The sequence below is a fragment of the Talpa europaea genome (genome assembly GCF_964194135.1).
Source record: "Talpa europaea genome assembly, chromosome: 8".
Classification (NCBI taxonomy): Eukaryota; Metazoa; Chordata; class Mammalia; order Eulipotyphla; family Talpidae; genus Talpa; species Talpa europaea.
The window spans coordinates 22,285,678-22,429,856 of NC_140075.1; the positions used below are offsets into that span (position 1 = coordinate 22,285,678).

General features: G+C 43.0%; 2 protein-coding genes across 4 annotated transcripts in view; both read right to left on the reverse strand.

Annotated features, from left to right (window-relative positions):
- The window catches only part of TSPAN3 (tetraspanin 3), a gene marked incomplete at its 3' end in the record, with an annotated part of 20,170 nt that extends 19,694 nt beyond the window's left edge, over positions 1 to 476 (reverse strand). For all 3 annotated transcript variants that reach the window (XM_084239801.1, XM_084239800.1, XM_084239799.1), the window contains exon 1: positions 308 to 476. In XM_084239801.1, coding sequence (XP_084095927.1) covers positions 308 to 370 — 63 coding nt within the window. In that variant the 5' untranslated portion in view covers positions 371 to 476. The remainder of the gene's footprint in view (positions 1 to 307) is intronic.
- A 34,198-nt stretch (positions 477 to 34,674) lies between these two features.
- PEAK1 (pseudopodium enriched atypical kinase 1) lies at positions 34,675 to 106,685 on the reverse strand (the record flags this gene model as incomplete). The annotated part of the gene is made up of 4 exons (XM_084240973.1): positions 103,540 to 106,685; positions 78,023 to 78,216; positions 60,952 to 61,691; positions 34,675 to 35,838 (listed from the first exon to the last, which is right to left on the reverse strand). The coding sequence occupies exons 1-4, from the start codon at positions 106,668 to 106,670 to the stop codon at positions 34,675 to 34,677; spliced, it is 5,229 nt and encodes a 1,742-aa protein (XP_084097099.1). The 5' UTR covers positions 106,671 to 106,685.
- Positions 106,686 to 144,179: the final 37,494 nt, after the last annotated feature.

Here is a 144,179-nt window from a genome sequence, read left to right on the forward strand (position 1 = left end):
GCGCGGGGTCCGGCCGGGCGGAAGCCCAGTCTCCGGGCGGCGGCGCCGGGGCGCGCGGGGCGCGCGGGGCGCAGGCGCGGCCGGGGGGCGCTCGGGGCTGCGGGGCCGGCCTGGCCGCGCGCGAGGCCCCGGGCTCGACCCCCAGCCCGCCGGGAGGCCGCGGCCCGCCGGGGGGAGGCGGGGGAGGGGCAGGAGGGGGCGGGGGGAGGGGCAGGAGGGGGGGCGGGGGCGGCCCCCCCGCGCGGAGCCCCGGCCCCTCAGGCCCGCCGCAGGCCCCGCCGCCGCCCGCGCCCCGCCCGGCGCTCACCCAGAAGATGAGGTTGAGGAACACCAGCACGGTCTTGGACGACGTGATGCCGCACTGGCCCATGGCGCCCGCGGCTCTGCGCCGGCCCGGCCCGCGGCGCCCACCGAGCGAGGCCAATGGCGGCGCCTCCCGCTGAGGCAGCTCCGGCGCCGCGTCCCGCAGCCGCTGCCCCGCCCCGCGCAGCGCGCGTCGGCCCCGTCCCACGCCGCGGCCAATCCCCGCCGCCGCCCCCAAGCCCCGCCCCCCGCCATGCCCAATCCCCGCCGCTATCTCCAGGCCCCGCCTCCCGCCGCGGCCAATCTCTGCCGCCGCCGCAGGCCCCGCCCCCCGCCACGGCCAATCTCCGCCGCCGCCGCCAGGCCCCGCCCCCCGACGCGGCCAGTCGCCGCCGCCAGGCCCCGCCCTTTAAAGGGGCCGCCTCCCGCGCCGAGCTAGCCTCAGGCCGCCCTTGGAGGCGGCGCGGAACGGAGGCGGAGGGCCGGGGTGGCCGCCTCGGGGCTGCGTTCCCGCCGCCGGACTGTGGGCCCGGAGAGCACTAGGCCTGGTCTTCCAGATTTTTTTTTTAAGATTTATTTATTTACATATACAAGAGCTGGGGTGCAGGCCACAGATGCGGAGGGGCCAGTGTGGGGGTGAGAGAATTCACCAGAGCCAGAGTGGGGAGCAGAGCAGGCAGAAGGACCGAAGTACACTGCTGAGGGGAGCAGCGGGCGGCAGGAGAGGTCTGCGCGCCATGTGGGACCCTCCTCTGGTGGCCGGGGAGCAGCCGGGGATCGAACTGGTGCTGCAGAGGCTGCGGGCAGATTTGCAACCCAGCGCTCAACCACCTGCGCCTTCGGGGGGGCCCAAAGTTTAAAAAAATTTTTTTAAAGGTTTATTTATGTATGCATACAGGGGCTGGGGTACAGGCCGGAGATGCGGGGGAGGGGGGTGGTGAGAGGACTCACCAGAGACAGAGCAGGGAACAGAACAGGCGGATCTACTGAAATACTCTGTTGAGGGGAGCAGGGGCGCGGCAGGAGGGGTCTGCCGCACCATGGGGGTAGCTCCCTGGCCGGGGATCGAACTGGTGCTGCAGAGTCTACAATTGCTTCCTGGTGCGGCGCTCAACCCCTTGCAGCACAAGGAGGCCCCGCCAGACCCCTTTTTCCTTTTGTGGCCCCGTTTTCTCTGGCGCAGGTTCTCCTGAAGCCGGCACCCTGGTAGCTTGTTGGCCAGAAGGGCTGCGCACACCAGGGGTGCTGATGCAGACAGACCTCCCTGGGGCGGAGCTGCCCTCGCAGAAGAGCCGTCAGAAAGGAGCTAGAGCCCCGTGGTGTGACTAGGGCTGGGTTACCACGTCCAGTTTATTCCAGGGCGGGGCACTCTGGACCAAGATTTATACCAGAAGGGTGACAGAACGCTCCTTGTACATTGCAAGACTTCGCGCTCTTACCCAAGCTTGGCTAAGCCCATCACAACTTTAGCAGGAAGGTGCTGTGGTCACCACCCCTCTTTTACCTGGAGGGGTGAATCTAGGCTTGGAAAGATTCATAATTTACCCAGAGCCACACAGGTGGTCCGGAGCAGAAACCACATTGCCAGCCACACGCAAAAGTGCCTCTGTTTTTTCTTTCCTGCTGTTACAACCCTGCATACCATCCTTTTTTTTTTTTTTTTTAACCCTTAAAGGTGTCCATTTATTTGTCCTTAATAACCTCTTTCTTACATAGTCTTCCTGGCTCATGCCTGTCCGCACACCCCCTCACAATGCATTCTATTCATTGGCAGCAAGCAGCATAGTGTTTATTCACTCATCAGACTCTTTCCAAGGCCTCCTCTGGGCCTCCCTGTTCTGTTGGTGGTGTTCCACAGCCAGCAAGACCAGCCCTTGCTCCCAGGGAGCCTACGATCTGGTAGAGGAGACAGACCACAAACAGCAGCAATGTAGCGCCAGGAAGGCCCAGAGCAGGTTCTCTGTGATCCACGGAGACAGGGAAAGGAGAGTCCTGGAGCCCTCAGTGGCTTTCTCAGGCTTTTACTGAGCTTTTACAAGGCAGGGGCCCGGCAAGTCTTCACACTTCCTCGGCTCTCTGATGTTCTCCCCGGTCTCTGCTTCTCCTTTGTGGCTCTGCTGGTTCCGCTCTCATTCTGTTGCTCGTTCTTCTTCTTGTTCCGCTGGCGTCCCCATAACACCGCCCTTATAAGCCCAGTCTCAGCCCACGTGTGCCCACCTATGCACGCCCACACCCCACTCCAGGTGCCCGCCAGCAGGCACGCATGCAGGGCCGCAGGATCCATCATCAAGCCTAGTGGCGGGAGGGTGGAAAAGCCTGCTGATTTTACACTTCCCCTACACACTCATGTCTTCCTCCCTAAAAAGAAAAACCTCTCACTGAACACTGAGTTTCTCTTTCTCCCTCTCTTTCTTCTCTTAGCCGAAGTTTCTGAAAGAGCATCTAGTCCAGCATTTCTCAGACTTCACTGTGCACATGAATCACTGGAGGAGGCCGTGGAAATGCAGAGTCTGATCTGAAGGTCAAGCCGGGCGGGGGGTCACACATGTCTGACGGTCTCGACTCTGTGGCCTCCGGTCCACTGCTGTTACTCACGACCATGTGGCTTCACCGCACAGCACCACTGCCACTGCCTCCACCCGTGTTACCAATGCCCCATCCATTCCCCCTTCTCTGAGGCAGCACATGTCAGTGCAGACTGTGGGGCCAGCTTGCCCTGGTTCAAAATATAGTGTCCTCCCACTTCCTAGCCAGGTCCCACTCTGTGCCTCATCCCCTGGTCCCCCTGGCTGAGGGGGGGTGGGCGATGATGTGCCCATGTGGTTGTTCTGAGAATGGAACTGTGAGAGCAGCGCCTGCCTGCGCACAGTGAGCACCCGAGTCTCTCTCTTCCTGGACCTCTCTGCTCATGCTTGCTCCTCTCTCCTCCCTTTACTTCCAGAACATCTGCATCTCTCTTCCCTGCCTACTCTCTGACTGCAGCTCCTCCTTGGAGGAGTTTTCCCAGGATCTAGACGTAGGCTCTTTGATTTCTTCAAGTCACCTGGCCCAGTGAGTAGCCCACCTGGGTGCCCATCGTACCCAGGGCCAGCTTTCAGTCACAATCCAAGAGTGGTGTTCTCCTGAAGATACAGCTTCATCCAGGTCTTTCTCTCAACTTCCTGGCTTTGTATCCAACTGCCCTCTGCCTTCTGCATAGCTCCAGGCAGCCATTAATTCATTCCACACCTATTTACTGGTCACCTGCCAGTTGTGCCTGCTCCTTGCTGGGTGCTGGGATATAGCAGTGAAGTGGCTGTACCTGGGCCAAGGCCTCAGGGCGCTTGCAATCTGGAGATGAGCTTCCACACTGATTGTGCAATTGTTGACTTAATCTCCAGCCGGATAAGCAATACAAAGGAGAGCTCGGGCTGCTGTGGGAGTGTATAACGGGACTCCAGCCTTATCTGGGGGTGACTCAAATATGCTCCAGACTCAGTGTGTCCCCAGTGGAACCCATTGTTTCCCCTGAACCTGCTCCCTCTGCCCCTTCACTCCATGAACGCACACCTGTGCTCTTACCCAGGCCAAGATCTGCTGTCATGACCCATGCTCCCCTTCACTGCATGTCATGACCCACTGCTCCCCTTCCGTGCACTGGGAGACACCTTCTTTCTAGAAAATTAGCCTTTTGGGGTTACCCTGGTATTCTAAATTCCTTCTGTGAAGCACTCAACTGTCAGATTTTATCCCCACTGGCAAAGTGGGGGTAAACAGAAACAGACTCTCTATACGTCCTGCTGCCCCTGACCTTGGCACACACAGGGGCAGAAGGGGGCGCTATGCCTTCTCTCACTGACGCTTGCCCTAAAACACTCTGCAGTAAGCTCTGTTCTTGAATTCCTCCCACGGTGAAGTCAAATATCCTCTGCTCCACATCGTATGGGACGGCATGTCTATCTTGTCCCCGAAAGAAAAGGTTCATATTTTTCTACTGTAAAAGCACTGTCTGCCTGTGGCAATCGTTGTCTGTAGTAGCCCTGCCTCAGGACATGGCGGCAGTAACGACGTGTGCTTGCTGTGGCCATCTCTCTGCTTTTGAGCTGGCCTGCTCTTCAACACGCTGTCTGTGTGGAAGGACCCCATCATGCGAAAGCCCAGTCAGGGCCGCATGCCCTTCTGCCTGCCCTCCAGCGGCTAGAATGTGGCCACGTGATTGCGTCAGTGAAATGGATGATCCTGCACAGAAATCTAAACCTTGAGAAAGTGACGCAAAGCCACAGGCATGTTGGAGTGTTTATGATGACAGCGCGGCCACTGGGGATGATGACTGGGCGGGCGCTGGGGCTGATGACAGCGCGGGCACTGGGCTTCCAGCAGCAGCGGTGGCCAAGTGTGCAAGTGGCAGTGTCAATGAGGTCCACTCACCCACCCGCTGACCTTGGTTTGACCTTGGTGGAACTCTCAATTTAGGCGTCCAGCATTCCTAAGAGAATACCTAATATTCCTATAATAAATCCTTTTCTGCTCAAGGTAACTGGATTCAATTTCCATTATTATTAAAAATTTTGACTCCAATGGTGATTGTAACAGAAAAATTGGAAAATTCCAAAGTAAAAGTGGAAAAAAAAATCTCACTGTTCTACATTCAGGGAAAAAATTTGACATTTTCTTCCAATCTTTTATTGTATATGTATTTTGACATGATCACAATTATATGATTATCCTCAGCTTTGATTTTCAATTGTTGTATGATTTGAAAGATGACATATAGTCATTGTAGAAAATTTGAGAGTGCCAAAAAGGAATTGTTTTGAAGCTACAGCCTAGAGATTACTACTGTTAATACTTTGGTATATTTCCTGAAACATTTTCTCTGCATTTTTATATGGCTGAGGATACACTGATTATTCCAAATGTTTACACATAGTTAAAAGAGAAACTTTAACACTTCCTAGAGAAGAGATGACATGAAGCAAGCTAGGGGGTGGATATGGGCAATATCTGCCATTCACATGGCGTGTTACTCAGTACCAATTAAAAAGCCTTAATGGATTCGGTGTTTTAAAATGCAGAAAATCATTATGCAGGTTTCTTGGCAGTGAAAATCATCCCATGCTGCCCTTCTCAAGTCTGCTTCTACTGACCAGAACACAAAAGGCTTCTTGTTCAGCCATTTTCCTGGCACCCTGTTCCAAACCCTTTAAAAGTTCCTCCATTATTGGCAAATGCTGAAGCATAATACGCATCGCTATTGTCTTTAGTGTCATCTAACAAGGCAAACATGAATTGCGGAGTGAATTATGTAGTTAGAAAAACACTTTCCCTGGAACTGGGAGATGAGTGGCACAGAAAAACGAGGCTGCGAGCTGACTCCCTGGAGAGGCAGGGGACAGGGGGCCGCACCACCTGGTGGTGCTTCCCCCGCAGTGATGGCAGAGAAGTTGCTTCCAACTCTCTGGGCCTCTTTCCCCAACTGTAAACTGTGGGATGATGTTTGCTAATATTTTCCTTCAGATATTTCCAACGACCTTCAAAATGTGGGTGAGTAAGTGATAATACCTGCTCCAGAGGGCACTTCTTATTCTGGGAGGAATAGACGAGAATCAGCATTATGTGCTCAACTCTACTGCGAGCTGCAGGATCCACATATAAAACAGCATTTGGCTGGAGTACTGGGTTTGAGAAGCCTTGTAAGTCCTTTAGATCAGTTTTCCCACTTCCTACATTTTTCCCTTTGTTATTAAAATTTTATTAAAAGTGCCCACCATATGTGCTCTTCTGTGGTCAGCTCCTGTCACCCCACATAATGTTTATGGAATTCATCCATGTTGTTGCATATTTATCCATTCTCATCACTCAGTATATTCAGTTGTATGATTATATCAGGATAACTCATGCATTGTTGAAGAGCATTTTGCTTGTTTCCAATTTTTTTTAAAGATTTATTTATTTATGCATACAAGAACCGGGGTATAGGCCAGAGGTGTGGTGGGTGAGAGGATTCACCAGAGACAGAGTGGGGAGCAGAACAGGCAGATCCCCTGAAATACACTGCTGAGGGGAGCAGCGGGCTAGTCAGCAGAGGTCTGCTGCACCATATGTGTCACTCCCTGGCCGGGGATTGAACTTGTGCTGCAGAGGCTGCACAGTGCTGTGCTTAACCCCTTGTGCCACCAGGGAGGCCCCATGTTTCCAATTTTTATTTGCTTTCGAGTAGTGCTGTTACAGTAGTCTTGGTTTTTCTAATCCATGAGCATGGTATCTCCCTCCTGCCTTTAATTTAGGTTTTTAAATTTCTCTGAGTAATGCAGTAGGCAACCTTTTAGACCTTTCATTAAACTTGTTTCTAGATATTTATTGCTTTTTAGAATGTTACCAGTTGTAGCTGGTTGGTAGCAATACCAACTGGTTCTTTTTTTTTTTTTTTTAGATTGATTGATTGATTGATTGATTTATACAAGCACTGGGTACAGTCAGAAGCGCAGGAGGGTGAGAGGATTCACCAGAGCCAGAGTGGGGAACAGAACAGGCAGAGTGAGGATATACACTGCTGAGGGGAGCAGCAGGTGCAGCAAGAGAGGTCTGTTGCGCCATGTAGGACCCTTGCCCAGCGGCCGGGGATTGAACTGGCGCTGCAGAGGCTACGGGCAGCTTCTCAGCCCAGCGCTCAACTGCTGCACCACCAGGGGAGGCCCTGGTTCTTTTTTTTATAGAGACAGTATATCCAGCAACATTGCTACATTTAATTAATAAATTAATTGACTTTCTCTGTTGTTTGTTTTCCTATTTCATTTATTTTTGGTTTTCATGATTTTCTCTCCTGTTTTACTTGGACTGTTTCCTCTTTTTTCCTAGCTTCTTGGTCCATAGAGGGGAGGAGTTCTGTTCTGTTCCCAGTGCCTGGCCACTGTCCCTCCAGTCAGTGGTACGGAAACTGCAGACTGCATTAGGTGTCGTACCTGGTTTCCTCTTCCTCCGCTGCTCCTGCCTCGGTGCTTTGAGTTAAGATTCCATCTTCTATGATGCTAAGTGCCAAACTCAGGCTTCTCTACTTTCTATCAATTTGTTATTTTGGGATTGCAACCTACCAAAAAGGCGGGTGCAAGAAGGACAATAGTTTGAGAACAGGCCCTGGATACCTTGAAAAACAGCCAATTTACAACAAAGAGGGCAGCTGTGCAATTTTGTAGTTGTTAGATATTCTAGGTACCTGGACAGCTGGAGAATTAAGTCTGTTTCTATCTTTATTTACACAAGTGGATTGCTTTGTTTCCTAATTGAAGCATGGGCAAGCAATTGTTTTACCTTTCAGATTCTAGTAATTGATTGCTTGTCAGTTTTGATTTTCAGAACTGGTTTTGCATTTTTGTGTTTCTCTCGTGAGAGGTGCAAAAGACTGTGATAGGAGTTGCTCTCCAGACACCATTTAGAGCTAGATGTCTGCGGAATGACTTTTCTAAAATGCAGTTCTGACTATGCCTTGCCCTCACCAGACGGCTTTCATAGCTCCCATTGCCTACTGAACACTGCCAGGTCGGCTAAATGACCCTTTAGAGTAATGGCCTGTTCTGAACTGCACTCGGGTCCACCAAACTGCCTGCCCTCTCTCCCCTCCAGCCTTTGACCAGATTGCAGACTTGACCTGGGTGCCTTCTCCCATCCTCCTTTCTCTTGAACAACTGCTCAGGTGTTATCTCTAGAAGCCTTTCTGATCTACCCCTCAAACTGGGTTAAATCTTCTTCCCTGAGTTCCCCACCTCCCCCCCCCCCATGCATTCCTCTATCAAACCACTTGACCATTTTACTTGTGAATGTCTGTGCTACAAACTCCCTTAGAGAAAGGACTGTTCCTCGCGCTTCCCGCTAGCCCATGCCCCACTCACAGGAGGACCTCAGGGATGATTTGTTGACTTAACGTGTGATTCTGGTGATGCTCCCCTCTCCATGCATATGAAATACTTGTGCACCGAAAAGCAAGGAGGCCGTTTTACTCCCCTACGGCCCACCACCCCCTGAGAGCTGCGTCCTGTGTATGTGTGTAGACAAAGAGACAAATATAGTTTCCCACCCCTCACCTGTGCAGGCCATTCGCCCTCCTTTATCCTGTGGGCCCGGCTCTGCCCAACACCCTCAGTCTGTTGCACAGAAGGTAGAAGAGAGACAAGTGGGAGTACCGGTGTGAGAGCCGCTCCTTTCCATGCTCAGAGTTGAAAGAGAGCTGTTCTGACCAGCGCAAGGCGTGTGATCTTGGGGTCAGACCACCCAGGAATCAAATCCCGATCTGTGCCTGCTGTGTCCACCTTGTACAAGTTATCCTGCCTCGATGGGCTTTGATTTTCTCATCTGCAAAGTGGGGTTAACAATATCACTTGCAAGTGGTTGAAAGAATGGAGCGAGGAAGCAGTGAGGTGCCAGCATCTGCCTGGTGCACACAGGTGCTCAAAAACATCTAACAATTACTAATACAAATGGAACTCCTGGTCCCCAATTATATATGTCCATGACCCACCTTCCACAGCACACTGGGGAGCCCGATTCTTACGTGTGTCCCTGTGCCTCGTCCAGGAGCCCACAAACAGGACACTGCAGGGAATGTTTGAAGGCATGAAGGGAGGTGGCACCCTGGGAAGCGAAAGGGGAGACACTACAAGTGTTCCACAGGAAACCATCACTGCTCAGGTATATCGATAGGTGACTCCTTCTTGGCTGAACGGTCCCATCAAAAGCAAAAATCCCTCTACGGTCACTATATCCAAAACCAAAGCCAAAATACCAGAGGGAGGAGAGAAGAAAAGAAGATAAGTAGGCAAACACGTTGGGGTTCCCTAAAAGCGCAGGGATTTATCTGTGGTGGGATGCGGAGCCGGCTTGGAGAGTCAAGAAAGCGCATGTTAGAGAAAAGCGTACTGAATAGGAGCAGAGTCACAGACGCATCTTGCTGACAACTAGACTAAAGAAGTGTGGGAGAAGAAGAAAAGTGTGGCTGGGAAGTGTGATACTGAGAGATGCTCCGGGGAACCCCAAGACCCAGAGTAGGCAGGAAGCCAGGTCACTCAGGGCACTGGGCACAGGGTAGGGGGGAGCGGGAAGGGGCCAGGCAACTCTGAGGGCTGAACGGAGGGTGGCAGAAGGTCTTCAACGAAGGTACCAGGGCCTGATGGTTAAGACAAGGCTCCTGGAGAGAGATGCCTGGTCCAGAGCTCAGGCAGGGAAGCTGGCCTGCCTGGAGGCCGGGCTGTGGGGTGAGGGACAGGACTTTGCCTGTTCTGGGCCCGAAGCCCTCAGTGCCTTCGGCGCCCCCAGGCCAGGGTGAGGGAGGACACCCCAGAGCGGGGGGGGGGGGGGGGGGGGGGTGGCCTGCTGTGACGGGACAGAGGGGAGGTGGAGAGCAGGGAGGCTTGGGCAGCTTTCACGCTTCCTGTGTCACCAGCTTAGCAAGTGGACCAGTTGCTGGGCAAGAAAATAACAGGCAGAAAGACAGGAATTCGTGGAGACTCCTTTTGCTGCAAACGTCAGAGGAAGAGTCAGGGGAAGCTAAGGGGGCCAGGCAGTGTGGTAAGATGGTGATCGCGGGCTCGATCCCTGCCCCGCCAAGCCCTTGGTCAGGCCCCACGGGGCTCCCACAGACCCTGCTCACAGCCTCGCTACCCCCATTCTCCCCACCAGCAGCAAGACCAGAAACACCTCCTGATTCCGCTGTTCTTCTGGCTCACAATAAGTGGCCCCGACTTCTGGGGCTCATCTCACCCCTTGGGGGGGTCAGCTGGCTGCTAGTGACTTGAGGGGGTCCCTTGCTTTGGGCTCCCCTCTCCTGGGTGGGATTTTTACAGCGTAGGCCCTTCTCTTGGCCTCTGTGCGCAGCTTCCTCGCCTCTCCCAATCGCCTCCTTCCCACGCCGTCCCTGCAGCGAGTGGCTCATTCTGGACTCCGACTGATCCCCGTGAGCTCTGCTGTTGGTCACGAACGGAAGCCTTGGGAATTGTGGAAGTACTGAAATTTCCCAACAAAGCCCGGCTCGTGTGTCTACAGTATCTCTGTTGCCGGTGGCCGGGGCATCGTGATTTAAGTGGAATTAATAAGGCATCCTCTGAGAGTTGGGCCGCTTTTTAATAAAACTGAACATTTACCATATGACCCAGCACTTGCCCTCCTTAGAGTTTACCCAAATGAGTTGAAAACGTGTGCACCTGAATGTGTATAGCAGCTTTATTTGTAAACGCCAAAACTTGGAGGGAACTAGGATGCCTTTAAATAGCGGGTGGATAAACAAACGGTGATAGAGTCAGGGAACAGAACATTATTCAGCAAACTCTCAAGTCACAAAAAACAAAACAAAACAGGGAGGAAACGTCAGTGCATGTTGCTCTGGGAAAGAAGGCGATCTGGAAAGGCTACGTTCTGTCTAAATCCATCTTCTGGCATCCTGGAAAAGGCAAGGCTGTGACGATACTGGAAAGATCTCTGGTTGCTGGGCCTGGGTGAGGCGGGGAGCGCGCACGGAGGGCAGGCAACTCTCAGCGAAATTCTCCTGTATGACACCCTAGTGGCACAGGCCACCCCCAGAATGTGCGAAGTGTACAAAGAGGGAACCCTGAGGTACACGATGGGCTTTGATGTAGAAATAATAATTTTTAAAAAAAACCCATCGCTTTAAGGTATGATCGATGTCCAGCGCGGTTTCATGACAAAAGCAGGCTCTAGAACAACATCTATGGTGCTATTTTGTATAAGGTGGGGGGCGCCTGTATCTTCACCTCTGCTTATATCAGCACGAAGAAATGCTGAAAAGAGACACTGGAAATGAACGAGAGTGGTTAATTCTGGGGACCCAGGGCCAGCGTGGGATGAGACGTCCACTGCTCTGCTTTGTGAATCAGGTGAATGTATTTGCCATTTATTAAAGTTTTTAAAAAATGAAAATAAACAAATTCTATGTTGTCTAAATGACATGGCACAAGAGCCCCGGGGAGTGTGCTGATGTGAACAAGGCGCCGATGGACACCTGGGATTGGGACATTCACAGGCCAGCGGCTCCGGCTCCTAGGGCATGGGTCTGTGGTCTGTGCTTGGGCCTCGCGCCCTTGGGCTCCGAGTCGGCTGCCTCTGGGCCTCCCCTCGTCACCCCCAGTGCACCCTGGAGAAAGGACTCCATCTAGCTCTGCGGGGATTGCATGGGTCCCCGGATCAGGTCATCCAGCCAGCTGTGGCTGTGGGTGTGGGGCTCCTCAGCACAAACTTGGGGGTCAGAGACTTTTCCCTCTTGAGTAGGGCTGTGGTTGGGGGCAGGTTCAAGGAAGCGGGTCTGAGCAGGAAGAGAGTGAGTGCTTGGGACGGGCTGTGGCTGGACCTGTCCCTCAGAGGTCACGGCAAAGATGCAGCCTGCCATGGGGGCCCCTACACTTGGGGGAGCCGATGAAGCCTCCCAAGTCCACGGAGGAGAAGAGAGGCGGGAAGACAAACATGAGGGTGGGGAGCCTGCCCCGACACCTGCGTGACCTGGGCAAGTGCCCTCCTCCTCTGGGGCTCAGTTCCCATTTGCGGGGCAGAGGGGCTGGCGGGGTGACACTCTGGGTCCCTTCCTTCTTTAAAGGTGGGGGAGAGCAAAGTGCAGTGGAAAGACTCTTGAGCTATGGTGGGAGATCTGTGTCCAGCGCTCTTCTCCCACGGCCTTGCTACTGTTCCTGATTCAGGTCATGTGACCGCATGTGAGCCTCAGTTTCCTCACCAGAAGATGGGGGTAACAACCCCAGTGTGCCCTGTCAGCTGTCCCGTGGGTGTAGGTATGAGGTCACTACAGAAGTAAAGTATTTTCCATTCAGACCACAGTTTCTTCTCATCATATTTCCATTCATGTTGCAGAGTACTGGGTGGCCATGGGCAGCTTTTGGATCTGTTTAAGGGAAGTCCAGTCAAAGATATATTTATTTGGCTTGGTGGGGTATATTTAGGTCATTTATAGTCACATCTATAAATAGTTCAGTTTTTTTTTTAAAAAAAAGATTTATTTATGCATACAAGAGCTGGGGTACAGGCCAGAGGTGTAGGGGGTGAGAGGATTCACCAGAGACAGAGTGGGTAGCAGAACAGGCAGACTGACTGAAATACACTGCTGAGGGGAGCAGCGGGCGAGACAGGAGAGGTCTGCTGCACCATGAGGGTAGCTTCCTGGCTGCAGAGGCTGCAGACAGCTTCACAGTGCTGTGCTTAACCCCTTGTGCCACCAGGGAGGCCCTAAATAGTTAAGTCTTTGCTCTTCATCCTGCCAGTAATACCCTGTCCATCAATATCTGCCATGCCAATTCACTGTTATCATGAAGATTCAGAGGTTTTATTGAAATACGAATGTGCCAGCACCCTGCAGGGACTGCCTGTGGAGAAACGTATATAGAGCCAGAAGTTAGGAGTGCAAAATGTTTCCACCATCAGAGCTTAGGACTCATTTCTCATGGATGCTCAACTGACATGGACATTCTCTCCTGTCAGAGATTATATTCAATAATATCACACGTACAATTATATGTGCCCCACACATTCTGTTTCTCATTAACGGGACTCATGCAAAATAAACTCCATCAGAACGCCAGCATTTGTGGGACTTGAGTCCTCCATACCCAGAGAACTTCTGTGTGTCACGTTGCAGGTTTTATGCCTCCCAACACAGGAATCGCATCTTGGTGTGACTGATGCATCTTGTGGTGGCCGATCCAGATGAAATGGTGCACAAAATTGCGACCAGCGCAGTGGAGGGCCTGAGAAAGCCCTGCACATACTCATCAATAAGTACAGTGCACATAGCGTCAGAGTAATTGTATTACTCAATTATGTAGCTGAAAGCAATGCAGCAGCAATTTAAGAATGCGTCTGAGTCGTTCTGCTTAACGAGCCATCAGTTCAGCGTACTTAAGAATGGTCTTTACTCTGAAATCTTACAGCTCATTTATAAAAGAAATTTGGTAGAAGTTTCCTCCAATTTGACAACAATCTTAAAAATTATAATTTGACCAACAAGTTGTGAAGCCGAAATAAACTTTCCTAAACGATTAATAACAAAACAACAAATTGGTTGACCACTCCAGGGAAACCCTGAATGTTCCTCTATTCTCTTTCTGGGAAATGTCATATATTAACACTTTATATTGTCGTTCTATGAAGAGACGACCAAAAGGTAGTAGCCAGAAATGAAGGGGGGAAAAGGTATTACAAGGGAGCGTTAGGCAATTTAAAATATTATACTGTTGGGGGAGGGGTGATATTTCAGTTTATCAACTTTTATTATTTGTGCATGTTTTGATTGCTTTTCTTATTCTAACTAATTATTCATGTTTATGCCTGCTTTTGTATTCTAATTTTTATTATTTTCCCTCTAGAAACCTCCAAATTGTGCAAGCTCTGGGCCCCACAAAACTTGGGTCTGCTTTGGCCTGCTGGGCAGCTCCCACTCACCTGCTAGGAATCCCAACCCTCCTGCTCTTTCCCGCCACCCAGGCCTCCCCATGGGGGGCAGCTCCAGCCCCAGCCATGTGGGCAGAGCAGCAGGCACCTTTCAGAAGAAGCAAGCACTGCCCCAGGAGTTTCCAGGGCCCCCTCACCCTAACTTCAATTTTCCTAACATAGGCTCACTGCTCTCACACATCCAATATAAAACAGGCCTGGCATTCAGGCCCTTCTGGATCTCGCTTCATTTTCACATGGAAACAGGGGATTTAAAAAATTAAATATCCTGGGCCTCCCTGGTGGCGCAAGGGGTTAAGACCCAATCTATGGAGCTGTCCGCAGTCTCTGCAGCATGAGTTCAATCCCCAGCCAGGGAGCTACCCATAGGGCGCAGCAGACCTCTCCTGCCTCACCTGCTGCTCCCCACAGCAGTGTGTTTCAGTCAATCTGCCTGTTCTGTTCCCCACTCTGTCTCTGGTGACTCCTCTCACCCCCCCACACCTCTGGCCTGTGCCCCAGTGCTTGTATGCATAAATAAATACATCTTTAAAAAAATTAAATATCCTTGCTAAATGAAACTGATAAACAAGAAAGCAATTTTGTATCTGGCCACCACTATGTCAATTCTTTAATGCTGTCTCTTTTTATCTTTCATGCTGATGCTCTAAAAATTTCTAGAAAGGCAAGGATATCGTCTACAAATTGTCATATGGCCAATTCCTTGCCAATATTTATATTCTCTTGCCAATATTCATACCGGTCAGATTTTGTTTGCAAACAAGAGAAACCTACTCTATTTAAACTATATATTGGGAGTCAATTGGGAAAATCAAACTCTGGGCAGCCCAAGCAGTGGAGCCCAATCTCCAGGTTTAGAGCCAAAAGGAAAAAGGAAAAGGTTCCAACCTGACAACCTGAAAAACACGTCCTCTCCTGAAAAATACATGCCCCTGAGGCCAGCGCTGCTGGGCAAGTTTCATGCCTCCTCTAATTCCGTCCCAACCCTGTCTCGACATTCTGCAAGCAATATATACCCGTGTGGGTTCATTTCGAGGGCACCAGCTTTCATTTCTCTCCCCCCGCACCAACCCCAAAAGTCCCAGGCGTGGATTGTGGCGGAGAGCAAGGGAAGGCAGGAGTCTCCCCATGGCACATGTGCCCAGGACATACACCACGTCCCCCATGGCAGCCGGGTCCCCCTCGGGCAGTCTGTCCCCAGCCTGCTGCATCCACTCCTGCAGTTAGGATGCCACTGTTCGCTTGTGTCTGGGTTGGGCACATCGGCCTTGCAGAAGAGTTTCTTTCCAGCCCTACGTTCCACATGGTTTTGGTAAGATGATCAGTGTCTGGAAAGTTTGTCAACTTTGATTTTAAAATCATCCAGGTTTTATGTGTTTTGGGGGGTAGATCCTGAGCGTTCTTTTCATTTTCTTCTATAATTATTGGACCACTCAGGTTTTTGACCTCTGATTGTGTCCATTTTGGAAAATTACACATTTTTCCTTCATCCATGAGAGTTGTCAAGCTTACCTAAGGTTTCAAATTTTTTGACATTGTGTCATACGTATTATCTGTTTGTAAGCTGTATAATTAATTGCCCTTGTGTCTGCAACTATATCACCCCCTTGGCCATTTCCAATGACACACATTTGTGATTCTCTCTTTTCTCTTGGTCGGGCTCAGCAGAGGAAGATAGGTCTTCATTTTATCGGTTCTAATTTATATTCTTGACTTTTTAATCCATGACTTTTTATATTTTCTTCATTCCTCTCATTTTTTGCTTAGGACCTTTTATTTGTATCTTCCTAGCTTTTATCAACATTTTCCCCCAACAATTCTTACAATTATCTGCATTAGTAGGAGAACCACAGAACCACAAAGACACATTCTTTTGGTCCCGGCTCTGTGCCAGCGCCCATGTGGGGACGGCCTGGCGCAGGGACTCCGGGAAGGTGTGTGGAAAGGATGAAGGTGGATCTGACCACAGCTCTAAGGAAATCTCAATCAGACGATCTAGGTTTTCACAAGAAATACTCCCACTGTTCATCATTTCAGTTTGTAGCCCCCGCTTTTTTTTTTCCAATTGAACTTGAGTTTTTGTTTCAAAATTTCCACACGGTCAGACTTGAGGAAAAGGCATCACCTTTCTGTCATTGATTTCTAGGCGCATTCCTTTGTGACGGGGAATGTGGCCCAGGTAACTTCTCCTCTTCGGCGACTGGGATCTCTGCTGGCCCAGGATGCCATCAATTTTTGCTATTATTCCATGAGGATTTGGAAAGAAAAGGGGCAGCTTGCACTAAGACTACCTGTGACACGAGTGACATTTGTTATTCAATCCTTCTCTTTCCTCCACTCAGTTTGGTTCTGAGTTATGCTAAGTCCTCCCATCGCTGTTTGGTTCAATTCCCTGTTTCTCAACTTTTTGACGGTCTGCATCTTTTATTTGCAAAAAAATGCTATTTCCTGTCTTGCTCAGACGCTGCTTTGTCTGCTCTCAGTGCGGCCGCCGCGGCTTCCTTGTCAGTATTTGCCTGGCACATCCTTGCCAGACCCTTCATGTTAACCATTGCCCCTTTGTTTTAAGCGAATATTTTGTTAACTAGTGTGTGACCAGATTTGTGTGAGTGGTGCACGCGGGAGTGCGAGTGTGCGTGCACGACGCTGGGGTCTTTAGCGCTGATAAAGGAAAGTGAGCACAGGACACTCCAGTGAGCAACGGTGTGAGCTCCTTGTCATTTTCATTTCGTGTTTTCCATTTATTATTCTTTCTTAAGAGTTTCTTTTTTTCACGTTTTTCCTGAATTTCGTTGGGATGACGATGTTGTTATTTGTTTCTTGTTTTTCCTCTTTTGGCTTTTAAGTGCCGTATCTCATATCCATAGAAACGCTTGTCTTTAAATTATTAACAAATGTCTTCAAACGTATATTCCCTATTTACATTATGATTAACCATAATATAATTTATCCACTGAATGAGACAAGTGTGTCTAGGCTTTTTAAAATGTAGTTTTTATTTTTTGGTTTTTATGCAGAATAAATACCAGATATTAATTAGCGTAGACCCCAAGGATGCCTGTGCGCGCTGTTAATGGAGCACACCTTGAACCACCATGGGTTCTTGTCCCACGAAGCTGTTAAAAGGAATTCGCAGACATGTTAGATTTGTGGGCCCGTTTTTAGGGGTATTTAAACCTTTTCTCCCCCCCTCTATTCCAAAATCTGGCCATCCTCTTCGTGATGGGCTCTCTCCCGGTGGCCATGCTCCCCGGGCAGCTGTGTCCAGCTTCCCAGCTCCTATCTTAGTCCTTCTTTCACTGCCCCTGTCCAAGGTCTCTTATAATTTGCTGTCCTCATTAGCCCTCCTGAATTTCTCTGCCCTTATCACAGAACCCTCTTTTAACTCTCCCGAGGTCCCTGCCTGTGCGGCCCCTGAAACTGCCTGATTAACGTTAAGCTGCCCTGGGACCCACCCACACACGATATGCTAACAGGATTCCGGGCATGGAGAGGGGAAGGTTTTCCTGGTTAAGTGGAAAATTGGGCGGATGGCTCCTAGAGGGAGCAGCTTATAGTGAAGGATTTCAGTTAGCCGCCTGGGCCTTCTTCCCTCAGTTTGCTGTCATCTGCATCACTGAGCAGAACTTGCACAGCTCACTGGGCCCCGGCTTGTTGCAGGGTTCTGGGTTATTCTGTCGGTCCCACCTGACATCTTGGTTGAACAAAGCCAGATGCATGACACACAGCGCTGCTCCAGCACCTCCGGCCCCAGAAAATACAAAGCAGGGATCAAGCTGGGGTGCTGCTTGGCCTGAGGAGGGTCTGGCTGAGCCTGGTTGTGGGCAAGGCCTTGGCCAAGGAGAGAACCTGCAAGGCCTGGGTCTCAGTGGACTTTTTTCAGTGGTAAGAGCTAGGTACCCCACTCACACCAGCTTACAAAAATGATTTACCTAGCAGTGGAGCCAGGCCCAGATTTTCAGAATGTTGCTTAGCAACATGAATTGCTAGCAAGGATGGCCCCGTGACACAAGGAACTTTGGCTGTTGAGATAAAGGTAGCCCCCAGGCAACATCCCACCAGTTTCTAGGCATCCTGAGCTTCCACAGTCATTTGCGGATAATCCTGCTTTGTACCTTCATGCACTTATTTTTTCCATCCTAAAATAATTTGGTGAGCATTGAGAATGTCTGTTCTTTCAGTTCTGTAAAATTCCCCTCTGAAGACTTTTTTTTTAATCTATTGACAAAGAACTTTCTCTATTTCTTTTGTTAAGGTCTATCTGTTTAGATTTTCTATCTTTTCTGAGGTCAATTTGATAAAGCATGTATTCCTGGGAAATAATGATTTCCAACTGGATTTAAAAAATTTTACATACAATTGTGCAGAAGAACATCTAATAATTTTCAAATCCCCTCAGTTTCCAGGGCTACTCCCGCTGATGCTTCTTGTTTAGAATTTGTGTGCTTTCTCCTGCGGCAGCCTCTCTCTGCTCCTCTGACTGGCGGATGGATGTCAATGCTCAGGGCAACCTTGGGTATCACTTCTTGAAAATGACAGAACTGGGCCTCCCCTGGTGGCACAGGTGGTTGAGCACAGCGTTGTGAAGCTGTCCGCAGCCTCTGCAGCACTGGTTCCATCCCGGCCTGCCAGGGAGAACCCCACATGGTGCAGCAGACCTCTCCTGTCTCCCCGCTGCTCCCCTCAGCAATGTATCTCAGTCAGTCTGCCTGTTCTGTTTCCCACTCTGTCTCTGGGGAATCCTCTCACCCCCCAACTCTCTGGCCTGTATCCTGGCTCTTGTATGCATAAATAAATAAATCTTGAAAAAAAAAAAAAGAAAAGAAAATGACAGAACTCCTTTCATCCTGGGTCCCTGGGCCTGTTTTTGGGCAGCTAAATCCTCACCTCACTCCAAAGCTCTGACTAAAACTCCACGGGAACAATAATAAAGTGCAGGGCTAAGCCACAACCATTTTTTGAATTTATCTACAATAGCACCTTATCTATATGTGTCTTCCTTCATTATTTTTATTATTTTTTACAATGAAAATGCAGCTGGAATTTGTTTTAGAACAAAAGATGACACAGAAAGTCCTCTTTTTTCCCAGATGTATGGTCAGTTGTAGCAAAACCCTGTATTTTATGACAGTTACCCCACCTTTATCATAAACTGAATTATTTTATTATTTATGCCCATATCTGAGGTCTTAATTTTGCTCCTTAAATCATCTGCTTTTTTTATATTTTGGGGCCAAACATTGTTGGACTTGCTTATTCTTTATCAAGTTTCCCCTCAGTGGTGGTGTGTTTTAATCTGTGAATTCAAGTCTTCCCTCACTTCAGGAATGTGCCCTCTCATTTTATTTATTTATTTATTTGCCTCATTTCGCTCTCCTTGCCCTCTCATGCATTCTCAGCATTCTCTTGGCAGTTGTAATTTCTCTTTTTCTTCCATAGGAGGCTGTTCTGGCATTACCTCTGCCACATACTCTCCCATCTCTCCAAAGAATGCAACTTAGCGTTTTTACAAAGTTCTCTCTTATTGCACTCACTCCTTTTCACTGGTGGCTGTTTCTTCTGATTTCTCCCCTTGCTTTTGAACTATTCTTCCCCTGCATTTTCTAGTGATTTGTTGAGGTAGCTGTTTCAGCTTCTCCTGTTTATAATGAAAGTCTAGATCTTCGCTCTTCAAAATGAATTCCACACCATCCTAGTTCCGTGGGCTGTTCAAAAGGATTGTAAGGAAAAGAGCTCTGTGCTTCAATGAGCACGGGAAACAAGGAGGTAAACAAACAATTAAAGTTACAGAAACGCCACCCAATGGAGCCCCACACGTGCTCACATGCTTCTTGGGGGCATGTAATCGGGCGCTTTGGAGAATAGCTTACCAGTGCGCAGACACAGAGTCGCAGATTCTTTGTACCTCATGTCTCAGGTCTGCCCTGAGAGCCTGCAGCTTGGGGAGGATGTTTGCCGGTGCTCCTCACCCACCCACCCTACAGCTGCTGCTCATGGGACCTCAGGGCGCCCATGGGGGACAAGGCTAGAATAGCTGATAGCCACAGAGTAGTTTCTGGCAGGGCAGGGGCTGCCATTGCTGGCCGGGCCCCTCCATGCTTTCCCTCCCGGGAGGCCGTGAGGTCCTAGCCGTGTCCTGTGCCGGCTGCCGGCCCCTCTCTGACTCGGCACCCATGCCCAATCCTTCAAGTAAACCTGGGGACAAAAGCTTGGAGTCTCCTGAGGCCTCCAATGGACCCTGCCTAGCCCTGCCGCCCAGAGTGTGGGGCTCTGGTGGGGAAACCGGTCCGGGGTGGCCTGGGTGCCGGAGAGGCTTGGTGGCGGAGTCCCAACAGGCAGAGCTAGGGCAGCGTTTGGATGGGGAAAGGGTGTCCTCTTGGGGATCCTGTGCAGGAACTACCCGGGGGCTGGCTAAGGAGCGGGGGGCGGGGGTGGCTATGAAAGATGCGCAGCGATTCCGTCTGTCCTCACCGGCGTCTTGGCTTGAAATGTCCCTCGGGGGACTGTTCTGTCGATGGAACCCTTGCTCTTCCCAACAGGCCTGACGAGACCTTGGTTTCCTTTCTTCCCTCAGTGCAGATGGGGCGGAGCGGGCAATATGTGAATAAATCAGGGTGTGTGTGTGTGTGTGTGTGTGTGAGAGAGAGAGAGAAGGATGGGGAGATGGAGGGGACCGTGCAGCTGCGCCAAGGCCGGGGGCCGGCGGGACAGGTCCTTGCTGCGCAGGGAGGGACATGGCGGGGGGGCGGTGGCGGGGCTGAGGGATGCCCGGCAGGAGGTCAGGATCTAAGTCTGCCTCTCCCCTGGCTGGATAGCATCAGCAGCTAAGAGGCCTGTCTGATTCCCTCACAGATCTTCCTCTCCGGGCCTGCGAGCGCAGCCTCAGGCTCCAGGTGCGGGAGCACAGCGGCCACCGCAAGGGCGCTTGGCTGTTGATGGCAGCCATCCATCTGGCGCGCCAGCTGCTCGGCCTGCAGGGGAGGGCGCAGAAACCCGGCCATTCAGAACCCGTTGACCCAGCTGCTGTGCCCTCTAGCAAATGGGGAGACCGGGGACGCTTCTTCATCTTGCTTTCGGGCTCCCCTCCTGGCCTGCTTGGCACAGGCCGGGGGTGCGTGCCTCCCACCCCAGCGTCGGTGTCTCCCCGGGAGGCGGGGGATGTCACAGCCCACAGGGAGCAACACGGCGGGAGAGACCCTGGAGCCGGCGCGGGGCTGGAGGGGGCACGATGGGAGCTGTGCCCGCGCTCTGCCTGGGGGTACGTGGGCGCCGGGAGGGCAAACAAGAGACTTTCACCCTGGACGTGCCCCCCATCTCCAGCCGCCCGCACCTGCAGATGCAGCTCCCCAGGGGACAGCCTGGCAGGGCTTGGAGCCCGGGCCGCCCCGGAGCGTGCCAGCCTCGGACAAGTGCCCAGGGGCAGACGGGGCAGAGGGTGCTCAGAGCAGGTGGGGCGGCCCGTGGGCGGGGAGAGGACTAAGGCAGACGGAGGCTTGACCCGCCGCAGAATCCCAAAGCAGAGACAGGGCGAGCGCACGGCGGTGAAGGAGGGGGTGGGTGTCCTGTGAGGATCCCGAAGAAGCTACCCAAGAGCTGGCGAAGGGGGCGGGAGGATCCCACAGGCTCCCCAAGAAGGAAGCTCCGCTGACAGCGAGCTTCTTCCCGGGCAGTCGGCCCTGGGGCTCAATTTCTGGGGTTCCATGTGGACACCTTCCTCAAAGTTATCCTGTGCCCTCAGGCCCCCTCCGCCCAGAGAGTGCCAGGAGCAAGGCCGGGGTGGCCGCTGTCCTGCAGCCCCCTATGAGCGAGTGCCAGGAGGCCGGCGACCCGGTGGCAGCCTTGGCAGGGACGGCTGCAGACACGGTCGCAGCCTTGTCCAGGGCCATGCGGGGGAGGTGCGCTCCCCCTAGGCCCTTCTTGTTAGACTGTAGAATCTTCCAGAAAGAAGCCCGGGCTGGACTTACTTCCCCCACTGATAGGAGGGGGTGGGAGTGGGTGGGAGAGGGATCGGGGGTGTGGTCTGGGGTGCCCAGTGCTCCTGAGTTAAAAAACAAGACCTAACTTTGCTTCCCGGAGCGATGAGTAATTTCAGGAAAGGGGTCGGTTGAGCCCCATCTGAATGTGGGGCACACACTGATTTGGGGTAGGTCAGAGGCCCCTGGCTCCGCCTGGGAGAGCTGCTGCTCTCCTGCCTCCTGAGCTTGGCGACCTTGGGTAAGCCAGCGTCATCTCCATGCCCAGGTGGCGTGGGGCAGGACCAGGACCCGCCTGCAGGGCTGTCCCGGGAAGGAAACCCGGCGGAGGCAGCACATGTCCGGCCAAACGCGAGCCGTTGCTGCTAATCCAAGCCTGATCGGCACAGCACCAGGCAGAGGAAGAGCAAACAACTCAGATGCAAGGTACTTGCCAAAAAGGGGTGTCAGCCTCCATTCAGCCTCACCTGCTTCTTCCTAGGGCTTCCTCTGGAGACCGGACCTTGGGGGCAGCTTCCGGAGCCAGGAACTGCTGGTTGTCGCTCCTGAGAATGTCTAGGCTCGGCCCGGCTCTTCCACGCCCAGGCCAGTGAGCCCCTCTCACCTGGCTGGGCCTGCCCTAGAGCCCCGCTCCGGACCCTCCCCTACTGCAGTGGCCAGAGGGGTCTTTCCGACAGTGCAATTCTGAACATATTCAGCCTCTGAGAGACTTTGGTGCTCTCAGGTGTTTGCCAGAACATGCCAGAATGTTCTGGCATGCACATACTGCTGCTTCTGTCTGCAATGCCCTTCTTCTCATTTTGTTAACATGGCAAACTCCTGCTTATCCTTCAAAACCCCACAGAGACATCCTTCCTCTTGAAGGCTTCCCAAACTGCCCTTCCTCCCCACAAGTACAAGGCAACCTGCCAGGTCCCTCGCACTGTCTTCTATGTTGTGTGGGCCCTGCCAAGCCATCCAGTGTACACAACCATCACGTCACTACGTGCCGCCTCCTGGAGGAGCGTGTGTCCATGCCCGGCCCCACCCCTGACCCGGGGTTGGCTCTTGTCAGCCCTGATCGGGCCACTCTGGCTCCTTGGGCAGTGGGTTTGACTGCACCGGGCCATGTTGCGTGCCGTTGGGCCTGCCCCTTCCCTCTCCAGGTTAGAGTTCCCACGTCTCTGCTGTGAGGACGCGACCGGGGGAGCGCCCCCCCCCCCCCCCCCCGCCGGCCTCTGCAGGGGGCCCACAAAGGGGGGGGGTGTCTCTCGGCTGCCTCACCGATCACCTGCTCGTCTGGTCAGCCAGGCCTGAGGGAACCAGCCTCACCCCCCCCCCCCCAGCCAGGTGACAAGCAGAGTTGGGAAACAAAGGGATGTTTGCAGAACTTGAAATTTCTTTCTTTTCCCAAGAGAAAGGGAGAAACCTCATTAAGCTAAGCTAAGAGAATTGGGTGGCGCCAGGCGATGCCACGCAGGGGCCGCCGCAGGCGCCGTGAGCGAAGCAGCCTGTTACACTCAGATATAAGCAAGCGTGTGCTCCTTGTCCTCGCCTGATCACTTCATTAGCACAAAAGATAAATTTAAACCAGACTTATGGCAAGAAGAAGAAAGGCTGCATTCTCCTCCTGATGGAACGGAGAGAAGCCGGCTAGAGCTGAGGCCATGCAGCCCGCTCAATTAATCACCGGTCATTACAATCAGAAAACAATCTAATTCAATTAAAAGGTTTCCACAAAACTAGTGTAATGACTTTCCCCAAAATAAAGTACATTCAACTGGAGCGTTTATTATGTCAGGTCACTAGTGTCCCAGGGCAGCTGACATCCAGCCCGGGCAGCGCGCTCTGGGCAGCGGGGGGGCGGCAGGCGGAGCCGGGGCAAGCGAGGGCGGGCTCTGGACACGAGAGGCAGCATGCCCTGCACCAGAGAGGCTGCCCACAGCTGCCTGCATTCCCACCCCACTTCCTGCCGAAGCCCCACTCTGGCCAGCGCGTCCCTTGCGGCGGGCGCCCCTCTCCTGAAGGACCCAGACGGGCAGGCAGCTGAGGGGAGACTTGCACGAGGCTGGGCCCGTTTCTGCCCCTGATGTGCGGGGTCACCTGGGCAGGTGGGGGTGTTCGGAGAAAGGACTGCTTGCCGGACTCTGCGACTCAGCCAGGGGAGCCTCAGAAGCCCGGGGAAGCTGGCAGGTAAGAGCTGCGCGCAGTTTTCTGCCCCGGGAGGCGGAGATGTGAATCCACGGTGGCTGAGTTTGGCAAAAACCTCTTGCTGGGCTCTGAGTTATAAAACCAGAAAGTCAGCACCTGCTTGGAGGGTGTCCCTTTGCGTGAACAGCATCTGGGCACCTACGACCGCCAGGCAGCAGGTTACCCTGTCAGCCCAGGGTGACCCTGGAGTGGCACTCTCCACGGACACCGAGGCTCGGAGTGGCTGGGGAGCCCGACTCCAGGCTCCGGCGGAGAGGGCCCTGGCAAGCTTGGAACAACCGGGGGATCTCAAGTGGAGGGGCCCTGTAGTCGCTGGACCTGGGACGGCTCCGAGAGGCTGTCCTGAAAAGCTCCCTGGCCCCGAACTTGGACAAATCCTCATGAGGGTCCGCTCTGCCGACACCCGGCTCAGCTGTGGCCTCGGCAAAAGGACGGGATGAGCTAAGTCCCTTCTGATCCAGTGCAAAACTGCACCTGCCTTGTCTGAACACCTTCACCAGTTCCGAGTCTAAGCTTCCCAAAGACCTTTGTCGATCCTGCAGGCGAGAGGTGGGATGCCAGCAACGTGATCTTAACGAACACAGTGAAGGATGGCAGGACCAACAGCGCACAGCAGACAGCAGACAACAGACAGCTGTGGAAACTTCTGGATGGTGGTCAGTGGGTCAATTTCAGTTTCCAGATTTTTTTTTAAGATTTATTTATTCATGCATACAAGAGCTGGGGTGCAGGCCAGATGTGTGGGAGGGTGAGAGGATTCACCAGAGACAGAGTGGGGAACAGAACAGGAAGACTGACTTAAACACTGCTGAGGGGAGCAGCGGGCGAGTCAGGAGAGGTCTGCTGTGCCATGTGGGTTGCTCCCTGGCTGGCCGGGGATCGAACTCCTGCTGCAGAGGCTGCGGATTGCTTCATAGTGCAGTGCTTAACCCCCTGCGCTACCAGGGAGGCCCCAGTTTCCAGATTTTTGACTGTGAGTATGTATCTTTTATAATCCCCAAAAGTGATTACAATGCGGGGTAGGTAGCCTATCTTAGTTTTTCATGTCTCTTATTTCTAGAAAGGTCAAGCATTTGGATCCCTTCCTGAGGTGTCTGTTTCATCAATCTATTAACATTTTGTGTTCTCACCGATTCGTATGACTATTTTTAACCAAGGATTTTAACCCTCTGTCCATTTTATTTTTTGAAATTAATTTCCTGGCCGGTTATTTACTTTTTTTTGTTTCTAAAGTTTTCAGTGACTGGGGGCTGGCTATCCTCATGTTGCCGAACACATTGATCTTTCTTTTCAGATGCCCTCCAGCGCTTCTTAAATTAGAAAGTCCTTTATCATCAAGAGATAAAGCAGATATCGATTTGACATTCTCTCGCAGTTCAGGGTTTCTTTCCTTTTTCCTTTCTTTTGTGGCATGTGACTCCTTGATCTGCCTGAGTATATTTTGGCTTCCAGTGTGCAGGTTAATTATTGTCACCAATGGCACCAGCACATCTTATTGGATAAGACTTCCCTGTCCATTTAGTGCCATCTCACATACCCTATTTTACCAGTCTGTGGATGTGAAGTTTTGTTTTCAGGTTTCCTGTTCTGTTACATGGACCTGTGTTTTCCTGTATGTGTATCACACCGTGTCACTGATGGTCGTTATTGATCATTGCTTTTTTCATGTTTAAATAACTGCTCAACAATTGCTGGTTTTCTTTCACCCCTTCATTCTTCCAAGGGACTCTGAGGACTGTTTTGTAAAGGTTAAAAAAAAATGAGATTTTTTAACCCCAATTTCATTAAAGTATCCAAGACTGAATAGGATTTGTCCACCCAACCCAAGGACTCACCTGCCTTTCCAGCTCCCTGACACTTCTTAGCAGTTTTGTGCGATCACAGGTTTCATTGTTTGACTATCCCTGGGGGCTGCGGCTGGTGGGGGGGCAGAGGGAGGTAGAAATATGCAGAAGAAATTCACATAGATGTGTACATAGAGTTCTGCTGTTTTTAGCAAGAGAAGCGGCCTTGTAAGCGCTGCGTCTGCTGACTCTGCCCATGCATGAGCTACATGAGAAAAGCATACCGCGGGGTGTTGCCCGCACCCTGGGGGGCGCTTCGGGTGTTACTTGCAGGTGCGTGAGTGAGTGAGGGGTTGGCTTTACAACCTTGATTACCACGACAGGGCAGGGATGAGGTGGGCTGATGAATGAAAGGTATACTACTAATGCCCCGAAAAGAAAGAAAAAGAAGAAAAGGAGGGGCCTCCCTGGTGGCGCAGGCAATTGAGCGCAGTGCTGTGAAGCTGCCCGCAGCCTCTGCAGTGCCGGTTTGATCCCTGCCGACCTCGGAGCTATCCACACGGCGCGGCAGACCTCTCCTGACTGCCCTGCTGCTCCCCTCAGCAGTGTACTTCAGTCAGTCTGCCTGTTCTGTTCCCCGCTCTGTCTCTGGTGGATCCTCTCACCCTCCTGCACATCTGGCCTGTACCCCGGCTCTTGTATAAAATAAAATTTTAAAAAATCTAAAAAAAAAAAAAAGAAGAAAAGGAAAAGAAAGTTGCCAACATTGCCAGTTGTCTCTGTGATGGCTGGTAGTGGCTAGTTGCTTGTTTGCTTCCAGAAGCCTTGCTGGGAGGTCACCTGGCGGGCACCTGCTGCGCAGGGAGGCTGGGGTTGACCAGGGGGCAAATCTGCTCCCCAGTCTCCTGAGCCAGAGGCTCCAGAAGCAGCCAACACTGCCCCGTCCTGTTGAAGTCGCCTCTGCTTTTGCCCCTTGCCCCATCCCCGGCCCCACTCCGCTTGCATCAGGAATGCATCAGGAAACCTTCCTTGGCTTTTGTTCATCCAGACTGGAGCGAATGCCCGTCAGACCAAGACCTACCCATTGGCACAGACAGGCCCACAGAGGAAGCTGCTGAAGGGCTGGGGGGAGCTGCTCAGAGCCGGCCAGGCCGGGCTGGGCCCTCAGCTGACTGCCCACATTGGACTTAGATTTCCTCATCCTGGGGGTATGTTCATGGGGACTCGATGCGGGAAGCCCGGCCCAGGTCTGGATGCAAGAGCAGCCAGGAGCAGCTCTCGCCTCCTCCGGCCTGAAGGGGGCTCCGAGGGCGCAGGGGAGGAGAGGCGACCGCGCAGCTGGCGCCCCCAGCCCCCACCACAGTGCTCGAGAATGAAGGAGCCACTCCAGACAGAGAACCCAATCTGAGGAGAAAGCTGGTGATTTCGGATGAGTGAGAGAACCTCTTCTAGTCGGAGTCACCCCAACATTTCTTGGTTAAATGGGGCCCTAAAGATCAGGGAGACATCTTTGCCCCACTTCCCGTCCCGCTGGCTTTGCCCACGACTGAGGCCCCTCCACACAGCGCTCACTAAAGAACACGAGCAGAGGGGCACGCCCGGCCCACCCCTCCCGCTCCACAACCACTGTGAGGAAGCCGGCCGGCTGCCTGGAGCTTGGTCTCCCCAGCATCCTGCCTGCCCCTGGTGGCAGAAACGGGGTGGGGGAAAGAGCACTGCAGTAGGAGACCCAGGGGTCGGGGTTCAAGGCCTGAGTCTGATTAGTTGAGCGGAGAACGGCCTCCCTTTCTTCATCTGAAAATGTCTAGGGTGGAGCCATCTAACGGGGGCGGGGGATGAGGGAGTGTGTGTGGGGGTGTGCACTACCCGCGTTGCTGTTAAGCCCTCCCTTAGCAGTAGGTGGGGATGGGGAGTGGCCTCTGGAGCAGTGCCCAGGCTGGGAGCACAGAGGTGCCTGGGAAAAGTGCTCCCCAACCTTCGGGAGCCGGTCCCCAGGCAGGAGGCTCAGGAGAAAAGCAGTTCAGTGCTCAGGGCTGAGTGAGAAGCCGGCAGAGCCCACGTCTGGCTCTGCCCTCAGCGCTGGGCAGCGAAGGCTATGGTTGGGGGGGGGGTGTAGGCTACGGGGGCTTCACCCGTGCTCTGGGTCTCTGGCGGCATGTGGGGCGGGGAGCAAAGGCACTTGGCGGTGACAGGGAGAGTGGAAGGTGAGCCGCAGGTTCGGAGGGTTTCACCATCCTTGACTTCTGTCCCTCTGGGTCCAGCTCAAGTGCAGGTCGATGAGCGACGTCTTTGGCCAGACCTGCGGAGAGCTGAATTATGCCCCACTACACCCACCCCTGGGTCCTAGCCTCCCCCACGCGTTGCAGATTCCCTGGCAGTCCAGCAGCCCTCCACCTTGCTCAGACAGGTGACCAGGAAGTCTGCCTTCTGGTTGGTTCCATGCTCCTTTCCACGCATGTGTATCTGGGATCTCAGGGAGTCAGGGGCTGTGCCAAGCCGAGTTTCCACTCAGAGGTTTGCCAATTTGAGAGTTGGATCTGGGCACCCCGTGCTACCCACCCGCCACGTGAAATCCAGTTTTTAAGTTTCACCTGGGAATGCCCAGAGCCGCTTCTCCACAACCTGAGCTCCTAGCTGCCAGCTGCAGCTCTTGGCCCCTGAGGCGCGAATGGAGTTCCTGCTGCCAGCACTGGCTCACTTGGCAGCAGATTTTCTGGGCCTTGGAGAGCAAGGCAGAGCCCCGGATCAGGGACGCAGTCGCAGCCCCAGCACTGAGAGCTCTGCGACCGGTGACTGGAGGAAGAAATCAAAGTCCCCTGGGGCTTGGGTTAAGGCCCCGTCCAGTGTCAGCGGCTCATGGCTACTGGGTCACCAGGATCCAGAAGGGCGGTCTGGCCTCTCGTGGGCATTCCAGTAGCAACCCCCAGAGGGAGAGGGAGGAAAATAGGGTGATTTTCTCTCCATCTACTGCTGAGCACAAGGTGCTCCCACCGGGAGGACAGAAACTCTGGGCTCTCTGGGCCTGCTGCCCGGGGAGGGCGACCACACGGGCCTCAGGCCGGGCTCCGGGGCCGGGGTGCCGGTGGAGCTCTGCGGCCTGTGACCCTGCAGCCGACGGCCCACTCCTACTCCTTCTTTGCTTCCTTCCCCCAGAGGCCAGTGTGCGGCCCCCAGCCAGAAGGGGGTCCCTGCTCCTCGCCGGCAGCAGGCCGGGCCTGCGTTCAGGGGCCCTGGCTCTGCGCTGACCTCCCCCCCGGCCTGGTGACACGAGCGCGGGGCTCCCGGTGACCCGGTTCCGCCCCCTCGCGGCGACCCGCTGCCGGGACCGGGCCTCGCCCGGGCCGGACTCCCAGCGCGGCGGGGCGGGGGGCAGGCGGGGAGCAGGCTGGGCGGGGGGCGCCCGCCGTCGGGGCGCAGGCCCTGCAAGCCGGGCTTCGACAGCCGAGGCGCACGCGCAGCCCTCCCGCGCCGGCACCGCCCTCCCGGGCCCGGCAAGGGGCGTCGGCCGGGAGCCCCGCCGGGTGTCCCGCGGCCCGGCCCGGCCAGCAGGGAGCAACGCCGAAAGGACGCGCGCGGGGGCTTCAGTGTGTATTAAAATGAATTTATTTACACAGTAACATGATGCCACAGAGAACACAGCAAAGTACCACAGCAAACCAAAGGGCGGTGCCATCTGGTGACAGCGGGGACCTCTCATTGGCGGGTCTGCACAGCTCGGGACCGGCGAGTGGAGAGGACGCGCCAGGAGGGCGCCTGAGAGCGGGAATCCCACACACAGGGCGGGGCGGGCCCCGGGGCCGGGCCGGGCACCCGGGGTTCAGCGCGGGGAGGGCGCCCTCGCGGCCCTGACCTCGCGCCAAATGCCCTGCCACATCGTCGGCAGACACCCCAACCCGGTGTGCGCTCACACGTGACACCCTAAAACTGGCAAGGGAAGGGGCCACCGAGGGGTATCTGGGGCGAGTTTCCTGAAGGAGCGCGGCTTGACTTTCAGAAATGCTACCCTGAAGCCGGAGGCTGATTCGACAGTCAAGTCATCGAGTGCACACACGCGCCCCACTTCCACGCGCTCCCGGGCAAGTGGGTCTTCTTAATACAGTAATATTCGTAGCAAAATATAGGACTCTGTACTTCTGCTAGTTTAAAAAAATTCCCGACCTCTTTTGATTCCCTGAAACGTTCTTGATTTAAAAAAAAAACATGGGGGTGAGTGGGATGGGTCGAGGGGGGGGAGACGGGTAATGCAGGTCTGGAATGCAGGCCCCGCACCCACCCGGGCGGGGAAGGCAGCGGCTCCTGCGCAAACCTACTCTGACTTCAGACAGCGGCAGAGCGAGGGTGTTGAACGGCGGGATAGCACCTTGTACATTCTGGGCACTTGCGATGGTGAGGAGGAGTGGTCAACACCTTGGCAGGAAGGTTTATAAAAAGTATTACAACTGGTTAAGATATTTCCCAAGAGTTCTTAAACAAACTCATTCAAACTACCATGGCTCTTAAGAGAACAAAACCGCAGATCTCAGGATCCCATGGACACGACGTCCCCAGGCCGAGGTCTCAGCAACAGCCACAGTCAAGGGAGAGGGCACAGTGCCTTCTCCTGGCGGGCCGAGGATCTTCACCATCTGCCCAGGCCTTCCTCGTCTCTTTCCCCTCTAATGCACAAAATGGACTGCTTTGAAAAAAAAAAAAAAAAAAAGGTGCTTTTTGGAGGATGGATTATCTGATCGGCTTGACGGGGAATGTATGAGAATTCTCCTCCCATGCATCTGTCCTAACTTGACCTCTTCACTGTCGAAGCGTCAGGATCAAAAGGCTTGATTTCTTTGGTATAATCTCTATCTAGGACCTTGCACGGCAGCTCCTCTGCCTCCCCCATGGTATCATTTTTGGTCCGTGGCATCCCCCGTCCAGTGCTGCCGTGAGCACAGACAGCTGGACGTCAGCGCGCATCCGCAAGAGCGTACCTGGCTTTGTCTGGGCACGGCCTTGGGCCTTGGAGAATCTCGGCTCCAATGAGGTAAAACTAATAACCTGGCTTCATGGGCAGCGCCCCCGCTCCCTCATTAAGCTGGACCAGAATTTTCAATCCTTACCAACTAGTGAGGGGAATAAAACACTCTTCGAGCTGGCCCAGCCAGTCAAGTTCTTTCCCTCTCTCCAAGTATGTTCACGCTTTGCACATTGAGAACCATTTGGGATCCAGTGCAGTGCCCCCCATCGAGCCCGGTGACTGTGCTTGGCTTGTATTTTTTCAGATCCCCGATGGTGAAATCTCGGGGAAAATTCTAGTTGGAGGTTACCAGCAAAACCAAGTTAGGTTACTTCTCAGCACCAAAGTATTCTTAATTCAGATTCGGGAAGATGAGGGCAAACCTTCTCTGCCCCAAGGGAGCGGGCTGCGAAGATCATGCGTGAACAATTTTACAAGGCTACAAACTTTGAAATACAGTTGTAGGTAGCTTTACCCCCAGAAAGAGCATGGGTACTTCCAGAGGTTTAGCTCAAGGCTTAGAATTTTCCACGTTCACGAACTTATTCTGAATTCCGAAGCAAAACTGGCCCCCACTTAGTCTGCCCATGTAAGGTTACAGAAACTCTTCAATCCCCAGCACGTGTTTTCTCTCAAGCCCCTCAGTATCAGAGGTGAGGTCGTGTGGGTGCTTGTGCCCCTCTCTGTACCTCACCCCAGTTCATCTTCCGAGGGCAGAACTCGAACCCCACGGCCATGCTGCTGGCCTCTATTTCTGATCTGGTCCAGGGGTTAGTGGGCCACTTCACGATTCTTTTGCTGTCGATTCCACAGGTTACAACTGCTCTTGTTCCCATCCTGTTTATTCTTCATGAATTCACTTCCACACATCACATTTGTGTTAACACAGCCACGGGGCTGTCCTTAGGCTAGCACGGGAGACTCCTCCCAGGCCTCTGTGTGAAACATCTGGTTCTCTCCCTCAGACACGAGGCACCCCCTCTGACAAGGCACTCTGCTATACATTCAGTCTGCGCCCGCCACTGCCCTGTTTCCTTAGCACTCACATGTGTTAGAGACTGTTCTTCTCATGTGGCTTAAGGAAAAGTCCCAATAGCGGCTTAACTGTCCAAACTCTCAATATTAAATGGAAGAATCTATATAGTTGCATATAGTTCTATTGAAGTCTGTATAATAGAAAAGAAATTTTTTTCAGTCAATATTGAAGACAATAACTTGATGTTATTTGAGAAAACGTAAAGTGCTATACTAGTCACAATCAAAACTCATATATACATAGATAGACAGCTAGATAGATAAAGAGAGAAAAATATGTACGTGTATCTATGTCTGAGGGTAGGACTTCTTTCCAGTTGATGAACGACTCATAGGCCTTACAAAAATGTAAATGGAAACTTAAAATATTTGTGATAATATCAGATGGACTTAATTTCATTATTTTGGAAAAATATTCTGAGGCCCTTCTGATGTAATACTTCTTGCCTAGATAATCTGTTCTGCCTTAACTTGTTACACCCTCTTCCCTCCCTACCTCGCATTCCTTGGCCATCACTCAGAGAACAATTAATCTACCCCCGTCTCTGGGAACCCGAGACCCTTCTTGTAGTCATCCTTGCCCTGAGCAAATCTGAATGTAAGGGCTGTCTAGACACCTCTGAGACAGTGGGATGGCGGTAGTGGAGGGTGTCCGGGCGTCTAACGCCAGAGACTTGAAAAGAAGACTGAACCCAAGTCAAAACAGGGAGAAAACTAAAGGAGACCTAGAGAGCAAATAGCGGGACCAGGGGACATTCTTCATTAAATATGAAATCTCATTAAATAGTCAACATTCAAATTTACATGGGCAAGGCACCACGGGAGTGACGTTGAGAAAGTGTCTCAATAGGCATTCCCTGGGGGCGGGGGAGGCTGGCCAGCACGGTCTGGGCCTGTGGCTGCCATTCAGTGTATCAGCAGGCGGGGCTGGTGTGCACAGGGCCTATGCTAAGTGAGCTGGCGAAGGGAGGCCATGCCGAGGGATAGCGACAGGGGGGCCTGCCGGCCTGCAGCACCATGCCCACCCTGTGGCCGTCCCTGGGGGCAGAGCCCAGCTCTCCAGCTCGAGGAGCTCCGACCCTGCGCCCCCAGCTCTCTTCCCTGGACTGCTGGCCAGGAGGACAAGGAGGCCCCCCATCCGGAGTCTGACATGTCTCATTCTCTTAGAAAAAGGAATAAAAGCACAATAAAATACATTCTTCTCCTTTCTTAATCCTCTTCAACATCTGTGAATCACATGAAAAGTTGTTAAAAATGTTAAAAGTTTAGAAATTTCCAAAAGGCCACTAATGTGCTAAGTTAATACTGCACAATCAGTTTTGACTTGAAGAAACGGCGGTGGTGATGAGGGGCCCGGGGCTCCCTCCCCGACGAGGCGAGGAGAACACCCCCAACAGCTCTGCCGCAGGCGGCGCCCCGCGGCCCGGCCTCCGCGCAGCACACGTGCGCGCACTCGCACCGTCTGAGTGACTCTTGGCATTTCAAGGCTGAAGTAAACAGATACTCACAGTTTTGAATAAAACAAGCGTGCACACACACACACACACACACATATACACACACTCTGGTAGAAGGAACACTCGTCTCAGCGCAGATATGTGCCAAGGGAGGGGGCAGGTTTCTGCAGCTCTTGCTTCAGGTGAAGTTGCAATATAAACACTGTAATATACAGCTAAAAAAAAATACATACAAAAAAATTGCACATATATCCATGGGGGAGGAGCACAGGCCCCATGCACGGTGAGCGGCTCTGAGTGCCCCCCTCGGCCATCCTATGCCCTGGGAGGTGTCCTCCAGAGCCACTTGGGAGCCCCCGGGAGCAGCCTCTGCAGGAGAGATGGGCAGCTGGGGAGGAGCGTGACGTCTCCTCAGCAGCCTCCCTCGCGCCCTCTCTCGGGCCACCCACCAGCCTTCGCGGGGCATCTTAGCGCTCAGATGACAGCTGTGTCACCCGGGCCTGCTGCCACAGTGCCTGGTAGACTAGTTAGCACTGACCACTGAGGCAGGGAGCTGGCCAGTCACTCCCGGGCGGGGGATCAGTGATCTGGGTGTCGCCAGCTCTGGCTGCCGAGGCTGACAGCTCTGACAGGAATCAAAGAACGAATTTAAACTCTAATGGCCCCTGGAAAACTGCACGTGCGGGGAAATCACCCCCTTGTCTCCTCTCAGCCACCTGTAAGATCTGAACGCCTCCACCCTGCCGAGTGCTGGTGACATGACCTTGGGTCACCTCTGTCATGGGCCACAGTGCTGCTAAACCCAAACGCCACCGGCAAGTGGGGAAAGAGCAGAGGTAAGGGAGACCCAGGCAGTGGCAGCAGAGGGCTGCTGTCAGGGCCATCCTCCATGCAGTGCACACGGTTATCGACGACAGAAAAGGGACCGCGAGGACTGGTCCGTGCCCCAGAAGCCGGGGTCTCTCCTGATCTTTGTGCGGTCTGCTGGAACACAGAATCAAGATGGGGCTGAGGCTAAGGGGGGCAGTTCTGCCTGGAAGAGTCAGTTATGATACTTGAGAGGAAGAAAGTCTGCTGTGAGAACTTACAGGATACAACGGTAAGAACTGGTTAAATCTGTCTATTGCTAGCTGGAATAAATACTTGGTATTAAAATGACAGGAGATATTCGGATATGGAGGAACTGGACAAGCTGAGTTCACGTCAAAGGAGCAGTCCTTTCACAGATGTGCCTCTTCCTTGTTGACCTGCCTCTGTGGGATAGTTAGGGTGCAGGGGGTTCCAAGGGAAGGTAACTGCACGTTGGTGTGGTTGAATTTCTGTAAAGTTCAGACAGACTCAGCGTCTCAAACGAGAGCTGTGGCGAACCTTTCTGAGGAGATGGGTTTGTTCATGGTCAGTGGTGGAGGTTCGTGTCTCTTCTCTTCTTGAACTCCGTGCATAGGGAGGGGAAGTGCGTGGGTGGCTGGAAGATGGTCAGTGAAGTGAGAGCAGCACCGGGCACGTTAACGGTGTTGCAGGATTTTCACGATGCAGCTGAGGGAGTCCGGGGTGGCAAAAGCCAAATACTGAGCACAAAGCCAGTCCTCAAGGCCAACCCCTGCCTCCCTGTCCAGGGACTTCTCAGCAAATTTGATCATTAGCAGGGTTCGCTTGATGTCCAGCCAGTTCTGGAGCAGGGTGCTCCTCTGGATCGGGCTGGGGGAGGCAGTGACCGTCTGGAAGAGATCTTCCCGGGGGCCCCAGAGCAGACACTGGAGGATGCCTCTGGCATCTGAAATGAGGATCCGCTCGGAAGGGTTGGGATTCAGGAGGCAGCTGGCCAGCTGCTGCAGGCCCCGGGAGTAGGGCGAGCGGGAGGGGATGCGCGGCAGGTCTGCCCGCGTGTACTCCTTCTCCTTCAGCTCTGGGTTCTCGTCGAAGGGGTTGGGCAGGTGTAGCATCTCGTAGATGAGGATGCCGGTCTGGAACTCGTCGCACTTTTTATACTGGGTGGCGGTTATTATCTCTGGGGCAAGGCGGGACTGGTCCCGGAGGATCTCGGGGTCTACCAGATGGCTCTTCTGCTTGGCCTGAGAGAAGTTGCTTACGATGAGCCTTGTGGGGCAAGATGAGGCGGGACTGGGCTCGGCAGGCCCAAGGCCCTGGGCAGTGCCCCCAGGCTGGTAGTGGACCAGCAGCAGGTTCTCCAGGCGCAGGTCACAGTGAGTGACGTGGTAGGGTTTGAGGTGCTCGAGGCCAGAGCACAGCTGGAGGAGCAGCAGACATACTTGCCTCTCGTACAAATCCGGGCTTTTCCCATGCTGGGCTAGCGAGTCTCGCACAAAGTCAGCCACGGTGAGGCAGGGCACCTCTCTGGTGATGACCACGACGTGGCTTCTCTGCTTCCTGCTCAGGACGCCCTGGCTGGCTTTCCGCGATGGCTCTGTTTCAGAGCGGGGCTCCGGGCTTTTCCCATCAGTTTCTCCTTTCCCCTCTTTTTCAGCTGCTTCCATTTCATCCTCTTCCTCTTCAGGGGCATCAGGATCCTCCCAGGGGAGCAGGCGGTTAGGTACTTCAGCAAGGAAATGACCACAGTCCTGCTGGATGTTGAAATGGACAGCCAGACTCTGCCGGACAGCCAAGCTGTGGTAATACTGCTGCGATTCTTTAGCTTTGCTCTTACAGATCTGAAACAAGAAAGCAAATAACAGTTGAAAATACACATTTTCACAAGCAGGCGCATGACGTACAAAGGAAGAGTAGCTGGAAGGTGTTTGGTTGGGAGCAGCGAGCGAGTGAAATCTGGAGAAAAGGTGTTCACTGCCCTCTGTGCGTGACAGTGACAGCAGCAGCAACCATTCCTCATGGCTGTCCGCATGCTTAGCATCTAACGAGTATTATCTCTAGTCCTTACAGTAACCTTTCAGATGAAGCTGAGGACTTGAGAATTACCAAACGAAGAGAAAGCCCCGGGCTATCAGTTTGCAAAACCAGCTAACACCAAAGTTTGCTCTTTCCACTATACCCTGTACCTCCTCTGGAAAACAGAACAACAAAAGTAATTTTTCACCTGCTTTCTGTGGTGATTTATAGCCCAGACTTACAGAACAGCTTAATAAATGGCTCTGAAATAGGTCAGAATACCCTACTGGCTCAGGAGTGTGACATACACTGGGGCAGGTACTCTGTGGGGTTCCCTAACTCTTCAGTGAGTATCACCCTGACAGTCACACACAACACTCGCTGGCAGGGTGACTGGGTTGACGTAGGGAAGAACCAAGCTTCCAACGGAGTCTCATACTTTCTCTTTACAGGCCTCACTGGAGGCCTAATACTCAGGCAACAGGCCTTTCAAAAAGAACTTATAAAGTTTTTTGGGGGAGGGGTGTCAAATGCATTATTTCTTTCTTTCTTTCTTTTTTTTTTTAAAGATTTATTTATTTGTTTATACAAGAACCGGGGTACAGGTTAGATGCGCGGGAGGGTGAGAGGATTCACCAGAGACAGAGTGGGGAACAGAACAGGCAGACTGACGAAATACACTGCTGAGGGGAGCAGCGGGCGAGACAGGAGAGGTCTGCTGCGCCATGTGGGACCCTTGCAGGCCGGCTGGGATTGAACCTGTGCTGCAGAGGCTGCGGACAGCTTCACAGTGCTGTGCTCAACCGCCTGCGCCATCAGGGGAGGCCCAAATGCATTATTTCTAATCTTAAAGGGTTAGAAAAGCAAAAAATAAATAATATCTCCCCTCAGTGGATTATTCTCCTGATACAACACAGAGAAGCTGACAGCTCACAGCCCGCAGCAGCTGGGTCCAGACAGCTCCTCCACCACCCGCTGACTTAGGGCCACAGTGTCTGCTCTCCCTTGTCAGAGCGGGGTGCTGCCCTGTTCTGCAGACATGCAGGCCTCCCAGCCACAGCCCTCTCTGAGGTGTTCACACTGCATGTTTGTTGCAGTAATACAGGAGAGAAGTTTCAAAAGCATTTAGTTACTTTTATCTAAAAATAAAATGGGGAGCCTCCCTGATGGTGCAAGGGGTTAAGATGCAACCCACTGGCACAGCAGACCTCTCCTGTCTCCCCGCTGCTCCCCTCAGCAGTGTACTTCCGTCAATCTGCCTGTTCTGTTCCCCACTCTGTCTCTGGTGACTCCTCTCACCCTCCATACCTCTGGCCTGTGCTCCAGTTCTTATATGCATAAATAGATAGATCTCTGGGGGAAAAATTAAAATAAAAAAATGGACATTTTCTTAGGAGGGTGCTGAAGGGTCTCCAGTTCTGAGAAGCAGCATATTCTGATTTTCATTCAAATAGATATTTAAAAAAAAGAGAAGAGTGATCCGGGCCTCCCCTGGTGGCGCAGGCTGTTGAGCACAGCACTGTGAAGCTGTCCGCAGCCTCTGCAGCGCCGGTTTGATACCGGCCAGCCAGCGAGGGTCCCACATGGCGCGGCAGACCTCTTCTGCCGTGCCCGCTGCTCCCCTCAGCAGTGTGTTTCAGTAGATCTGCCTGTTCTGTTCCCTGCTCTGTCTTTGGTGAATCCTCTCACCCTCCCGCACATCTGGACTGTACCCCGGTTCTTGTATAAATTAAAAAAAAAAAAGGAGTGATCAAAGGCAACGGAGTCTCAGGAGAGCAGAGCATACCTCTTTCATTTATTGTATTATTGTCGTCATGATTGGTACTAGTGATAATGCCACAGGAACTACCCCGCCTCTCTCTCACTTATCTGTTTATCTACCTACCCAGAGAGATATCTGAAAATAAGTTTTTTTCCAATTCTTCTACCATCCATCTCATCAGTTTGAGGGCAAGCTAAGTATTTCTTCTTTAAGCAAATTTCTGGTTTTGAAACAGAGCTATTCCTCGACTGAGTTCAAGTTCAAATACACATCTTTCAGAAAATATCACCTTTGGAAAACTCTCAAAGTCAACACATACAGAATCCTATATGCTCATCAATCACAACATGAATTTTTCCTGTCCTGTACTGCTGGCAATATTTCACTTTTATGTGTCACCAGGTACTTAAAAACCCTCTATCTAGCAGTCATCATTTAGCTGTGTAGGAGCTGGATCAGGACATGGCACCATTAACCCCATTTTCAGTTTTAATAGTTTGCTCACTATCACACGGCCTGTATGGACTGGAAGTTCAAAGGTACCAACACCTCAGTTTTTGAAAAGTCAATCAAATACTGCCGAGTGTGGGTGAATGAGAGCGTTCAGCTGAACTCCAGCTGTCAGGGTATAGAGGATGCCCACCAAGGACCCAGGGGATCTGGGATTTAGCTCTGTGGCTAGCTGCACAGCCTTGGGCATTTTACTTAATTTCACTGTCCTTTAAAAGAGACTGTGTAAAGAATGAAACTGACTTCACAGAGCAGTTGTGAGGAGTGAATGAGATCAAGTGTGCATAGTACATCTGTCAACTGCAAAGACGTACAACGTAACACTGATAACCACAACATTCGAAGTGATACACTATTACGGATTCCTTATATATTTTTCAAACAAAGAGGACAAGTCAGAAAAACGAAGTTTTCTTTGGAGTCCAGGGAGCACCGGCCACAGCAGTGAGGGCTTTTCACCACCGGTTTGGTGGCGGGCAGCTAGAGAGGGACTGCTGAGGTTCAACCTCCAGGCGAGGGTCAACCCTGCCAAGTAAGCCAGGAATGGCAGTAAGTCTGATCCAAGAGAGGCCAGCCTAAGGCTCAAGAGACAGAATTATTTGGCCAATCTGCAGTCTACCAAGTTGCAGTGGGAAAAAGCTTGCCACTTCGGGGTTTGACAGCAGCAGCAAAGAAACTAACTGTGACCACTATTCTAACTGTGACATTCTAGTTGGCTCCATACACACAGCTTTCTAAGGCTCCCCAGAGCTTTGTGAGTAGATAAGAGCCCGGAACCTACAACAAGAATTTATGTTCAGCTTCACAGATCAACTTGAGATAAACGTTTAGAGTGATTTACGAAGAAGAAATGATAAATCGTTCAGCCATTTTGGATGCTCCGAAGGAAAATGGTTTGCCAGATAGCCAGGCCGAGCGGCGGCACGCCTTATCGCTTCCTGGTGTAATATGGAGACAGGCTGAAGAATAATGGGTCACTCTGGTCGTGAGGGAAAAGGCACAAGGGGGAAGACCGGAATGTGAAAGGGTGGGGGTGGGGGCGGAATAATAGGGCTTTTAATTGGTTCATAACTATGAAAACACTTACAACCGGAACACGGACCTATGGAGATTTCCACAATAGGATTTCTCCGATGACGAGCAGCTCATAAATCTCTATTATGGAGGCTGTGATGATATGCATTTAGGTAGGAGTATGATATTATTCCGCATACTATACGGTAACCATTTTTCAGATATTAATAACTTGACTCCTTCCATTTTTTAAAAAAACTCAAAAGGATCTGACTTCAGAGGATAAATTTCTAGTCCAAAAACTGTCTTAGAAAACAAGTCCCTCTTTCCAGGCAATGAACAGGTCCTGCTGGCGGCTGCGTCTCCTTCCTCCCTTACCCGGCCCTTCCCTCTGTCAGGGACCAAGTAACCCCTTCTTGGCCTCCCACTGTCCCGTAGGTTTCCTGCGAGGAACACACATTTCTTTCTTAAAGGGAGTAGCTGGCTTGAACTGGAGGGATCGCAAAAGAAAGATTCCATTCCTCAGAAAGAAAGGTTTCCACAGGACGCCCAGGTCCCCTCAAATTTTGAAACAGAGCAAAACTGGAGCTGGACTGTTGACATCTCTGTGTAAGAGTCCCTGCTCTCATGGCAGGAAAATCATCTCAGACCTGTTTTGAGTATGCACGGGAAAGCCCACCTGAAATGCTGCCGCTTTGGGCAGATTCTGTCCCGTCATTTTCTGACTGGGAAGAAAAACCCAGGAGAGCCGGAGCCGCAGCGACACTAGAGGGAGCTGCGAGACCAGCGCCCGGAGCCACTTACAGAGACCGCGCGGCTGGAACAGAACCAGGCTGGGGAGGTCGGCGCTGACAAAACCTGCCCTCGGCTCTCTTTCTGGACATGTTTTAGGTCCGACACGGGTGGCAATGCCAAATCCATGCCAAGGGGTGCTTCGTGTGAAGAGCACGAGCAGGCAGGGCACCGCCTGGGCACGAGCCCTCGCCTCCCGCCCGGCCGCGGCACGCGTGGGGACAGGCAGTCGGCTGCAGCGACACGCCCACCCATGTGCACAAACACGCCGCGTGCAAGAGGCTTGAAGGGACACCGAGTGCTCCTCTGAGTTAATGGAGACGAAGGAGGACGGAGAAGGGGAGGAGAAAGATCGATTCCCATCAAGTGAGCACTGAAGCGACCATCTGCCGGCTCCTCGGCGTCGCCCACCTGCAGGACACCACATTCTGAACAACACGGCCGGGACACCCAAGGCAGCGGGTTGGGGATCCCTTAACCGGTGCTAAATAGCGTTGGCAAATGGGAAAAAACATGTTCCTAGAACTAGAGCCAAATCACTCTGTGATAACTTCTTAGACCGACCCAGGACAAGACACACACACACACACACACACACACACACACACACACGCACGCGCACGCGCACGCCTAATCTTAGTGGTGAAACAGTTTGACAATGATTCCTCAGATACAACCTGAAAAGTCCAATCCAAACATTCATTTCAGTACAGGGGCTCATCTTCAGTGTTGCTCATGGCAACAGCCCTGCATACCTTTGAGCGCGCGTGCCTTCACGAAGCATGTGTGTTTACAGCGATCTCGACCTAGACAGCTAACCTTTCAAATGCAGACTGTGGGGGGGGCACTTTTACTGTTAATACCCCATTAAAAGCAGATGAGGCAGAGAAGAGAGCGTGTGTCTAACGCTACTGACCCTCTCAGAATGGCCACAAACCTGGGACCTGTTAAGAGGATGATTGTGTCACCACCCTTTCCATATCGGCAGTGGCAGAGAAATTCAGTTTAAGGCAACACAGTAGAAGGTGGGCGGGAAAGAGGCCCCGGGTGGTAAACGGGGTGGCATGTCCATGAGACAAATCAGTTGTTGAATGGAGTGGGATGGTCCATTCTCCACTTGACCCTTCCTCCCAAATGCCCCTTGAAATGCTAGGGTTTGGGTGGACGATGGTGTCCTGCTTTCTGTCCACTTCCCTCGTTGGCATCAACAAGCTCGTGGCTTCAGCCACGCTGGTGTACTGCTGACTGCCACATCTACACCGGTAGCCCAAACGTGTCTCTGAACGTTAGACTCCCACAGCCTGCTTGATTTCTCTAATGTATGTCCCGCTCCATAGATGCCTTAAAGAAAGTTAACATAACCTGCTCTAGACTTGTCTTCCCACCAAGTCCTTGTTCTTTCAGCATCCCCTCTCTTGGTGAATGGCTCCACTATCTGTTTCAACATCTGGATGAGAAATCAAGTTCACTCTGGATTTCTCCTTCATCTTCACTCCCTACATCTATCTAATGACCAACTTCTATTGATTTTGTTCTGAAATAACTTTCAAACTATCTTCTTTCCTTCATCTCTATGGCTACTATTATCACTTGCCTGTTCTAACATGAAAAATTTCTAACGGTTCTCCCCGCTCCTCATGTGATTCCCCTCAAATACACCCTCCACGTGGCCAGCAGAGCCGCCATTCAGAGAGCTACAGAATCACTTGCTCAATTAAACTTCATAGTGGTTCCCCATCATCTTCAGAGGATTAAATCCTGGATGGCCTCCTTTCCAGTCTTTTTTTAAAAAAAGATTTATTTATTCATGCAGACAAGAACTGGGGTACAGGTCAGAGGTGTGGGGGTGAGAGGATTTACCAGAGACAGAGTGGGGAGCAAAACAGGCAGACTGATGAAATACGCTGCTGAGGGGAGCAGCGGACGAGACGACAGGAGAGGTCTGCTGCGCCCTGTGGGTAGCTCCATGGTTGGCAGGGCTAGAACTCAGGCCGGAGTGGTGATAGTGCTGAGACGTAACCCCCGGGCTACCAGGGAGGCCCCTTTCCAGTGTTATTGCTCACTTCCTCTCCAGTTTGTCACAGAGAACTACCTCAGCTCTCTACTCATTTATTCTCTCAGAGCCCTTCTCACCATCAATTCTGTCAAAGAGAGAAAATACTAAACACCCTAAACCTCCTTTCTGTGTTTCTTCTATAACTGATACATCTTTATTATTACACTTTTCACCTTTTTGGGCTGTCTTCAGGCACATATTTGTACATTTAGGAGAAAGGTGTATGAAGAAAGGTGCAATGTCTATGTTTGTACAAAATGCTGAGAAAGGCTGTATCTGACTAGGTGTAGCCACAGCGTTTACTTACTCTGAGCAGCAAGAATATCTGTACAGCGTTTATGAAACAGATGGGAACTGGCAAGGTGATGGGGAGGGGACAGCAGCAGGCAAATCTGAGTAACAAGCATTCATGACCTGACTATGCAAATGCGTAAAATCTGAACAATGAGAGCTGTCTGCTAAGTCCAGACTGTCCCGGAGGCTCAGTGGTTTTGTGCTGCACAAAACAACATTGTTCTTCATCTTTCCATTCAATTTTCTCTCCTTTTCCCCAAAGAAAGCGATAATTACAAAATACAGGACTCTTCAAAAAATATTCTACATCAACTTTTATTTTTCCATTATGGGCCCAGATGGTCTCGTATGCCTTCAACCTACTTCCACTTTCTCAGCGGGGAGTCTTATTTCCATCTCCCACGATGTAGTTTACAGTGCCTCAGTGAACTTTAAGTGAGATGGATACTGTAGAGAATGAATGGTAGAGGAACAAAAATGAGAGGCACTGGAGATCACACACTACACCATCTGTGCTACTTTTTCACATTACACAAAAGCACGTCTGCAAACGGTAAAGGGTACAGAATGAAGCCCTGCGAGTTGTACGCTGTTCTCCAGTATCGGCTACACTCTCACTCTAAGGCCACAGGCTCACCACTGCCTGACCTCGATTCCTTGACCTGTCTGGGAGGAGTATTGCTTTCCTTGCTGCTGCAGAGCTAAGCCCCATGGACACTCAATGCTGTTTATGAATATATTCAACACGGGTTAAGTATTTAACGTTTCAATGTTGCCTGGGTCCCAACTACTGAGAACTCCATGTTGTAGGAATCTTCTGTGAGACCTGCCAGGTAGCAGTTACACTTACAACTTGAATTGCTGCAAAAATGTTCACATGGCCCCAAACTCATGTTGAAGACTAGAAGAGAAACTCAAGAAGGCAACTGTATAAAATTCTACTATTTTATTAGTAACTTGTACTTACCAAATCATTTCATGTACCCACTCAGCATTTAGATCAAAAGAACAACACTGGTTTCGCTGAGTCAATAATTTAGGCTGACAGAATGACACACAAGATAGTCACACTAAAGAAACTGAGGCACAGAGAAGCTCAATAACCAGCTCAGGTTGAGATTAAAAATTCAATTAATTTATAATTCCCAACTATGTCTCCCCCACTCATTCATTAAAACCATGGCACCCTTTTCCTAGACATTTCAATTTGATTCCAGGTTTATTTTATTTATTTATTTGTTTGTTTATTTATTTATATTTATATTTTTTAAAAAGATTTATTTATACAAGAACCGGGGTATAGGCCAAATGCGTGGGAGGGTGAAAGGATTCACCAGAGACAAAGTGGGGAAAAGAACAGGCAGACTGACTGATATACACTGCTGAGGGGAGCAGCGGGCCAGTCAAGAGAGGCTGCTGCACCATGTGGGTCAGCTCCCTGGCTGCAGTGGCTGTGGACAGCTTCTAGTGCTGTGACTTAACCCCCTGCATCACCAAGGAGGCCCTGATTCCAGGTTTAAATGCGTATCCCAAACCTCTCCTTCCTAAGCCAATTCCCAGTGAGACTCTTAGACACTGCAGTATGCATTCAGTCCTGAAATAAAGTGGACAATGACTTAGGAGGGCTATGAGTATACACAGCTGGCAGCGCATCAACTGCTTTCTGTGACGTTTCAATGTTGGGCATTTTTGTGTTGAATTATGAAAGTAGAAATGGTTCCTGCGATAAGTTTTTTCCTTGTCTCTAAGCCAGTAATGAATAGTCTGTGTCTACGATCTGAACTAGCTGTGAATTCCTACCAATCACAGTTATTCCTGTTAACGCTTTTCATTTAGTGTCTTGCTTTCTCAGCATTCACCCAAATGAGAAAAATGGGGAGAAGCTAAAGTCAAAATGCAATAAAAGATGCTGGTCTCCACAGTTCCCCTCTACTTTATTACAAGCTTTTAACAAGATTCTTGGGACAGCTGGAGGAAAGGAAGCAACCCATGCTGCCATAGGGAAGAGGACATCTTCACCGAGCTGTGTGCTCTGTCCTTGGGAGCAGAGACCTGGACTACTAAAAATAAAAGGGAGGCTACCTATTACCCCAAATTTGGAATGGTTGGAAAAATGTTAGAAATTTATACTTTTTGCTTATATGAGATTTTCATCTGTCTTAAAGTAATTGCATATGTGGCCTCACATTGCAGCATTTGCTATAAAGTGATCTAGGGTGAGAAATAAAAAACAATGGTCCCACTGAGAATAAGTCCTATTTTTACTAACTGCCCATGCTGCTTCTAGACAAAAGGCTGTCATTTGTCCATTTAGGAACACGGCAGGGCCAGTCGACCACCTCAGGTAGGCTGCAAGAGGAAATGTCCCAAGGAGGCGGGGTGGTGAAGGCCCATCCTCTACTATTGCCTGGAGCACACTTTGAAAATCATGTGTTTGGTCACTGGATACCCAAAATCTTTGAAAGGAGGGAAAAAAGCAAGGTAGATTTTATTTAGAGCAGGGGAGTTAAGATCATGCTTAAGTTTGAGTTTTATTTAGAGCGCAGGGAAGTTAAAGACCAGTTATTACGCAGCCCACAGAGACAAACAGGCGGGCCTGCTGGGTGACTGCTGGGTGATAGCTCACCAAGTGGTGATGAGGGTTTAAAAGGAGACACAAATGAGACAGAAATAGGATTTGAAGGTTAAATATTTCCTGAGCATCCACTCACCATGGCACATAAAAAGCAGGCTGTGTTCACAGCCTCCATGGCCTCCCCATTTCAGACGCCCTCTAACTCCCTCCTGTTAGGACTAAAATTGCATTTTCTTGATTTTCTTTCATGTTCACTAAGTTTGAACTCCTGTCCTCTCCTCATTCTGCTCAAGCTTCCTGTGACCTTGGACTCTCTGATCTGAGAGACTTCTTTGCTACTTTCTTTTGCCCTTTGTTCCGTCTTTTCTAAATGCTCCTGCTCTGTGTCACTTAGACGTGCGGGTCTTTCCCTAGTGTGCAGACTCCACCACTACAGTTGCATACATTCCCTCAGTCTGAGCTAAATCAAGTTCCTGAGAGGACTAGGTAAGCCCATATCTCTAGCCTTAACCTTTTCTCTGATTACAAATGCCAGTATTTTTATCTGGCTACCGGGTCTCCTTTGGCTTGGCTGCTCCGTGGGCATGCTCCACAGAAAGCGCCTCTTTCTGGCTTTCTTGATTCATATTTCAGTTAATGGCATCACCACCCCCCCACGGTGTTCCATTTTGAAATTCTGGCACCCACGCCCTTATGCCACATGCAGTCACTCACCAGATGCGGTCTGCGCCTCCTCTTTTAGCACCTTTTTTCACTGCCCTCTTCCAGGGTCTCATGATTACTGGCCTGGACCAGTGCAATGGTGTAATGACTGGTTTCCTGCTTCCAGTCCTCTGGAGTCTTTCAGCATAGTTTTCTTCCAAAATGAATCATCTTAGCGTATCCCTGTTTAAAAATCCTCAATGGTTTCCTCCACAAAACCCAAAATAAAGTCTAACCTCCTTAAGCGCATCATTTACATCTCTGAACTTAGTTCCAAATTTCTCCATAGCTTACTTTTCCAATTTTCTCTCCATGCACTGTATTCACCACAAAGAATAAAGTGAACAAGAGATGTTTTCTCTTACTGGTCCTAAGACAAGTGTTAGCGATGACTCCTTTCATTCATCAGTCTTCATTCATCTTTACATCTCCACAGCCCTTCATTACAATGTATTCTAATAGGTTATTTAGACCCTTTCCCACTGGAATATAAACTCCTTGAGGGTAAGAACTTTGCTTTATTCATATATATTTCTATAAACCCATATAGATATCACAATATTTAATTCAGTTGTTTGCTAAAATTCAAGATATCTTTCTTGAATGTCTATTATATACATGATACTACATTATATGCTAAGGATATAAGCACTGATAAACTATGGTCTCTACCATGGAAAGATCAATTGTAATACTGGGGGGGCATGTTGCTTTACCTGTATAGAGGTGGCAGTGTATAACTATACAATGTAGTATGATAGTGCTGTGCTAGAAAGATTCACTAGGTAGAGCATACCTACATACCGAGATTACAGAGAGGAGCTATCAACATGTTCTCAGAAGATCAAAAAAGAAAATCACAGGGCCTCCCCTGGTGGCGCAGGCGGTTGAGTGCCATGCTGTGAAGCTGGCTGCAGCCTCTGCAGCGCCGGTTCGATCCCGGCTGGCCAGCGAGGGTCCCACATGGCACGACAGACCTCTCCTGTCGCACCCGCTGCTCCCCTCAGCAGTGTATTTCGTCAGTCTGCCTGTTCTGTTCCCCGCTCTGTCTCTGGTGAATCCTCTCACCCTCCCGCGCATCTGGTCTGTACCCCGGTTCATAAATAAAAACAAACAAATAAATAAATAAATCTTAAAAAAAAAAAAAAGAAAAGAAAATTACAGAGTTGGATTCTTTAAGAAAAGAAAAAAAAGCAGCTTTCCAGATACTCACAAGAAGAAAGTAGAGGAATAAATTGGTATCATTTATTGAATGTTTACTTTGTGCCAAATGATGTTCTGAGCACTATGTATAAATTAACTCCTGTGATTGTTCACAATTACTTTAAGAGGAATAAACTATTTTCTCCATTTTACAGATAAAGACACTGGACTTTATCAAAGGAAAGTAATTGGGCCAAGGTAACACTAATAAACTAATGAGTTGCTAAAACACAAATTTAAACTCAGGTTTATCTGACTTAAAAGTTAAAATTCTGTCACTAAAAGTTAAAACTCTGTCATTTTGTGTAGAGGAACCATCTGGGGTGTTGGGCTAGTACCCAGGCACACTTCCAGAGAGTGAATTGTAGGTATGGGATGGAGTTGAAGGAAATTACTTTTTTAATTAAAATTTTTTGCTCTCAAGCTGTTGGAGGTTCCTCAAACTGCTAAAAATGGAGTTTCCATATGATTCAGTAATTCTACTCCTAGGTATCTACCCAAAGGGCACAAAAACATTAATTCAAAAGGACACCTGCACTCCAATGTTTACTGCAGCACTATTTACAATAGGGAAGCTATGGAAACAACCCAAATGCCCAAAAATAGATGACTGGATCAAGAAGATGTGGTACATAGACACCATGGAATATTGTTCAGCGATCAAAAAGGATAAACTCATGCCATTCACAGCAACTTGGATGGAGCTGGAAGGATTATTATGCTCAGTGTAATAAGCCAGAAAGAAAAAGAAAAATATCGGATGGTTTCACTTATAGGAGGAATGTAGAGGAAATTAATAAGGGATCAGGGGAAAAAATAACTATAATAAAGTAAAAATAAAAATAAACAGGCAACCATAGACCAGAGACATTCTGTAGGAGAGGAGGGAGCGGGATCAGGACAGGGGTGGAAAGAGCACAAGAGACTAATGGTGATGGTGCATGGGTGAATTGGTGGTGGGAATTTCATGGGAAATCATACACTGTACAAAAATAAAGGATAATAAATATATATTAAAAATAAAAATTTTTCCTCTCAGATTTCATTGATTTGCCAATCACTTGCATAACTATATATTCAGAGGGTCCAACTTCGACCTCCATATGTGCACATGCCTCAGTCACCTCCCATCAACCCTCCAGTGCCACCTTATCATCTACCCTCCACCAAACCTCTTCCCTCCCCTTAGCCCCTTTCTGAGACCCAGTATATATTCCATAGGGCCTACAAATATCATCATTTTTGATAGCTGAGTGGTATTCCACAATTTCTTTGTCCAGTACTCAGTTGATAGCTGCTTGGGTTGATCCCTTGATTTGGCTATTGTGGATAATGCTATGAAATAGGAGTGCATTCATCTTTTCGCATTCTTTGGCTAAATACCTGTAAGTGCCATTGTTGGATCATATGGTATTTCCTTTTTATTTTATTTTTTTCATTTTTTTGAGGCATTGCCATACTGTTTTCCATGGAGGCTGCACCAATCTAGGTCCCACCAACAGTGGATGTGGTTCCTTTTTCTTCGCAGCCTCACCAACACTTGCTGTTTCCATTCTTTCTGACACATGTCAATCACATAGGGTGAGGTGATAGCTTACTGTAGATTGATTGGCATTTTCCTTACAATGAATGATGTTGGATGTATTTTGCTACGCCTGCAGGCTCTCTGAATTTCTTCTTTGAAGATATTTTTCTCCTTTGCTCATTTTTTATCTTTTTGTGTGTGTGCATGGGATGTGCAATTATCTTCTCCAGGTCTATAAGTTGCCTGCTTGGTTTTGTGGTTGTACAAAAACTTTTTAGTTTGATGTAGCCCCATTTATTTATTCTTGTTTTTATTTTCTTTGCCATTGCAGTGGCCTAAATACACAGCGTGGTTGATATACAGGAGTGCAGCTCCTATTTTTTCTTTTTATGTATTTTGTGGCTTGAGGTCTTGTATTAAAGTCTTATATACAAGTCTTTACTCCATTTGAAATTAGTTTCTGTGCACGCAGTTGAGTAGTGCTCTGGTACGACGGGTAAGCACTAGCAAGTAATGCTTCTTTGTTCACACGTGGCTGTCCAAGGCTCCCAGCACCATTTGCTCACAAGTCTGTCCTTTTATCTATTGTATGATCGTGGCTCCTTCGTCAAAGAGTAGCTGTCCATATATGTGTGGATTTATTTCTGGACTCTATTCTACTCTATAAGTTTAGTCTGTGTTTCTGCTTTATGTTTCCATACCATACTGGTTTTGTTTTTTTTTAATAGTGACAAAAACACTTGTTTGTGGTACGATAGCAGAAGCAAGAAGGCACAGCAAAAAAACCAAAACCAAAAACAAAAACAAAAAAAAATAAAAAAAGAAAGAAAGAAAGGCAAAGCTTTGCTATATCCATCCTCAACTGGGAACTTGCCTGTTAAGCTACTGAAACAATTCACCATTCCGTGCTTGTCTGTAAGTAACCGGAAAAGTGCCATCCATGAGTGTTGCTTTGGGATTACAAATAAATTTAATATGCAGGTAAGTTTGTAAATATGAAATCTGCATATAAAAATAGTCAACCAAATTTTTAAAATGCAAATTCTCTAGTTAATAGAGAAATCTAGAGTAAACACCTCCCTACCTTTTGTTTAATGCTAATATGTGCAGTGCAGATGCTTGCAAACACTGGATGAAAAGCCATCTTTTTTGGATATGAAAAAATTTCATCTGATTCGGTTTTCATTTGCTAGGTTTAGCGTCAGACAATTTTTTTGGTAATTTTTATTGGCATACTACTGTTTAAATATGACTTAAAACTATGCATTAAGCTTGGTTCTATCAAAATATAATTTAAGTCTAAAGTTCTACAATCAGTGACATTACCATAAAGTTTTGATTACTATCACTGTGTAGATTTTTAAGTCAGGGAGCCTGACACTTTCATTTTTCTTCTTTTCTCTCAAGATTGCTTTGGTTATTTGGGGTTCAATACAATTTTATAATTGTTTTTTCTATTTCCTTAAAAACATCATTGGGATTTTGATAGGTATACACTGAATATTTAAGTTGCTTTAGGTAACATGGTCATATTAAGAATGCTTAATCTTCCACTCCATGAACATGGAATCTTTCCACTTCTTTGTGTCTTCTTTAATTTCCTTTGCCATGCCCTATAATTTTCAATGTATAGCTTCTTCACCTCCTTTGTACAGTTTATTCTCAGATATTCTATCCTTTTTGATGGGATTGTTTTCTTAATTTCTTTCTTCTAACATTGCACACAGAACTACAACAGGCTTTTATGTATTGATTTTGTATCCTGTCACTTTATTCACTTATTATTTCTAGTAGTTTTTTCTTGCCTAATTGCTTTAGCTAGGATTTTCAACAATATGTTGAACAGTAGTAGTGAAAGTGGACATCCTTGCCTTGTTGCTGATTTTAGGGGAAATGTTTTCAGTTTTTCGCAATTGAGTATGATATTGGCTGGTGGCTTTGTCATATATGACTTTTATTATGTTGAGATAAATTCATTTATTTCCTTTTTATTGAGAGTTTTATCATCAGTGAGTATTCAATCTTGTCAAATGCCTTTTCAGTGTCTGTTGAAGTGATCATGTAATTTTTAATCTTTTAAATGATGTGGTGATTGACAATGATTTGCATATGGTGAACCAAGCTTATATGTCTGGAATGAATTCTACTTGGTCACGATTCCCTTAATATGTTGTTAGATAAATATATTTCCCAAGATTTTGTAGAGGATTTTTTTTTTTAAAGATTTATTTATACAAGCACTGGGTACAGTCAGAAGTGCAGGAAAGTGAGAGAATTCACCAGAGCCAGAGCAGGGAGCAGAGCAGGCAGACTGACGAAGTATACTGCTGAGCAGCGGGCACGGCAGGAGAGGTCTGAGCGCCATGTGGGACCCTCGCCGGTGGCTGGGGATCGAACCAGCGCTGCAGAGGCTGCGGGTAGCTTTGCAGCCCAGTGCTCAACCGCTGCGCCACCAGGGGAGGCCTTTTGTAGAGGATTTTTACATCTCTGTTCATCAGAGATACTGGTCTAGTTTTCTTTTTTGGTGCTGTGCTAATTTGGTTTTGGAATAAAGGCAATGTTGGCCTAGTAAAATGTGTTTGGGAGTTTCCTCCCCTCTCAACATTTTTGAAAAGCTTGAGAAGAAAAGGCACTAGATCTCCTTTGAAGGTTTGGTAAGAATTCACCAGTGAAGCCATCTGGTGCTGGGCTTTTGTTCTTAGGGAGACTTTTGATAATGTTACTTTATTTTCAGATATTTAAAAATTTCTCCTCTGATTTATTCAATGGCCCAGGCATTATTCAAAAGTACTCTGGTTAGTCCCCACATTTGTTTTCTTCTTGTGGTTTCTTTTTGTGGTTAATTTCTAGCTTTATACAATTTAACCAGAAGAGATGCTTGATATAGTGCACCTGTGTTGGGGGCATAAATATTGATGACAATTATAGCTTCTATATGAACTGTTTCCTTGTTCATTATGGAGTTTCCATTGTTGTCACTAATTACCTTTGGTTGAAAGTTTACTTTATCAGGCATGAGACTAGAAGTTCTTGCTTTTCTTTGTGTTTGGCTTGAAATATTTTGCTCCAACCTTGCCCTTTAAGTCTATGTTTGTCTTTAAAGCTGATGTAAAACTTGTGTAGTCATAATACAGATGGGTTATGCTTTTTGTCCAACTTGTCATTCTGTGTCTTTTAATTGCGGAGTACAGACTATTCATGTTTGTACCGTATTGTATTCATGATAATTGATATGTGAGACTTATTGCCATTCTATTGTTTCTTTTTCCATGTGTTTCTATCTACTTTTTTTTTAATTTGGATGACTGTCCCTGGTGGTTCTCTCAGTTTCTTCATTTCTTCTTCTGAGGTTTTTGTTTGGTGGTTACCAAGAGGGTATCAAACTTAAAACATCTAAAATAGTCTTTCTTGGGCTGGTCACTTGACTATACAGATTCTATCTTTTTCTTCCTTCCCCTTATAGTTTTGTTGTCTCATGTTATTTACATTTCTGATTCTGTGTAATTATAACATTGATCAAGGTTTTGTGTTCTTTTGATTTTTTTTTTCCACATAGAAAAACTCCTTTCAACATTACTAATATGGCAGATCTGATGACGGTGAATCCCTTTATCTTTTGTTTGTCTGGGAAAGTCTTTATTTCGCCATTATATTTGAATGATGATTTTCCAGGATGGAGTATTCTTGGCACTTTTCTTTCTTTTAGGATTGTAAATATATCATTGCATTTGCTTCTAGCCTTGAGAATATCTGCTGAGAAATCTGATGAAATTTTATTAGCTGCCTTTAATACATTTTTTTGGATTTATTTATTTTTGCATACAAGAACCGGGGCATAGGCCAGAGGTGTGGGGATAAGAAGATTCACCAGAGACAGAGTAGGGAACTGAACAGGCAGAGCTACTGAAATACACTGCTGAGGGGAGCAGCGGATGAGTCAGGAGAGGTCTGCTGCATCATATGGGTCACCTTTCTGGCCGGAGTTCGAACTTGTGCTGCATAGTGCTGCATCTTAACCCTTTGTGCAACCAGGGAGGCCCTATCTTTTTATCTTTGACTTTTGATAACTTAAAAAAGATGTGACTGGTTGAAGGTTTGTATTTAGAAATGTGATTGTTCTTTCAACTTCCTGGATATCCATATTTAATTCTTTCCTTAGGTTTGGGAAGTTCTCAGCTATTATTTCTTTGAATAGGGTCTGTTTCCTTCTTTCTTTTCATTTCTGGAATACCCATTATCCTTGTGTTTCCTCGTCTAAAGGAGGCAGATATTTTTCATGGCTTATTCATTTTCCCTAAATCTTTGTACATTTGGATCTTCATTGTCTGAAATTCTTCTCCCACCTTAAATCTACTTAATATGCTTTCCATATTTGTCCTCATTTCATTCAGCATCTTTGAGTGTGTGTTTAAAGTATCTTCAATGTCTTTAGTGTAGAACTCTTTCTTTTCCTGGATCTCTTTTCTTGGATGCTACACCTGCCTTTCTATGTTTCATTGTACTCTTAAGATCTAAATGAATTTCTTTATGATTGTTATTCTAAAATTTCATCTAATAGATTCTTGAATTCTTTATCTTTTATATAGGTCAATGGACTTCTTCTTCCTTAGCTTTTTCATCTGTGTCCCCTGGCTCTTTGTTTCCTAGACATTTATGTTGTCTTATCTGTCTTTTCTGGTTGGGGCACTGGGCACTATGTCTTTAAGTTTTGTTTATCTTCTTTAATTTGGTGGCAGGTGAAGAAGGGATGAAAAATTAGCCAAAGATTCAAATTCAGTCTTGGGAAGAAAGGGCTGTTCCAGGTAAAGGGCTTTACGTTACTTCTTCTCCCCTTCCTTGAGAGCAAGCATTGTTCACGTCTTCATGAAGCCCAAATTCTATGACTCCTCTCTGCAGAAGGCAGTAGAGCTCTCTCTCTAATGTCCCAGCAGGGAAGAGGGAGGAGGCTCTGCCACCCATGCTGCCAATAGCTAGTTTCTCCATGAATGAACCAATGCTTCCTGCACTGGAAACATAGTAGGTAAGCATTTGTTCGACCTCCTGCCAAGCCCCTATACCCAGTCCCTATGCCTGTTCACTGACTGGACTGGCCACTGCCCTGGTTGCAGCTCCATCTGTTTCTTCCTGTTCTACCCCCATAGCAAACTGCCAGCTTCAGAGCAAAATATCCATGGGTCAGTCCCCTATCACCAGCAATGAATTGGCAAAATTTTCTATGAGCAAAATTTAGTTTTTCCTAGTTGTTTTTAGGGGAACAGTTTATCAAAACCATCTGTCATGTTGTGCATAGAGTCTTGGAGATGAATTTTTTTTTTCCAACAGTCAGTTGTTTTTTATTTATTTTTTTCTATAATACTTTTTTTTATTTTAACACTTACCATTTTTTAATTTTTTTCAGACAATATTTGCTTCCCCCCACCCCCTCAGATTGAGTCCCCATAGAATTTCCTTCCTCAAGGCACCTGTGCACCATCACCTCAGTCCCCTGTGCTCCTTACTCCCTTCCTCCGATCCCTCTCCCTCCTCCTCCCCTGCAGGATGTCTCTGGTTTATAATTGTCTGTTTTTGCTTTGTTGTGGTTTGTACGGTAATTATTATTTTTTTACACTGATGTCCTATTTGGTTCCCCTATATTCCTGTTATAAGTGAAACCATCCAATATTTTTCTTTTTCCTTCTGGCTTATTTCACTGAGCATAATTCCTTCTGGCTCCATCCATGTTGCTGCGAATGGCATGAGTTTATCTTTTTTGATTGCTGAATAATATTTGGAGATGACATTTTTAATGAAAACCTTGCAGGTGATCCTGAAATAGGTTACCCACAGATGGCAATGCTCTTCCCAGAAGAGCAGTCAAACAGACTAATTAGTTTATGCAAATCCAGGTAGCATTTAACAGGAGCTATTTATAATTTGTGCTAGAGGATGGGGCTACAGTCGTGAGTAATTGTGGATACCAGACCTGCCTTCATGATGCTCAGTATCAAATGATCCCAAATGTATAATTTCTTATTTTTTTCACTGAAAAAACATCATTTTTAAAAATGAAAACAGTTACCTATAATTATCATTACTCCAACATCAGAATTACTTGCACATTACCATTATGTAGACCAATTTTGGAAAAGTTATGATCATACTACTTGATATTCTCCCATTTTCATGAAACATTTTACAAAAAAGTGTTTTTTATGACATTATAGTCTACATAATTACAATTTTTAAAGGCTGCAAACATTCTATTGAACTGATGTACTTTAACTTATTAATTTACTTCCTTAATATCAGGCACTTAGTTGTTTCTAATTCTTGGCAGTGCTTAAATTCTTGAGGATGTTAGCCTTTAGTAGCTTTCTCTCATAATTTTAGGGAAAGCTGTTTATGTCTTTCAATATAAGAAAGAAAATATTTAAATACAGAACCTATCTAAATATGTTCAGGCTAGTGCCTAATATTAAAGAATAATAGTGAGTGATCCAAAGAATGTTAAGCAGTATTTTTCTATTATTATTAACAATAATACACATTTTATTATATTTTATGTGTACTTTATAGTTTATGAAAGCAGTTCTACTAATGCATAAACACTTATTGCATTACAGCAATCTTATGAGTAGGCAGGGTAGTTAGTATCTATTGATGTGGAAACCATGGTGTATGAAAACATGACTTGTTTAAGAATATATAGGGATAGGGCCTCCCTAGTGGCGCAGGGGTTAAAGACAGTGCTATGAAGCTATTGCCAGCCACTGCAGCACGAGTTTGATTCCCAGCTGGCCAGGTAGCAACCCACATGGCTCAGCAGACCTCTCCTGCCTCACCCACTGCCTCCCCTCAGCAGTGTATTTCAATAGATCTGCTTGTTCTGCTCCCCAATCTCTTGGTGAATCCTCTCGCCTCCCCACATCTCTGGCTTACACAGTTCTTGTATGCATAAATATATAAATCTTTTTTTTTTTAAAAAAAGAATACACAGGGATAGATTTGGAATTTGGATCCATGGCAGCTGATTCAGTCTACTTTCTTTTTATTCTGTATTCTGATGCCTTTTAGTTTAAGATAAATAAAAATGATAAAATTTACAATAAAAAAATAAAGTTATGGATTGAATTGTGTCTTCTGCAAATTGATATGTGGAAATACTAATGTTAATTTCATACATATGCCCCACCTCCTCAAGCCTCCCACATAGTGAGAGGATGGATGTCTCAAGGCAAGACAAGTCCTCCTTTTTAGGCTCCAGAACTGGCTTTCAGCATATGGTATCTTGTTATGGCAGGCTGAGCAGACTAAGATTCTGGTACCAGAGCAGGATACTACTGTAACCAACACTCCGGAATTTACAAGCTTTGAAGTTGGGTATAAGTTGAAAGAGTTTTGAGGTGCAAAATAGAAAAACCTTGATAATCATGAATAGACTGTTGCCTGAAGTATGAACACTAACTGTGATTCTGGTGAAGTCTCAAAAATGAGAAACGTTATTAGAAATTGGAGAGAAGGTGATCTTTCTTATAACATGACAAGCTGTGTTCCACCATTTTGCCAAAGGTAGAACTTGAGAGCTTTGAAATTGGATATTGGACTGAGATGATTTCTAAGCAAAGTGCTGAAAGAGCATCTTGTTTCTCCTACTTGCTTACAGTAAAATGTCAAAGGAGAGAGATGAATTAAAGAAGAAGCTGTTAAGCAAGAAGGTACCAGACATGAAGATTTAGAAAATTCTCATCCATACTGCCCATACTGCAAAAAATGAGAAAGCTTATTTTATCATTTGATAAAGATATCAGAGGTGTGACTCTTGGGCTTAATCAGTCATCCCAGCAGAAGACAGGAACAGTGATGGGATTATATCAGCAAAGACACTGTGAGTCTGAGCCAAGGAGACAGAGAAAACAGAATAAAGAAGGCTTGTCATGCTTTTGGGAGTTTACAGGACGGGACCACAGAATTACTGCGCTGCGGAAGTATACTATTCTAAGTGGAGAATAACCCCAGAGCACTTCGGAGACCATCAGTGTACTACTCACATCTTGGGTCCAGGGCAAGGCTCTTCTTCAGTTCAAGTGGTAGGGCCTCTTTTTAGATTTGGAGGGCCAGCTGACTCTGCCCAATGCCTCAAGGGTAAGCCAACTCGGTGGAGAGTGACATGGATAGGGCCATCACCCAGGGCTATGCGGGAAGGGCCCTTGCGAACATTCATAGTAGCAGGGTGCCCAGCAGAGTCATGGGGGTGAATCTACCACCCCAGTGTACCTGGAGTTAGAGTATTGAACCGAAGAGGATTTTTCCTGAGCCCTACGTTTTGGACTTACTTGGATTCTATCACCATTTCCAGACTTTCAATTTTTCCCTTTTAGAATAGTATTGCCTATTCTATGCCTCTCTGCTGCTATATTTTGGAAGCACATAACTTTTCTGATTTCACAGGCCCACAGTTCGAGAGGAAATTTGCTTTTGGATGAATGAGACCTATATTTTACTCATATAAGATTTACATGATATTTAGATGAGACTTTAGACTTTATAGTTGATTTTGGAATGAATTAAGACCTTTAAGGGCATTAAGGTAGACCGGAAGAATTTTGCATACGAAAAGAACAAGAATTTTGAAGAACCAAGGGCAGAATTCTATGAACTGAAGGGTGAACCCCCAAAATTCGGTTCAAGTCCTAAACTCCAAATGTGACTGTAATTGAAGAGGCAACAAAGAGATTAATGAGATCATAAAGATAGGGTCCTGGTGTTGTAGGACAGGGAGAGGGGCAGCCCAAACCCCGCAAACCTGCCTATTCTAAATGGGTTCTGCCATCCGCCGCATCAACACAAAACATATGACACTTTAATGGGAAGGAACTTTAATAAAAACTAGGAAACAATACAGGTAAGGCAAAGAGTCTAGTTTCTAAATGAAGCACCCAAAGTTACCCATCCCCTCGTGGGTAAAACTCCATCCATATGGGGTCGGCCCAGAGCAAGGCCCCAAAGCCTGCCACAAGTCTAAAACATCTTCCAGTGGGGACCCACAGCAAAGGGTCAGAAATAACCAGACAAGCCCGGAAGGAAAAGAGCAAAATCAACATCAAGATAAAAACTGCCATTGTCACCTCCCCACGGGTCTCACCCACATCTGTGTCACCCAGTCCACGACCAAAAGACAAGCACAGTTTCTTTACGTGTCTCTAGGCTCCATGCGCCTCCTCCAGGTCTCCTGGCTCCATCCTGCTTCCTTCCTTCCTCAGTCTCTTCTTCAGCTTCTCTTCTCCCTGCTCAGCTCCACCCTCCCTTGGGTGGGGCAGGGAACCTCCCCCTTTCCTGGGGACCACCGTGTTACAATGGCATGGATTAGTGTCCTGGAAAAACAAACACCAGAGAGCCTTCCATTCCCTTCAACCATGTGAGGACACCGGGAGAAGGCAGCTGCTTGCAAGCCAGAAAGAGAGTCCTACGTGAAAGTGAATTAGCTGGAAAATGAAGTTCTACCCTTCATTTTCCAGAGATAATAATTTCTGTCATTTAAGTCATCCTGTCTATGGTGCGTTGTTATGGAAGCCTGAGCAAGACAGCCTGGAGATTAAAGATCTTAGTACTGGATCACTTCTGGCTATTTGGTAGAAGTATCCTTCCTTAGGAAAGGGGGGAAGTATCCTTTGATTTTCTAATTGCTAAATTCTAGCACTGATTTTCTTTGATAAATGTAAAGATCTTTTTATTTCTTCAAGAAACAGTTACACCTATTCTAAATCCCATTAGTATGGGAATGGGTATTTTAAAACAAATAGTAAAAAGTTGCTTGTGTAGCAAACTGCTGATCTGTTTTGTTTATCTTTGCAAAGGTAGGGTTCACAGTGTCCTAGCTGTTTATTCCTCTAAGGTTGAAGAATCAATTTCGTACTTCTAGAAACATCCAGAGTATCTTCAAAAAGACATTTATATTCACCATTTAGTGTAAAACATTCTTTCCCAACCTGCCAACAACTCCCAGTATATAACCACTTGCCACCTGTTCTTTGGAGATTGCTTCTGCATCATTACAGGCAAAGAAATCAATACCGAACCATTGATTTGGGAAAGAGACAAGATTGTAGGGCTATAATACATAAAGTTAGTCAAGCCCTTCTTCTCAATTGTTTTGAAAGAACAGATAGTTCAACGCCCCTTTCTGGAATAGGTACTAATCCTGCATTGGCAATCTTGTAGCAATAAAGGTCCAACATAGATGACGCCCCTAAACCCCAATTGATATAACAGTTCTTGAGTGCTGCACAGCATCTCCCAATGCCTCTCATATGCAACAAAATTGTGTTAACTTGAATACAGATCCTTTCTCTACTGTTTACCCCTCAGTTTAATTCAGAAAGAGTGGGTTGGGGCACAGGGCCTGTCAGTGCCACAGGCAGTCAAATTGTGTCTATACCTAAAACTGCAGAGAGCAGCTGAGCTAAAGGTCTGGTTCAAATATACATTCCGTCTTGATTGACAGGTAAAAGCAAAGGTTTACCTTATCCATTTAATTTACTAAGACACCATCTGGTCTTTCTAAGTCAAATTAACATGTAAAAGTCATTTAGATATGTTAATTGGTTTTGAACCAGTGAATAGAATCAGTGAAAAGGAGGTTACAGGAAGAGAGAACATTATCCTAAATTTACATAGTGTTTTGGGATTAAAAAAAAAAATACTTCACAGTATATTATCTCCCTGGATGCTCACCGCAACACCATGAAGTAGATGGATTATCATGGTAAACATCTGAAAGAGGAGGAAATTGAGGCCCAAAGATTGTTACTCTTAAAATAACCTAGGGAGAAGCTATGGGGCACTGAAAGAAATGGATAGTTATTAGTGACATTTTGTTCTCTTTCAACCAGTCCTGTAAGATGGGAACCATTACTATGTCATTTTAAAGTTAAGGAAATTGAGACTCAGAATTACAACTTGTGACAAAACTACTATGAGGCAGAGACAGGATTTGAAACCATATCTTTCGGACTTCAAAGTCTACGCTTTATTATATTGATGAAACTTAAGGCTTACTGTTAGAGTGCATGTAACTGGACAAGAATTCTTTGTGTCAAGAGCTTTAGCACTCTTGAAGAAGTGGGTTATCAGGAATGGGTGCTACATATGCAAGAAATTAACATGTGCTATTGTTAGGGGGAAAAGGCTGTCCTAAAGCTAATTCCATACAGGCTTTGTGGACTCCACTCCCACCCCAGGCCAAAGCCAAAGACATTGGGAACTCCAAATCCCATCACCACCAAAGGGAAGGTGGCTGGGACCTGAGGGTGGGGTTAAGCAGCCAGGTTTGGTATAAAGCCAGACACGTGGGCTTTGGAGGGGTTCCCCCATTTTGGCTCTCTGCCAGCTCTCAGCATCCAGCCAGCTCTGAGTGCCTTTGGGTTTCCAGGTCAGCGGATCGGGTAGGACACATTAAAGACTTTATTTCCCTATTTTCTCCCTGAGTTGTACATTTTCCTTATTTCCTTTTCCCTTGTAAATAAACCTTTTATTAACCTTTTGTGTGTGTCTGTAGTAGAGTATTCATAAGTCCCTTTAAAGCGCGCGGGTGAGGACTCACAGCCAGGCAACCCATTCAATATCGGGGCTGCCCTATAATACTATGTGCTAGCTGAGTGACCCTGAACAAGTCTGCTCACCTTTTTTTTTTTAAAAGATTTTTTATTTTTATTTATTTATATAAGAGCCAGAGGTACAGGCCAGAGGTGTGAGAGGGTGACAGGATTCACCAGAGACAGAGTGGGGATCAGAACAGGCAGATAGACCAAAGGCACTGCTGAGGGGAGCAGCGGGAGAGACAGGAGAGGTCTGCCGAGCCATGTGGGCATCTCCCTGGCCGCCGGGAATCAAACCCGCACTGCAGAGGTTGCGCACAGCCTCACAGAGCTGTGTTCAACCCGCTGCGCCACCAGGGAGGCCCTCACTCACCTTTTTGAGCTTAGTTTTTCTCATTGTCAGATGGAGAAAAAGAGCTTAACCTCATCAAGATGACGCAAAGATTAAACTATACGACACACCAACAAAGCTCCTGGTATGTCCTCAAATATTATATTCCTTTATAACAACATTATCCAGGAAGCGTAAGAGTTGAAGAGCAGAGGTAGACAAGGTTCTCTTATTTGCTAGAGAATAAATTCGGAAACATGGAGTGGAAAGCATACATGGGACTTCATTTGTGTAGGCTGTCTTTGCAAACAATCACAGCTCAGGGATTACCTACTCCAGGAAGACTTCTCTGATCTCTAGAATGTGGGTTAAGCTCCTCCAAGCTCCTCTAGAATTCTGTTTACCTCTATCTTAGCACTCAGCATACTATGTTGTATGTTTGTCCTTTATATGTGGTTATCTCCTCTAACTACTAAGTAAGCCTCTGTTCACGACAATATCTGGTGCTCAGTCACCTTTTGCCGAATGGAGGAATGAAGAACGGACCCATACCAATAATGGTGTGTTAGTTAAGGATAATATTAGTGTTTCCTTTTCTTACCTTGACTGCATAGTTATTAAGTGGATCTTTTGCATACGAAGCTGTGTAGTAAACTGCATCACCTGCCTCACAACATGGCTTGTCACTGGTGAGCCTGAAGTCTGACCAGCTGTCCACTCCAAAACGGAGCTGGTCTTTCTGCCCAGCCATGAAGAGGTCTTCACATTTAACAGCCAGTTTCTTCAAAGCATCTGTATGAAGACATCGGATTTTACCCACCACTTCTTCCCGATTCTCAAGTCCTCGATAAAGTGCTTGTCTTTGTGGCTTCTGGATGCTTCGGCCCTGTCTGTAAGAGGGACCACGCCGACTGGACAGGGACTCCATACTGTTGGAAAATCTATCCTTAATACTGACAGTGGTTAAGCTGGAGAAACTGTTTGCTGTTGAGGGTACAGGTCTCTCCTTGTGCAAAGGTCTCTCCAACGAGTCACAAGACTCAATGTCCAATCCCTTGAGTTCATAACTCATAGAAGAGCCAGCACTGCTGGCATCCCAGTTGGGGTCGATATCATAGGTGGGGTTAGCCAAGACACAAAGACTAGTTTCCAGAGATTTTTGGACATCTTTGGAGATTGGCTCTGTGTTGGCTCTTATGATCATTTTCTTTGGCAGTGGGGGTGGCGTAGGTTGGGAAGCAGTAGGCATTTCTTGGTCTGTTTTTCCAGCAAAGGCATCATCCGAAGCTCCCTTAGGCTGCCGTGGATGCTTGGGAGGTATCATGGCTGCTCTAGATTGCCCTGTATTGTTTGATAAGAAAGAAAAAGAATAATTAAGTATAGTTTTCACTCTTGTTACATAGTGGAAACTTCTGCGGTGGCTGAAGAAGTATAGTAAGTCAATGCCTTAATTCAAAATAGGAAAATGAAACAACCAAAGAACAGCAAAACATTATAGGTAAGAGTCCAAGACATGGGGGAGTGACAAATGTTAACAATGCCCTAGTCTTCCTGTGCCAGAGGAACAGGGCCATGGGCTATGTTCTAAAAAAAAGGAACATGGATTCTCCTGCTCCCCAAAGTGCTGTACTCACCACACAGGAGTACTAAGGAATGACAGACACTCAAATAATTGTATTGAGACCAAGTAGAGATGATACCATTTGTGGATAAAGAAAATAATTGGAAGCATTGTTAAAAACAAGTGGAACTAGGCTAGCAGTATTCTTTCTTTTAACTTTGATCCAAAGTTATGTTGTATTGTATACAACACTTGTCATTTTCAATTCAATAACATACAAATGCAATTTTATTTATTTATTTATTAAGAAGATTATTTATTTATACAAGCACTGGGTACACTCAGAAGCGCGGGAGGGTGAGAGAATTCACCAGAGACAGAGTGGGGAACAGAGCAGGCAGACTGACGAAATACACTGCTCAGGGGAGCAGCGGGCAACAGGAGAGGTCTGCGCACCATGTGGGACCCTCGCTGGTGGCCGGAGATCGAACTGGCGCTGCAGAAGCTGTGGGCAGCTTCGCAGTTCAGCGCTCAACTGCTGCGCCACCAGGGGAGGCCCCAATACAATTTTATTAAAAATATTATTTAATTTCACTACAGAGATGGATTCTGGCAGTACTTAAATTGGTCTATGTATAAGATTCCTCTGATTGTGATAAGGGGAAAAGTACATTTCAACAGTGAACTGCTATTCCAAAATTATTCACAAATTTTTGTGATTCTATTTTGGGGGGGCATATAAACTGTAATTTTAAACATCCTTTATAAGCCCTAGTTATCCAAGCATCTCTGCTTTCTTTCTAGAAGAAAACACATAAATGTGTGATCAATGGCATTTTCAGGGCTTACTGTATAATGGGGAGGAGCATTATTTTTTTAAAAGACAGAGAAATATACCATGAAACTTTTATAAAAGCCATTAAAATCTTTAGTGTTACTAAGGTGAGGCCCCCTACTCAATATCTCAGAGCATAGCACTCTGTTACAGGTTGAATTATGTCCCCTCAATATATGTAAAAGTCTTAATGCCTGGCACCTGTGAATGTGACATTATTTGGGAATAGTTGTAGCAGAGGCAATCAAGTTAAGATGAGGTGATGATCCAATATGACCAGTGCCCTTATAAGAAGAAGAAAATGTCATATGAAGACAGACACAGGGAGACATCATACGATGGCAGAGGCAGAACAGAGTACTGGAACAGTAAGCTAAGGAATGCCCAGGACTGATGGCCCCCACAAGATGCCTGGAAGAGGCAAGGAAGGATTCTAACCCTGGTTGCAGAAGGAGATGGCCTTCCCAACACCTTTATTTCAGACTACTAGCCTCCAGATTGTGAGGGAATAAATTCCTGTTGTTTCAAGTCATTTAGCTTGTAGCTCTTTGTTACAGCAGTCCCAGGAAACTAAGACATGCTACTACTGATGATCAGAAAGAACAGAAGGCACTCAATTTATTAAAATCATGTCCTTGTAGCAATACTAAGGGTAAGCACTTTATAAACTGTGACTGTAATAACAATAAATTTCAATTTCCATGCATACAACTCTCTTCAAGAATACCGAAGAGTTTATACAAACCTAAGTACCCCCCTTTCTCTATCAATGGCATGTAGCAATATCTTTTTTAACAAGGAATATAACTATATTAGTGTAAACAAAAATATGTGTGTGTGTGCATGTACATAGAAAGGCAGACAGCCTAGGTAAAAGAAACAGCCCGCTGGAGGGATGAGCAGCCCCAATCCTGTTTGAACAGGAGGACTGAACTGTGGATCAAAGGGCCCTGTTGAAACGATCTGGCCCGTCACACTAGTCATGGGGCACCATGACAGACAACGAGCATCAGACAGACTGGTAAGAGAGATGTAGTGACAGCATGTACAGCTCATATATACATGGGGGGGACATAGTATGGCTGAGTAACTTGCTCTGTGTGGCTTTAGATGTATCCTAAATAGTTTAGTGAGGACAAGGGAGGTTGCAAAATAAAGGGGAAATTCAGTCAGGGCATTTGCTGGGGAAAACAAAGGTACTTCTGAGTTCTCCATAGACGATAGGTAAGGGGATTTAAAGACTTTCTAGAAAAGACTCTTACAGAGAGAATTCTAGATAATAAACATCAAAAGCAACTTCTGGGTCCCTCCCATGACGTAAACCTCTTGCCAAAGACATATTTTGGGGTGGCAGATTTTTACTCCCCTACAGTTGGGGAGTGGGGAGAAAAGAGGTGAGGGGGACACATGGGCTATGATGGAAGTTACTGCTTTGGTGTGGTATAGCAACACCCATCTGAAGAGGTATGAACCTATATCCCTAAACGTACAGGGTTGTAAATCACATAAATCATATACAGTGTTGTTAACTCAATAAAAAATAATACAAAAAATCCATCATAGAAAAAGGAGGAATTATGTCAGAGAAAAATAAAAGTATAGGTACCAATAACTATGAAAGAAATTGAACTTGTAATTTAAAAAATTCTCACAAAGAAAACTCTAGAAGTACATGTCTTCATTAGTGAATTCTACCAAATGTTAAAGGAATTTTAATACCAACCCTTCTAACTCTTTCAAAAAATAGAAGAGGAGGGAACACTTCCTAAATTGAAATTTAAGTCCAATGCGAACTACACATCAACTGCAGACAAGGAAATGAGACAGACAACCAGAGACCCATATGAACACAGCACACTAAATCCAGCAACATACAAAAAGAGTTATACACCATGACAGGGTTGGATTTATTCCAGAAGTGCAAGGTTGGTATAACACCTGAAAAATTAATCACTTTAATCATGTTATATTGTAACAGTATAATCTAAAAGGGGGAGGTTCCATGTTCTCTACCCCACCTAGTGAAGGGTGGAGCTGAGTGGTGAGTGGAAGCTAAAAAGGACTTGGGAAGGAAGATATGTAGAGGCAAGTGGAACAGAGTGATCTAAATACTTAATGTAATTACAAATCAAAATCCCAGCTGGCTTTCTTGTAGAATTGACGAATTGACAGCATGATTCCATAGTTCATTTGGAAATATCATGGGGATTTATAGTAGGTAAAACAGGAATAAGAAAAACAAAGCTGGAGAACTCCCCATTTCAAAATCTACTACAAAAATACAGCAATCAAGATTGTGTGGTAATGGCATAAGGAGAGAAATACAGGTGAATGTACCTCAAACTTCCAAAAAATAACTCAAAATGTATCAAAGGTCTAAATGTAAGAGCTAAAACTGTGAAACTCTTAAAAAGAAACATAAGCATAAGTCTTTTCAAGCTTGGGTTAGGCAATGGATTCTTATATGTGACACCTAAAGCACAAGTGATTAAAACAAAATTGAATTCAAAAAACAAAAAAACTTTTGTGCTTTAAAGGATGACTTCAAAACTGTAAAAAGATAACTCATGAAAGGGAGAAAATATGCTAATCATATAACTGATAAGATACCTGTATCCAGAATTTATAAATAACTTACATTAAAAAGATACATAAATGAATTTAAAAAGTGATTTAAATGGATTTGCACAGGTATTTCTCCAAAGACATACAAATGGCCAAAAAGCACATGAAAAATACTCAAAATTTCCATTCATAAAAGCAGACCAAAACCATGAGGCAGCAATTCACATGCACTAAAATACCTATGATAAAAAAGATGAACAAGTTGTGGTGAGGATATGGAAAAATTTAAGCCCTCATATATTGCTAGTGGGAATCAAACACTTGGAAAAGAGCTTGGCAGTTATTCAAAAAGATAACTGTCATATGATCCAGCATTTCCAATCCTAGGAATATATCCAAGACACACAAAAACATATGTCTACATAAAAATTTGTACAGAAATGTTCTTAACAACATTTATCAAAATAGCCAAAAAGTGGAGACAACCTAAATTTCCACAAATGATGAAAAGATAAACAAAATGTGGAATAGCCACATAACAGAGTATTATTCAGCCATGAAAAGAAATAAAGTGCTGAAATACATACCCATCTGTATGAACCTTGAAAACATGCTAAATGAAAGAAATCAGTCACAAAAGACCTCACACGTCATGTGATTCCACTTAGACGAGATGTCAGAAGTACATACATCCACAGAGACAGAAAGTGCTGCGTGGTCACCAGGGGCTAGGTGGATGGGCAGAACGAAAGTGAGAGTGATGGCCAGGAGGCTTTTGTTTGGGGTGATAAAAATATTCTGGAATTAGATACTGGTGATGGCTGTAAAATTTTGTGAATATACTAAATCTCACTGAACTGCGCCCTCCAAAAAGGGTACATTTTTTGATATGTATATTATAACTCATTAAAACAAATCAACAACCGAGTCTTAGAAACCAGCATAAATTCTGTTTCCAGTCACATCTTCCCAGTCCTCTCGACTCTTGACGTTGAAGACGTAGGAACCCGTCACTTACTGTCCTGCACTAGTGAGAGCTCCTTCCCAGAGTTGTCCCAGTCTATCCGGCCTCAGCTATTACGAGAAGTCAGAAATGTAGTTTATTTATGATAACAGAAATATGCTTTGTAACAAGCATTTATTTTCCAGCTGCTGACCTGGATCTTTGGGAGATCAGGTGTAATGCATCAGCGCTGGATAACCCTGTCTGGGTGCTGGGATCACTGTATCAGATTTTGTCCCCTCTCTGCACTAGCCATTTTAGAGATTTTTTCCCCAAATACCAAAGCTGATCACGGCACTCCCTCTTTCTAAAAATTCTATCCTTCAGAATTTGAACTTGATCCCAAGGACAGAATTTTTTTTGCTCAAGTACAGAAAGCAAGCCTGATATACCCAGTGCTGGTTGGACCTATTTCAAAATCTCACAGCATTCTCCCTTTATCTTCAGTCAGTAACCCAAATGCCTGTGGTTTCTCTAGTACTACCGGCTACTGCATACTTTGTCTTTGCTTAAAATGACCTTCTTCCAAGAATAGTTTCTCTTCTCATCTTTCAACATCCTGCCTCTGGGGAGTGCTTCTTACTATATCCCCCCAAATCGATCTCTTCTTCCTTGGGAACTCAGAAATATCCTGCGGACACTTCTCCCTAAGCGTATCTAACACTTGACTTGCCCCTGGCTGAGCGCTCTCCTGGTGTGCTCACTGAGGCCAGAAGCTGTGTCTTCTTTGTATAGCTGCGCCAAGCAGACAGTCTGGCTGAGGGGAGGGAGCGAGGAGGAGAAACATGAACCCATTCTCATACCTTCCTATGTGGGCACTAGAAGAGAAGGGTGCCATTTTCACCCCTTTCCATATTAGAGCAAAAAAAAAAAATAGTTAGACATGGAAGGAATAAGGATTCCAAAAGTGGTCTTTAAAAAAAAAAAAACAATGACCTGAAGAACTGGCAAGTGAGACAAGACCGATCATCGCAGTAGCTCTTCAGCACTCACCAAGGGAGCGGAAGAAGGCTGATGATGCCATTCTCCACCACCTGTAGACTAAAGTCCAAACTCCTCAGCTAGTTGGTCAAGCCTCTTCGTCTTATCTACCTATTTCCCATCAACCACTCCATATGAATCACTTCCTGAACTTGTAATGTTTCATGTTTTTAGTTTCACATCTCTGCCCAAGCAAAGGGGTTTCATACTAAGCCTGGCCCAACTGCGCCTTCTTCCCTGAAACCTCTCCCTCCTTTCTATTCTCCTCCTCCCTTCCAGACTGGGAGCCATCGCTTCTTCCTGTGTTCTGTACTTTTTGCTCCATTACAGCATTGTTTAGTCTTTTATAACATGTGTATTTTTTTCATACATTCCTTCAGAAGCTGCTGCGGAGGGAGGCGTGTCACGGCGCACAGTAAACAGCTGCCGGGCTGAAGAACAGTCAGCAAAACTGGGTATCATTCCAAAATGAAAACAGACAGCAAGGAAATAAAAATAATTAACCGTAGTGGTTTCTCTTCCCGTACAGTAGGCTACGATCTCCTGGGAGCCACAGAGACCCCACCAAGGAGATCTCCACAGAGGATCAGAAACTTTTTGTTCCAAACGAGACAGCCACAGCATTCTATACCCCATGGGAGTGGGTCAAGCCACTCTCCAGTCTAAAAGAATGTTGTGTATCTTTTTTCCTCCAAGAAAGACAAGTTCTCCTAACAGAATTCCAATCATTGGGTCAATGTTTTAAAAACTTGGTTTCTTGGCTGTTTTCAAACTTGTAATCCTGTACATGCCTCTCAAGCTTCTGGGGCCAGACACTAAGCTCAGCGCTTAGCAGACCCGATATAACATCACATACTCTGCATTTTTGTGGCATACCAGTTCTCTAAACAGAAAAAAAAATAGTATTCTAAAATTTGCCTTACTATAGGCTAAAAAAGTTCTTTTGGACAAGTATGTTTGACTAAATCACACTGAAGCTTTACTTACTTTCTTCAGAGCGTCTATCCTCTATATCCTCTACCTCTTTGTTCTCTCTTTCTCTTTCTCTGTTTAAAAACTGACAGGTAAGGCCCTATACAATGTTCTGAAAAGCAAATGCTGAAAATAGCTTAAATGGGAATAATTTAAGACACTATTTCAAAGAATATAAAAGGGTGTTTAAAACTCACCAGGAAAGAAAATTGTTGATATGGGGCTCTTAATCCTTATATGATAGGTAAAATGAATAGAAAGTAAAGGGAAAAAAACCTCTAAAAATCAACATTTTAAAGGCAACTGCTTATTGAAAAACTCAAATAATAGCATTATAACAGAGATCCACTGAAAGGCATGATCCTGGAAGCCCCACGAGGGCAGTCCACAGCAAATGTTTGCTTAGGACCTGATCATCATTACAGTTTTAGATATTAGGGATGAAAGTCACTTAGCAATCACACAGTTGGTCAGGAACAGTATGCTAAAGAGCACAATCAGTTCTTTATTCAAATAAGATAGGAATGGCATGGCCTCCTAGGTTGGCCTGTCTCCAATCATCCTGTAGGTTGCTCCCACAGTCTTCTAAAAATCCTGTGTTCAAAATTCTTCAGTTACTGTCCATTTTCCATGGGTAAAAGATATACTCATTGTCATATAAACATATCACTTATGATATGTTTTTCGACTGTCTCATCTTCCCTACTCTGCCTCCTTGTACTCACTGCTACCCTGCATTAATTACTTATAGGCAATTAAACTTTCATTTGTCAAGCTCCAGGCCTCTGGACATATGTTCCCTCTACCTGGAATATCCCCCCTTGCTTGTCAATCTGGCAAACAACTATTCTTTCAAGTTCCTCTTAAAAACCTGTGTGACCCTCTCCTATACTCCTTCAGACATAACCTTTCATGAAGCCTTTAAATATCTGCATCACAGCAACCATCATTCCTAAAAGTCTAGCCCATGCCCGTCTTTCCCAAAGACTGAGAGTCCTTGAAGATAGAACTGCATTCCCAAGGCCTGGCCTGGTTCCCAGGAGATGGCTGGTGTTTGCTGAATGAAAGTATTGAAGTCCAAATAAAGGGAACATATCTATCTGTGTAATTTATATTTTTAATCTTCATCCCTAATTCTCCCCCAGGGTCCATGATAAGTAATAGAGATGAGAATGGACTCCCTACACCATCACTGTGCACTAGTCTTGTCAGATGAGGAGGGCCTCTCGTGGGCTGAACCCAGTACCCACTATCTCGTTCCCTGGCCACTGGCATCAGCAGCTTAGTAGAAAGGGTCTTCATCGACCTGGGAATCATAACCATGGTGGTTTGCACTATAGTCAAAACACAGTGGTCGCCAATTTTATGAAAAACAGTAAAACAAAAGTTGACCTCCAAAGAGCATTTTGAGCTTAGTCTCAAATAAAAACATGCACAGACCACTTTAAGGAATGTCAGTGGTGTAGCAGCTGACAGACTCAATATCTGTAAGCTCTCACTAGAGAAAATCTCTCCAAGAGCAGACATTATTTATTTGGGGGGTAAGTTATCTATGTATGAATACTGCACTCTGCCAACTTATTTCCGTATATGAGAAACTATTTTTAAATGTGAATCCAGTTAACTTAAAGACAGGGACACAAGTCTACGGTTTCTTTTTAAATAGAGATAATTACATTTTTAGGAAGTACAACAAATGCTCAAACAAATGTTGAAAGCTACCAATCTCAGTTTTTTTTTTTTAATTCAGATAAACTAAAAATGTCCAATTTCTTGAATTCAGTTCAAATCACTATGCATTGTGTTGAATAATGTCTGGTCCAGAGAAGTTCCTCAGTAATTACTTGGTGAGTAAATGAATAAATGGTAATGGAGTCGTAAGAATGATTTTTTTTTTAAAAAGCTGCCATTTCTGACAATATTATTCTATAATGTACAACATCAAGATCAGCAATGTAATGACATTCTTTTAAGTACACCCACCCCTTCGTCTGTCACTGACATTCACACACATCCAAAGGAAGTTCCAGAGCCAGAAGGCTTTCAGGGGTTTTCTTTCAGTGTTTGAAGGGGGCAGCCCCAAGGAACTGCCAGGTAAGTAAGATGAGAAATACAACAGGTTCTTGTGGAACATACTGGAAGGAAATGAAGCACAGCATATAAAATTCCTTAATTAGGAAGCCCCTGGGTTAAACCTCATACAGGGGGTGGGGGAATAAAGCCAGCTGATTAATGGAACACATAAACTGGGACTTGAAATGTTCCTACATGAACTTTCTAGAGGAGAGTTCAATTTCTCTAACTTGGAAATCTTCTAGAGTCAAATGCAAAAGTTACTTTTGATTCACTAATTCAAAGTCGTTCTTAGCAACTACTGTGTGCTTTAGATAATGTATTGGGTTACAGGCACACAAAAAGAGGAAGAAAGCCAAAAATGTGTCAAGTAAAGGAAAACTTGATAGATCTTTCTAAAAAACAATGCAGAAGAGTACTCAGTTACAAAGTGGGTGAAGGAGACCTAAAGTCACCAACTTATTTCCAACAGAGTAGAAGTCATTACAAGCTCCTGATTTCAGCGGACTGATAAAATAGTCTGTGTGGCACATAAAAAACGAGTGATATTTCTTCTAGACATGTTGAGATATACAAAAGAAACATGGGAAGAATGTGGAAGGTCTGATTAAATAACATTCCATTACTTCTTTAGGAAATCATTTTGGGTGGCAGATACCCTGCTAAATTCAGCTTGGGATGGATTAAAGTGCTATGTATCATAGTTTGTTCGGTGGCCTCCTATTACAATCACCCAGAGCAAAGCCATCACTCTCTAAGGGACCACCTACTTGAAGACTTGTCAAGTTTCATACAGACTAGGTGACTTTTACGCCCAAATCTCCCCAATAACCAATTCTTTTAAAGTGGTGCTCTCCAACAGAACTGTCTGTGATGTTCTCCATCTGCATGTCCAATATAGCACTACGAGTCACACATGCTATTGAGTACTTAAAATGTTGCTAGTGAGACTAAGGAACTGAATTTTATTGGTATTTTTAAAATCTTAAATTTAAACAGCCAGATGTGGCAAGCACCTGCTGTATTAGATGGTGCAGTTCTAAAATCTACTAAATTATCTAGTTATAAACAAAGTAAAGTTTATTTAAGTTAAGAACAAGAAAAAAGGCATCTGAATTAAGCCTGGAGTTGATCTCTAAGGTGAACAGAAGATTACATAGTTCAAAGAAGTCTATAGCTCTCCTTGGGAATGGCAGCCTCACAGTGCTCTCTGTTATGCCCTGTTAGGGTGCGATGGTCTGTCCCCAGGATAGAGGGTTCCCGGAAATTCTGAAGTAGGGTAGTCAGGCCTATTCCAGTTGAGTTGGTTTTTTTTTTTAACTTTTTAGTTTTCAGAACTAAGAAATATGGGAACTACAAAATAAATCCAAGCCATGCCCCTTTGTTTTGCTATAAATAGCAGATGTGGGGGGAGCGGACCTGTCTTAGTCACTGCCTCTGCTCTGGTTCCCGCAGGGTCCTTATCCTGTTTCACACCCTCAGTCATTAGTTGTGCAGCAGCCCACATTTTTGGGTTTTCATTTATATTTTGCTCTTCTGCATAATTGACATTTCTTTTTGTTTTTTTAAAGATTTTATTATTTCTTATTTATTTATTCATTCATTCATTCATTCATTCATTCATTTATTTATTTATTTATTTATTTATTTATTTATTTATTTATTTATTTATACAAGGACTGGGTACAGTCAGAAGCGCGGGAGGGTGAGAGAATTCACCAGAGCCAGAGTGGGGAGCAGAGCAGGCAGAAGGACTGAAGTACACTGCTGAGGGGAGCAGCGGGCGGCAGGAGAGGTCTGCGCGCCATGTGGGACCCTCCTCCAGTGGCCGGGGAGCAGCCGGGGATCGAACCGGCGCTGCAGAGGTGCGGGCAGCTTCTCAACCCAGTGCTCAACCGCTGCGCCACTGGGGAGGCCCTGCATAATTGACATTTCTAATAAACATTTTAACTTCTTTCCACTTCATTCTACATTTTCTGGCTAGCACAATAAACACAAAGGAGAAAGTAACAGACTTTTTTGGGGGAGAAATATAGGAACTTCACATTTATTAAGCACTTATATGTACAAGTACTTCTTTTGCCCTCAGCTCTAAAAGCGGATGTTATTATTCCCTCATTTCAGATGAGGAAACTGAAGCTCAGGGATGTCAAATAGCTGACCCACTATTACACATGCTGTACGCGACACAGTTGCTTTTTAAAAAATTTTTATTTATTTATGCATACAAGAACTAGGGTATAGGCTAGAGGTGTGGGGGTGGTGGTGACAGGATTCACCAGAGACAGAGCGGGGAACAGAACAGGTGGATTGACTGAAATACACTGATGAGGGGAGCAGCGGGCGAGACAGGAGAGGTCTGCTGTGCCATGTGGGTTGCTCCCTGGCCAGGAATCGAATTCGTGCTGCATTGGCTATGGACAGCTTCATAGGTTGCTTCATAGGTTGCACCACCAGGGAGGCCCCGATACAGTTGTTACATGAACCTAAATTTGTCTGAGGCTCGGAACCTGTTGTTTCCTAGTCCTACTTTACAATCTAATTTTCAGAAATAAACTCCACAGTAGAAATGATGGTCACCCTAAACTTTCCTCCCTGGTTTCTTCCATTGGTCTATCCATCTGGAGAACTATAGGCACCCATCTCAGTGGGTGAGGCCTTACCATGAGACTCCCTCTAGAATGTTGCTTTCTCTCTCCTTTTTTAATTTTTTCAACTACTTGTACTGTGGTGTAATTAGCACAGAATTAAAGTCAGTAAAAAACATCAGAATACAATTTGATGAGTTTCTGCAATGTCTACGGGTGATTAACACAACCAAAATAATGATATAAAATATTTCTGTCACTCCTTGTGCCTACCTGCAATCACTCATCCTCCTTTATCCCTCTCCTTGGCCACTGTCAACCACTGATCTAGTTCTTATGGCAACAGTTTCGCCTTTCTAGAGTTTGATATATATATCATACAGTATTTCCTTTGCTTTCTTCATTTAGTTTTTGAGATTCAGGCAAGTTACTCATTTTGTTTCTAAATAGCATTCGTAAGCATGTTTATACCAGAATTAGTCATCCATATACCAGATGATAGCCATATAGGCTTTTTTGTATTTGGGCTGTTAAGAATAAGCTATGTCCATTTAAGCACAAGTCTCTGTGTAGACATTTGTTTTCATTCCTCTTGTGTAAATGCCCTAAAGTACCAGTGGTCTTATGGTAACATCAGAAACTGACACATGCTTCTGAGTAGCTGTGCTGGCTTGGATACCCTTTACAATGTATTATAATTCTAGCTGGTCCACATCCTTGCCAACATTTGGTATTGTAGGTTGTAATTTTTCTTTTTTTACAGATCTGGTGGGTGTCTTTGTATCTCATTGGGTTTTAATTTGTATTTCCCGATGATTAATGAAGCTGAATATCTTTTTCATGTGCTATTTGGTTATTCATATATTTTCCTGTATCTGAAGTTTGTCAAATCTTTAGTCTGTATTTTAAAACCAGAGTTCTTTTGAGCTGAGATTTATATAATCTAGATAACAAGGCCGTTATCAGATATTTTGCCGATGTTTTCTGTCACCTTAGCTTGCTCTTATTTCTTAACAGTACTTTAAAGAACTTAAAGAACAGGGGTTTTTATGTTTTTCAATAAATCATTGGCTTCTCTTTTATATTTTATAATTTTCTGGGTAAAATTTTGTAAACTTCTTTCTACATTTCTAAAGGTCACTAAAATTTCCTATGTTTTTTTGAAAAAAGTTTTTGTGGTTCATTTTTGTCTAGTTATGTCCACACCTTTATTTGCTGTAAAGATTATTATTATTTGACTGCATTTGTACCTTTATCAAAAGCTAAGTGACCATCTACGTACAGTTCTAGATGTGGGCTCTATTCTGTTTAATAAGTCTGTATGTCTATAACATACTTTTTTTTTTTAAAGATTATTTATTTATACAAGCACTGGGTACAGTCAGAAGCACGGGAGGGTGAGAGAATTCACCAGAGCCAGAATGGGGAACAGAACAGGCAGAAGGACCAAAGTACACTGCTGAGGAGAGCAGCGGGCGTGGCAGGAGAGGTCTGTGCGCCATGTGGGACACTCGCCCATGGCCGGGGATCGAACCAGCGCTGCCGAGGCTGCCAGCAGCTTCGCAGCCCAGTGCTCAACTGCTGCACCACCAGAGGAGGCCCTTTAACATACACATACTTTCTTGATTATGTAGCTTTGAGGAGTCATAAGGATAGTCCTCCAAACAGGTTTTTAATTTCAAAATTATTTTGATTATTATACATTCTTTTTAAAAGATTTGATTGTGGTAACCTTGGCTTACATTGTTGTTGGTATTTTGTTCAAAATACCAGTGCCCATTTGTTCAAAAGCTAGGCTTGGAATTTTGGTTAAGATAGTCTTAAATCCTTTTTTTTTTTTTTTTTTTTAAATATTTAGAAAACCCTTATCTGTCTTTTTTTTTTTTAGAACAATTTTTTAAAAAGATTTATTTTTATATTTATTTATACAAGCACTGGGTACAGTCAGAAGCACGGGAGGGTGAGAGAATTCACCAGAGCCAGAGCAGGGAACAGAACAGGCAGACTGACGAAAAACACTGCTGAGGGGAACAGCGGGCGGCAGGGAAGGTCTGCACGCCATGTGGGACCCTCGCCATCGGCCGGGGGTTGAACCAGCGCTGCAGAGGCTGCAGGCAGCTTCGCAACCCAGCGCTCAACCGCTGCGCCACCGGGGAGGCCCAAGGTAGTCTTAAGTCTTAAGAATAGTCTGCGCGAGGATTTACTTTTTCATAATATTGAGTCTTTGGGTCCATTAAAACAGTATCTTTTTCCTTTATTTTTCTATTTGTTACTTATTATTTTACTCACATAGGAAAACCTTTCTCTATGCAGCCAAGTATGAGCACTTAAGGAAAACTAAGAAACATTTTATGAGAATCACATACTTTTGAAAGTAAATAGAAATAAAGCTATCTTTCTGATGAGGTTTTTCTAACCTAGCATTTCTGTGTGTTAAGTAATCATAATATTTAAAAAAAACTTAAATTTTGTGTTTCAAAGTATATGATTTATATTAAAAAAGGGAGACTCTTCAGTCCTTCAGCATTTTACAATTATTATAGTCTAGTGGTTAAGACCAACCAGTTTCTATCTTGTTTTAATTCTTTTTGGCTCTGTTGACATTGTGCAAGGTTCACTGACTTGAATTTCCTTATCTGAAATATGGATAATTCAGATTACATCTTCTAAAGTGGTTGTGAGGATTTAATGAGTTAACATAAATAAAGCATTAGGAATATTCATGGAAGTAGTGCTCTATGTTTTCTAATAATCCATGTACTGAGAAGATACAAGACAAAATAATTAAGTTAGATGTTGGCTAACAGCTATTTTTAAAGAAGACCTGCCACAGGATACCATATCATCAGTAAAAGTCAGTATATATCCTATTGTGGGGTCGGCAACAGCACACTGATAAACAGGAGTCATGGAGCAAGCTGCACATGCAGGATGCTGCTGAACAAGCAAGATGCTGGCCTTTTCATTGACAGAATAATCACACAGCATCAGTTATGTGGGGTAAGAGGACAAGGAGAAAAAGATGGGTGAAACTAAAGAATGTGTTTTTGTCATCTAGGCCATCGGGGGGATATGAATCTGCTGATCAGATAATTTTTATACGCTTGACGACCAAGCATTGTAATCGAAACCATACCCCAGACCCCTAGTCATAAAGGCATTTTATTCATCAGCTTCTGGGGTCTCTTGTCATACACTGGTCGTTGGCCCCCTGGGCGTTCCCGGTCATGGGTCATGTATTGTGATGCATAGCCTTCCCAAGGTAATCAAGCTTTCTGCTCTGGGTTGACTTGAAAAACACCTTGTAAGGTTTGGCTCTTATGACTGACTGACCGGGCAGTTCTGACCTTGTATAGGAATACAGAACTTCAGGTAACAAGGAATGGTGGCCGAACAGGCCGCTTAAGTCTAGCAGACCCATGTCCTATCAAGGATATTATGAAAGAAATCTTGGTACAATAAGAATATCTGAAATAAAATTCCTGATTTGTTACATATAGCAAATAAACAATATATTTTTCTTCTTCTAATACACCTCATAAAGTATAAAAGATTAGGAAAAGCTCAATAAGCTGCTTGACTACAAAATCTATTCCAAATGGAAAATGGCAGTCAAATTAGTCAATCTGCTTGGGCAAAATGCAGTGTGTTCTCCTGTACCCACAAATCATAAAAGGCTTCTAGAATTTAGAATGGAACTTTTCCTTTTAAAATGTATTTTAAATTGCCTATGGGTTCTTATGATTGAGTTTCCCAAAGGGACCTAACAGAGCTTATCTCTTAGTGTTACCTCAACCTTAACAGTTGTTTTAAAGCCCCTTTTAAAGGGCTTTTTATTTCCAAGTATACTAGCTGATTTTAGGATGATTTTTTCCTCAATGACTTGATGGTGAAAAAAGAAAGAAGATGAGAAACTAGGTACAAGAATGTTTTGATGTTATACACCACTGGTTCCCAAACAGGTATGAGGGCTGGTCAGTGGCCTGGAAGAATCTGGCTAGAGATCTGCCTGGGACAGTGTAGTCTGTGCCGCTTCATTTCTCTCCTGACTTCATGGGAATAGCAGTGAGAACAGCACTGAGAAATTCTTATCCAGGCTTTGCTTTTCAGAGGGAGGGAAACTGTGACACTAAAGGAGAGAGTGACAGATGAGAAGTCACAGGGCACTGAAGAAAAAATCGTGAAGATGATTAGAAAATCGAGAAACCTCTGAAGGTTACTTAGAAGTGATTTAGCCTAACCCTCTCCACAGCACAGGATTCTCCTCCACATCTCTGTGAGATGGGCCCGCAGCCTCTGCCTAATCACCCCAACAACTGGGGTCTTACTTCCTTGAGGCCCCTGATCCAAGCCAGAAATCTGGGATATACAGTAAATTCTTATATGGGTGAAACCTAATTAATCATTAAGTCTCAGGTATTTTACCACTGAAATCTCTCTTAAATCTATCCACTGTTTCCCTGTCCACTATCTTAGTTGAGGCCTCTCTCATCCCCTCATGTGGTCTTGCAACCAGATTTCTTGCTACCAAATACTTTGCCTCTAACCCATCCTCACACAGAAACCTAGACTGCATGTTCTAAAACAAAATGAATCACATTACTCCTCTGCTTAAAACCCTTTGATGGTTCACTATCAAAACCAGAAAAATGTCTGAAGTTTTAGCCTGAAGAGCATCCTCTTATCTAACCAGCTCACATTTCAGCAGCATGAAATAGATGTGGTGTCCTCATTCACCAAGTTGTTTTACTGTTCCATGCTGTTGTTCAGGAATTATCTCTAGGAAGGCATTGTTCTCCCATGTATTATATACACACACACACACTCACACACATGTATATATATACACACACACATATATGTCCCTCAAGGGCAGGAACCATGTCAGACATTCAGCACGTGGCAGAGGATTCATGACAGCTGGTATTTACTACATGCTTAATAAACACTAGCACTTTTTCTGATGTATGTTAAAATTTTTAACTCCGTTTAACTTTTGCTCCGTGAAACAATAAAAATCATCTTTTCAGGGAAAAGACAGCTAGAGCGTCAAAAGGCCAAGTTTAAATACTACCATATGACATTTGCACTTACCTAAATTGCTATATGTTGCACTGCAGGAATTCAGGTCTGTGGGATCTGAAATGTCTTCTTTTTCCTCTTCCCTTTCCAGTTCAGGTAGGGACACTGGTGGTGTGATTGAAGTGCAGCCCCCAGCATCTTGTTTCGTGACAACAGTTCTTGGATCCCGAGGAGAAAAATCCTCTGTCAATTCATTGGTCACGTGACTGAAACAAATTAGACCACTGTCATTCAAAGATTTTATTAAATTTAGATTTATGGAAGGAAAAAGAAAAATATCAGATGGTTTCACTTATAAGACATCAGTGTAAAAAAAATAACAACAGCACAAAACACAACAACGCAAAAACAGGCAATTGTAAACCAGAGACATCCTGCAGGGGAGGAGGCGGGAGAGGGATCAGAGGGAGGGAGGGAGGAGCACAGGGGACTGAGGTGATGGTGCACGGGTGCCTTGGGGAAGGACACTCTATGGGGACCACACCTGAGGGGGTGGGGGGAAGCAAACATTGCTCGAAAATGAACAATGATGTAAAAAATTAAAAAAATATATAAAAAAATAAGTTTAGATTTATGAAAGGCACATACTCACCATTAATGTAAATAACCTGCCCTACAGTCACAGCAATGGTTCATGAGTCCCAATATGTTTGTCTGAATAAAGGGGGTCCTTCATGCCAACTAATATTTCTATTTAAACTTGATTCAAATATATTGATAATCCAGTTTGGCAGAGGAGGTATGGTAAGGCTCGACAGAAAAGTTGTAAGACTTTTCAGGTAGGAGTGGCAACGTGGTGACAGAAGGAGCTAATTGGTTAAAGACAAACATATTCAAGTATTTGATGATGTATTTAGCATATTTACTACACTATGGTATTATATTACTACAGTAAATACCAAATACTCTATAGTATTTTCCTTAAAAGATACATGGGATTAACTACTCACAGTCAAGTATTTCTAAAGGATCAGGAGTAAAGTTAAGATTAGACTATTTAAATAAGGAAATTAAGCAATTGTCTTAGTAGCTAAACTGAGGCAGGAAGGAATTGTTGCTGGGAGGAGGGAAGCATCAACCTTTGCTGTATGCACGCAGCTGGGAAGGTAAATGGGAGAGAATGTCCTGCATTCTAGTTAATCTTACCAAAATGAAAGTGAAGCTTCTTGTGGGCCACATATTAGAATATGATCACCCACAATGCTTTGTTTCACTGTGATATTTCTTCCCTTCATCCCCACACCCTACTTTTCCCGAACTGTCAATTCTGTTGCTATAAAATACAAGTAGATGGGATGGTCATTAAATGTTGGTAGAGAAAACTGGCCTAGTGAGAAAATCTTACTGGGCTGGTCAATGAAATAAACTGAAAATCAGTTATCTTCAATAGTTTTCTGCATCTGCGGGAAGAGTTCCTAGACTGTCACACATTCACTAGCTCTTCTCCCCCCTACCCCACCTTTTTTATGGGCAAAGAGACAGGAGGAAAGCAAATATCTTAAATACTATTACTGTTATTTCTAGATATTCAGTAGGCAGTGAGTCAGGGTGACATTTACTAGTTCCTTTAAGAGAGGCACTTTGATCATGTGTCATGAGACATGTATCACCTGTGGATTTGAGGAAGAGGATCTGAAGGAGAGTCTTTTTATTAATCTTTCATTATGGAAATTATGTATGTGCCTGAACAAAAAAAAAAATAAGCCTTGAAGTCTGCTGGATATACAACTTCAAAAATAATCTTTCAAAGCTGGCAGAGCCAGGGGTCTCTCTATACTTAGGAATGAGCAATGAGCTGGAGGTTCTGTTAGGGGACGCAGCTCTTGGGGATAGTGGCAAGGGGAGTTTATAGAAAAGAGGCCTAACATAGTAAAGCATGCTGCTGCTTCTTAACTGGCTGCCTTAGGTCATCAACCCAAAAGAGAAACACCAAACAAAGCGGGTTTTTCATCACAAGGAGCCTCATCAAGTCAAGGTAGCAAGGGACTCGACTTTCATGCATTCACAGAGACAAAGTCAAATGCTGCTTTAGCAATTAATGGCAAGTTTGTACATCACTGAGTAGGTATCAACATACTCAGACAAGGGAAAATGATCTTTGCTGGGCAAAAGTTATAGACTCCACTTCTAATTTTAAAGCAATAAATATAAAGCGATTTAAAATAGCAGTTCCCCTCTAGAAGAAAAAAGTTAAACCTCTTTTTATTCTAGAGTCAACTTGAGTGGTTTCCTAAATAGCTGTTTTTAGGCTCCTAATATGTACATTCTTATTTCTTTCTCTTTCTTCCTCCAATTTCCTCCTTTTTTTTTTTTTGGCATAGAACTGGGGTGTAGGCCAGAGGTTCAGGAGGTGAGAGGATTCACAAGAGACAGAGTGGGGAGCAGAACAGGCAGATTGACCGGAGTACACTGCTGAGGGGAGCAGCAGGCAAGACAGGGGAGCTCTGCTGCGGCCATGTGGGTAGCTCCCTGGGCAGGATCGAACTCAGCCCGCTGAGTGATAGCACCAAGACTTAACCCCCAGGTTAAGTTACTACTAAAAGAACTTTTCCAGCTTCTTTAAAAGGAGTGAGAAGGTTGATTCACAAGCCATGACTACCATTACTTGTCTGTTTTCCTCCCAGGGAACAGGTTATTACAATGAGTCTCAGTCATGAAGATCACAGAAAGAGTTGCTGCTAATAACCCGTGAGTTCCCACACAGCTCTGTGCTCTTAGGGGCTTCTCAAAACAAATTATTTATATCTAAAAAAGTAAGAAATACTACATACTCACCCACTGTACTCACTCATACAATTCCCCATTAAAGGAAATTCTACAGGGTCTTGTTTAGTCTGTTAATCACATTCTGAAAGCCCTGATGAGCCATAGATCCCATTGAGTTCTGGAGCATTACAAGTTAGGCAAGAAAGAAGAGGCTTGAATTCTGCACCTGAGTATCACCCACTGCACCTTGACCTTTACCTTAGGGGCTGGGTCTGGGAAATATGCCAACTTGCCTTGGGGAGCTAAGCAAAGTGAAAACTAGTTTTATTAACTCTTTGAGAACCAGGCAGCAAACCTGTATTACACATAAAGATTGGTTTTTGTGAGCACATTTAAAATTTTAATGATCAATTAAAGTAATTGTCATTTATAAAGAACTATGAAGAGTTGATAAAAATAAAACCACATGGGTTTACAAATGGTTGCTAAGACGTGTAATCTGCACTTACCATGACAACAGTGTCTACAAAAAAGAATTTTAAAAAGGTATTAATGATATCCCATATCTTGATCCTTGAGGGAAAAATAGCTCTCCTAGAAAAGGAGAGGTTTTAAGAGTTCAAGTGTAGATGTGGTAACATGCTTTGACTAAAAAATGAAAAAGAATTGAGAAGAGTAACAGAAGGTTGACTTAGTCACTAGACATAAACCACACAAACAAGATGTCTAGGGAGAAAATTAACTTTATGAGGGAATATAATTTTTTGTTTTTTAAGTTCTTTATTGAAATAACATTGTACTGTACTATAACATTATATATTGCAGGTGTCAGTGTCTGTATATACTACATTAAGTTACCACCAAAATCTAGGGAGGAGGAACAGGAACTCAGAGATTCAGCAACCGATCCAAGGCCCCTGGGCCAGGTTCTGAGAGAATATAATTTTTAATCACTGATAACCCTCCCAAACTGTAAAATGACACTTTCCAAATACAGGCTTTCTCTCCTAACAAAGTGGCTTACCATCAACATTTATTTCCCTGGGAAATATTTACGCAATGGAGGAAACATCAAAATGGAGGTCAGAGACCCCAAGCTCTATTATGCTAGTGCCTCGATCTTTTATACAACTAGACAACAGTCTCAGGAAGGAGATGATAGAGAAAATGAAATTTTCTTCATTTCATCCATGTGACAGAGGTAAAAATTGTTTAAACCAAAATTACAAAAAATTGGTTAGAATTTCTAATACACTACATCTATGTACAAATGGTGAACTAGCAACTAGATTTTTTCAGTAAAATCTGACATTCATTCTGTAAAACAAAACTATAAACTGATAAGTGGCCAACTAAGAGACAGTTATGGTGTTTCGATTTTTGCTATTTAAATTCACGCAGTGTACAATGTCTGCAATAACCAGGGGGCTGACATCTAGGTCCTCAACGGTCTGAGCCCCATCTTTTCCTGAATTAACACTTGCTGTGCTTTCATAATGGAAGACAATACACACTAGACTGTACCTCAAAATTTTAACCAACTTTTCAATAACGACCAATTTCTAATTGGAATTTGGGATACCTGATCTGACACTTAAAAATTCTGTCACAAAGATAGCTGGTTTTCTGAATGTGGAGAATGAATTTAGGTGTTCAAAGAAAACAGTGACATTGTTACAGATTTGTCTGTTATACAGAGTAAGGTTCTATCTCATCATCTGCACCACTCATAAGTAATTCAAAGCCGCGGAAGCACTCTCCTATGGGAAGCTCACTTGGCTTACCCAGGTGGTAGGATTAATCATTGCACCAGCAAATGAAATAATCCTTTTTCTTCTTGGCAAATTTGTTCAGGACGGATTTTTGTAAGAATTTTGTTAAATGTCTGAAAGTACTTTTTAAAAAGGTAAATCAAATTTCCCATTAGAATAAAGACCTTTATGTATCCAAGTATTTCCACAATTTCAGTACAACCGTTTTCAAATTCAACTAACTTCATTCAGCTTCAGAAGGGACAGTAAATGAAATCAGCCTTCTATGGAGATTATCTGCCTCTTGGGGCAAATGGTATTCTAAATTTCTTTTTTTTTTAGAACTGGGGCACAGGCCAGAGGTGCTGGGGGGTGAGCGGATTCACCAGAGACAGTGGGGGACAGAACAGGCAGACTGACTGAAATACACTGCTGAAGGGAGCAGTGGGCAAGTCAGGAGAGGTCTGCTGCGCCAGGGTCACCTCCCTATTCGGTGCTGGAACTCGTGCTACAGAGGCTGCGGACAGCTACACAATGCTGTGCTTAACCCCCTTGCACCACCAGGGAGGCCCCGATATTCTGAATTTCTATTTGCAAACTTTCTTCAGCAGCCACATCTGTCCCTAGTTGCCCTAAAAATTCAGATCAAAGCACATCAGAAACAGCAAGTCATGGTTGTTACTGGTTTCCAGAGCTGCTTATTTCTGGGGTTGCTGGGGATAATGGACCTTTTCAGAAATGGGATAAGCACATATATGTGAGGAGGAGTGTTCAAATCCCACAGCCTTTATCTTGGGGAAGGGGACAAACTCCATTTCTTTCTGTCTTTCTACCTATAGAACCCCCCCTTCCCCCCCCCCCCATCAATGTGACATTTCTTAATCCTGTCTTAGTTTCCAGGTCATCAACTGGGTTCTGCTACACTTTCCAATTACTGGCAATCTCGAGTAGGAAAGCGCCCTGTCCACTGATCACTATCTTAGAGTCTCAAATTTTCCAGTAAGCCTTCTGTAGTCTTTAACTGAAAATTTCAAACTTCCTATCCTGAACTGAGATTAACCTTTAACTGAGATCTGATGAGCTCCTGCTAATATGTCTTATACAGCCCAGTCAAACAAAGGTCACTCTCACTGGAGTGAATAAAGTGGCTAGGTCTTGGATGGAGAAGACTGGCAGTCATGTGCAAGGTCTGGAATGGACACTGTGCAGTTTCACTTTTTTTTTTTTTTAAATAGATGCAACTAGTGAATGAAGCATCTTCAAGGCAGTAGGCTACAAGACAGCAAAGTAGATAAAAACATGGCCTCTGTAAGTCCCTAATAACTTCAAAGTACTGAGAAAAATTAGTTTTATAAGCCAGAAAAGCATCTGTGCAAATTAACAGAAAAGATAAATTAACGTTTGAAAAGAACAATAAAATAAGGCTGCCCTTGTAGTAACAAAGGTGTAGAATGAGCGCCTCAGCTTCATTGTGGCTTACTTCTAAAGAATGGGGTGATATATTCATGTATATTTCCCAATAAGGCAAGATATTAGAAGACAATACCCACAGCCATCTCCAACAGGGCTAATCTAAGGAGCATACAGCGCACGCTTTTTGGGGTTCTGAACTTTTTCCATATTCCTAGGAGCACTGGGGAAGCAAGTCCCACCTTCTCCCACTTTCTTCTTATCTCCCACCACAGCCTATTTGTCCTTTTGGTGAGAGGAGGGAGATGCTGGGAAATGGTTACGTACACTGAGAGCGCCATAACTGCTGCTTGCTGAGGGAGGGAGGGAGGGAGGGAACAGAAACTGAAACTGTTCAGGCCTATTCCTACCTGATACTGGACAGGCTGCGCATTTTCTCACTCAATTCATCAAAACACCTTGAAAGGTAGATGCAATTGTTTTCATTTTATAGATGGAGAAACTGAGATTGAAAGACATAAAATGAAGTAAAGATCGCTTAAGGCAAAGATTCAACAGTAATGCTTTATTATGCTTTATTATGAAGATGAAGATTGAAAGTGCTTTGGAAAAAGTACAGCTATTCTTGAAATGCAAGGTATTGATGATTGCAGATGTGCTCTACTTTTGAAAAATTCTAAACAAAGTCATTATTTACACTGAAAGAGGATTTCTTAAGTAGGAGTCACTCTAATACAGAAAGACTGTGTTTGTAGACATTTGACTTCCTAATAATTATCTCCACCACCACTAGATTTATTGAGCACTAGGCACTGTACTTAAATATCTCCTAATGATAATACTGAGTAAGGCTTGCTATTTCCGTAACAATAGTAGCCAAAACTTACACAGTACTTATTATGTACCCGTTCTAAGCCATGTTTCTCAAAAGTGGCACTACTGAGAAAACTGGATAGATACATATCAAAGAACGAAGTTGGCTCACTCTCTAACTCCATACAAAAAATAAACTCAAATTGGATTAAAGACTTAGATATAGAACCCACGAAGATAAAATAAAGAGAAGAAAACACTGGTTATATATTTTATAACATCAATGACAGCAATGTTTTTGGAGATTTGATCCCTATGGCAAGGGTAATAAAAGAAAAATCAAATAATGGGGGTTAACTCAAATTAAAAGGGAAAAATAAGATAAAAAAGGACATTCTACTGAATGATAGAAAATATTCACACATTATACAACCAACAAGGGATACTATCCAAGATACATAAAAAAATGTTCAATTTAACAACAACAAAACATAATAAATCGGCAGATTATTTGAACAGTTCTCTAAGGAGGATGGCTTTCCAGAAGGTCAACAGATACAGGGGGAAAAAGTTCAGAACCACTTTGATAAGACAGATGCCAACTCAAAACCACAATGAGTTATCACTTCACACCTGTGAGGATGGCATTTATTAAAAAGACCCCCAAGAAGGGCCTCCCCGGTGGCGCAGCGGTTGAGCGCTGGGTTGTGAAGCTGCCTGCAGCCTCTGCAGCACTGGTTCGATCCCCAGCTGCCGGGCAAGGGTCCCACATGGCGCGCAGACCTCTCCTGCAGTGCCCACTGCTCCCCTCAGCAGTGTACTTTGGTCCTTCTGCCTGTTCTGCTCCTGCTCTGGCTCTGGTGAATTCTCTCACCCTCCCGCGCCTCTGACTGTACCCAGTGTTTATCTAAATAAATAAATCTTTAAAAAAAAAAAGACCCCCAAGAAGACATGCTGGAGAGGACATGGATAAAGAGGAATCCTGATGCATTGTTGGTGGGAAGTGGCAGTGGGCAGCCCCTCTGCAAAGTGATCTGGACCTACCTTTCAAACTGAAAATGGAAATACCACGTGGCCCATCAATCCTGCTTTTGGGCATCAACCTTAAGAACATGAAACCATCAACTCACAATATTATATGTTCCATAATGTTTACTGCAGCATTACTGATAATAGCTAGGAGCTGGAAGCAACTAAAATATCCACTGGTAGCAGGCTGGATAAAAAATTGTGGTATACGGATGGTCTCACTCATAGCGGGAATTTAGAAAACCTAAATAAAGGACCAGGAAAAAACCTAATTATAATAAAGTAAAAATCAAAATCAACAAGCAACTATAAACACACTGGCCGGGGGTGGGGGGAGAAAGAGGGGGCAGTATCAAAACAAGGGGGGGTGGGAATTGTATGGGGACTATAACCAAGATGAAAATGCATACATTGTGCAAAAAGGAAAAATGATGTAAACAATGCATAAAATAATAAATAAAAAAAAGAAATGTGGTATATCTACACAATGGTATACTATTTAGCCATAAGATGAAATACTACCATTTATAGCAAATTGGAGATTCAAGGGAATTCTGTGTAGTAAAGTAAGTCAGAAAGGTAAAGGCAAATATTGGATGCTTTCACATGTGAGTAAAATAAGGGAGCACAGTAGATGAATGGACAAAGCAAAATAATTATAAATGACTGGATACTGAAATCACTCCCTCCTCCCCTAGTTGTGACAGTCTGTAGACATTCTCAGATATGCCCCAGGAGGGGCAAATCCCACCCCCTTTCCAAACCTGTTCAAGCCTCATAACAACCTACAACTCAGGTTATGATTCTGTTTTACAAATGAAGAAACCACAGCCACACTTGCGTCAGGTAACAGCTAGTAACTGGTAGATCTGAAGAGTCAAACCCACCAGTTTAGCTCTAGAGTCTGTGCCGTAAATAGCTACATTATTCTGCCTTGCAGTTTACAGGTGAGAAGAAGCACGTAAGTCACTTGTCCATGGAGACAGAACTAAGAAGTGTTCGAAGAATTCAGTTCTGAGAAACTTCAATGTTTATGTTCTATGCCAGCTGTCATCAGACTTTACTGTGCCTAATGATTACATCAGGTGTCTGTTAAAGGTGGGGATTGTGGTTCCCACATCCAACAACCCATCTAACAGCTCTGGGAGGCCCATAGTTATGGGCCTCCCATAACAGTTATGGGAGGCCCATAAACTATATTTATACAAATATCCCAGGTCATCTCATGCAGTTGGTCCTAGGGCTATGCGCTGAGAAACTCCTTTTCACTACTTCCTTCTCCCCAGAGTGATCAAGGCAATAAGTATAAAAGTGAATAGGAAAATTTTAAATTAAGGAATATCATGACTCAGAAGTGATATAGCTGAAGAGGAGAAATAATTTAAATAATTACAGATGAGATTCATACTGTGTTACTAAAACAAGGGAGGGGTGTTTGGCAACTAACCGTTACCTTCTGAGGTATATTCTTACAAACTCACACAATGTCATTAGGTGTTGGTGTAGTATAACATGATTTTGATTAGAAGCCTTGGCTGGCTGAAGACCAGCCAAAAAAGGGGGGAAAAGGTAAGAAAAGGCATCTTGTGACATCAGTGATAAGTCTTCCAACCTGCAAAATGATCTCAGTTTTTGTGTCAATAGAGGACAGAGGTGAGGAAAATGGGAGGTCCCTGTGACTGAAAAAGCAAACCAAAAACACACTCCAAGAAGAGGAACCACAACACCCGTCAGAGGCTCATCTGAAACTATCTTTCAAGTTCTGCTGCTCCTCTGTTCCAGATCATCCAGATTCTTGGAACCTGTCTAGGTCAGGCCCAGACTACCTACAGGTCTTCAAAGCCCTTCATAATAATGATGCAATTTGCTTTCATCCGTATTCCAAAGTGAGACACAACTCTTCAACTCAAGACACTGACATCATGACACATGTACTCCATCCTTGCTAGACCTACTTCCTCTTTTCGGAGTTGCCTCCCTTTTTCTTTCCCTCTTTTCCAAACTCGGACAATCTTCAAAGACTATTCAAGTTCCAGAAGTTTCACATTACCTACAACGGCTTCCTGTCCACTTATAGGCACACATGTTATGAACTGAATGTCTGTGTCTCCCCCTACCCCCTTCACACACACCCATGTGAATTCATATGTTGAAACCCCAAATCCCTGTGTGTCTATATCTGGGGATGGGCCTCTATGGAAATAATTAAGGGAGGTCATATGGGTAGGACCCTGATCAGATAGGATTAGTATTCTAATAAGAAGAGATGCAGGAAAGTCTGGTGCCTCTTTCCCTCTTTATACATATTCACTAAGGAAAGGCCATATGAAAACAGAGCAAGAAGGGGGCCATCTGCAAGCTAGGAAGTCAGAACTACCAGAATCAGGCGGAAGCTTGATCTTGAACTTCAGGCCTCTAGAACTGAGGAAATAAATGTCCATCATTTAAGCCACCCATCTATGGTATTTTGTTATAGCAGCCTGAGCTAATAGAGTAGGAACTGTGATTATAGAAAGCATTCAGTAAAAGGACACAGTTAATCAAATCAGGTGGGATGTGGGCAGCAAGGTTCTAGAGACTGTCACTAGGATCTGTACCCACACTCCTCCCGGCAGGGATTGGGAGGAGGTTTTTAAGTGGAGCATCCAATGGCAGGTGGGGAACTCCCTAGTCATCCCCCACCCCACCTCCCCCTGAGGAAGAGGACATCTTCCCCATGCACGGTGGAGCTTTGTCTATGAGCCAGCAGCACAGAAAGAGCTATGGCTGATTCCTGAGGCTACTTCACTCATGATAGTGAGGAGTTGGGTAGGGAGCAGCGGGTGTGCCCTGCTTTCATCACACTGTTCTTTTCAGGCAAGCTTTTCTCCCTGCTATTAACAAATCACCAACATAGAGGCACCATTTAAGGATAAACTGCTTGTCCTGGAATTAAACCTTTAAGCATCACCTGATGACTCTAATCAATACTCTACTGCACTTATGTTAAATAATCACTGGCTGAAACTGGCCTAGGGGTCTGAAAACAGGCCTAGAAACTAGAAATTCAAATTTAATTTCAGCTCTGCCACCAATGCTACTCTGTTCATGTCTCCCATTATTCGCCTATAAAACAGGTATAGTGACATTTACAGGAGTATGAATTAATTAGGAAATTCACATAAAGTGCTTTTAAGAGAGTGAACAACTATGCCAGTGCCGAGTACTTTAAGGTGGAAGGAAAGGTCAACGAGCTAGCACACATCACTGTGGCTCTCACTGGCTCCAGTGCCCCTTCTCTGCTGAAGCTGACTAAAAGGCACAGCAGACACCAGCAGACTCAACACTCATCACCAAAAGTACAACAAAATCCACTTAGGAGTCAACACTGCCACTTGCAGAGTGGCCGTGGGGAAGTCAGTGGTCCTCTCTGCGGCTCAATTTCCCACAAAGTAGGAAGGATGAACTGCAAGAGCTATTGGGACAGCTGCCATGACGTGAGTGAAAGTGCAGTAAGAATTACATAATAATCAAGATGAAAATGCATACATTGTGCAAAAATGAAAAATGGTGTAAAAATATATAAAATAAAATAAAATTCAAAAAATTAAAATTAAAATTAAAAAAATTACATAATAGGATGCTGGTCTATAACCAGATCAATAAAGGGAACAAGGAAACAAAGCTGACCCAATGTATGGGGAGTGTTCATTTTGTAATATATTGATGATGAGACTCTAGCGAGCCAGTTTATTTCCATGGGATTATATCACCCCCCCTAAGGGAAAGGACCATAAAGCTGTCTGAAGACGACCCTGTCCTCCACATATACACATACCCATTCCACATCATTCTTGGGCAGGATGAAGGGAGATACTTATCCGTTCTCTCTAGAGCAGGATTTAAACATTCAACAGTAAGGACTTTATGAACTCACCTAACCTTCAGGAAAATAAGTGAGCAAATTCAGATGAGATCTTTATAAGTGCTGATAGCCCAGAAGTTTCTTTAGCACAAAAGAAGAACATGTAATCAAGAGATTAAGCAGCTTGTCTCCTTTTGTTTTCTCTTTAGGAGAAACAGGATTTTGGCCCTCAGGTCAGTTTGGTGCTCAGCATGAAAAGATGACTTTGCAAAGATTCTTTCAGCAAAGAGAGCAGAGATAATGCAAATTAGGATATAACTGAAGAATGAGCATTAAAACAATTCAAACTTCTAACTGAATTTTCCAGAGAGAAAAACATTACATCTTACCATAGAAATAGTATTTGGACTTTGCTTTTCCATATTATATATGCACAGGCATAGATAGATAGATAGATAGATAGATAGATAGATAGATAGATAGATAGATAAAGACACCCAGATGCTGGTTTCTTTAATGAGTAGCAAATCTGTCTAACAGTGTTTGGGTAAAAGCTATAGGCCACTAACAAGCCTGACAATCATAGACAAATCAGTATAGTTTAGTCTTGGGGGGGGTCAATAAACTTTTTCAGTAAAGGATCTGTTAGTGAATGTTTTAGGCTTTGCAAGCCACACTATGTCTGTTTCAACTACTCAACTCTGCCATCAGAAGTGCAAAAGCAGACACAGATAATAAGTTACAAATTAGAAAAATCAAAATCAACAACCAACTATAAACCAGAGACACACTATGGGGGGGGGGAGGGAAGGGGAGAGGAAGGACTAGGGTCCAAATAAGGGGGGATGCAATTGTATGGGGAATATAACCAAAATGATAATGCATACATCGGGCAAAAATGAAAAATGATGTAAGAATTATATAAAATAAAATATTAATTAAAAATTAGTGTGGCTGTTTTCCAATGAAATTTCATTTACAATAACAGGTGACCGGTTGCATTTGGCCTGCAGGCATGGACTGCCAACTCCTAGTCTATACTATTGAACCTCAGAGTGGACTAGAGGGCTCCTAGAACTGACTCTCGATTACTGAGGAATCCAGCTTAGTTCCAAAGATTCTGAGAAAATCAAAAAGGTCTTTGGAAGGGGTAACATAGGTTTATACAGATGAATAGCATTTCTAAGGGAGCAAAAGTTTGCCAAATCAAATTTGCCTGTTCAAATTAGAAGATGGATGAGGTCTGGACAAAGTCCCAGGTGTGTAAGGCATAGTCAGACTTCTGAGGTGGTTTCAAGGGTCCAGGAGAAGCTGGACTTGCATGGTTTCCAGGCCTGCTCCCTGGGGACCTTTGATAAACAGGAACATGATGCCTCTGGTTGGCAGAGCTAGAAAGGTTAGCCAAAAGTCAAGAGGCCATTCAGGAGATAAATAATATCCTTAATTTTGGCTGGGTGCATTAGTTATTGTGGGTGAATTACAGTTAATTTTCTTAAGGCACTAGATTAGGTTTTTCTAATTGATTAGACAAAAAAATTTTGAACTAAAATTTTAAGACATTGTGACTGGCAATCGACAATGCCTTCTAATTATGAAATATATAAGATTTTTATCAACAATCAAGAGTTTACCATCAGTAACAGTATACTTCAGGAAGGACACTGAATCTAGAGGGAAGAAGAAGACAGAATAGTAAAAAACCGATAAACATGCAGATAAATCTAAAATAAAAAAGGATGACAGAGAGTGACTAGGGGAGTTCCTCAAGACTGGGCGGACAGTGAAGAATTTCTGGAGGAGTTGACATTTAAATTGAGAACTGAATGACAAGGAGTCAGCCTTGCAAAGATCTGAAGGAAGCATTCCACCAAAAAAGGAAATAGCTGGTGCAAAAAAAGCCTAAGAAAGGGCTATGTTTGGCATAACTTAAGAACGGAAGGGAAGTTCATATTGTGATCAACTCATGAGCAAAGGGGTGAGTAGGAGAGAGGTTAAATAGAGATTGTGTTATTTAGGAACGTTCTTCACTGCGCTGAAAAAAAAATACAGTATTATTCTCAATGCTATAGACACCAAAGAGTTTTAGAGATGGTAGGTGGGCTAGTGTTCCTTAAAATGATAAGTGGAGAAATTCCCACCCGATCACAGATCAGACTAACCTAATTTACTAGAAACATAGAAAATGCATCTGTGGATACATTCCTGGATCAAAATTTGACTGTTATCACTGTGACCAGTATTTCTATCTTCCAGTCCATTTTCAATACGACTGCAAGAAGAGATTTTACAACACACACACACACACACAGTTTTCTCTACAAAATTTACGAGATAAAGGCCAAACATTTCAATGTGTCATGCAAGGAGCTTCACAATTTGTGTTAGCAGTTCTCAAATTTCTTGTTTTCAAAATTCCTTTACAATCTTAAAAACTATTGAGAACTGCAAGGACTCCTGTATATGTGGATTGTATCTACTGACACTAATTACATTAGACATTAAAATTGAAAAAATCCAAAAGCAGTTATTAATTCATATAAAATAATAAACCATTTGCATATTAACCTTTCAAATCTCTTTAATATCTGGCTTAATAGCAGAAAGCTGGATTCTCATATGTGCTTCTGCATTCAGTCTGCTGTGACATGTTGCTTTGGGTAAAGTATACGAAAAAAATCTGGTCTCATCCAGATATGTAGGTGGGGAAGACAAGAATCTTTTAATCATCTTTTATATAATCATGGACATTCTTCTTTGTGATACTAATTCACAACTTGATAAGTGGGAGTTTTTTAAAGGTTACTTGCAAAGTTGAATCTGAAATCATATCAATAAACTTTTTATACTTTCAGTTACATTAAAATCCACTGGTCTAACTTGCAGTTTCAATGATGTTTTTCTCATGCATAATTTTGTAATATGCACTGGGTCACCTGAAAATTACTGGTTCACTGAGTTGTACAGATCTTCCAAATGTTGACACTTTTCATTATATAATGTTGACTTTTTTGAGTGGGGTTGGGGACGGGGCTAATAGTACTACCAAAAGAATCAGAAAAAAATGCTTAAGTATTAGGAAGCTGTCAGGGTCACAGTGGCAGACAGAACTTTTCAAAAATTCCTATTATTTTCTTAAAAGTTTGAATGTTATTATTGACAACAGATACTGTCAATTGCTTTCCTTGAAGTAATAGGCTATGTTCATTAAGAAAATATCTGCCAGGGAAATGCAAATCAAAACTACCATGAGATACCATCTTACACCAGTGAGAATGGCACATATTAAAAAAACTAGCAACAACAAATGTTGGCGAGGGTGTGGAGAAAAAAGAACTCTTCTGCACTGTTGGTGGGAGTGCAAACTGGTCCAACCACTATGGAGAGGTGTGTGGAGATTTCTGGACCTACTAAACATAGAGCTTCCATAGGATCCAGCAATTCCACTCCTAGGTATTTACCCAAAGGACACAGAAACATCAATTCCAAAGAACACCTGCACCCCTATGTTTATAGCAGCACTGTTTACAATAGCTAAGCTTTGGAAACAACCCAAATGCCCAAAAATAGATGACTGGATCAAGAAGATGTGGTACATATACACCATGGAATATTACTCAGCATTCAAAAAAGATAAGCACATGCAATTTGCAGCAACATGGATGGCGCTGGAAGGGATCATGCTCAGTGAAATAAGCCAAAAAGAAAAAGAAAAATACTGGATGGTCTCACTCATAGCAGGAATCTAGAAAACTTAAATAAGGGACCAGGAAAATGAATAACTATAAGAAAGTGAAATTCAGAATCAACAAAAAACTATGAAACAGAGACACTTTTGGGGGGGTGGGGGGCAGGAGGGGAGGGATTGGGATCAGAAAGGGGGGGTTGCAACTGTATGGGGAATATAAAAATAAAATTTATTATTAAAAAAAAAAGAAAATATCTGCCAGGGCCTCCCCTGGTGGCACAGGCGGTTGAGCGCCGTGCTAATGAAGCTGTCCTCAGCCTCTACAGCACCGGTTCTATCCCAGCCGGCTGGGGAGGGTCCCATGTGGCGCTGCAGACCTCTCCTGTTGCGCCCGCTGCTCCCCTCAGCAGTGTATTTCATCAGTCTGCCTGTTCTGTTCCCTGATCTGTCTCTGGTGAATCCTCTCACCCTCCCACGGACCTGACCTGTACCCAGGTTCTTGTATAAACAAATAAATAAATCTTAAAAAAAAAAAAAAAGAAAATATCTGCCAAACACTCAAGTCTGAATAACCAGGGGCTGGCTATTTGTTCTTTCAAGATAAAAAGGGGGACTAGTTCATCTTTGTAATTCACACTTTGAAACTATTTACAAATGTTTTTCCTTGAAATAGCCTCAAAACTTTGGTATGTAGGAGAGTACTCTGTACTGCCCATTTTATCATAAAGAATTTTTAAAATGACAAGTCTGCAAGGGTTGAGATTTAAGAAAATTTAAGAAGATTTAAGAAAATTTACTTAAAAAGAATATCAAGGACCTTCTTAAGTGAAACTTAATTTTTAAAAATCACTAGTACAATGTGGTGCCATGGCTTCGATGTATGCCAAGGTGCAAGCAGTTTTACTCATTATAGCTTTTGTACCATCAGTACAAATGTGCACACATCGCAGGAAACAAATAACGTCTTGGTATTATGAAAATGGTGACCTTCACATGGTTACCATTTGGCCTCGCATGGACATCTGAATAGCCACTAGTCTGTCTACTCATTATCTGTTGTGGGCCACCAGTCCTGCTTCCGCTTATCATCACCATCTCTGTGGCTTTGCATATCTTCTCCCTTGTGCCTACAATGTATTTCCCAGCCCACTGGAAAGTTCCTATTTGTCTTTTAACATCTGGTTTGTATTGAATGTTGGAGAAGTCTCTTTTAAACTGATTTAACCACTCTAGGGTGTTTCTGTACTACTTTGTACATACGTTGTGTGAGCATTTATCACCATGAGGGAAGAGGAGCAGCTAACATTTTAAAGCACCGGATATACACCAGATCTTGTCCTAAGTCTCCATATCCTCAAATTAATTCTGTATACATTAGAGCCACTGTACAGTGAAGGACCAGCCCGCCACAGCTGAAGGTCAAACCCAAGTACTTCATTTCAGCAGGTATAACAACATTTCCCCCTATTTGTCTCTATGGCACATACATGGCACAGCTTAGATCTTCAACTTATGTTCCCTGAAGAGTCTAATAAATGGAATTAATAATAATCTAATCCTATAATAAAAGGTTCTACAAAGTCCTTCATTTTTCGGAGACTAGAGTTTGGCCTTCAGTTCAGTATTTTTCATTCCCTGTATACCTTCAGAACTGGAATCTTCACTTACTATTATGTTCATTTCTTCCAGCAGTGAGTCCCCAGTCATGGGATGGCAATTTAATGATTATACTGCCATCCAGCCAGAAACACAAATGTTGACATTTGACAGTAATACTTTTCTCCTCAAAGTTGCTTCAAGTAAATACCAATGGTGTAACCAAGTAAATGAGGTAATTATTGAAAAAGCAAACGGTGTATTATTTTTCAATATGAGTATTTCATGTTTTGAACATTCCAAAAAGTGAAAGAAAAATAAGTAATACCTCTTTTTCTATTTAGTCAGGGACATTAAAAATATGAAAATTTCTATGTGCCCCTAAGAAGAGCTCAATGTTTCAAAACCTGCCTCACTGGACTGCAGCACGGGTTTGTGGACTGCTGGTGAGGTCAGCAGTTTTCAAAGCATGGCTCCAGAACTAGCAGATGGGCATCGTCTGGGAACCTGTAGAAGGGTAAATTATCAGGGCTCACCTCAGACTTACTGAATCAGAAACTTGAGGGAGGGCAGCAGTCTATGTTCTAACACAGGATGATTGTGATGCATGGTTTGAGATTTCAGAACCACGGGGGCAAACCAATTACATCATATGAATTCACGAATGTTGTTACCTATAAGGAACTGATACATTTTGGAAAGTTAAGACCAGCTCACACACCAACAAATCTGTGAAATATAAGCTGTACAGTGAGGGTCTGTAATGGCAATGGTCTAGGCTGCTCTCCAGCCCCCATATAGGACACGCAGCAAAAGGAGAGTTTCTTTCCACATGAAAGTGGTCCAATCATTACTGGGCTCTGCCTTCCAGGATGCAGATAAACAAACCACAGCCATACCTAATGAGGAGGAAAGTCATTTATTGATTTGTAAGAACTCTCTGCCCTTCCATCACAGGAAACGCCAAAATGTGCTGTATACATCCCTTCTTTTCTAAATAAAAGAGTAACCTGCAATGAATGTGTTTTATTACTACTGGAGTGAAACTTTCTTTTATCCACTTTCAACTACCCATGACAAGACTATTGTTTCCAGGAATATACTACCACTATTCTAGTTACTTTGTTATTACATGGATTTAAGGAAATCAGAAATTAGATTTTCACAGTTCTTTGGGGGTATGCATAAAACTCACTATAGCAAAGGCTTGCTGTAAGTCAAGAAGAAGGAAGACTCAGAATCAATACATGGAATACTCAGTCAGGGCATATCTTTAAGAATAAAAAGGATGGGCAATATAAGGAAATTATCTCATTTGTTATGAACTTGCGCATAACAGTTTCTTGGTTTTACTGACAGTTCATTAATTTTGCTCACAATACAAATAAGTAGGAAAGGAGTTGGGCAAAATGGTGGAAGAGTGAAGTCAGGCTCACCTCCTTCACAAATTTACAACTAAACTATCTGTAAACAAAGATAAGAGTCACTGAATGATGAAAGGATAACTACTGTATGCATCAAGAGGGACTACAGGGTAGAGAGGGTAGGAAAAAACGGCAAGATAATAGTGTCTGAAGCATTATGGGAGGGGGGGAGCAAACTAAGAGAGGCAGGGGCAGTTACCATGGGAGCCTCTCTGTTGTTGTCTGTGGGCTTACACCCACCCACACTGGGAAACTTAGAACCCAGGGACTGTGTGCTGGAGAGAGGGGCATAGAGTCGGTGTGCAGGACCAAGCCTTTTACCTGCAGAAAACTATAGGAGCAGTTTGGGTAGAGACTGACACCTACAAAAGCAGATGCTGAACCTGCACTGTGGGGAGGACTAGACTGGCTTACTTTTGTCTCCATGCAGATGAGGCTATTCTCAGCAGCCTGTGGTTGTGTTATGCAAAACACCTGCCTTACCATCTCTCAGGGCCAAAGACCAGATGATAACTAAATGGTATACTGCCATAACCAGAGATCAAAGCACTTGGATCCTGGCAACAGAACCAAGTGGCCCTGGGCTAGCAATGAGAACAAACTCCGGCCAGTGACTCTATACCAAACAGAACCCCCTGTTGGTGCTGTATCTACTGACTGACTGCTCAGTGAACCTATATATCAGAGCTGAACCATAGCTGAGTTAAAGCTTCCACTAGGATTATTCTAGATGTTTTTACCGAGAATTTAGCCTAGGCAGGAGGCCCCTAGACCTTGCCTCATCGAAGCAGCAAACTTCCTGGTATGTTGCTGCCCATGGTCCTATCTTCTACCCACTGCTGACACTGGTGCTCTGGTTAGCATCATTGGTACAGAGATGTCAGTCTATGGAGCGACACCCAAAGAACCCGGATAAACAAAGCATAAGAAGGAAGCTCCTTATTTCAATCTATACAAAGTAAAAATGAACAGACAGAGGAATGTGGTTTGAATTCTCCAATTAAAAGTTATATAGAGGTTGGATGCATTATAGAGTGAATGGATTACAAAACAAAACATACCACAAGCGATGGGTGAAAAGACCAAAGTAAATCTCAACTCAACAGAACTATGTAACCTGCCTGATGAGGAGTTTAAAGTAACAGTTATAACGATGCTTATCAAAACAAGAAAAATAATGATGAAAAAAGGCAGGAATACAAGGACAGAGAAAATTTTTAAATGCTTCAAATAGAATTAATGGACCTAAAATAACACCATAAGTAAACTAAAAAAATATGACAGAGAAGTTCTCAATAGCAGACCTACACAAGCTGCTGACAGAATCAGTGAGCTTAAATGTACAGTAGTGGAAAAAATATAAATAAACTAACAGTGAGAAAAAAGAATGAAAATAGTATTAAGAGTTCCTTCGGATAATTTAAGGAGAAATAACATCTGTATCATAAGAGTCCCAGGAAACGAATGAGACAAAGGTATAGAAAATGTATGTAAAGAAATAATGGTTGAGATTCTCTCTATTCTGGGAAAGGAACCAGATATCCTTATCTAAGAGGTCCAATGAGTCCTAAACAAAGTATATGCAAAGCAGACACACACAAAGACATATTATAACTAAGCTGCTAAAAACTAGTAACAAGGAAAGGATACTAAAAGCAGAAAGGAATTACATACTAGGGAACACCTACTAGATTATCTGTGGAATTTTCAATGGAGATCTTTCAGGCAATAAGGGAATGGCAAGAAATAGTCAAAGCCCTCAAAGATACAGATTTCCAACCTAGAATACTTTATCCAGCAAGTCTCATTAAAGACTGAGGAGTGATAAGGAGCTTTACAGAAAAACAAAAATTAAAAAAATACATCAAGCTCACCTTGACAGAAATATAAAGTAACTATTATGAAATAACAAATTTCATCTAGAGTTAATAGATGCCAAAATTATACAATATGAAGGAGGAGGGTAAAAATGTAAACCATTATAACGAGTTTGGGATCAAAATGGGCAACAGGTCACAGTATATACCATCACATAAAAACTAAGTTAAACCTTCAAGCAAAAATATATAGAAGTAAAACATAAGACAATGGGCAAAAAATGGGCAGAAGAGCTAAAAAGAAACTTCTCCAAAGAGGAAATACAAATGGCCAACAGGCATACGAAAAAATGTTCAACATCACTTGTAATCAGGGAAATGCAAATCAAAACTACAATGAAATACCATCTCACACCAGTGAGAATGGCACATATTAAAAAAACTAGCAACAACAAATGTTGGTGAGGGTGTGGAGAAAAAGGAACTCTCCTGCACTGTTGGTGGGAGTGCAAACTGGTCCAACCACTATGGAGAGCTGTGTGGAGATTTCTTGACCTACTAAACATAGAGCTTCCATGTGACCCAGCAATTCCACTCCTAGGTATTTACACAAAGGACACAGAAACATCAATTCCAAAGAGCACCTGCACCCCTATGTTTATAGCAGCACTATTTACAATAGCTAAGCTATGGAAATAACCCAAATGCCCCAAAATAGATGACTGGATCAAGAAGATGTGGTACATATACATAATGGAATATTATTCAATATTCAAAAAAAAGATAAAAACATGCAATTTGCAGCAACATGGATGGAGCTGGAAGGGATCATGCTCAGTGAAATAAGCCAGAAAGAAAAAGAAAAATACTGGATGGTCTCACTCATAGCAGGAATCTAGAAAAACTAAATAAGGGACCAGGAAAAATAATAACTATAAGAAAGAAAAAATCAAAATCGACAAACAACTATGAACCAGAGACACACTATGGGAGGGTGGAGAAAGGAGGGATTGGGGTCACAATAAGGGGGTTGCAATTGTATGGGGAGTATAAAAATAAAATAAAAAAAAAAATAAAACAGTGGAAATAAAACCCAAACACAACATAAACAGTAGGTGTCAAAAAGTAAAAAGACTAACTGTAAAAATACAAGGAACAAAATGGCAATAAATGCATATGTGTTAATAATCACCTGAAATGTAAATAGCTTGGATTCACCAATAAAAAAGTGTACAGCAGATGAATGAATTACAAAACAAATTCCAATCTTTTGTTTATAAAAACACCTGGACTCTAAAGACAAGCACAGGTTTAAAGTTGAAGAATGGAAAACAATTAGACAAACAAATAGTAATGAAAAAAGGGTATCAACAGATATATCATATAAAATAGATTTCCAGTTTTAAAAGGTAGTATACAGATGAACATTGTGTTATGATTAAGTGCCTAATACAATAAGAAAATATAACACTTGAAATATATATGCACCAAATTACAGAGCACCAAGATATATAAAGGAACTATTAAAATAATTAAAGAGAGATGTCAGTAACAACACGGGATTTTAATAGCCCACATACAATGGATAGGCCAAGAAGTTAGAGAATAAATAAGGAAACAATAGTCTTAAATCTTATCAAACCTTTCAAGAAGAATTTATACCTAATTTCTAATATTTATATTTCTAATAATTACTGATGCAAAAATTTTCCAACAAAGTGTTAGCAAATCAAATTCAACAATACACTACAAAGATCATACACCATGACCAAGTGGGATTTATTCCAGGGATACTTCAATCAATATAATATATTACAACAAAAAAATTAAAAATAAAAATCACAAATAGTATCAGTAGATGCAGAAAAGACATTTGAAAAGAAAAACCACCTAATTTATGTCATAAACACTTAAAAAAATGGGAATAGAAGGAACCTACCTCAACATAACAAAGGCCATAGTTCACAAACTCAAAGTCAATATTATATACTTCATGGTGAAAAACTGAGAAGTAAGGATAGTCAATGTCAGCAGTTCTGTTTCATCTAGTATTAGACCATTTAGCTAGACAAGAAGAAATAAAAGGAATCTACATTGGGGGGGAAATAGGGAAATTATCATTATTTGTAGATGATATGATATATACAGAAGACCTTAAGTACTCCACCAAAAAGTTACTAAAAACAATGAATGAATACATAAAAGTGGAAGGCTACAAAATCAAAAACCAAAAATTTGTTGCATTTTTATGAATGAGTGAGAAGAAGAAAAGGAAATTAAGAAAATAATTCCATTTATAATCACATCAAAAAGAACTAAATACCTAGCAATTAACTAAGGAGTTACAAGATTTATTAAAAAAATACAGAACAAGACATAAAGAAAAAGAAACATCTTCCGTGTTCATGGATGGGGAGCATATATAGACAAAATGACTATTTTACCAAAAGAGATATGTAGATTTAGTGCAACCTCCATTAAAACTCCAGTGAAAAGTTTCAAGAACATACAACAAAATTACTAAAATTTACATGGAATCATAGACTCCAAGTAGCCAAAGCAGCCCCAAGGAGAGAAAAGAAAAATGAAGTATCATATTACCTGATTTAAACTACAATTTAAAGCAACAACAATGAAAACAACATAGTATTAGAATAAAAAATAGACACACACACAGGTTAATGGACAGAATCAAAGTCCAGAAATAAATCCACAAATATATCATTAAATAATTTATGACAAAGAAGCCACAACCCCACAACAGAGAAATGAGAGTCTTGTTAAATGGTGCTAGGAAAACTAGACGGACACATGTAAAAGAATGACTCAATCTCTTACTCCATGCACACAAATAAATTCAAATGTATTAAAGATTTATATATAAATGCTGCAACAATAAAATATATGGAAGAAAGCATTGGTGACAAGTTTCATGTTACCAATGATAAAGATATCTCAAGCGGGGGGGCCTCCCTGGTGGTGCAAGGGATTACGTTTCAGCACTATGAAGCCACCACAGCATGAGTTCGATTCCCGGCCAGGGAGCAACCCACATGGCGCAGCAGACCTCTCCTGTCTCACCCGCTGCTATCCTCAGCAGTGTCTTTGGTCCGTCTGCCTATTCTGTTCCCCACTGTGTCTCTGGTGAATCCTATCACCCACCACATCTCTGCTTTATACCCCAGCTCTTCCATGTATAAATAAATCAATCTTTAAAAAAAAAAGATGTCTTTGGGGACTCAACTCCTAGGGCATGGAAATAAAAGAAAAACTAAACTTTTTATTGGGACTACCGGAAATTAAAAAGCTTAATTGTGAAAGAACAATTAGCAGATTGAAATGCTATCCTATTGAATACAACTGACAAGGGATTAATATATAAGGTATGCAATGAACTCACTCAACAAAGAGGCGAGTAATCCAATTAAGAATTGGACAGCAGATCTGAAAAGATAATTTACCAAAAAGGATATACAGAAGGCCAACAGGTATATGGAAAAATGCTCATCACCACTTTTAACTTTTAATACAAGTTAAAAACATAATGAGATATCTCACATCTGTGAGAATGGAGTATTAAAAAGACCTCCAACAATAAGTGTTGAAGAGGATGTGGGAATATGAACTGGTGCAGTTGTTTCTGAAAGCAGTCTGGATCTCTCTTAAAAAACTAAAAATGAAAATACCATATGATCCAGTGATTCCACTTTTAAGTATCTATCCAAGAATATCAAGCCAGCTAAAAAAGTATATTCTCTACAATGTGTATTACAGCATTATCTACATTAGCTACAATTTGGAAGCAACCTAAGGCCCACAGGTAAGGACTGGATAAAGAAGATGTGGTACTTAGACATAATGGGACACCATTCAATTATAAGGAAAAATGAAATGTTATCATTAGAGTAAACTGCAAAATAAAGTTAGAAAGGTAAAGACTGATATTGGACGATTTCACTTGTATAAGTAATGTAGGAAATCAAAATGGATAATCTGACAAAGCAGACACTGATAACCATGCTGATGTTTCTTTAGTTAAGAGGGAGAGGAGGGGCCTCCTCGGTGGCGCAGCGGGTGGAGAACAGCGCTGTGAAGCTGTCTGCAGCCTCTGCAGTGCGGGTTTGATCCCAGTCGGCAGGCAAGAATCCCACATGGCGCAGCAGACCTCTCCTATAGCACCCGCTGCTCCCCTCAGCAGTGTATTTCGGTCGTCTGCCTGTCCTGCTTCCCACTCTGTCTCTGGTGAATTCTCTCACCCTCCCACGCCCCTGGCCTGTACCCCAGTTCTTGTATAAATAAAATAATTCTTAAAAAAAAAAAAAAGAGGGAGAGGAATGGAAGAAAGTTAAGGAGAGGAAATGCTAGGGGAAAAAAGCAAATAAGAAAAAAAACTTAAGCTTTCTAAACATAAATGTTTATGTGAATGATTACGAGAGAAAATATAAAAATTCCGTTATAGCTTATGTTCACAGACAATACTACATTACGGGAAGATTACAAGCTTTGCAGAGAGACAGACCAGGGTTTCCATTCTGGCTCTCACAATTACTCATGTGTGACTATTGCAAATTATTAACTTCTTTGCCTTTCAGTCTCCTCATCTGAAGAATACAATAAATTTGGCGGCTGTGTTTGGCAATATGTAGAGCCCTGTGCCATATACAGAGCGGGTAATCAATGAGCAGTTATTAAGGCACTAAAGAAAACCAAGGCTTACAGAACTGATGTGACAGACAATCTGCCTAGCTGAATTGAGGATTATACCACTGAGTCTCAATTTCAATGATCAACTTCTCCTATTTCACTGACATGTTAAATAACTATCTTCTTATCCACGACACTTGGAGGAAGGACTGAAATAGACAGCAATAAAAAAATCAAATATTCTCTTAAAATAAAATAATGCATATAGAGAGAATGCTTTGGTGAAAGCCAAAAAGAATTGCCTGAAGAGTTTTATTTCATTTACACTGAAGGAAAGAACAGTACCACCATTTATTCATTCGATCCTATTTCTTTCTCACACTGTCACTAACACTGTTAATGTGTTATGGACTGGTTTTTCCACATGAAAGCCCCTTTGCATTCACCAGAACGCAGCAGGCTATTGTAGCTAGAGATTCTGGGTTATAAAACTTGTTCAGTGAAGATCACTTTGGTAATATCCTAATCTTGAATGCAGTTATAAAAATAGTTGATGGCCATCTTATGCTACTTATAAACAAAAATGGCTCTTAGGCAATAATGTGGTAAAAATGTAACACCTGAATATGTGGGTTTGTTTTTTTTTGTGGGACCCTCGCCGGCAGCCGGGGAACGAACCGGTGCTGCAGAGGCTGCAGGCAGCCTCGCAGCCCAGCGCTCAACCGCTGCACCACCAGGGGAGGCCCCTGAAAATGTGTTTTTTAAAAAATACAACAAAAAGCCCCACATTTTGCCGTCTGTTTTACATACCTGAGAATTTTTTTAGGCATCTGTGCTGGAGAAGAATGAGCCCTTTTCTTTTTCTCTGAGTCCTCCGGTCCACCCTTGTCTGTAACCGCTGACGGGTCTGGCCTGGCCTTGCTCTGCTCCACAGCGAGGTGGCCTTGGGAGGGCTCACACCGGTACATGAAGACGATGGCGGGCTTCTCGCTGGACTCTCCTTTCGTCTCTGTAAACCAGTGATGGCGCTGAACCGGAGGAGGAGGCAGCATGTGGATGACTGTGCCGTCCAGGCCCACCAGTTTCCCCTTCTCCCGGTCTTTCTCTTTGTCATCCTCCTCATCTGTCTTCCGACGGCGAAAGAAGCTTTTAAATGAAATCCAGCGTTTAGGTTTTGCATCAACTGCGCGCCTGCTACTGTCAGAAGGCAAAACTGATTCCGCTTCCGTTGCCCTGGTGGGGCTGGTGGGCTTGGTCCAATTGTTGAAATGTCTCTGCAAAAGGTTACTGGCGTGGTAAGGGGAGGAAGTCGAGCGCGGTGGGGGAAAGGGAGGTGGGGGTTCACCCTGTGGGCTAGTCACTGATTTGGAGGCGAGGGTGGCCACTGGCTTGGTGAGTGGATCCTTCTGTACTTTGGTGGGAGGATTTTCTGTGGGCTGAGGTGCCTCGGCCTCACCACTGGGCTGAGAGATAAAGAGAGATTTGGGCCGGACTGGGGTACTCTTAGGTGTCGTCTTCCCAGCGTCTGCATCTGGAGGAACTGCGTAAAGCTCTTCCACACTACAAGCCTTAGGGCCAGCCGGAGGCATTTCTGGGGGAGTTGTGGGGGGTTGGATAGAAGCCACAATCTGAGAAAGCACTGTGCTTGCTTTCTCCCTGGCGCTGCCACCGCTGCCCACCGTCGGACACTCCTGAGCACCTTCCGGTTTGGCCATGGATTCTTGAGTGCTTCTCTGGATCTTTACCGGGGAGCTGTGGCTGGAGCTATAGCTTCTCTGTGGTGAAGACTGACTTCTGTTAAGACAGCTGTTAAACTCTTGAACCTTCTGAGCCACCGAGCCCCTCTTACGCTCTGTGCTATTTGAAAACCCTTTAGCTTGGGGACATTCAGTGGGCTTGCAAGTGGTGTTGTCAGACACTTTGCTTCCAGTTTCTATTTCTTCATAAGTATGGCTTATTACACTTGTAGTTTTTTCCTTTACTGAGAGTTCTCCACTTGTTCCGAGAAAACTTTTGTAAATGGCTAGATTGTCGTATGCATTTGGATTAATTACAATGGGAACTTTGATAGCATTTTTTGAACTCCGAGCATAAGAAGGCTCATCGTGAATGATAATGGGAAAAGGTGGCATGCCAGCATTGTTATAACTATTAAATTTTATTTCAGACAAATTAGGTGACTTAACAGGGATGGTTTTGGAGGAAATGTTTGTAGCTGTGGGTGAAGTAGGTGCCGATTTGTGACAGGTTTTCCTTGGAGGGACATTTGGTCCAGTTCCACTGCTAATTAATTCCACCTTAGGTATCTTTTGTCGTGGACTGGTACTGGAAGTCCAGACTTCCTGATATCGGATTGCACTGGATTTTTGGAAATGAGCACTTATTTGTCCTGATGCCAACACAGGTGATGTCACTGGAGAATTTGGAGTTGAAGATGAGCCTTTTATCCTGGGGCTCTTAACAGGGCCCTCGAGGTGCTCACCGGTCATGGCTGCTGACACATCCACCACAGTATATGGCTTGCACAGTGGCTGCTCCAGATTCACAACTCGGTAGGGCTTTGCCTGCTCTTCTACAGGGACGAGGTTTATGGTGACTGCTTGCCCTGCTATATCCGTAGAGGCTTTACTCTCTTGCTTCTCAGTTTGCACGGCAATCTTGCCATCCTTCTCTTCCAATCGGAGGGCAAGGACTGCTTTGTGTGTCTCTGGAACTTTTACTGAGCTTTTGGGTCCTTGTGATGAGTCTTTTTCCTGATTATTAGCAGAGAGACTTTCATAATTGGGCTCACTTTCCTTCATGTCCTTAGGCTCTCCTGGGTTACCAGGAGATATTCCCCCATTGCAAATCTTCTGGGATAAACTACTGGCTGTCTCAGAACGTGACTCTTCTGTTAAAGAAGAATCTGGGGATGTGGAGTCAGATGACAACATGCTCTGAATGCTCCCTGCCCCGTAGGGAACCACAGAATTCTCTTCGTAACCATTCAGGATTTCATCATAACTGTCATCATAGTCCACAGCACAAATTCTCTGTAGAGATTTATTTCGTAGGGGAACAGTATTCCACTTTTTGTCCACAAAGAATCGAACAGGAGACAAAGTATTTGCCCTTAAGTTAGCAAAGCGAGGTTGCCCTCTCATGCGAATCTCCATGGCCAAGAGCTCTTCATCACTCTCATCCCAGCTCTCATGCTCCTCCTCCATGTTACTGAAAAGCACATCATCTTCACTCTCCTCGCCACTGGAAAACTCTGGGTAACAGAACCGGCCCCCTTCATTACTGATGACTTCTGTGCTCCCACTCAGAATTACGTGCTTTCCCTGAGTTTCCTTTATCCCGCCCATCATGCAACTTGGTGGAAGCTTTCTTTCCAGTGATCTTTTATAGCAATCATTTATCCTTCCTAAGAATGTTTCTCTGGAGCTTGTTTCATTTCCTCCTATCTGAGGGGTCGTATTCAAGCCTGCTATTTCCTTTAATACCTCAGTTAGTCCATTATTGTTATTTGATACCTTCTTTGCACTATCATTATTGCCACAAGGCTTAGGAACATGGCTAAATCCTTCAAGGTCATCTTCATTGTTATTATTAAGTGGTTTCTGATTCAAGGCCGTTCTGTTTCGGTTCCACCCCATGATGACAGGTTTGTTGTCACTATGTTCTTGGATACTAAGCTCACCACATACACTTTGCCCATCTGCCACCATCATAGTGGGCTTCACAGCTATAGTGGGTTTTTTAGCCACAGGAGGCCGGAAATTTCCTGTGTTCCTGACACGGTGGTTGTTGCTGTGATTGGCATTCGTTTTCACATTGCCATGGGTGACGGGTGCCTTCTCAGGGTCTGGCGGGAGCTGGTGCAAGCTTTTAGGTTTAAAGCAGTTCTTGCATTCACCAGGTTTCCACACGTGTTCAGTAAAGGTGTTACAAGCAGACATTTTTAAAAACAGAACTTCACAGACAATGCTTTCCTTTCAGTGCATGGCAAAACTTTCATCCATTAGTTTTCACCTCCCTTTTGTATCACACATAGCAGCTCTTGCCAAGTTTGATCAATCTGTGGGGAGGAGAAGGAGAAGAAGAAGAAAATCTAAATGGAAAAGGCACTATGAGGCATATTATGATGAATGGCTTGAAAAAAATTGGTTCTATTTCTAAACTTTCCCTTACATTAAAAGATAGAGAGATAAACTATTTTGGGTACTTCATAAACTCCCTCTACCTATCAGTATTTTGGAAAGTTAAATTTTTAACCACAATTTTATATACTCTCTTTGATCCATATATAATCTTTTGATTGATGTCTCTATGGTAGTGATACTGTGATCATTCCCTCCTGGAAAAGTCTTTGAAATTGTTCTTCTTGTTATCCACCAACCAGTCTGCAATGTCTCACTCCATTGTGGGCTCAACTTCTGCCTACCCTTTACATAGTGGATATCCCATAGACGCCTGAAACTCAACACATTCAAAACCAGTCCTTTGGTTACCCCTTTTCTCAACTCCAAGGAACCTTCTATTCTAATGAGCGCTCCCTTATCCTTATTCTTCCTCTGCCTTTATCCTATTTCAGGTAATGTTACTATCATTCACCTACATAGCTAAGTTTCAATCCTCAGACCCTTCTTTATGCTTCTCCTCTCACTTCTAAGTCCATAACCTACTAAACTCCTGAGATCAGTCTTTCTAATTTTATCTACTACATTTCACTGGAACCCATTCTTGCCATTGTCATACATTTTGTAGTTCAGAAACTCACTATTTTTTGCCTAGATTCTTACTACGGTCTCTTCATTGACCTTTATGCCTATAGTCTCATCTCATTCCAGTCCAAAATCTCTGCCCTTGTTTTGTAAAGTGTGCACTTAAGACAAGCAGTATCAAGCTCATCTGGGACACGAATATCTTAATTCCAACCCCAGATCATTGGACCAGAATTGCACCTCAAGATTTCTCAGGGAATTCCACTGTCCTATCAGATTTAATGTTCTAAAATGGTAACATGATCATGTTTTACCTAACCTAACTATTCCGGGCCTCTATCTTAGTTAATCATTAGCTCCCAGATATCAGCGTGCAGACTAGGGAAGAACCACCTGGGGAACACCCTGGTCCCACATAAGTCAATGCTGAAGGAAGAGCCTAGGAATTTGATTTTTAAATAAGGGTTCCAGGTTATCCTGTGTGTGCTGAGGTGTTGGAAGCGTTGCATTACTGTATGTATGGAGTTTAAGTTCCTCAGGTTTCATGACATGGCCCTTTTCTCCCATCTAGTATTATGTTCTGAAAATCAACTAGTTTTATACTCTAAATCTTACTGAACTACTCATTTTTCCTTGGTATTATGAAAGCCACACAGACATGAATACACATTTTCAATTTAAAAAAATTAGATCTACCACTGATTTACATTACATGTTTCAGGAGTGTAACTTTACACCTCGGTAACTGTGTATACCGACCCACAACCAAAGGTCTAGTTACCATCCACTGCTACCCAATTAACTTTCTTCTATTTGTTCTCCCACACCCCTACCTTTTCACCTCTGATAACCACCTCTTTTTTCACAAGTTTTAGAGCTTCTTTAAGGCCTGGGCTATATCTTATTCACCTCCGTATGTTTAGCATAAGGAGCTGAATGGACATTCATTGAATAAATGTGTTGGTTTAAAAGTTTTTTAGAAAAATATGAACCCTATGGCTTTCTCTTTCTTAGGCACTTAGCTGTAGGCTTTCCCAATACAGTCTTAGAGTTCTTTGGATATTATAATAAAGTTAGCAGTAGGCATGTACATGTAAGAACTATTTTAATAGCTGGAAAGTTTAATTTCATTCATGTAGAGTGGCAGGGTTTGGTCAGAAACTCATGTTTTTCACCAAGTTACAGCACATTTGCAAGGAAGGAAAGAATATTTTCTCTAGCTAAAATATACAAAGCTAAGTTCACTGTAAACAATTCTCATAAAGCAGTCTGCTTCAATGGATAAAGTACAGACTTAATGATCAAAGAATTTCCATAGAGAACCAAAAATCTAAGTATGTTCTTGCTGGAGATCACTGAATGGCTCTTTTCAATAAAGTTAAAATATATTTTCAAGTGTTTATTTGAAAACATTTATTTACTCTTTCAGCTATTCTAAAATCCCTTAGTTGATAAAACCATTTTCTGGTTCAGCTATTCTAAAATCCCTTAGTTGATAAAAATATTTTGAGCAAGGGGAAGAATGGCATAAAATTAAGCTGAAAGGAAAGCAGGGGCCAAATGGATCAGGCTTCTTAGGCTTTTAAAGATTATAAGAGCAGTGGGATGCCACCAAAGAAAGGGTTTTAAACAGAGGAAACAATATGATCCAATTTGCATTTTAAAAAGATGGCTCTCACCAAAAAAACATGAAAAATTTAGGTATAAATCTAATGAATCATGTGAAAAATCTAAAACCTGTATATGAAAACTATAAAGTACAGATAAAAGTATGTTATGATAAAACACTCATAAAAGATATCAAAACCTAAATAAGTGGAGAAATATGCCAAATTTTCTAAATATTGTTAAGAAGTCAGTTCTTCCCAAGTTGCTCTGTAGATTCAGCATGATTCCAACTAAAAGCGAAGCAGGATTTTTTGGCAGAAATCAACAAGCTGATTCTAAAATGTATAGAGAAGGAAGGCAAAGGAACTAAAATAGACAAAACAATTTTGAAAGGGAACAAAATTGCAGGACTCATTAGTTGATTTCAAGATTTAGTATAAAGCTGTAGTTATCCTGACAGTGTGCTACTATTAAGCAATAGAAACATAAATGGGGAAGTGGGATAAACACGTTATAGCCCATGGGCCAAATTTCACCTTTTGTCTGTTTTTGTATGCCTCTGGCTCAAAAACCTATTTAAAATCACTTAAATGATTGAAAAAAATCAAAATAATATTTTGTGACAAGTGAAAGTGACATGAAATTCAAATGTCAGTGCTCATAAAGAGAGTTCTATTGGAACATAGGCCAGCTCATTTGTTTACATATTGTCGATGGCAGTGTTTGTGCTATGATGGAGAACTGAGTATTGTATTAGACTCATGTGGCTCCCTCATCACTTGTAGTGCTTTCCAGTGCTTTAAAAATAGCAGTGTTTCCACTGCTACATGTATCACCTGTGTGAAGACATTTTTCAAAGGCAAAAATAAGTAAAATTTTTATGAATATGCATAACATAAGTACATAAACATTTATAATCGAGTTTGATGAAAGGAATACTAACTTTGAATCCTAATTAAACAAAATGTTCTCTCTTTCCTCCCAAAGAATTTCATTTTTCTTCTTAGTAGAGGTATGCTATAAATGTAGTCAGTTATTACATTCTGAATTTTGTCCAAGAAATTCACAGAAGTTTACATTTTCTCTTATTACACAGCTGCCAATATAGTATCTCTGATTTTGCTGGTTGCCCTACAAAACCTAAAATATTACTCTCTGGTTCTTTACAGAAAAGTCTGCTGACCCCTTACATAGATCAGAACAAATATGGAATAGAATCAAGTCCAAAAATAGACATACACAAATACAGGCAAGTGGTTTTTGATGAAGGCGAAAAGGATATTCTTTTCAACATATGTATATCCACAGCCAACAAAATGAACCTTGATTCACACCTCACAGCCCACACACAAAAATTATCTCAAGGTGGATCAGAGATCTAAGTATGACATGTAAGACTATAAGGTTTTTAGAAGAAAACATTGGGGAAAATCTTCACAACCTTGGATTTGGCAGAGTTCTTAGATATAATGCCAAAATTCATGAAAGAAAAAAAGCGATCATTTGGACTCCATCAGAATTAAAAATATTTGCACTGACAAAGATACTCATAAGAGAATGAAAAGACAAGCCACAGGACCTCCCCGGTGGCGCAGCGGTTGAGCGCTGGGTTGCAAAGCTGCCCGCAACCTCTGCTGCGCCAGTTCGATCCCCGGCTGCTTCCCGGCCACCGGAGGAGGTCCCACATGGCGCGCAGACCTCTCCTGCCGCCCGCTGCTCCCCTCAGCAGTGTACTTCGGTCCTTCTGCCTGCTCTGCTCCCCGCTCTGGCTCTGGTGAATTCTCTCACCCTCCCGCGCTTCTGACTGTACCCAGTGCTTGTATGTATGTATGTATAAATCAATCAATAAATAAATAAATCTTTAAAAAAAAAAAAAAAGACAAGCCACATATGAGGAGAATTTTTTTGTGAGTGTGAAGTACCTATCTGAGAAAGGGCTTTTCAAAACATATAAATATATTACAAATTTCAACAAGAAAATTCAATTTAAAATATAGGAAAAAAGATAGACATAAAATTTTTATGGCACCCATCAATGTCACTGCTAGGTATTTACCCAGGACAAATGAAAAGTTGTTTTACTGAAGCCTGTATACAAAAGTTTATAGGCAAAAATGGAAAGCAATTCAAATATTGGGTAGAAGTGGTTATATAACTGCACGCATTTGTCAAAACTGAATTTTCACTAAAAACGATAATTTTTATTACATGTAAATCAAACCTCAATAAGCTTGACTTATAAAATAAAAGACAGCTCTGGCTGCTCTATGGATAATGGACTGGCAGAGCACAAGTCAGGTGGTCAGGAAGCTTTAAAGGGCTATTATAGGCAAAACAAGATATAAGGATGATCTGGATTAGGATGTGGCATCTGGGATGGCCAAGAATAGCAGATGCATGGATAACTGGATTTTGAAGAGTATAAGAAATGATGAGGTTTTGAGTTTATGTATTAAAATTATTTGTAAGACTAAAACTGGAGGAGGTACAACTTTTGGGGGGATGATGACAAGTCCATATTTGTCAGCTTGCATATAACTGACCAAGAAGTTGAATTTAGAACTCTGGAATACCAAAGGGAATCCTGCTGTCTTGTCTGTTTGGGGACTACTGATACAGAAATAGCTAGGCTAAACAGGAAATCGTGAGCAAGGGAGGTGGCCTTAATGGTTGAACTGGGGAAGAGAAAGCTTGGAAAAAAGCAGTCACAAATATGATGATACAAAAGTCAGAAGAGATTTCATTAGAACAAGAAAAGACAACTATTTCAAATGCAGTTGAATGGTAACAGAGAATAAGGACTTAAATGTGCCCACTGGACTTGGCAACGTAAGCTCCCTGGTGATCTCAGCATGACCTATTTTTGTATAGTGGTAGGGACAGAAAGCAGACTATGGTGAGCTGAAGAATGAGGAGATAGAGAAAGACTTCCTATGGGTAACTTTGTGGAGAAATTAGGTGGGAAGTAGAAGAAAGAGCAGAGAAGGGTGGTGGTCGTGGTGGGGGGCATGGTGGTCCAGAGAGGATTTCCATGTTTTCAGACGACAGAGAGCAGATCATCTTAAATGCTTATATTAAGGAAAGACACTGGGGAGTCTCCTGAAGACAGAAAAAAGAGGCAGATAATCATAAATCTTAGAATGTTAAAACTGATCAGTTCAATCATTTTATTTTATAGACGAGGGAGTTGGAAGCCCAAAAAGAAAAGGTACACAATGAATAAGAAAGACCCAGAATTGAGAGCCATGGCTATTAATACCTATAATAGGTTTTGTTTTTCACCTGTTTTTTGTTATATGAGATTTCAGGAGCTATATCACAGGTATGATTTTTCACTGTGAAAAAGTATAAAGCATAAAAGTACAAAGAAAATAGAAATCATGTGTAATCCTATTATTCAGACGAAACTTCTAGTTTGGGCCAGTTCTTCTCAGTCATGAAGCATTTATTTTTTTTAATTCACTGTGTGACAGTGAATACAAGGGAACAAGGCATCTTGGCCTAATATCTTGTTAACCAAGTTAAATTCACCAGTGATAAGAGAGAGAGATTCAATTTTCTCTTTTTAAGTAGTGCAGGATATTTCCTTTTGTAAAAATAATTCCCTTCTTTGAGTGCAAGTAAGCTAATTTAGTCAGGGGGTGGCTGTTGTGTTGACTAGCATCTATTACATTATCAATAGGACAGATAGACAAGAACACAATTAGCTCATGTCGGTGCTATGTGTAACAGGAATCCATCAATAAAATTGAAGCCTTGGATCTGACATTCTTTACAAGTTCTGTGTACATCTGTATTCATGCTGCTATAAGACCGAGAAATGATCCAAGCAAACACCTTGAGCAAGCACCAGATGGAGCTGCTGTCTAAGCCACAGAGGCTTAAGTATGAGGGCTTCATTTTTAAACACTAATTATGTTTGTGGAGGCAAAGATGTCCACTTAAAGACACTGTCAAAACTACTTTAACTTGTAACAGGCTGTTAGCAAGAGAAGCCATACCAGATGTAGTTCCGTCCATAGAGCAATCTTTGAAGGCCTCCCCAGTGGTGCAGCGGTTGAGCGCTGAGCTGCGAAGCTGCCCGCAGCCTCTGCAGCACCAGTTCGATCGCCCGCTGCTCCCCTCAGCAGTGTACTTTGTCACTCTGCCTATTGTGTTCCCCGCTCTGGCTCTGGTGAATTCTCTCACCCTCCAGCACTTCTGATTGTACCCAGTGCTTGTATAAATAAATAAATAAATCTTTAAAAAAAAAAAAAAAAGAGCAATCTTTGGATTTTACTGCCATTGTGAAATGACTTGAATGGCAATCACTTAAACAGCAGCTTTGGCTGCTGAACACTGACAACCCCAAAAATCGGAACTGGAGTCACCCAAGTTATGCTTGAGAGATAAAAAAATGTCTCCTGATACACTTAAACAACAAAATATGACAGTCTACTCTGGTGTCTATTTATCTGGCAAAACAGGTCTGATATGTAATACCCAAATAGACTGCTTGACAAGAAAAGCTCATTTACCTTCACAGTCCTTATAACCTCTAAGTAAATGCTGCAGATGTAGGTCTATGGGAGAGTTTAATGGTTGAAGCGGCCCCCAGAAGCTGGCTGGGATTTCATGATCTAAAATGCGATTTCATATTTGACAGTTTTCAGGACCAAAGCCCTCCAGGCTACAGATGAAGCTATTCACGAGTAGCCTATTTCTCTTTGAGTCATGACAGCTTTTTAAGAACCTATTACTGTTTTTTACTTTTTACTGCTATACAGACAATGACAATAATTAGTTTGCTTCTAGCCCAACAATTTCAAACAGACTTGATACAAAAACAACTAACTCCACACTAGATTTCAATCTTAGAACAAACAGGTCTGCAGAAAGCTGGAGCTCATCAAACTGGATGCAATTTTCAAGTCAGTGCAGAGGGGGAGCGTGTGTAGGAGTTATACTAAACACCATCTATAGAGCATTTCCTAAAGCACTGCAGGAGAATCTGTTAATAATAAGAGGAAGGGGATAGATAGACCGGCTCTCCAATTCCCCAATTCTTCTTTCTCTCCTGAAAATCTGTCACAGTGCCATAGAGACAGAGTCAAAAATCTTCACTGCTGTACACAGGCTTTTCAGGACATTTTCAATGAGGAATTATCGCCTATCTGTCATCCCACACATTGATCCATTTCCAGGATACCAGGGTAAAATGTACAAGCCGAGGTTCTCATTAGGCTTTTGTAATGGAACGTGTGGATCACTTACATAAAAAAGGAAAGGAAAATGTGACATGGTCCCCACGTCAATGTTCCCAACCTTTCCTTCTTCCACAGTGAAAAATGCTGACCCAACTCCTCAACCAGCTGCCAAATCCTTCAGGATACGACTAAATGGGTGGGGAGAGGAAGTGAAAGCAAAGTTGCCGGAAAAATGTTTTGTAGGAGATAAAACACAGCTTTAATTTGGTGCACTAATGAAAATTCCATGAGTAAAAGGAACTTTCTTAATTTGAGATCTGAAACACACACTCACAGTTCTGGTCTGTCACAACAGGCAAGATCTTAAGACAAGGTTCTCCTGTCAAAGAAGAAAGTAAAACCTAGTAAGCTTGAAAATTTAAAGTTCCATTAAAAGGAGGAAGCCATCCGCTTCCAATTGTTCTAACCACAAGTTTTCTCTAACATTTGGCTGTTCCTGTCACATGGGAGTCATCTCAGGGTAAAAATTGTGCAACACCAGCAAAGGCATCACTGTAAGCAGCACTGCTTATGTTCCAACTCATCTTTTAAATTCACACTCAGTGATGGGCCCATTCGCTACTACTCCTAACTATTATAAATTTGGTGAAAATTTGTTATAAGAATATAAGTTCCAAAATGTTCACTGAACCCTCCTTCAGAAGGTATACTTCAGAGAGGGGGATAAAAAATCACCTAAAAACAGCCAAGGACTCCAGGATCTTTGAGTTTTATTCTGTGCACAAGCTATTCCCTCTGCATGGAATGTATTTCCTCTAATGTTGTTCCATTTGGCAAAACCCTATTTACCTTTCAAGACTCAGTTCAAATTTTACCTCTGTGATGAAGCTTCACCTGACTCCCTATATACCTTAATTATAATACCAAGTTGTGTTGTAATTATATAAATCCCTAGAGGGAAAGACTGTGTCTTTTTCACCTGTATATCTCCTGGGTTATTTGGAATATACTAGTACTAAATAAATGCTTCCTGAATCATAATTTTTGTTAGCATTTACTACTAAGTGCCAGGCACCCGCTGAAGCACTTTGGCCAGGGCAACTCTTAATTTCCACAAGAATTCCACGACAGACATACTATTAATAGCCCTACTTTAGAGATGAAGAAACTGAGACTTGCCCAAGGGCACACAGCTAGTAAATGACTGAACGCAGCCACTACCCTTGACAACTGGAGGCTCGCTTTAGACACAGCACGGTGGTGTCTAAAAGGCAATTCCCTCAGAAAGAGCAGCACTGCCCGCCAGAGTGGAGCTCCACCTGGAGCAAAGAAGCATTGGAAACAGGCACACCAACCGTACCCAGCCCAGCTCTCATATGGGCAGGGTTCATGTGCTCACTGTAGAGTAGGCTGGGAGTAAACTAACAGATATTACCTAGCTAGGACACCTGTAAGTTGTGCTTTTTGCACTTCATAGTGTTGAAGGAGTAAATAATCTGAGGCAAATTAAGTCTGATCTTTCATGCAGCCCAGCCTTAGTCAGAAGCCCGTCATACTTGAAAGGGCCTCTGAAGTGTCCAGCTGAGTGAACGGTGAGATGCTGCTAGACTCTGAATTACCATCTTCCTCCTCTCCACTGTCCTAACCATGGAGCCAAATGTCAGGTGAAGAAAACTGGACTACAGGCTCATTGAGATGTGAAAGACAGGTGATCTCCAGTTTAAAAAAAAAAAAAAAAGGATTAAGAAGAGGAAATGAGGCCAGCGCAAAATTCAAAGGCAAGAAGAAGAAAGAGAAATATGAAAACTGTGAATTATTCTGAGAAAAATCCCATTTAAATGTTTATAGCAACATAATCAGAGGAAGCAATAATGTCTTCACCATTTCTGGAGATTTTATTGTCTTGCCTGACTTGCACATTAGGTGTATCATTTTTCCAATCAAAGTAAATTTACCTTCCTTGGCTAAAGAAAAGAGTGAACAACATATTCTGTAAAACATTTATAATTTAGGCTTTTAAATGGAAAAAGTAATTCTAAGTTAATGAACATCTGAATTATATAATACTCTCAAGAAATAGTTTTATTGCTTTCAAAGAGATACCATAATAGACTAGTATAATAGTCTTTCCGGGTAGAAGTATTTGGAGGACCTGTTCTAATAAATAAAAAATATTTTTATAATGGTCATAAATAAATAATGGATTAAAAATACATTAAAAGTATCTTTCAAACTGGGATCAAGAGGGTATTGACAAGGGTCTATAAGTTTTCGAAGAGAGTTTTAGTAATGAACTGAAAGCAAAGTTTATACCTAAAATAAATCAATGTAATAATATGTTGGCTCACTGCAATGACCACTTATTAACTAAGCACAACAACATGATTTACTACAGGATTGCAAATGTACATAAACATTTGTGTTTCTAATCTGAACCTGCATCAAGCATACTACTTTAATTGTAAGGAATAATGAGAAAAGGAAGCTCATTTAATATGTAATGACACAGTCACATTAAGTAAAGAAAGTGACATCACGGTACAGTCACAGCATATTATATCAATCTTAAATTTTCTACATCCTATGAAATGTGACAGAAAAACAGAACCAATGGTAATGAAAGCTGCCAAGAATCCTGTGGGGTGTCAGGCAGCTCCATTCTCATATTATGAGGGGCAAAACATTATCTAGAATATTAAAATAATGTTGCTAATTTGAATTTTAGTGTTTTATAGATTTTTTTTAATTTATTAAAAAAATTTTTTGGTTTATAGTTAAAACGGAAGCATAATGACTGCTCTATAGGTATAATGTACTTGTACTTAATTTTTCATTTATTCATATTTAAGTAAAATTACAATAATGTATGTAAACACTAAAAACAGCAGTTTTTCATCAATTAAAAGGAGCCTATCAATTAGTAAAGTTTGGGCCTCCCCTGATGGCGCAGCGGTTGAGCACTGGGCTGCGAAGCTGCCCGCAGCCTCTACAGCGCCGGTTTGATCCCCGGCCGCCAGCGAGGGTCCCACAAGGCGCGACAGACCTCTCCTGCCGCGCCCACTCTCCCCTCAGCAGTGTGTTTCATCCGTCTGCCTGTTCTGTTCCCCGCTCTAGCTCTGGTGAATTCTTTCACCCTCCCGTGCTTCTGACTGTACCCAGTGCTTGTATAAATAAATAAATAAATCTTTTAAAAAAATTAGTAAAGTTTGAAAAGTAGTACTGTCAGGAAAGCATGTCTCTTGTTATGTTGTTTATGTTATTAATTTGCTAAGATCTGTTAAGAGAGTCCAATAATTATCTCACGGACATGAGAAAATGAATTAAGATAAACTTAATAGGGATTGGGTTGAATTTGTAGGTGGTCTTAGGTAGTATAAACATTTAATCCAAATTTACTTTTCTTATTCATGAACACAGGATATCTTTTCCATTTGTGTCTCCTATAATTTCTTTCATCAACGTCTTACAGTTTTTGTTGTATTGATCTTTCATTTACTTGGTGAAATTTATTCCTAAGTACTTCTATTATTTTTGCTGCTATTGTAAATGAGATTGTTCTTTTTTTAATTCAGATATTTCATTATTAGTTTACAAAAATGCAACTGATTGCTGTATAATGATTTATATTACACAACTTTACTGAATTCATTGACTAGTAAAAACACAATAGCGTTTCTGGCCGAGTCTTAAGATCTCTTGTATATAAGACCATGTTCTCTGCAAATAATGACAATTTTACTTCTTTATTTCTGACTCAAGGCAATCCTTTTCAAAACTCCAATAGGACTTTTCACAGAAATGGAAAAAACAATCCTAAAATTTGTATGGAACCACAACAGGTGCTAAGTAGCCAAAGCAATCCTGAGATCAATGTCAGAGATTTCCTGATCTTAAACTTTATTACAAAGCTCTGATAATTAAAACAGTATGGTATCAGCATAAAAATAGACCCATAGACCAACAACAGAATAGCGAGCCCAAGAATAAACCCATATTCATGTGGACAATTAGTTTACAACAAAGGAACCAGAAAGAGACACTAAGTCTCTTCAATAAATGGTGCTGGGAAAACTTAACAGCCAAATGCAAAAGAATGAAACTGGATCCTTGTACCACATGCAAAAATCAATTTAAAATGAATTAGACTGGGCCTCCCGGGTGGCGCAGCGGTTGAGCGTTGGGTTGTGAAACTGCCCGCAGCCTCTGCAGTGCAGGTTCGATCCCCGGCTGCTCCCCGGCCACCAGAGGAGGGTCCCACATGGCGCGCAGACCTCTCCTGCCGCCCGCTGCTCCCCTCAGCAGTGTACTTCGGTCCTCCTGCCTGCTCTGCTCCCTGCTCTGGCTCTGGTGAATTCTCTCACCCTCCCGCGCTTCTGACTGTACCCAGTGCTTGTGTAAATAAATAAATAAATAAAAATAAATCTTAAAAAAAAAAATAAATAAATAAAATAAAATGAATTAGACTTAAACATAAGGACTTAAATCATAAAATTCCTAGAATAAAACATTGTTCTTGGCAACAATTTCTTTGGATATGTACCAAAAACAGCGAAAGTAAAAATCTACAAATTGGGCAACATTCAACTAAAAAGCTTCTGTCCAGTAAAAGACATGACCAACAAAATGAAAAAGAAACTTACAGAACAGGAGAAAATATCTGTAGACCATATATTGGATAAGGGGTTAACATTAAAAACAATTAATCAAAAAATGAAGCTTGACTACTTCCTCACATGCACAACAACCATGCACAACAACCAACTCAAAACAGATCAAAGAACTAGACATAAGACCTGAAACCATAAAATATATAGAAGAAAAAATAGGTGAAACACTGCACGATATAAACATCAATAACATCTTTAAAGACACATCACCCAAAGCAAAGATAGTGAAGGAATGGATAAACAGATGGGACTATATCAAATTGAAGAGCTTCTGTACAGCAAAGGAGACATTAACCAAAACACAGAGACACATTAGGAGAAAATTTTTGCACACAATACTAATGATAAGAGACTGATCACAAAGATCTACAAAGAGCTGACAAAACTCAACAAAAATAAACAACCCAGTTAAGAAATGGGCAGAAGAGCTACAAAGACACTTGCCCAATGAGGAAATACAAATGGCCAGGAGGCATATGGAAAAAATGTTCAACATCACTGGTAATTAGGGAAATGCAAATCAAAATCACAATGGGATACCATCTTACACCAGTGTGTACACACACACACACACACACACACACACACACACACACAGGAATATTACTCAGCTATCAAAAAGGATAAACTCATGCCTTTCGCAGCAACATGGATGGAGCTGGAAGGGATCATGCTCAGTGAAATAAGCCAGAAAGGACAAGAAAAATACCGGATGGTTTCACTTATAGGAGGAATGTAGAGGACACAAATAAGGGATCAGGAAAAAAGAAGTAATTATAATAAAGTGAAAATCAAAATCAACAAGCAACTATAAACCAGAGACATTCTGCAGGGGTGGGGAGAAGGAAGTAGGATCAAAACGGGTGGGAAGAGCACAAGGGACCGACTATGGTGATGGTACATGGGTGAACTGGTAGTGGGAATTTCACAGGGACTGTAACTGAAATGAGAAAGCATACACTGTAAAAAAATAAATGAAGAACAATGTAAAAAAAAATATAAAAATAAATTAAATTATTAAATTAAAATAAAAAAACATATTAAGGGCCTCCCTGGTGGCACAAGGGGTTAAGCACAGCATTGTGAAGCTGTCCGCAGCCTCTGCAGTGTGAGTTCAATCCCCGGACGGTCAGGGAGCTATCCACATGGCGCAGCAGACCTCTCCTGTCTTGCCTGCTGCTCCCCTCAGCAGTGTATTTCACTCAGTCTGTCTGTTCTGGTCCCCACTCTGTTTCTCATTAATCCTCTCACCCTCTGCACCTCTGGCCTGTACCCCAGTTCTTGTATGCATAAATAAATCTTTAAAAAAATATTAAGAATTCCTACAAATCAAAAAAGAAAACAAATTTAAAATTGGGCAGAAGAATGACTAGACATTCTTCCTAAAGAAGAATGAAATGACTATCTTCCTAAAGAAGTATCCAAATGTGGACAACAGGTACATGAAATGATGCTCAATATCACTAACAATGAGGTAAATGCAAATCAAAACCATACTGCAATAAACTCATACTTGTTAAAATGTCTATTATTAAGAAGACAAGAGATAACACAGTGTTGTGTTGGATGTGCAAAAAAGGGAACTTTGTGCACTGTTAGTGGGACTATAAATTGATTAGATCACTATGGAAACCAGTTTGGAGGTTCTTACAAAAGTTAAAAACAGAACTACCATGTGATCCAGGTATCCCACTTCAAGATATATATCCAAAGGAAATACAAACAGGATATGGAAAAGATACCTGTTCAACCACATGCACTGTAGCATTATTTATAATAGTTTAGAAGCTAAGACAAAGAAATAATTTAAATATCCATCAAGGGATGAGTGGAAAAAGAAGATGTGATATTTTACACACACACACAACAATATTATTAATTTGTGTTGTGACATCTGTGACAATATGAACCTCTTTTTATTGGTCTGTTATTTCAAGTAGATTGTTGATTCAAATATTGAACAAATAAACACTGAATTCAATTACTGAATTTAAGTCACAAATTGAGAACCTATTTTAAGGAAAAGTTTCAAATTATAATTACTTTTTTATATCAGAAAGGTCCCCACATATATTTCCTTCTCTTTTAAGTCTGAGAGGATGTTATCTCTTAAATTGCCTCTCAGTTTTAAACAACTCCTGCAAAGAATTTCCTGAGCCCCTGACAAGAGTAGAAGCTTTCCATTGTCAGCATTCTTGGTTCATTTAACTCCCGCCAGTTGATTCTGGGGAATTTTGACCTTCTTATAAGACCACTTTTCCCATTTGACTTGCATTTCTTTTGTTTCCCTTTATGAGGTGAGTCCTTCAAAAGCATGGTTCAAAACACTTTTATCCAAATTTAAGAAAAAACTAGTTAACCAACACCTACAAAATAGCCTGGCATATATCCTTTTGTCCCAAAGAACAACCATAATTGAGAATTTAGACACATCCTGTCATAAACCTTGTTCCAATAAAACTCCAGGAAACCACTTCTAAATGAAAGTATTTAAGTTAAGTTTAGAGCAAGAATACCTTAAAGCCCTAGCACATTACTAGAATGTAGTCACAGATGCTTTTACTAGGAAATATCTTAGGAATATTTTTTATTTTATTATTTTTATTGAGGTAACCTTGGCTTATAAAACCATATGTTTTAGAGGTACAGGTTCATGCCTCCTCAAATGTATGCTACCACACTACATCTACCACTAAAACACCCAGAGTCTTCAACTATAGTTCCTTTCCACCCTCCTCTCTCCCTCTGGTAGCTTCAGTTCTACAATGAGATTTCTAGGGTATGTTTTGGTTTACTTTTGACTCTTTGTTTTGTTTTGTTTCTCTCTACTCCATACAGTCCTTGTCTATCTCCTCCTCGCTTATTTCACTTAGCATAATCCCCTCCATGGATGAACCTTAAGGCATTATGCAAAGTGAGGTTAAGTCTAACCAAGGCAAATACTGTATAATACCACATGTAGAATCTTAAAAATGAAAAAAGCTGAATTCATAGAAACAGAGAGTAGAATGATGGTTACCAGGGACTGAGGGTAGGGAAACTGGAAGAAATATTGGTCAAAGAATACAAACTTGCAATTAGAATATGCATATGTGTAAGTTATGGGGAGCTAATGCACAGCATTGTGGTTATGGCCTACGAGAATATTATATACTCTAAGTATATAATATTATATGCTAATACATTAATTATATGCTAAGAAATGAAAATGAGATATGGCAGAGGTATGGTTGTAGTAAGTGTAAATGGTATGGCTGTAGTAAGATAAAATACATAAACTACCTGCAACAAAGGTTAATTCATATTAAGCATTTAATAAATATCAGTCATTTCCTCCTTTACTAAATCTCTACATCCAATGGATGACAGGAAGAGGAAGCAGTATTTTCTAATACTTTCCACATATGTCCCCCGACCACATCTTGACAAGGCAATTGAAAAACTGAAAAATTATTCCTATGGAAATACTGTTAATTATGTTGGTAGGCTTCAACTATTATGGAGGATTTAATTCAAAGTTACAGGTAGCTTACAAACTATTTACCACTTACTGTTTATATAGGGAAAATGTTCTCCAAGTCTGGAACAACTGACTTGCACAGAAACTTCAGCATCCTATTTTAGATTTGTGTAATGCATTCAAGATATGCTGTCAGATTATATCAAAAGGAGTTACTGAGCAAAAGAGTAATGTGATACTATCTGCACTTTAAGAATTCAGGTGGACAGAGAAAGGACACATTCACAGGAGGCAAGGTTGGAGGCAGGGCAGCTGACTCAACTACCACAACACCAGACCAGGTAAGGTGCCAAAAGAGTGTCACTAGGAATTAATGGGCAGGGGCTGAGAACACTTATCAACCAGTGGAACACTGGGGGAGAGAGTCAGAGACTGAAGATGACACTGTGGTCTTTCTAGACGAAGATGCAGGATGATTTCCGCACCCCCCCTCGCCCTCCCCCCCCAGGCATACTGAGAAGTGTGGACAATAAATTAGCAATGTTTGCACTACTTTAATGAGAAAACTGATACCTACATGAAACCAACAAATATGTTCTAAAACTATGTGATTAAAAATTCTTCCCAATAAAAGCACTCATATTATTGATTGCTTTTTTAGTATGAAAACTTGACTCTAAATCTGGAGGGCAAATGGTTTGATAAGAGCAATATAAAAGATTCAGGATGCTGAAGTGGATGGGGAGGCCAAGTGACAATGTCATCTTTATTTTACTACAGCATAAAGGCAGAAAAAGAAAACGTGGGCTGAGCAATTGCAGTGATGGAGCCAGTGATGGAGGATAAGGATGGGAAAATACTCCAGATGGACATGAGCTTATGCCAACAAGTTTCCACAGGGTTCTTCTGAAGAAAGCAGCAGAAGGCTGGACTCTGGGAAGTCAGTGAATATTAATATATAGGGAGACCATAATCTGATAAAAGAAAAGCTAAATTATTCTCAACAAAAATAGTTTGGGTCTTCATTCTCTTTTCTGTGGAGATGCCTGCCTGTGGTCTGTGTGACTAGAACATCACAGAGAGACAGAGCTTCACAGGAAGGAGAGTGACAGGGAGGATGCCAGCTAGTCCTGACGAGGCACTGGGCTCCTGGTCCCTGTAGTTGCCAGAGTTCTTGGGTAGCAACTCATGAACTCATAAAACCCTCAGAAACACAAATGAACAGCAATGTTCATGGCCATGACTGTCCAGATGTTAGTTTATACAGTTACTCAAGCTCTCTAGGCCTTACAGTTTAAATGAAAAAGTAACTTTATTTTTATATTATAAAGACAATCATAAAATAAAGATATGCAAATTAATAAAACTCCAAATCCAAAATCTCACTTCATACCACCCATTCAGGTCATTGATCTATATACAGATAAGATTTCTATGCACAGATATACAGTATTTAATACACGGACATGTTGTTTGGTAACATGTGTGCCTTTAAATTCTTTTTCAAAATTTACAATCAATTTAAAATATTATTTAATGCAAATCTGGGTTAAAATGTAAATAAATTTAACAACAGGAGACATGACGTTACAGTCAGAGGTCTTTAATAAGTTTAAACAATTAAAAGTATTTCTCGCATATAGTGAGAACCAACTCTGCTCTATGGAACAGTAACCTGGCGAGACGACTTTATCAAGGCACAGGTGAAAACTTGACAGAGCAGGAAAGAACCTTAGATCTCATTTCTAGATTCTTTACTCTTGTTGCATACACACATTCAACTTGACTAACTCAGATCAGTGCTGAGTATTGCTTACACAGAAATAAAGGTGAGTGTTCTACTTATAATTTAATGAATAGTAACGGTCTCTCTCCTGATGTCCCCTATCCACTGTATTAGGAACCCTGTGAGGTAATAATGTTAATTGATTTGTGTGGAGATATGTGTGTCCCATTGCTCTTTCAAAACAATGCCCAAATGTTCTGTCCACTACTACCCTTAAAAAAAGAACTCCCTTCTAAACTATCTCTTTGGTGATCTTCTGTGTTCCCAAATATTTAAGGGTGGAATAGCTTCCTAGAGCTTGTACCTCTTGCTCCTCTCCTCTGAAGCTCGGATCGCAGCTTTCAATGGTCTACTAGACCTCTCCAAACAGCACTATCTTTCTTCCAAAATATGCTCCCCTTTTTCTGGGCCCAGTAACAATGAATGGCATCCATTGGTAGACATTTAGGTCAACTCTGAACCCTCCTGTTCTCTCACACTGCATCCAAATCAATTCCCAGTTCTGTCTCTCCAGTCTGTCCTCTCCCTTTGACAACACGAGCCAAAGCTTGAACCCAGATTTCATCACTCTACTTGAAATACTGTAGCAGCATCTCATCTCCTAATTCCTCTAAAAAACAAAGCTTTATCACTTTACATACATCTTTATAAAATAACAGTGGTTCGTAATTGCCTATATAATACATCTGAACTCTTCAAAATGAAATGTAATACTCTTATGTGATCTGATACTATTTTACCATCTTAAAAATCAATGTCCTACATGCCCGCCCAAATAACAACTGTTCAAAATTCTAAGAACTTTTGGTTCTTTTTTTAAAAAAGATTTATTATTTATTTATTTATTCAAACAAGAGCTGGGGTATAGCCCAGAGGTGCAGGGTGGTGGGCGGTAAGAGAATTCACCAGAGACAGAGTGGGGAGCAGAAAAGGTGGACTGACTGAAATACACTGCTGAGGGGAGCAGTGCACGAGACAGGAGAGGTCTGCTGCACCATGTAGGTCAGCTCCCTGGCTGGGGATCGAACTCGTGCTGCAGTGGCTTGCCACAGATTCATAGTGCTGCGTCTTAACCCATTGTGCCACCAGGGAGGCCCAGAATTTTTGATTCTTTAGTCAAATGTTAATTCCCCTGTGAAGTGGCAGGTCCTACTCTTAGAATTTAATGTTTCTGTCTCAAATTCCCATCACATGGTACTTGTGGATATTTGTATATACCTTCTCGCTCTCTCATTCACTTGTTGTAGCTCCTTGAAGACAAGAGATGTTGCTTATTCAGCTTTGGCAATATACGTTCTTGAACAGATAAATACATGATACTTTATTATCCGTTTTCACAGACCAAAATAACCTTGAGGGGAAGGGAGGTGGAGAGACACACCAGATAAGAGTAGCAAGTGACAAGCAAAGGGGGAGAGAAAAATACAAGAACTGTATAAAAGAACTGAAAAAGTGTTTCCATACGGGTCAAATAGTGACAGTCCTACGCCTTTTGAAAGAATCACTGTATTTTACAGAATAGTACTGTGACTGATGTTGACACCAATTACAGTAAGGTATCAAAAAAATGTTAAATTATGTTTAGTATTCTCTATTTAAGGAGAAAACAACAAAAATGTGAAAAGTATTTTATAATGATTTTCATAAAAATAGTTTTATTATTTAAAGTTCAATTACATAATAAGTACACAATATAGCAAATTTAGAAAATACGACCAACGGAAGAAAAAGCATCCCAAATCTTACCCTGCATTTAAAAAATGTTAGCCGCATAAGCACTAAATGATTATTCAGATTAAAAGCATTTTAATGTTTAAAGAGTTCAAACCTGGGGTCTCCCTGGTTTAGACACAGCACTTGGAAACTATCTACAGCCACTGCAGCATGAGTTCAGTCCCGGGCCAGGGAGTTATCCACATGGCGCATCAGACCTCTCCTGTCTCTCCCGCACATCTGGTCTGTACCCCAGTTCTTGTATGCATAAATAAATAAATCTTTAAAAAAAATAAAGAATTCAAGCCCACAGTTATCCACAAAATTAGGACAAGTAAATTCATTATTTCAAAAGACATGGAAAGTTAAAATTTTGCTGTATCATTACAGAAAGCTTTCACCCAACTCTTCTGTTTTAATGTGTGTCTGAAGGAGTGGATGGGGGAAGGACAGGAAATGGAGAACAGCAATAAGATAAATCTGGAGGGTAAAAGGGAAAGCAAAGGAATCCCAGGCCAAAAAAAAAGGTGGGAAAACAAGTGAGAAGAATAAATAGAAAAACAAAAGAGAGAAAGCCTAATAGATGAACAGACACATTCAGAAAAAGGATAGCTCTTTCATTTCCCTCCCTGTTGACTGTCTTTGTTCTAATTGACTTCAGGCTGATATGTACCCTTAGATGCATGCTGAATTCCAATCAAGTCCTCCTACACATATACTTTATACCAACACAATCCAGTTAAAAGGATTATAATTGGTGTGCACCATTCCCTGCAATTTCAAGATTTAAAAAATGAATAGTCTCACTAAGGACCAGATGGTGACATGCACTAATTAATCAGGTGTATTCAGTGAATGAGCATATTAAAACGAATGCACCTATTAGACATGTGTTGCCAAATCTCCATCCTGAGGACAACTCCCCTTAAATGAGTGCCCACAGCAGATGAGTTTACCGCAACACTCACATGTGTCTTCCGCAATCACCTGCAGCAGCAACACCATCCCTCTCTCATCTCCCCTAGATCAATTGGTATTTCATGCAGGGCATCCTGTGAGCCCTGCTATTATTCTATGATTTGTTTAACCTTCGTAAGAGTCAGCTAAACATCGGATCTACCATTTTTCTACCAAAGAGAAGATTTTACACACTCAAAAAAAGGTCAGATGAGGGACACATCAAATTAAAACAACTGATCCAGCTCCCTTCCTTCCCAATTTGTCTCTCAGACAGTGGAAGCCTCAGCATTTCTAGCTCAGGGAATAAAATAGTACACATGGAAATTCTGCATGACAGGTTGCCATGGTCTGATTTTCATTAAATATTGTTAGCAGTGGAGAAAAAGGTATATTCTATTGGCAGGTCTACAAAATACTACACTATGTGATCGGTACACAGCTGGCACTGACAAATATCAGTTCCGTCCTTGAGATAATAACAAATGGTAAGGAAAATATCTGTTTGCTCATTAAAAAATCAATCTGAAGGGGAACCTAGCTGACGACAAGTCTAAATATGACTGTGGAGAATTTAGAGATTATGAAAGAAAATGTGGTTTGGGTATACACCTTCAAAATTAAAGGGATTATATTCTAATTGACAGAAGTTTGTCTAGAAGACAACATTTTGAGAAATTATGATCCATGGCAATAGTTATTGCCTAAAATCAGAATTTTACCTAGAAGAATTCTTAGGAGAGGATAAACACAATTGAAACAATAAAATTTGCAGATGCAGATTAGAAAAGCCTCCTTACTGGCAGAGGACATTTAAATTTTGGGTTTTTTTTAGGCTCCTGCCTAAAAACTTGAGTGAATTATTCAAGTGGAATTAAATAAATTTGGACATAATCAAAAGTCCAAAATAACACAAACATTCATCAAGAGGTCGCTGTGCAATGATTCAATTTTTTTTTTAAATTTCTATTACTTTGGTTTAAGAATTCTTGGTAGATTTCTACTATTTTCCAAATTTTTGTTCTATGTTCTTTCCCCTTCAAATAAGATGACGTTGGTAAAGAGTTCAGTAAACAGGTTCTTCGAAGAGTACTGTGTTCTGAGATAAGACAAAAGCCAAGAAGACAGATTACCAAAATTAATCACAATTCCTAGTCCAATCACTTAAAATGTACCATGTTAGAAAAATAAAAATCCTGATTAGCTGGAGAGAAAACCATGATTTACATCAACTGAAGCAGACTGAGACAATTTTTGGTTACTATGAAAAATAACCAAGTGTTAAATTCTGAAGCACATAATTATCAGTACCTCACAAATCCAGGCAAAAAGATAGAAAACATGATGCATACAAAGGATGAACAGAGAGAATATGAATAGTTTAATGTGAAACGACATGAAAAGGGGACAGCACCCTTTATTTGCAGGTAGTTCTAATTAGAAGATGGCATTAACATTAAGGCTCAGCTCAACCTGAAACAGTATCAAGAGTCTAAAATAAATACTGAGTTTGACAAAAAGCAGACGAGTCAGATGCAGAAAGGGAGCCAGTGTGTTCTAAGTATGATATCTAACACAGTCACAGTTGAGGATTCTACTTCTGCTTCTGTCTTTAAGATACAACTCTAAACCAGTCATTTATGCCTCTGGCTACAAGGGAAGCTGCATCCAAGGAGCCTAAATTGAAAAGGGGTCATGATGTAGAACAGATTCTGAATTAGCTTTTCCCAGATGATAAAACAAAGATGATAAAAAAGACAGTATTTAGAATATACTAGTATCTAGGCAAAATTTTCAATGTTAGGAAGAGCATTAATTAATGAAAGGGAAGCAGAACTGATCACTACATCATGAAAAAAGATGATTGATGTCTGGGAATGGGAAAAAGAGTGGTGTTAAGCTGCAATAGCTTATCAATGCATACACTTAATCTGAGGTCCTTTATAGATCTTAATGTTGAAAAGGCAGTATTGAAAGTTCTAAGAATATGTTCTTGAAATCAGTTATACTTAAGTTGAACTTGAAACATTTAGTTTGGACAATTTAGTAAATCTGAGAAGAAATGCTAAACATCTATTAATCTCCATATCACCTCATCTACTCCTCCTGATAATCACAGAAGGTAGGTATTATCTTTTCTAATTTACCAATGAGGAAACTGAGGTTCAAGGATATAAAAATTAGGAGCATTGGAGTTAATATTAGAACTCAGACCTGTGTGATACCAAACCCTATTCTATGGCATTTGTAATGGCCAAAATAATATTTTTATCCTAGGCGTGAGTTACTGTAAAGTATGATTTTATATGTCATAGCTGACTAAAATTGGATAGCAGGAAAAAAAATCTCATTAAAAAGTAGAAAGATCCTATGAGTGAGACCATCTGGTATTTTTAATAAAGTAAAAATCAAAATCAACAGGCAACTATAAACAGAGACATAGTACATGGGGGGAGGAGGAAGTAGGATAAAAAAAAGGGGGGTGGGAATTTTACCGGGACAATAACCAAGATGAAAATGCATTCGTTGTGCAAAAATGAAAAATGATGTAAGAAATATATAAAATAAAAATTAGAAAAAATGTAGAGAGATGTGAAACAATTGACTCTATGGAAGGATACCTCAAGAGTCATTTTTAACATTGTTTCTACTGAGTGCTGTTGCATCAGTTTTTTTTTTTTTAAAGATTTATTTATTTATTTATATAAGCACTGAGTGGGAGGGTGAGAGAATTCACCAGAGCCAGAGCGGGGAACAGAACAGGCAGACTGACGGAAATACACTGCTGAGGGGGGCAGCGGGCAGCAGGAGAGGTTGTGGGACCCTTGCTGCCAGCGGCCGGGGATCGAACCAGCGCTGCAGAGGCTGTGGGCAGCTTTGCAGCCCAGCGCTCAACCGCTGCGCCACCAGGGGAGGCCCTTGTCAGTTATTTTTTATCCTCTAATTGTTTGATCAGTAAGTCTGAAATGGGTAAACTTTCAAAATAAATCAAGAAACAAAAATCTTCCAGATCTTGAATGTGGCTTTTAATTTGTGAGAGGACTTTCAAATTGTAAAAAGTAACTATTATGCCAAATTTAGTTAGGTAAAACTTTTAGAGTCAGGCTTCTTAAATTTTAAAGTGCTTAGAAAGTACCTGTGTATCTAAAAATGCAGATTCTCATTTGGTAGGTCTGGAGTCATGGGCCATTCTTTGAACAACAGGTTTTATAATAGATACCAAGTACAGGGATGATAAAAATCTGGGAAATAGTATATTAAGAAATCTTTTCTACTGTTCTTTAGGTACACTCCTTGGATATGCTAAAGTAGAAGACCATGATGAGGTCTATACAGTACAGTCTATGAAATTAAAAACCAGAGTACAACCAGAAGTATAGCCAGAAGACCTGGCACAATTTGGAAGAAGAAAGCTGGAAGACTGACACTACCCAATTTTAAGACTAATTACAAAGCCACAATGATCAGGCCATGTAGTACTGGTGAGAGACAAACAGATCAGGGCAGAATCGAGCTCTGAAATAGAGCCAGATTCGGTCAAATCAACAAATGCAATTAAATGGAGAGAAGAGTCTTTTCCAGAAATAGTACTAACACAATTGTATACAAGAAGTCTGTATGAGAGAGGAAAAAAAAAACTTGACTGGTGGGAGAGAGAGAAAGGAGGGAGGGGAAAAGGGAAGGAGTCAGAAAAGGACCTTATACATGTCACAAAAAATTAACTGAAAATGAATCACAGACCGGAATGCAAAATGCAACACTGTAAAATTTCTAGAAGATAACACAGGAAAAATCTAGATGACCATGGGTTTATCAAGGACTCTTTAGACACTACACAAAAGAAATGGTCCACAGAATAAAAACTGATAAATCGGACTACATTAAAATAAAAAATTTCTTCTCTGTGAAGGACAATGTTAAGAAAATGAGAAAACAGCCATTTGGTAGAAGAAAATATTTACAAAATATATAGCTGACAAAAGAACTGTTATCCAAAATATTAACTTAAAATGATTTTTAAAAATGGGCAAAAGAGCTGATGAGACACTTTGCCAAAGAAAATACACAGCAAATAAGCATATAAAAGAATGCTGGACAGTGCATGTGTGCACTGGGGGAGTGGTTGCCAAAGGAGTTGAAACTTAAACCTATACAAATCTTGCACACAAATGCTTATAGCAACTTTCTTCATAACTGCTGAAACTTGTGTTAAAAAGAGACAAAGGCACACAAATGGAGTCATTTGTGTTAAGGGCAACCTCACCAAACTTAACATCTACCAAAATTGCAGTTTCAGCCTCTCCCAGAAAAGTAATCATCAGCTGGGTGATCTGGAATTACCTGGTCAGCACTAATAAGGTAACCTGTCTGACAGACTGCCCACCCCCCCCCATCTCCACAGGAAGGTGACCTAGCCTGAAACAATTTTTTCCTTGTCTTGCTACTTTCTGCCTGTACAAACTTTCTATTTTGTACAGCGCTTGGTGTTCCTGTCTATTTGCTCGATAGAATGCTGCCCGATTCATCAATCATTTAATAAAGCCAAATGGATCTTTGAATTTCTCAGATGATTTTTTTTTAACACTTGGAAGCAACCAAGATGTACTTCAATAGCTGAATGAATAAACTATGGTACATCTACACAATGGAATATTATTCAGAGATAAAAATAAATGAGCTATCAAGCCATAAAGATATGAAAGAATCTAAATGCACCTTAGTCTAAATGAAAGGAGCTAGTCTGAAGAGGATTTGTACTATATAAATCTAACTATATGACATTCTGGAAAAGAGAAAACAATGGGGACAGAAAAAGATGAGTGGTGCCAGGGATTTGTTGGTAAGGGAGGATGAATAGGTAAAGCACAGGGGAATTTTAGGGCAGGGGAACTATTCTGACACTATACTAGTGGCTACCATGTCATTCTACATTTATCAAAACCCATAGAATGTACAATATAATGCGTGAGCGCTAATCTAAACACTGGACTTTGGTTGATAATGATGTGTCAGTGTTGGTTCTTTGATTATGAAAAATGTACCACATTATCCTGGGATGATGGTAGGGGAAGCTGTGTACGGGTGTGGAGAGAGAGTATATGGACACTCTCTACATTTTCTATCAATTTTCCTAGGAACCTAAAGCTGTTTTTTAAAAAAATCAAGTCTGCTAATTAAAAAAAAAATCAGGAACACACATCTCTATACTTAAAAGAAGGTCCTAATGGTTAACCATAAGCATGGAAGATTTCCAAAGTTAAATTAACAGTAATACAATTTGAGTTTATACAAGATACACACACACACACACATATACACGCACGCACATGACACACACACACACACACACAGAAAATCTTTAAATTTTAGAGTGGTATTTTATATTTCAAAATGGTATTGTTTTGTTGATGAGGCAGAGGTGAGTCCTTCCTTCAACAACAGGGATCCATACAGAGAGCCCCTGGGTGTGGGTACTACAGAACAACTGCCAGGATGGCAAGGGTTTCTAACAAAGAGCACTCTGTGTTCCATTTCCAGTTATGTTTCCAATTTTCCTTTTATGACTCCATGGTGCTCTTCCTCAGCGCCAGGCTCAGCGCGGGCTGAAATGGATCTGTGCTTCTCTGAAAATAAGGGTCAAGGCTCAGAGCGCAGCTCTTCCTTTCGAGAGTTTAAAAAGAGTTGATGAGAAAATCCAATGTTAAGCAAATTCTGCCCATCTACTGCAACCTACTATTGTCTTTTGTGAATCTTTATTGAGTCCTATTTACTACTACTGCTATGGATGCCATATCTCTAATTACTTTGAGGGGCATCCGTTATCATTCCAATAATGAGGAGGTAGGGAATTGCAGCTAAGATTAAGTTCCTTGTCCGATGCCACACTGCTTTTAAGTACTAAGCTGAGATATGAACCCAGATCTTACTCAATTCAAAGTCCCATTCAACTCCATTAAGTTGTGATGTAGCTGTACTCACTGAAAATCAACACATGCCCTCTCGGCTGTGCTCAAGTATTTCTCCAGTTTCCAATCTCAGCACATCCCATTCTACACTGCACTTGGCTAGGGTCACCAGTGGCTCTGGAAAAGTAATATCCGCTTTCTCTGTGTTGTTTCCATGGACTTCGGTCAGGTCAGTAGCGTCTTCTCAAGGTGAAGGTTATTAGTCATTGTTAACTATCATAGTACTCCTGTCACTCTTCTTACTGTACTTGCTTACATTAACTAGAAGATCTATGAATTCTAGGTACACAATATAGAAGAAAAACATTGTCTTCCCTACCAAGGACAAAGACTGAAACCCAACTGCTGTTTAGAACAACAGAAGTCAAAGATGACATCCAAAAATGATGGATTATACAAGAAAATCTAATGGGTGAAATGCCTGATTTTAGTAAGAAACCTAGATGTGGACAACTAACTACTGATGAAAAAAAAAAATGAAGTAACGGCCTAAGAAAAACGAGTCTTTTGCCACCTCCATTACAATTTCTATAGCAGTTAGAAAACATGAAGTCCACAAAGGGTTCCTTTTTGCAGGACTATCTTCTTTCTGTGGCTACTATTTAAAATGTGGAAAAAGTTAAGTATCTACAGACTAGCAAGTAAATTTATAGCACAGATTCAGCTACTTACTCATTGGCATAATGGAAGACAGGAAATAAGTGCAGAAAAAATTCTATAAAAAGAAAATAAATTGAAACCAGATTTTTTAAAAAGTCTGTTCTATGATAACTTTTATACCTCTTTTTAATATAAAATAAAAAATTATTTGGAACATATTAAAGATACACAAAGTTCAGAATGTTCATGTACCTGCAACCGCTGAGTATAAACATGAGTAAAGAGTTTTCAAAGTACCTAATAAGTCAAGACTCTATATCCATTTTATCCTTAGCTTACTTCAGGAAAAGATTTTTTTTCCTCCACCAGAAACTATCAAACAAGCTAGCAGATGGTGAGGGCATTGAATCAAGCCTGATTTGGGTTGAATTCAATTCTGATTATCTGGAGACAAGAAAGCAATTTACCTATATTAGCATCAAATGCTTAATACTGATTAAAAAAATGTTATAGAAGTATAATCTAGTGGTGAAAGCTTTCTGGGTTGGGACTTACCTGCTCCTCCACCCCCACCTCCAGGCTAACTAGCCTATAAAACTGGCTCAGTCACAGATTCCTTCTGCCTGAGGATCCTTCACCTGCCCAACAGGATGACAATAAAGTCCTCTTTTCTTGAAATCCTGAGATGACAAAGTGGAATTTTGCAATAATTTTTTTCTTTACTGGGTTTAGTTAGTAATTATTTTTACAAAATCTACATGCAACTCATAGTTTCCAGATACTTAAGAAATGTGCATTAAAGCTTCTATCACTAAAGCTATTGGCCATATATCGCCATAGAGGTCATCGCTTTGCTTTCATAGGCTGTAAAGGTGAAGTTCTTTCAGATTTCAAAGTTCCTAAATGTAAGAAGTGATAAATAAGTAATTTGTTTTAAATCCAGTTCATACATTCAGCATAAAATCAATATTGTATTGATTTTATCCTTAGATTATTTCTTTATTCTTCAGAAAAAGGCACCTTTTATACCAGGAAATTTTTGATGGTCAAAGATAATAAAGTTTAAGAGAGTTTGACAGATTTACTATAGTTCTACTTCTTTATCTTGCTAATAAAGAGAAGTTAAATGATTTGGTTTGTTACCACTAGTCAGTCAGTTCATATCAGAGATGGATTATTTCCTGGGTTTTCTACCTCCATATCTGTCCTATTTTGTAGGAGATCAACAAACTACTGCCCGAGGGTCAAATTTGGTGTGCCACCTGGTTTTCATAAAAGAAAAGTTTTATTGGAACAGATGTACAACCATTACATACATATTGTCTACAATTCCTTTTCTGCAAAGCAGAGCTATGCAGTTGCAACAGAGACTGCCTGCCCTGCAAAGCCTAAATATCTGCCCTCAACAAGAAGTTTGCTGACCCTTATGCTACAGTAAACAGGCAAGGAAGTTTAACTGATAATATTATTTCAGACCAGTAGATTTTTTAAAATGACTTTCCAGTAAAGTTTTAAGAATAATATATAAATAATGGAATAGTATGGCTTCGTGTACTATACAACCTTCAATATGGATGAAATTCTGGGCAGTACAGGATCAATGACACCACAAAGACACCAATGGGGTGAGTCCAATTTTCGCTAAATGATGTTGATTCTGTAATAGCAAAATGACTCACTTCAGTATACAAATGCCAAGCATAATAACATCATTTACTATTGCTGTAATCATTATTCGCTGGGAGCTACTGTTAATATGTTTGTCATAATTTATAATGCAAAACACTATTTTCCTTGTTAAAATACTATTTTATCATGTACCTCATCTTATTGGGATTCTATAATGTTCACAACATTTATGCCCATGTTTTCTTATGATCAAGTATCGGGAGAGGAACTAATAATTATTGGGTATGAAGAAGTGCTAAGAATTAAAATATATAACCCTAAATTTAAAAAAGAAACATGTGAAGAAAAATTCTCATTTCCATTTTTATAGTTGAAGAAACAGACTTGGGGGAAGAGAACATCTCTCCCAGGTTGCAGAGTAAGAGCAGTTAGGTGGATGAACTGGACTTAAGCCCATGTTTTTCAATCTCTAAAGTTCTTTTCATTACTTTTCCTACTTTATACAGTATTCAGATTCAATGATCTCTTTTGTACATTTGGTAGAGAACTGCGGGTCTCAGCTGACTACCTACCTGTTCAAGTACTTTGGGCTCAAAGATCTTTCTGAGAAAATTTAAAATTGGCTTTGCCGTCAGGTACTTTCCATGAGGAGGTGGAATAGCCTTAAATTTGGACAAAAAGATAAATCAGGCTCCTAATTTTGAAAAATAAATGTCACATCTGCTATTTACACTATTCTGTCACCTAATGTATATGAATCGCCCCTGCACTAAATAATGTAGATGTAAATAGATATGACATGCATAAGAAAATTTCATAAAAAGTTGATTAAACCCCATTTATTATAAAACGTCACTTGCTGCAATTTGAAGCCAAATAAGGGACATTTTAGTTACATGCTCAAATCTCCAAACATTACATTTGTATGTAGATCATCTATAAGCAACAAACCAGGGCAATGTTATCCCAAAAGTCTTGTTTAAAAAGGTCATCAATGAATTCAGACCTACCATATGGTTCTTTTTTCTTTTATATTTATTTATTTATTCATTCATTTATTTACTTATTTATTTATACAAGCACTGGGTACAATCAGAAGTATGGGAGGGTGAGAGAATTCACCAGAGCCAGAGTTGGGAACAGAACAGGCAGACTGACAAAGTACACTGCTGAGGGGAGCAGTGGGCGCGGCAGGAGAGGTCTATCATGCCATGCAGGACCCTCACCGGTGGCCAGGGATCAAACCAGCACTGCAGAGGCTGCGGGCAGCTTCGCAGCCCAGCGCTCAACCCCTGCACTACTAGGAAGCCCTACAATATGGTTCTTAGAAAAAGTGATGAAAAAATTCTGATAAGAGAACATTTCTAGCTTCTTTGTAAAACCCTACACTGGGTTATTATACCCAATGCCCTTTACATAAAGATCCACAAAATCGCTCCTAGAGTTTAGTGTCAGGAAAAATCTTTTTTACACCCATTTATCAGCAATGAGAATTTTTTAAAGGAATACACAAGTTTAGAATCTAGGGGGAAAAAAGAACTTCTTTAGTTGGATGAAGGAAATATTGAAGGAATCATAACTCCCTGTGCTAAATATACTCCAAAGCAATAAATTTGCAGTCAAAAATGACTGACATGCAGTTAACTGTAACCCTTCACTAAATGAAATGTTCTACCCACTGCCTTAGAAAAAGGGACGTTATCAAGATATGCAAAAATCAGACTGGGAATCTAAGCTAAAATCAGAAATGGTCTCTGTGTCAAAGAAATTGTTCTAGTTGAGAGTTGAGATATACAAAACAAAAAAAAGGGATAAATAACACCTTAAAATTTACAGATAAGGAATTCTAGAAGTTCTAAGAAATGAAACATTGTTTACAGTAGAAATAAAGGAAGGCTTTATAAATATGTTTCATAAACCTGAGCTTAATAAAGGTATAATTTATCGATTTTTCTTCCTTGTTTGAGGCATATTAATAATAAAAATCCACCAATTTTAAGAGTATACTCTGAGTTTGTTTTTTTAAAGATTTATTTATTTATTTATTTTTTAATAGAGGCATGTTTTATTTATTTATTTATTTGTTTGTTTGTTTGTTTGTTTTGTTTATACATGCTCTGGGTACAGTCAGAAGCGCGGGAGGGTGAGAGGATTCACCAGAGCCAGAGCGGGGAGCAGAGCAGGCCGAAGGACCGAAGTACACTGCTGAGGGGAGCAGCGGGCAGCAGGAGAGGTCTGCACGCCATGTGGAACCCTCCTCCGGTGGCCGGGGAGAAGCCGGGGATCGAACCAGCACTGCAGAGGCCGCGGGCAGCTTCGCAACCCAGCGCTCAACTGCTGCGCCACCGGGGAGCCCCTAGATTTATTTATTTTTGTACAAGAACTGGGCTACAGGGGAGAGGCACAGGAGGATGAGAGGATTCACCAGAGACAGAATAGGGAGCAGAACAGGCAGACTGACCAAAATACACTGCTGAGGCGCAACAGGAGAGGCCTGCTGCGCCATTTGGATATCTCCCTGGCTGGCAGGGAATTGAACCCGCGCTACAGAGGCTGCAGACAACTTCACAGCACTGTGTTCAACCAGCTGCGCCACCGGGGAAGCCCTACTCTGAGTTTTTTAAGGACAACCACTACAACAAAAATAAAAAGGCATTCCCATCTCACACTTGATCTCTCCACTCCCATTCCTGAGCCAAAAACCTGCTTAAAGTCACTATAGCTACTCCTTTTCTAAAATTTCATATAAATGAAATCATACAGTATTGTTGAATTTGTTTGACTTTTCTCACCTTAGTATAACATTTTTAGGATTCATACATGTTGTTTTGTGCATTGCTTTTTTCTTCCTTTTTGTTGCTACAGGAGTCCATGGAGCGGATATAGCACAATTTGTTTACTTACCAGTTTTTGGCTATTATGAATAAATCTATTGTTAACATTTGAACTTATTTCTCAGTGGGCATATATTTTAATTCTGTTTGGGTGAATACCTTAAAGTGGAATTGTTAAGTCAAATGGTGAATATATGTTTGGCTCTGTATGGTGCTGCCATATTGTTTTTCAAAGCGGCTATGCCATTTTGCATTCTCACTAATGTCTGAGAGTTCCAGTTGCTCTGCAACCTCATGTACACTTGGTCATTGTTCTTTTCTCTCTTCTTTTAAAATTTGTATTTATCAGATAGCAAGTGATGCGAAGCATCTCTCCAAGGATTACTGACCATTCAGGTATCAACTGTGAAGTATCTGTTCAAATCATTTGTCCATTTAAAAAGTGAATTGGGAGCTTTCCTCATGGAGCAGGGTTTAAGCACAGCTGCACCACGAGTTCGACTCCCGGCCAGCCAGGGAGCTACTCACATGGTGCAGCAGACCTCTCCTGTTGTACCTGCTGCTCCCCTCAGCAGTGTAGAGACGCCTGTTCTATTCCCCACTCTGGTGAATTTTCTCACCCCCTGCACCTCTTGCCTGTACCCCAGTTCTTGAATGCATAATTTTTTTAAAAGATTTATTTTCTTTATTTATACAAGCATTGGGTACAATCAGAAGCACAGAGCGTGAGAGAATTCACGAGACCCAGAGCGGGGAACAGAACAGGCAGACTGATGAAATACACTGCTGAGGGGAGAAGCGGGCACAGCAGGAGAGGACTGCGCGCCATGTGGGATCCTCACTAGCAGCCGGGGATCGAACTGGCGCTGCAGAGGCTGCGGGCAGCTTCGCAGCCCAGCGCGCAACTGCTGCGCCACCAGGGGAGGCCCTGCATAAATAAATTTATCTTGAAAAAAAAAAAAAAAAACCACAACAGAATTGGGCCTCCCTGGTGGCACAGGGATTAAAAGTCTCAGCACTATCAAGCTATCACCAGCCACTACAGCAAGAGTTCAATCCCTGGCACAGGGATTAGCTCCCCATGTACTAAACCACATAGCACAGCAGACCTCTCCTGTCTTGCCAGCTGCTCTCCTTAGCGGTGTATTTCAGTAGATCTACCCACTCTGTCCCCCACTTTGTCCCTGGTTTAATGCTCTCATCCCCTACACCTCTGGCCTATACCCCAGTTTTTGTATGCATAAATAAATAAAAATAAATCTTAAAAAATAAATTTGCATTTCTCTTAGAATAAGTGATGTTGAACCTTTTTTATAGAACCATAGGTCATGTGAATGTCTTCTTGAAGGAAATGTCTATTGAGGAACTCTGCCCATTTTACAACTGGGTTGTTTACTTCTTTGCTACTAGACAGTGTAAATACCTTGTAAACTTTGAAGATTAACCCCTTGTTAGAGGTATGGTATGCAAGTATTTTCTCCCATTCTGTAGGTTGCCTTTTTGTTTTTGTGATGGTTTGAGGTACAAAAGCTTTAAAGTTTGATTTAGTCCCACTTGTTTATTTTTGCTTTCATTTCCCTTGCTGTTGGGGTTGAGCCCCTCAATACATCTTTGTAGTAGATATCCTACAGTGTGTCCCCTATATTTTCTTTCAAGTATTTCTGGTTTCGGTTCTTATGTCCAAATCTTTAATCCATTTTGAATTAATTTTTGTGTATGGAAGTATGAGTATTGCTTTATTTTCTTGCATGTAGCTATTCGTATTTCCCAAAACCATTTATTGAAAATACTAATTTTTTTCTCCATTGTATGACTGTAATTTCTTTCTCAAAGACTAACTGTCCATATTTATATGAATTTATCCCTGGACTTTCAATTCTGTTCCATTGTGTGAGTTTCTATTTTTGTGACAGTACATATTGTTTTGATTACTGTTTATGTGTAACACTGTTTGAAATCAGCAAGTATAATGTCTCCATTTTTTTCTTTTCTCTCAAGATTACTTTAGCTATTGGGAGTCTTTTGTAGTTGTCTATTAATCTGATAATTGTTTTATTTCCTTTTAAAAAAGTCATTGGTATTCTGATAAGTATCACAATTAAATTGCAAATTGCTTTGGGTAATTTAGATACATTTTCTCCAGTGCACATGGAACAGCAAGAATAAATCATATACTAGGATATAAAACAAGTTTCAGAAAATATACGAAAATAGAAATTATATCAAGCATCTTCACAGACTACAATGCTATAAAGCTAGAAATTAAAATCTGGGAACAACCCAAAATATGTGGAGACTAAACAAAATGTCTCTGAACAATTCTTGGGTCGATGAAGAAATTGACGATGAGATTAAAAAAATATCTAGAGACAAATGAAAATGGAGAGACAAGCAACCCGGTCTTTTGGGATACCTTAAAAGCAGTACTACCGTAGGTGGGACAATACAGTCCCACATAAAAAAAAGGCCAGAAAAATCTCAATTTAACAATCTTTTTTTTTTTTTTTTTTTAAAGTATTTTGAAATTCCATCTTTATTTATTTATTTATACATACAAGCACTGGGTACAGTCAGAAGCGCGGGAGGGTGAGAGAATTCACCAGAGCCAGAGCGGGGAGCGGAGCAGGCAGAAGGACCGAATTACACTGCTGAGGGGAGCAGCGGGCGGCAGGAGAGGTCTGCGCGCCATGCGGGACCCTCCTCCGGTGGCCGGGGAGCAGCCGGGGATCGAACCGGCACTGCAGAGGCTGCGGGCAGCCTCACAACCCAGCGCTCAACCTCTGCGCCACCAGGGAGGCCCAACAATCTTTTTTTTAAAAAAGATTTATTTATTTATTTATACAAGCACTGGGTACAGTCAGAAGCGCGGGAGGGTGAGAGAATTCACCAGAGCCATAGGGGAAAGCAGAGCAGGCAGACAGACGAAACACACTGCTGAGGGGAGCAGCTGGCAGCAGGAGAGGTCTGCGCGCCATGTGGGACCCTTGCCTGTGGCCTGGGATGGAACCAACGCTGCAGAGGCTGCGGGCAGCTTTACAACAACCCAGCATTCAACCACTGCACCACAGGGGAGGCCCAATTTACCAATCTAATGCTGCAGTTAAAGGAACTAGAAGGAGTATAACTTAAGTCCCCCCAAACCAACAGAAGGCAAGACACAATAAAAGTCAGAGCAGAAATAAATGAAATAGAAAACAAAAAGATAATCCTAAAGATCAGTGAAACCAAGCAAGAGTTGAAAAAAATAAAATTTACAACCCATAAGCTATGCTTATGAAGGGGAAAAAACCCAAATCAATAGAAACAGAAATGAAGAAGGTAAAATTACAACACATACTGCAGAAATACACAGGATCATCAGAACCTATTATGAAAGTCTCTATGCAAACAAACTGGATAATTTAGAATGCAGGTGAAGGAAAAATATAAAACTCTGCCAAAGGAAATAAAAGAAGACACCAAGAAATGGAGAGATATTCCCATCTCACAGATTGGAAGAATTCACATGATTAAAATGGCCATAATGCCTTCATTCTTAAATAATATTTTTTGGGGGTATAGACGTATAGGCAGACAATTTATTTTCTTTCAGCACTTTGAAGATGCTATTTTACTTGCTTCTGTCCTCAGTGGTTTTTGATGAGAAGTTAAGTACCAGATTCTTAAGGTTTTGCTCATTTCCCCTCAATCTTTCATTTTGCCTTTTTCGCCTTAATAATTAATACTGAGCAATTTTGAGATCTGCAGGGTAAATGATTGTCAGGCTTTTCTGTCCTCCTGCCATTAGGATAGATGATGGATCCCCGCGGTCCTGAATACATGCCTGGATGGCAGCACCTGGAGTAGGGTGTGGGCATACGGAGGCTGGTACACCTGGGCTGAGACTGCGCGTTTAAGGGCAGCGTCACTGAAACAGAACCACCAGAAGAGAACAAGAGATCACGAGAGAACACCAGAGAGCCCATGTAGGGTAAAGTAAAAAGTATCAGGCTTTTCTGCCCTCCTGCCATTAGGATGACAGAACCCTATGGTCCCAAATGCATGACTGATGGCAGGCACCCGAAGTATGGTGTGGGCATATGTAGATGGGATTCATCTGGGCTAAGCCTGGGCTACTAAGGGGTGTGTCATGGAGACGCCAGCAGAAGCAGAGAAAACGCTAGAGAAGGTCGGAGAGCCCAGAAAGAGTGAAGACTTGCTGGGGGCTAGGTGACCTGCCAGCCTACTGGCACCTCTGCCTGCTGTGTACCTGGTAAGTTCCAATAAAAGCCTGCACAAGCCAGGCCTCCCTTGGTGGTGCAGTGGTTGAGTTCTGGGCTGCGAAGCTGCCCGCAGCCTCTGCAGCATTGGTTCGATCCCAGGCCACAGGCGAGGGTCCCACATGGCGCACAGACCACTCCTGCAGCGCCCGCTGCTCCCCTCAGCAGTGTATTTCCTCAGTCTGCATGTTCTGTTCCCTGCTCTGGCTCACTCTCCCATGCTTCTGACTGTACCCAGCGCTTGTATAAATAAATAAATTTTAGAAAAAAAAAAAAAAAAAGCCTGCAAAAGCCACTGAGGGCTACAGGACTCCCTCCTCCTTTACCCCGTCTGCTGGATCAGAAAACCTGCTCAGTGGCCTGTCCTGCCCTTACAGCCCAGAAAGAGTGAAGACTTGCTGGGGCTGGGATGCCTGCCAGCCTCTGCCCCGCAGCACCCTTACCTGCCGTGAGCCTGGTAAATTCCAATAAAAGCCTGAAAAAACCACCGAGGGCTCCAGGACTCCTCCTTCACCCATCAGGGTCACAGAAACCTGCTCTGGGCCAGCCAGCCACTATAATTCCACTTTCTTAATTCTTTGTATTAAGTCATTTTGGACTATATCCTGAGTTGTTAAGATTCTGGATTCTGCTATTTTTCTCTAGTGAGTACTGTTTCTTTTGTTTTAGTAGATAATTCTCTTGGCTAATTTCTAAGTGGAAACTTTCTTTTGTTCAGCAAATCTTTTCTTTTTAGTGGGCTAGGAGGAGACTATTCTGGAAATGTATGGTTCAAAGATCAGTCGTAGATGTAAGAAACAGTAATCTGTCTAATTACTAAATTAGACTAAAGTGTTTGTAAAGTCAGACACTTTTCAGCAATCACAGCTTCTCTTTTCTGGTTCACCAGACCATAACATCCTCAGGTTCTCCTGTGTGTGCCCTGTTGCCACCAATTCACACTGCAGAGACAACATTCAGTCCCTGAATGAGACTTAACTGTATACAGCTTCTTGACTCCAAGTAAGTGTAGGTTATTTCTAGGGTTGGCATGGAGAAAGAAGTGTAGGAAATTCTAGGCTATTCCAGGAAAGGTACAAGGTAAGAAAGTCTTTAATACTGAGATGCAGTGAAGTGAAAAATAATACTGTAATGTTAGGATTAAATTAGGTAAGTTGTGGAATGACAACTAGGCTGAGGTGGCCAATAAAATGCATATTTCACCAGGAGGAAGATACAATAATTTTATTTTAGATTAAGATTAATCTACTGTTTTTAAAATGAACAGCAACATGGAGAATGACTAGAAGTAGGGAGATTAGTGAGGAAGAAGTGCAGTAGTACAGGTGGAGGTAATGAAGTTCATTAGACTAATGGCAGAGGGATTTGAAAAGGACTGGAAATGAGATGATTTAGTAAATGGTAAGTGACCCTGAAATTCAATAATTTGAATTTACAAGATTTTATTTATTAAGCAGGAAAGGTACCTTTTTGTTATTTAGTAATGAGGATTATTATAAAAACAAATCAATGTAAAATTATTTCTTTAGACATATGAACCTGATTCATCAGCTGAGCAACAGACAAAGTTACAAGGGCAAGTGCTCCATCACATACCACATGGTATGTATCCTTTAATCAGGATATATCTGTATTGGTAAGAAATGAAAATCAACCTTATTTCACAAAACTGCTTCCAAATAGGGTGGCAACTGCAATTAATGCAAGCCCAATTCCAGGACTGTCCATGCTACAGATTCATCATTAACCTTATAGACCAAGGTTATGGACAGATCACGGAAAAGGACTAAATTCCCTTTTTGGTTGAGATACTATAAAAGCTGACTATCAAGTCATCACTACCATAAAGAATAAGAGTCCAACTAAAGCTATTCTTACAGCACTACAACAGTCTTCTTCAGCTTCAAAGCCCTTTATCGTCTTTAAGTGACTGAATTCAGTGGTTCTACTATAACAGTTTTTCTACTATAATTTTATATACTAAAATGCATTTGTTAATGATCAATATTTTAATGTTATTAAAATAATTTTCTTTTTGACTTATGGGGAAATGCTTTTTTACTTACGTATTGAGGACAA